This window comes from Dendrobates tinctorius, unplaced genomic scaffold (assembly GCF_039654945.1).
Source record: "Dendrobates tinctorius isolate UK_male_01 unplaced genomic scaffold, ASM3965494v1 ptg000003l, whole genome shotgun sequence".
Lineage (NCBI taxonomy): Eukaryota > Metazoa > Chordata > Amphibia > Anura > Dendrobatidae > Dendrobates > Dendrobates tinctorius.
In genome coordinates this window covers 47,814,607-47,958,785 of record NW_027361671.1, presented here as the reverse complement: position 1 = coordinate 47,958,785, position 144,179 = coordinate 47,814,607, and the positions used below count along the sequence as shown (strand labels likewise).

At 44.5% G+C, this 144,179-nt stretch overlaps 2 protein-coding genes across 3 annotated transcripts in view; both read right to left on the bottom strand.

The window, feature by feature from the left end:
• CAMK4 (calcium/calmodulin dependent protein kinase IV) overlaps positions 1-6,784 on the bottom strand; it is a 367,942-nt gene extending 361,158 nt beyond the window's left edge. For both annotated transcript variants that reach the window (XM_073549968.1, XM_073550046.1), the window contains exon 1: positions 6,268-6,784. In XM_073549968.1, coding sequence (XP_073406069.1) covers positions 6,268-6,434 — 167 coding nt within the window. In that variant the 5' untranslated portion in view covers positions 6,435-6,784. The remainder of the gene's footprint in view (positions 1-6,267) is intronic.
• Positions 6,785-56,471: 49,687 nt separating this feature from the next.
• Positions 56,472-114,649, bottom strand: WDR36 (WD repeat domain 36). The gene is made up of 23 exons (XM_073549853.1): positions 114,330-114,649; positions 111,331-111,358; positions 110,864-110,964; positions 109,231-109,348; positions 96,567-96,699; positions 94,488-94,542; positions 90,360-90,492; positions 89,358-89,533; positions 83,205-83,325; positions 83,057-83,122; positions 82,610-82,693; positions 81,450-81,604; positions 72,205-72,319; positions 69,863-70,028; positions 69,296-69,404; positions 69,114-69,193; positions 60,738-60,845; positions 60,021-60,121; positions 59,766-59,902; positions 59,434-59,550; positions 58,227-58,308; positions 57,941-58,128; positions 56,472-57,215 (listed from the first exon to the last, which is right to left on the bottom strand). Exons 1-23 carry the CDS (start codon positions 114,486-114,488, stop codon positions 57,066-57,068), a joined length of 2,682 nt encoding a protein of 893 aa, XP_073405954.1. The 5' UTR covers positions 114,489-114,649; the 3' UTR covers positions 56,472-57,065.
• Positions 114,650-144,179: the final 29,530 nt, after the last annotated feature.

The following is a 144,179-nucleotide window of genomic DNA, read 5'->3' as shown; positions in this document are numbered from 1 at the left end:
ACCATGCATAAAACACAGACATGAAACATAAATGTCTGAATGAGGACTTGTATATAATCTATCATACTGCATGCTACATACTCATAATAACATGTGGGTTCAGTGGTTATAACATGTTCTGATAATAGCCAGCTCATTTACAGACAAGACTTTACACTTGCTCAAAATTTTTTATTTAAATACCTTGTAAAAATACCACAGCTCGCCTGATTCTGCCACTTTTCTTTGACAATTTGTGTTGCGTCACATTTATTGCTTTTAGAGATCAAGATGTGAAATCACTGCTTGTACTGCAACTGGGCTTTTCTTCAGGGTCTTCTCTGTGGGTGTTGTGTGTTATAGAGGCACAGCATTCACACATTCCACATGATTAAGATATAGTAGGTATAGAAAACCAGCGTAATAAATATAGCGAATATTGAGATGGTGTCAAACAGTTTATAATTAAAGTTATACAAGATTTATTGCAACAATTATTTTTGTTTCAATAAGAATTTTTTTCTAACAACTGAAGGATCCCTGAAAAGATCAAAGTTTATGTTGCATGGTGGGAGGAGAACTTCATCTACGCTGGTATAACCCATATAAGCCCTCTATTACATGGTATGATCGTTTTATAGACACCATGTTGATAGTTTGGGGAGATAACAAAACAATTTTTCCAGCCTTGTTAGAATATCTCAGTAGCAACAAGATGAATCTGAAATTTACTGGAGCAGTCCATGAAGATACAGCCAAATTTTTGACATATAGTTAAAGGGGTTTTCCCATCTCCAAGATCCTTTCCCAATATGTAGTAGGTGTAATAATAATATTAGCAAATACCTACAATTAGAAATGTAGTATAGTTTTTCTAATTTGCTATGTCTCTTTCCTCATGTGCAGGCATTGCAGGACCTTAGGTATCCATGGTTACGACCACTGAGATAATGATAGTTAGCTAGTTGCTAGTAGTCATAACCATGGAGACCTAAGGTCCTGCAATGCCTGCACATGAGGAAAGAGACAGCGAATCAGAAGAACTAGACTACATTTCAAATTGGAGGCATTTACTCAAATTACTATTATTACACCTACTACATAGTGGGATAGGATTTTGGCGATAGGAATAACTCTTTAAATAGATATACAATAGAGATACAAGCAGGTGTGGTTAAACAGCCATTTATCGCAAGCCCTAGGCAGGAAGCAGTATCTTGAGAGTGAATATTTCACAACCAAAACATATTATAATATGATCAATACCAATAGATGAATATACTCGCATCAGAAGAGCTTGTTCAGACTCTGTGCCAGGAAAATGACAACAGACTGTGGAAATTAGGTTATAAGGATGAGTACAACTTCATATGAAGGATAAAACACTTGAATCCCTTCTTTTCAATTATTAACACCAAAATATAAGTTAGTGAAATATTAACCTGAATGCTATAACATTTACTACAGCGCTCAGCATTAGTTACATACAAATCCCTAGCGCAGTAAACAGATATTGACCAATTTTAAATCCGAATACACTACTGGAAGAGAACTTAAAAAATGGCATGCGCTCTGCCAAAAGGGGCAAAACAATTGGCAGTATTCTATTGCCCAATGTACAAAAAGAAAATAACATCCAAAAATATGTGACGGGAACCAGTGTAATGAGTGTACATATACTCAAAAATGAAAAAATGTTGCATTACAGATCTTAGGGAAAACAAATATGAGATCATTTCCTTTACGAATTGAAAAATCCCATAAATGTTGTATGTTATAGAGTGATCTCTTTGTAATCTAAATATGTCAGATGCATGAAGAGAAAAATAATCTACCGTAATAGCATTGCAGAAGACTTATATGATGTCTTAAACTAGCACACCCATGATTTCTTTTTCAAATGGGTAAATGTGCATTTAATGTACTGTGGCTGGATTAATTTACTCATCTATCGCCGTCTCCTCCAGGATCCAGGGCCATTCTGCTCCTCATCTGAGTGACGTCACCGCTCTTCAGACTCAGAGTCATGATGCGCTCTGTAGCTTTCACAATATAAGCCTATGAAGTGTCAGAATGAGGCTGCATCGGCTTTTGATTGTAAAAGAAACTTCTGGTTCATTCACAGAGCGTAGAGTGGATAGTCTGAAGAATGGGGATGTCACTGAGAAGAGGAGCAGAAAGGCACTGGAGACCCGAGAAGGCGAGAATATTGACACATACCGTATGCTGCACTATGTACATATCTACACAAAAAAAAAATAAAGAAAAGAATATTTGTGGGAGAGATTCTTTAAATAAATAAATAATTAAATATATATATATATATTTCTAGATATTCATATGCCTCTGTTTTTTACAGTATTGAACATATAGATAAACTTTATAGAGGTAGCAATAGGCATAAAAAATTACAACTTAGAGAAAGAATATGTTTGCTGGACCTACTACAGTAGAATGTTACAATTGTGCATTTATAGAGTTAATGGCACAGGTGATATGCAATGTGTGAGACCGCAGGTGCCTGTAACCTGGCTTCTACTCTTCCACACATGGGGTGGATCTATTATTTTTGTTTCTGGCTCAAAATAGAGTACTGGGTCAGCGAAGTGTTATCATTCGGAATTCGGATAATGAGGACCAATGTACCATGTTTTTAAAATTACACTAAGAAAGGAAGAATGTATTTTAACTGATGGGCTGAAAGGGCTTTACATTTAAAGTGGCATATATTTTTGCTGCAAAACCCACCACATAGAAATTGTGTTTGGCCATAACAATGTAAACGATGATGTCTGCCCTGATGTGCCATAGTGGAAGAGGTCTGCCCTGAGGTGTGAAGATAACCTGGGAAGCCTGATGTCACGACTCTGTTGACGGATGTCCCAAGACCAGGGCCTTCTTCTCTGTCCCTAACGCTAGGGGTGCCCTAGCTCTCCTGTTCCCCGGATTACTTCTGATGGTGAAGATGCCGGGGCCGCATACCTTGCCTTAGCGCTTGAATCTGCCCTCAGTCTGTACCCTTCCCCCACCCAGGGAAGAGGGGAGTAGTAGTGTACTGTAGTACACCAACCAGACTAGCAAGGTAATACGAACAGGAGCAATGAAAAATACCAAACATACAAATATACTCACACATATAACTGAGGAATACATCGGGGAATGGAGGATGGGGTTAAACCAAAGAAGGAGAAGAAAGGGAATTATCACACACTCAAACCTAGTAACAGTCACAGATAAACCCACCAAACGCCATGCAGCATAAGCTTGTTCTGACAATGAGTGCTAGCCAGGACCCAGATTATATAGGAGGTGGGAGTGGCTAACAGTGCACGGCTGAGCCTTAACACAGGAAAGCTTCAAGGCACTCTCAACTGAGCAGACTAAGCCTGCACTGCTAAAATAAATGTAATAAACAGGTGAAGTGCTTCTAATCAGACGCTGCAGTCTTCTGGCTCCTCTCCTTTGTGGTAAACTTGTGACACCTGACTTGTAGCCATAAAATTATGACGCATACCTTCAAGTAACTACATAACCCAAGCAACTTCAGGAGAAAGGCAGCATGTAATGGAGAACAATCATCAGAAGGTTATAATTTGGTTGTAATTTGGCGGCATGGACAGAGTGGCTTATAATCAGATTTCCATACCCCTGAGGTGTTTCTTGGAAGTCAGTGTCCCCCTGAGAAATTTTCCTACAAAGCCTAGACTCGGGAAGTCATATTTTTCAGTTTTAATTTATGCTTGAATTAAAAACTCAAAGAGTAGAAGTCTAACCTTGAATAAATTTTGCCAAGGCCACCATAGTGGGATTTTTATGTTAAACTGTGTTTTTTTTTGCATGAAAGTAAATAATTGTACCCACAAGGTTCACAGTGTTCCTAATAGCAGCTGGTAAAATTGGAAAAAGCTTATAGGGCCAATAATTTATGTAACCCCGCAGTCCCACTAGCACCCTATAGAAATAACAATGGCCGCTCACCTAAAGCTACTAGCAGGCGAGTAATACATTTTGTGCTAAATGGTTGAGCGTCTCACATTGACTAATGTCAGCCCAGAGGCAGCCTCAAGCCACCCTGATTGAAGGTTGTAGATTGTTCCGGTAATTGGCATGATGTTTTTTTACATTTGCTTACATGATTTTCTATCACTGTTTGTTGTCAAACTATTACACAAAGCATCTGCAGCGTCTCAGAAGACAAAGAGTAGAGTTGGGAGAAAGTGCCTGCTTTCTTTCAACTACTCTCATAGTCTTCTCCTGTTCCTTCTGACAAACTACCTTAATTCTGAAGTCTTTTTCTTGCTTTGAATCAATAAACAATTTTTAATGTGTCATATTATAGATTTAGTAATGTTTTCATATATTGTAGCTGAACATTTCATCAATACATGTAATTACCCCCATGATTTTCTTTTATATACGGTTACTACAAACATAATTGTACTATTACTTAATCAGAGAAGAGAGAATAGCATAGCGCAAGGGTCTAACGTCTCGGTCACTGCACATCAGAAAATAAGGGACGTATGCCATAACATAGCTTAGTAAACTATTTTAAAAAGAGTGTGTAGCTAGGAATTCATTGCAATTTTGCACCCCTAAGCACCCATTAAATATAGGGGTACATATTGCACAGACTAGCCCTCCAGTTTAAGTCTAAGACTAGGATCACACCGGCATATATTCGCTCATTCGAGATAATTGGACCGATTATTCTAATCACATACTCTGATCACAGTTTGATCAGAGTGTGATCTGATTTTCTTGGATGAGGAGAAGATGGAGGAATTTCTCCGTCTTCTCCATTGTGGAAATTGGACTGCACTCAGCTGTCATCCATGTGCACTCAGGTGTTTTCCATGGACTCAATGACTTGCATGGCCGAGTGTGATCCAATAATCGGATCCAACCTGGGCATGCAGCGATTTTTTCCGTGGACTGTATCGGTCCAAGGAAACGATTGGACACTTGCATGGCCCCATAGGATAACATTGATCAAAGTGGCATCCGATGGATCACACTCAGACAGAAAATACGGCCATGAGCATGAGTCCTTAGGCTAGCTTCACACTAGCGTTACCGGGCGCAGCGCAGGGCTGCCGCTAAGCTCCGCCCCCGGGCCACGCCTCTTCCAGTCAGCCCCTCCTCTGATCGCATGACACTGCATGCAATCAGCATACCCTATATCTAGCGCTGGGTACATTGGTCGTGCGCTGGCATGATTTTGCTGGCGCTTGCGCCGAGCGCACAAAAATGCAACAAAAGGGCGCAAGTGCCGGCAAAATCGTACCAGCGCATGACCAATGCTAAATATAGGGTACGCTGATCACATGCAGCGTCATGCGATCAGAGGAGGAGCTGACTGGAGGAGGCGCGGCCCTGCGCTGCGCCTCCAAACGCTAGTCTGAAAGTAGCCTTAGTGTGACTGTTTAAACATTTGTTGCGGTTACCGTCATTATCGGTGGCAGGCAATGTGACTGGCATCAAATCCCATTGAATTACTGACAGGATCAAAAACCATTTTCTAATTTAGCATTCGCTATAGTAATTATAAAAAGATATTTGCTTACAAAGACCAATTTCCCTACAGATGACAAGTTTGTTTATTGTGTTATTACATACTGATTCTATGTAGCTGTCAATAACCTATATCTAAAAAGACGTAAAATGATCCTTAGGAAAGAAGCTAATTTCCCATTAACATTTGCTATTTACATCCAAGCCAAAGCGCGACACAATCTCTCTAGTGTAATATTCCTCCCTAGTACCAGTATGACAATATTATTATTGATAATTTTTATTATTACAACCTATTGACAAGTCAATGCACAGACCATAGGTACAGATTTCCCTGTGTAGATAGTGACCTCAAGAAGGTGGAGACAACATCTGATCTCCAACAGGGGCAACAAGATTAATCCTATGCATCCACCTGCATCCCAGCATAATGGCTTATATGTGTGATCTGATGGAGGCGGCACAGCTCCATGTCTGCTCAGGCAGGGTAATATCACACATGTGGAATAACAGGTAGACTGCAGATCCTGGGCTGCTGTCCTGAGATGTGGTGTGAATAAGAATGGATGGTGTCTCCAAAGACTTCTGCAAGGATGGGGTGGCATTATGACCTTCCATGCTGGCGATGATCAGCACTGTAGCAGCCCCACATCCCCCTGATCCATCATGCCAGTAAGTGACTGTGGGCTGAGACCCCCAGCTGCTGTGTGCAGGGGGAGATGCCAGGGCAGAGGACCACTCCTGCCTGCACTACACACGATCTGCTCCACTTACCGTCCCAGTTCGGACTCCAGCTCATAGTAATGGGCCAAGGTGTCCTTGTTGGAGCCATCGATCCAGTAATCCGGTGCGGTGCTGCCAGACCTGGAGGAAGAGGAGGAGGTAGAGGAGGATGCTGAGGAAGACGACGAGGACGAGGAGGGGAGAGTGACTTTCAGCATCTCGGGGAGGTAGAGGAGGACAGGGCTGCCAGGAGGGGGAATGAGACACAGGCACTCCGCTCTGCTCCTCAATCAATAGAGCACAGATCCCAGCCAATGGGGCAGCAGCAGGAGGAGGAGGCAGGCTCTGTGTGTGCCTGCTGCCCAGGGATGGCACTCAGTGCCCTCAGGATGGCTGGAGAGGGCAGCAGCCTTGGCCAGTGTTCACATGGATGTCACTTGCTGCCCTGGCTCCTTTCAGCACCCAGTGACTGCCAGCCCTGCAGATAACACACAGGGGAGGTATTTATAGGCACACTTGCAGTTTGTTTAGTGGGTTTGCTGTCATCACTACCATTGTGTAAATCTATGGAAATGTCCTTCTCTTTAATTATGAAAGAAATCTGAAAAAAATATATATGTAACTGCTCATTCATTCATTCATTAAAATGTATGATGAGATGGATGTAACCATTCAGCAGGGAGATGGCTAAGAGCCAGGAAAGCAGAGCATTGTCCTCCCATCAAACTTCCCTACAAGGAGTTAACATGAATAATTGAGCAGCCAGGGAGAGAAGGAAGGAAATCTCTGCTCCCAGGACTGTGCTCCCTATCATTACTGAGCTGTTCCTATGGATGAATGGAAAGCACAGATACAGCCGCCTTGTCCCTGGTTTTGGCTCTCCCATTGAGGGTTCTTTGTTTAATCTAGGAGCTATCTGTACTCTACAAAATCATAAATTATTATTTTTTTGAGAAGGTGACCAATCGGTGTGATGTACAGGCCAAGATGACAGCTATATACTCCGCACAGCAGCATATGGACGTGATGTCTAGCCAAATGCACCTGCAGAGATGCTGAGTATTGATGAGCAGGGCACCTCCTACATCACCAGCTCCAATATTCTTCCTCCACGTCAGCACCCTACATTATGCTAACTAGAGGGATCCTCAGCCAATTGGGGGGAGACGCCTTGCCCCCGTTTCCAAGGGGATCCTCTATGTGCAAAAAGACGCTGATGTCCTATAGACCAGACGTCGGCTTCATGATGCGGAGGGAGGGTCACACATGAAACGCAGTTAGGCTATGTGCACACGCTGCGGTTTTTGCTGAGGTTTTGGCCGCTGCGGATCTGCAGCAGTTCTGCAGACAGTGTACAGTAGCACGTAAGTCTATGTGATTTACAATCTGCTGTGCACATGCTGCGGATTTTGAACTGCAGAAAAGCTACGGTTTTGAATCCGCAGAAAGAAATTACATGTCACTTCTTTTCTGCAGATTCTGCAGCGGGTTTACCATCTCCTCCATTGTAGAGGTGCTAAACCGCAGGGGAAAACCGCAGGCCAATCCGCAGGTCATTTTACCTGCGGTTCCGCAGATACAAATCCGCAGACCAATCCGCAGCTTGTGCACATAGCCTTACTGTTAGGGAAAAATCTGTTGTAGAAATTTCTGTGACTGAAAATTAGCTTCCACACATCTGAATTGGGTCGGTTCAGCTAATTCGGGTCACACAGCACTGAGGTCCACCTAGTAAATAAACTAAGGTGTAAGGATGGCCTGGATACCTTTTTTGAAATATACATTACAGGTTATGACTTATTCCATTTTGGAGGGGGGGCGCTGATTCAGGTCAAAAGTCTGATAGCCATATGTGGAGTTTGGAAGGATTTTTTCCCCTGATATGGGACAATTAAAAGCTGCTTCATGGGGTTTTAGCTTTCCTCTGAATCAACCTGTTAGGTTTTAAGGTACCATCACATTTAGCGATGCACCAGCGATCCGGACCACGATACGACCCAGTCAGGATCGCTGGTGCATCGCTAAATGGTCGCTAGTGAGCTGCCAAACAAGCAGATCTCACAGCGATGCAGCAGCGGTCGGCGGTCGTTACTTACCTGTCACACGCGGCGATGAAGACGTCCTCCCGCCCGTGTCAACGCGTCGCTCGTTGTTGCCAGCAGGAAGCCCAGCAGGAAGTGGCCAACGAGAAACGGCCCTGGATGATATCGCGCGATCAGCGTTAGACAGGGGGGAGCCGGTCGGAGGTAAGTATCACACATAGCGATATCGCTAGCAATATCGCTGCTGCGTCACAAAATCGGTGACGCTTAAGCGACATCGCTAGCGATCTCGCTTAGTGTGACGGGGCCTTTAGGCTGATCTCGATGGACTTACGAGTATATTTTCTTTCAACCATAAAACTAGGAAGCTAAATTAACAAGGATCTTCTAGAAAAATTAAATAATTGTGTAGGTACAGGTCATTGTGACTGGATTACTATCTATTTATATAATTGCCTTGTAATGTTTTCATTTTCTGTTCTGTCCAGATATGCACAAATGGTCCATCACTGCCAGTGCCGTGTCTCGTAATCGCGCCACGTAGCTGCACACGGGGTTTTCTTTTGGGCCCCACCTGTTCCAAGGTGGGGTCGCTTCCGGCCGCTCCACCCATTTCTCTGCAAACTTTGGCAAGGGGCAAGGTCTTCTTCTTTTCAAACGCGCCCACCATGGGTGGGCACCATTTACCAGTTTAGGCCGCCGGCTCTGCTAGTCAGATTTTTGCGCCATCTCTAAGTCAGGACACCCACAAGGGGTGGGATCAAAGATGTCATCCTCCATCTGCGCGCCATTTTCTGCCATGGCTGAGCACTAAAAACCAGACACTGAAGTCCGTGGCTGTGCAGGTACAGAAGTGTCAGCAGCTAAATCCGGAGGGCAGGGGACTGCAGGTCTCCTGGGCCCATCAAACACCCATCAGCATAGCAGTACCCCAGAGCCCGGAGCCGCCACGAAGATGCGACACCTGTAGTAGGCTCAAGCTGCCTGCCACACGGGCAAGGACTTAAGGACAGGAAGGAACAGAGGCCCGAGCATAGCTTTAGGCAGCAAGGACCTCAGAGAATAGCGCAATAGGAAGGCCTCCAAACCCATCTGGCTTAGTGGACTCTAAATTGCTTCCAGGCTGTCCGGATCTCCATTACCATCTGTTATCACTTATCAGTGCTCCGGTCTGTACCTCGAACCATCAAGTAAAGGTAAAGGAAACCACAACCCCTGAGTCTTGAGTCATTCCTCACTCCCTCAGTCCTGCACCCCAATGTCCACAATCCCTTAGAAGAACAGTACCAGTAGCCCTGGGACCCCGCTCCACCTGTGGGGAGCAGAACCATCCCAGCTGCATCACCATCGGCCCCAGTGGACTCCTTAAGCAATGTCGGCTATCCATTGCCGAACACCACAGGTGGCATCACATTAAATTCCCTATAAACTTTCCCCCTCAGCATTTTCTTGCACGCCCAGGGCCACGGACCGGGTCCCTGCTGCTGTGACAACCCCCGGGAGAAATATCCGACCCGGACCGAGTATCCCACGGCATCCCTGCGTATAAGCACATACGGCTCATCTTTCTAGACCACAGCACGTCAATTTATCCTGAGGAGATGCTCCATCTCCGCAAGATAAAGTCACCCATACAATGTATAGGGACGCGGTGATTACGCACGGTTCAACACATGTGGAATCACCGCGCATACAAAAGCCGGCAGCGCTTTGGATGGAGTGGACATATGCTGCGTCCAAAGCGCTGCCAATACTGACCGTGGAAACATACCCTTAGGCTAAGTTCACACGTAGCAGAACTCCCGCGGAAGTTACCGCGAGAATTCCGGAATTCCATTCTGCGATAAAATTGCATTTTAAATTCCCGCGATTTTCCCGCGGAAAAACTAGCGATTTGCAAGCGTAATTAGCGTTCTGTAGCATCGCTTGGAGAGCTGATTGACAGGTTGGTCACACTCGTCAAACATAGTGTTTGACTAGTGTGACCAACTTTTTACTATTGAGGCTGCCTATGCATCATCAGTAGTAAAAAGATCTAAGGTTAAAAATAATAAAATAAATTAAAAAATCGGGTTATATTCACCTTCCGACGTCCCGCACAGCGTTCCCAGGCCTCCGCGATGCTCCGGCAGGTCCCGTTTCCAGTGATGCATTGCGGCAATGGCCTTTGATGACGTCGCGGCGAGACCGCTACAGTATCGCGAGAGAGCGACGTCAGCAATGGTCATTATCGCAATGCATCACTGGGAACGGGACCTGCCGCGTGTATCGCTGAAGCCTGGGGACGCTGCGCGGGACGCCGGAAGGTGAATATAACCTGATTTTTTTATTTCAATTCTATTTTTTACAGGGATATGGTACCCACAGCCCAGAGGACAGTCTCGTCTCCTCCAGAGCGTGGATACCATCTGCAAATGTTCTGCTTACTTTTCGCATGGTGGGCACAGCCACATGCGGAAAGTAAGCAGAACAATGCATTCCTATGTGGGCGGAATTGCCGCGATTCCACAAAATAATGATCATGCTGCGTATTTTTCCGCGATGCGATTTCGCCGCGGGAAAATCCACAGCATTAGCACAACATTGCGGAATACCATAGGATTGCATGGGATGCTGTTTTTTTGCGTTTTCGCAGCAAAATTGTGCGTTAAAAACCGCCGCGAAAAAAACGCGACGTGTGAACGCAACCTTACTGTAAATCAACTCCTCAGCTAATTTGTAACAGGTCGAGGCAGATCAAAAATCAGTTCTCCCTTATGCCTTTTCTAATACAAGGGCCTGAGTATATGACTGCTAATATACCTCTGCACCCCCTTATATCTATATCCCAGACTAGTTCTCAGAGGATAGAGAAGACTATTGGGAATATATCTATTAAAATTCTGCTAAAAATATATCGTAATAAGGTCACTTATGATATGTACGATAGAAAAAAATGGTATATACAATGTACTACTTGTCATTTGACCCCAGATATATTGAAAATGGAAATTCTATTCCAATATTTTCATCATTGAATAGCTAGAGGACAGGCCAAGGACTATCTGATGTTACTATGTAGCTTTAGGACTTAACCGTCTACACATGGATGTTAATGCATGTTTGATTAGATTAAATGATATTATATTGTCTTCATTACATAGCAACATCAGATCATTTATTAATAGGTAAATAGAGCAGATGCAAACAAGTAAAAAGAGATTATATTCTTTTCCAGACTTGAAGTAATCACAGGAGTTTTTTTTTTATAAAATTTATTTCACATTTGTGCATTAATCAATTTTCAAAGAAAAGTTCCCGGCCCCATGGAACAAATAATGATAGGGATTTATACATAACATGCAGCTATATTAAGAGATCACAACGCAAGTGTGAAATAGCACAAATTATTTATCAAAGCAAAAGCACTGAATCTATTTAATTTTGAAAATCTGTTTAATATTAAATATATTCTCTTATGTCATCAACTTGTATAGTCTTATGCAAACGTTTAGATACCCCATGTCAGGAAGCAAATTCCACATCACTCAACAGACATCATCGTCACTGTTTCCAGTGGGGCTCACAATCTAAATTCGCTATCACTGTCTTTGAAGTACCAGGTAACCTATGCAAAGGGTATATGCCCAATCAGGAACATGCTTGCTGCGTCCAAAGCGCTGCCATCTATGGAACGCAGATGAATCCGCATGTGTTCACTGATCCGTGTGGATTCACCATGTCCAAAACATTGTATGGGTGAAATTTCTCTTGCAGAGACTCGCATCTCCGCAACAGAAATTGACAGGCTGCAGTCTGGAGAGACGCGCTCCATGTTCTTCGACACAGGTGAGTAGCGGACATCTCTGGATGCATAGTGGACATGGAATTTCTTGAAAACCCATCCACTATGCTGTAACATCTGGACGCTGCGGGTTGGATGCTGCCGATGTATATGGCGTCCAACTTGCAGCGTTTACTAATCCTGGGCACATACCCTTAAGCATGTTGAAAATGAAATCTCTAAAAAGGCTAAAGTTAATGATGACACATTTCCTTTGCATTTTAGACGATATATATATATTTTCATCTTTTACATTTTAAAAATTACAAAAGGGAGAATGGGCCAATGCAAAAGTTTGGGCACCCTGCATGCGTAGTATCTAGCAGTCAGACAAGAGTCTTTCAATTCTTGTTTGAGGGATTTTCATTCATTCTTCCTTGGAAAATTCTTCCAGTTCTCTGAGATTCCTTGGTCGTCTTGTATGCACTACTATTTTGAGGTCTAGCCATAGATTTTCAATGATGTTCAGATCAGGGGACTGTGAAGGCCATTATAAAACCTTCAGGTTGTGCATTTTGAGGTAGTCTATCGTGGATTTTGACATGTGGATAGGATAATTATCCATTTGTAGAAGCTATTCTCTTTTTAACTTCTTTTTTACAGATGGTGTTGTATTTGCATCAAGAATTTGTTGAAATGTCATTGAATACATTCTTTCCTCTACCCATGAAATGTTCCCCATGCCTTTGGCTGCAATACAACCCCAAATCATGGTTGAACCACCCCCATATTTAATGATTGGTAAGATGTTCTTTTCCTGAAATTATGTGCCCTTTTTTCTCCACTCATACCTTTAATCATTGTGGCTAAAGAGATCCATTTTAACATCATCGGTTCACAGAACTTGTTTTTAAAAATGCATCATGCTTGTTTAATGTTATTTTGCACACTTCTGAAGCTGAATTTTATGGTGATTATGCAGGAGAGGTTTTCTTCTGATGACTCTTCCATGAAGCCCATATTTGTGCAGGTGTCTCTGAACAGTAGAACAATAAACCACAACTCCAGTGTCTGCAAAATCTTTCTTAAGATTGTAGGGGTTGTACTCACTTGAGTGCGACGGGAGGAAAACAGGAGGCACGTTCTTTTAAAAGTTCATGTGGGTTTATTGCTTCATAAAACCCAGAAGCACAAACAAAAAGTAAAAAGCCTTTAGATCAGGAAAAACAAAGTCACAATGTCCTTAGCAGGGTTCTGCTCCACCAGGCCTGAGGGCACACAGGCTGGGTTAGTGTACAGTATTCAGGCTCGGTCTGGAGCCAAACACACAGGAGGCCTTCTCCCTCCCAATACACAGACTATGTGCCAAACAACAGCGTCCATTATATAGGCTGTAACCACACACAGAGGTGAGGTATGTGGGTAGCCAGACCGCCCATCTCTCATAGATACCCGCAACCCTGTCACAGGTGCAAAAAACAAACCTTTTAGTGCTTTCATGCAGTAAAGAAAATACTCCGGGTTACATCACAGAGACAAGCCATCCCTGTGTTGCATGCCTACCATTGACTATGCGACCATTAGCCACACTACAAGGTTTTTTGCAGTGAAGCGGGGGTTCTGAATTTCCTCTTTAGCAATTCTACAAGCAGCTCTCACTGAAATTTTGCTTGGTCTTCCAGGCCTTATCTTGATCTCCATTTTTCCTTTTAACTGTCATTTCTTAATTACATTTCAAACTGAGAAAAGAGCAAATTGAAATCATTTTGCTTTCTTCTTATAGCCATACATTCATCCACTCAATGCCGACTTTTATTCCCCATTGACTTGCATTGGGGTCGGGTTTCGGACGAAACTCCAACTGTTATGATTGAGTCACCGTAGGAGGCAAAAACAGAAATGCTAGCTAAGTCCAGAAAATCAGAGAAGTTGGCAGCTATCGGATTGCAGACCACTGAACCTATCAACACAACTAGCAGTAGCCGTGGGGGGTTCCTACAATGCCCTAGACCCCTCGATCACAGCCGGAGAATTAAATAGGCCTAAAGAAAGGGGAAATCTAAACTGCCCCAGAGCAGACCCCAAAGCAATAGGCAGCCCCCAACATATAATGACGGTGAAGCAAGATGAAAACACTAACACAGACAGAAAGATAGACTGAGCAAAGAGGGGCCCAAGCTAACTAGATAGAAAAGGACAGGAAGGCTGCTGTCTGCAATCCGTGAAAAACCCTATGAAAATAAAAGCCAACAGACTGACAGTGAAAAAGGCCCTGAAGACGCTAGGCTTCAAAAAAGCTATGTCAGTACTCAGGAATATACTGAAGACAGAGCTACAGGCAAAAGGAGATTCAGCTCACCCCAGCAGGGAATGGCAGAATACTGAAAAGCAAGGAAAACAAAAAACAAAACAAAAAAGCTAACAGGCAAAACAGAAAACTTAGCTTTAGAGGAGCAGGAATCAGACTGGTGTCCTAGAAGTCCACAGAGTAATCACCCGCACGGCAGAAGGGCGTCGTCAGCCTTATATCCAGTCCATGACTCCACTCAGCCAGTCATCCTCATTAGACTCAGGTGCCTGATAATCAGGCTCATTACCTTCCTTTACCAGAATAGGGAGTTCACCAGACCCCAGTGACGAAGGGGAAAATGAACTCACAACAGTACCTCCCCCTTGAGGAGGGGTCACCGAACCCTCAACCACGCCACCAGGGTGATCAGGGTGAGCCCGATGAAATGCACGCACCAATCTTTTGGCATGAATATCAGAGGCAGAGACCCAGGAATTATCCTCCTGACCATAACCCTTCCACTTAACCAAATACTGGAGTCTCCGTCTAGCCAGACGGGAATCCAGTATTTTCTCTACCTCATATTCCATGTTACCTTCAACCAATACAGGGTCTGGAGGTGCCACCCCAGGAACAACTGGTTCAACAAACCTCTTCAACAAGGACTTATGGAACACATTATGGATTTTAAATGTGACAGGAAGAGCCAAACGAAAAGAGACCGGATTAATAATCTCCAAAATCTTGTAAGGTCCAATAAATCTAGGCATAAACTTAGGAGAAGCCACCTTCATAGCAATATTTTTTGATGATAACCACACCATATCACCAATCTTAAACTGGGGACCAATGGTCCTATGTCGATTGGAAAACCGCTGGGCCTTTTCCTGGGAGAGAGATAACTTATCCACCACTTGGTCCCAGATCTGGTGCATTCTCTCCACCACAGTGTCAACACCTGGGCAGGCAGAAGGCTCCACCTGCCCTGAAGAAAATCGAGGATGAAACCCAAAGTTACAAAAAAAAGGTGACATCAAAGTGGCAGAACTAGCTCTATTATTTAAAGCAAATTCGGCCAAGGGCAAAAATGAAACCCAATCATCCTGATCAGCGGAAATAAAACATCTCAAATACGACTCCAAGGTCTGGTTTGTTCTCTCTGTCTGCCCATTGGTCTGAGGGTGAAAAGCAGAGGAGAAGGACAACTGAATTCCCAGCTTGGAACAGAAAGTCCTCCAAAATCTAGACACAAACTGAACTCCTCTGTCAGATACAATGTTCTCAGGAATCCCGTGTAAGCGAACCACCTGTTGCAAAAACAGGGGCACCAACTCAGAGGAAGATGGCAACTTAGGGAGTGGTACAAGATGAACCATCTTAGAGAACCTATCACAAATCACCCAAATAACAGTCATTCTTTGAGAGACCGGCATATTAGAGATGAAATCCATTGAAATATGGGACCATGGCCTCCTGGGGACCGGCAAAGGCATCAACAACCCACTAGAGCGAGAACAAGATTTAGACCGGGAGCAAGTCCCACAGGACTGCACAAAATTCCTGACATCATGAGACAAGGTGGGCCACCAAAAAGAGCGACTCACCAGATCTCTAGTACCAAAAATACCTGGATGACCAGCCAATGCAGAGCAATGAACTTCAGACATCACTCTCTTCTTCCACTGGTCAGGAACATACAACTTTCCACTGGGACAACGCTCAGGTTTGTCCTCCTGGAACTCTTGCAGAGCAAGTCTCAAATCGGGCGAGATGACAGAAAGACCTACCCCTTCGCCTAAGATGGTAGCAGGCTTGGTCACCACAGGAGAATCAGCAAAGAAACTCCTAGAGAGGGCGTCTGCCTTGACATTCTTAGTTCCAGGAAGAAAAGAGACCACAAAATCAAAACGTGTAAAAAACAAGGCCCACATAGCCTGTCTAGGGTTCAAGCGTTTAGCCGACTCTAGGTAAATCAAATTCTTGTGGTCAGTGAGGACCACAACTTGATGTTTAGCTCCCTTCAACCAATGTCTCCACTCCTCAAATGCCCATTTCATGGCCAACAGTTCCCGATTCCCCACATCATAGTTACGTTCAGATGGAGAGAACTTTCGGGAAAAGAAAGCACAGGGATTCATTTTAGATGTTACAGGATCCTTTTGGGACAAAACAGCTCCTGCACCAATCTCAGAAGCATCCACCTCTACCTGGAACGGGAGTGAGACATCAGGTTGCCGCAAAACCGGGGCGGAGGTAAATCTTCGCTTCAGCTACTGAAAGGAAGCAACAGCCTCAGGAGACCAATTCAACACATCAGCACCCTTCTTAGTCAGATCAGTCAATGGCTTGGCAATACTAGAAAATTTTGCTATAAATTTCCGATAAAAATTAGCAAAACCCAAAAACTTCTGGAGGGCCTTCAAAGAAGTGGGCTGAACCCAATCATAAATGGCCTGTACCTTGGCCGGGTCCATTTCAATAGTTGACGGAGACAAAATAAATCCGAAAAATGAAATCCTCTGTACTCCAAAAAGGCATTTCGATCCTTTGACATACAGGGAATTCTCCCTCAAGATCCGGAACACAGTCCGAATATGTTCCACATGAGAATCCCAATCCTTGGAGAAGATCAAAATATCATCCAGATAGATAATCAAAAATTTATCGACAAAGTCTCCGAAAATATCGTTCATGAAGCACTGGAAGACAGAAGGGGCATTAGTGAGCCCAAAAGGCATCACCAGGTACTCAAAATGTCCCTCTGGAGTATTAAACGCCGTCTTCCATTCATCCCCCTGCTTAATGCGGATAAGATTATACGCCCCCCTGAGGTCAAGCTTGGTAAACCAGCAAGCACCTCTAACTCTAGAGAATAGATCCGAAATCAGGGTTAACGGATACTGATATTTAATAGTAATTTTATTGAGGGCACGATAATCAATACAAGGCCTTAAAGAACCATCCTTTTTGGCCACAAAAAAAAACCCGGCACCTAAGGGTGAAGAGGATGGTCTAATATGACCCTTCTCCAACGCCTCCGTAATATAGGACCGCATAGCCTCGTGCTCGGGTACAGATAAATTGAAGAGCCGACCCTTGGGAAATTTACACCCCAGGCTTAGTTCAATTGCACAGTCATAACTCCTATGAGGAGGCAAGGACGCAGACTCATTCTCACTAAATACATCAAAAAAGTCCGCCAAATAGTCAGGAACATCATGCGACTGAGGAGAGGTGGAAAAAAACGGAGCCTCACTAAAGGCACACCAACAACCCCAACTCACCACAGATTTCCAATCCAAAACTGGATTATGAATTTGCAACCAGGGAAACCCCAGAACAACGGCATCATGCAGACCATGCAATACCAAAAATCTTCAATTTTCTTGATGGTCTGGGGCAACCCGCATGACCACCTGGGTCCAAAACTGAGGTTTATTTTTAGCCAAAGGAGTAGCATCAATCCCCCTCAAAGGGATAGGCGTCTGCAGAGGTGTCATCAGAAATCCACAATGTTTAGCAAAATCCAAGTCCATTAGGTTTAGCGCTGCTCCCGAATCCACAAAAGCCTTGGCGGAAAATGTGGACAGGGAGCAGATCAGAGTAATTGCCAGAAGAAACTTAGGTTGAACACCACCAACAGAAAACGTGTTTGCAAAGCGTTTCTCTCGTTTAGGACAAACAGAAATAATATGCGAGGCATCTCCACAGAAAAAACACAGCTTATTACGCCTTCTGAACTCCTGACGTTGCGCCTTAGACAAAACTCTATCACATTGCATAGGTTCAGACGTCTGTTCAACCAGTGGCAACACCTCTCGTGCAATCCCGCGTTCACGTAAACGCCGATCAACCTGAATGGCTAATGACATAGAATCGTCCAGACCAGAGGGAACAGGAAATCCCACCATAGTATCTTTTACGGCTTCTGACAAACCCTTCCGAAAGAGAGCAGCCAAGGCATTATCATTCCAGGTAGTAAGGACCGCCCACTTTCGGAACTTTTGACAGTACAACTCTGCAGAATCTCGACCCTGGTTCAATGCCAACAGGGTCTTTTCAGCCTGATCAATAGCATTAGGGTCGTCATACAACAACCCCAAAGCTTGAAAGAATCATAGAATCATAGAATCATAGAATCGTAGAGTTGGAAGGGACCTCCTGGGCCATCTGGTCCAACCCCCTGCTCAAAGCAGGATTCGCTAAATCATCCCAGTCAGATGTCTGTCCAGCCTCTGTTTGAAGACTTCCATTGAAGGAGAACTCACCACTTCTCGTGGCAGCCTGTTCCACTCATTGATCACTCTAACTGTCAAAAAGTTTTTTCTAATATCTAATCTGTGTCTCCTCCCAATGCGTTCACAGAAACCAGAATAGGATCATCTGGTTTCAAAGAAAATGCCCAATCCTGGGGATCGCCACGCAGCAAAGAGATGACAATTTTAACCTGCTGCGCAGAGCTCCCTGACGAGGCAATTATGTTTGAAACTCAAAAATTTAGATCGATCCCCAAAAAATACATCAGGTGTAGGGATCTTTGGTTCAACAGCATGCGAACGAGCAAGGTAGGCGGAAATTCCCCGCACTTCCGCAGCGAGCTGCTTCACACGATCAGACAATTGCTTTATCTCCATTGAGAGAGAAAAAAAAAATTCCGCCTACGGCCTCAGAGATATAGAGGAAAGAATATACACACACCTTTTTTTTTTTTTTAAAACACAATTCTTTCCTGCTATTGAGTACCCTAGGATCTGCGGTATGGCGGGTGATTCTGTTATGATTGAGTCACCGTAGGAGGCAAAAACAGAAATGCTAGCTAAGTTCAGAAAATCAGAGAAGTTGGCAGCTATCGGATTGCAGACCACTGAACCTATCAACACAACTAGCAGTAGCCGTGGGGGGTTCCTACGATGCCCTAGACCCCTCGATCACAGCTGGAGAATTAAATAGGCCTAAAGAAAGAAAGGGGAAATCTAAACTGCCCCAGAGCAGACCCCAAAGCAATAGGCAGCCCCCAACATATAATGACGGTGAAGCAAGATGAAAATACTAACACAGACAGAAAGATAGACTGAGCAAAGAGGGGCCCAAGCTAACTAGATAGAAAAGGACAGGAAGGCTGCTGTCTGCAATCCGTGAAAAACCCTATGAAAATAAGAGCCAACAGACTGACAGTGAAAAAGGCCCTGAAGACGCTAGGCTTCAAAAAAGCTATGTCAGTACTCAGGAATATACTGAAGACAGAGCTACAGGCAAAAGGAGATTCAGCTCACCCCAGCAGGGAATGGCAGAATACTGAAAAGCAAGGAAAACAAAAAACAAAACAAAAAAGCTAACAGGCAAAACAGAAAACTTAGCTTTAGAGGAGCAGGAATCAGACTGGTGTCCTAGAAGTCCACAGAGAAATCACCCGCAGGGCAGAAGGGCGTCGGCAGCCTTATATCCAGTCCGTGACTCCACTCAGCCAGTCATCCTCTTTAGACTCAGGTGCCTGATAATCAGGCTCATTACCTTCCTTTACCAGAATAGGGAGTTCACCAGACCCCAGTGACGAAGGGGAAAATGAACTCACAACATCCGACTTTTTTTGCCCTAGTCGGACCAGTTTCATCTGAAATGAACTTTGTTTCATGAACCCCGATCTGACTAAAGTCGCTCAACTCTACTGCTTTGTGGACCTCCCCCATTTTCATTTTTAGAATGCCAGGCAGCTGCTTAGAAGAACCCATAGCTGCTGTTTTTTAGCACAAGGTTAGAGGAGGTTGAGTTTTTATAAAGCATTTGTATCACCTGGCTTTTCCTAATGATGACAGTGAACAAGCCATAATCCTAACATGGTGTGAAACCTTGGTCCAAGTTATCTGAGCACACAAATCTCCAAGAGTACCCAAAACTTTTGCATCAGTCCTTTTCCTTTTTTGTAATTTTTTAAATGAAAAAAAGACAATATTTTTGTTTTCCTAAAATGCAAAGGAAAGGTGTCATCTTTAACTTTAAAAATAAATATAGGAAGGGGGAAAAAAGGGAAAAAAGCCATCTCACTGGTCTCAATAGTAATCCACAATTCTGTAAAGGACTGAGCCACCTGATTCAAGGCATTGACTGAAGCAATATATGAAGGAAGAATCTTCAGCGTAATGACAGTATTTTTTTAAAAAAACAAAATTTTATTATGCATACTCTACCGTTCAAAAGTTTAGGGTCACCCAGACAATTTTGTGTTTTCCATGAAAACTCATGAGTTGCCAAATGAATTTAAAATCTAGTCCAGACATTGACAAGGTTAAAAAAAAAAAGATGTTTATTTGAAATATTAATTTTCTCCTTTAAACTTTGCTTTCATCAAAGAATGGTCCCTTTGCAGCAATTACAGCATTGCAGACCTTTGGCATTCTAGCAGTTAATTTGCTGATGTAATCTGGAGAAATTTCACCCCATGCTTCCAGAAGACCCTCCCACAAGTTGGTTTGGCTTGATGGGCACTTTTTGCATACCATACGGTCAAGCTGCTCCCACAACAGCCCAATGGGGTTGAGATCTGGTGACTGCGCTGGCCACTCCATTACAGATAGAATACCAGCTGCCTGCTTCTTCCCTAAATAGTTCTTCCATAATTTGGAGGTGTGCTTTGGGTCATTGTCATGTTGTAGGATGAAATTGGCTCCAATCAAGCGCTGTCCACAGGGTATGGCATGGCATTGCAAAATGGAGTGATAGCCTTCCTTATTCAAAATCCCTTTTACCTTGTACAAATCTCCCACTTTACCAGCACCAAAGCAACCCCAGACATCACATTACCTCCACGATGCTTGACAGATGCAGTCAGGCACTCTTCCAGCATCTTTTCAGTTGTTCTGTGTCTCACAAATATTCTTCTGTGTGATCCAAACACCTCAAACTTGGATTCGTCTGTCCATAACACCTTTTTCCCAATCTTCCTCTGTCCAATGTCTGTGTTCTTTTGTCCATATTAATCTTTTCCTTTTATTAGCCAGTCTCAAATATGTCTTTGTCTTTGCCACTTTGCCCTGAAGGCCAGCATCCCGGAGTCGCCTCTTTACTGTAGATATTGACACTGGCGTTTAACGTGTACTATTTAATGAAGCTGCCAGTTGAGGACCTGTGAGGCGTCGATTTCTCAAACTAGAGACTCTAATGTACTTGTCTTGTTGCTCAGTTGTGCAGCAGGGCCTCCCACTTCTCTTTCTACTCTGGTTAGAGCCTGTTTGTGCTCTCCTCTGAAGGGAGTAGTACACACCGTTGTAGGAAATCTTCAGTTTCTTGGCAATTTCTCGCATGGAATAGCCTTCATTTCTAACAACAAGAATAGACTGTCGAGTTTCACATGAAAGTTCTTTTTTCTGGCCAGTTTGAGAGTTTAATGGAAGCAACAAATGTAATGCTCCAGATTCTCAACTAGCTCAAAGGAAGGACAGGTTTATAGCTTCTCTAATCAGCCAAACTGTTTTCAGCTGTGCTAACATACTTGCACAAGGGTTTTCAAGGGTATTCTAACCATCCATTAGCAAACACAAAATACCATAAGAACACTGGAGTGATGGTTGTTTGAAATGGGCCTCTATACACCTATGAAGACATTGCATTCCAAACCAGACATTTGCAGCTAAAAAAGTCATTTACCTAATTAACAATGTATAGAGTGTATTTCTGAATCATTTAATGTTAACTTCATTGGAAAAAACTGTGCTTTTCTTTCAAAAATAAGGAAATTTCTAAGTGACCCTAAACTTTTGAATGGTAGTGTAGTTAAAAATACAATGCAAAAATGGACATAATGAAAAAAGAGAAGGCAGATGGGGTCTCTAGTGGTCAGAAACCAACACGTTTCAACCTAGGTGGTCTTACTCATGGTCTTATTATGTGACCCTTGTTGACTGTATTATATGTATTTTTACTGTGTATGACAAAGTCTTTAATATATGTTACCCATTCCTGTTATTAATGTGTATTTAATGCCATGTTCCTATATGGTGTATATTGTATGCTTGAGTCAGGGATAGCGGGAGTTAATTTGGGGGGTGGGATTAACAGCAACAAGACAAGAAGGAGCAGGAAGTTCCTGCTCCTCAGTCAGTACCCCGGGCACGTTTGCCCTGGGCAGATGTGCAGCAACAGCCGGGGCACGAGACCCCACGAGACGACAGAATCGATTGCCCTGGACTAAAGGATCGCAAAACGGGCAGTGCCAAAACCCAGGAGAGGATAGAATCTGTTACCCAGTACTTATGGACAGCAACACAGGCCCCAGGACCTTGTGGGGGCCCCACCAAAGGGATTGCAAGCGTCCAGATTCCGGCGTGGGGACATCCGCCTCTTTTGGCCATCGTGGCTGATGTTGGTACAGCCATGATCAAAGCTAGGGAGAGTAGGAAACCAGTGTTTGTACTACATTCATCTCTTGTTATTAAAGTCGTTCTCTCAGTTGGATTGCAAGTCATGTCTGGGAGCTGAGTCAGTCTGCTCCTTTTTTCTGTGCAGGGTGTCCAGGGTGTCTACTGACTGTGGCTTAGTTGACTCAGCTGTGAATATCACCACGGGCTACCCAGTAACACACTCACCATGGTCCTTGATAGAGTATAATGCAGCCCCCCTTAGAGTGTACAGCAGCCCCCTCAGAGTATACTGCAGCACCCCTCAGAGTGTAATACAGATCCCTCAGAGTATAATGCAGCCCCTTCAGAGTGTAGTGCAGTCACACACACACACAGTATAATGTAGCCCCCCATAGAGAATAATGAAGCTCCGCACACACAGCATAATGTAGTCCCCTTAGAGTATAATGCAAACCCCTCAGATTATAATGCAGACCCCTCAGAGTATAATGCAGCCCCCTCATAGAGTATAATGCAGCCACACACACAGTATAATGCAGCTCCCTTATGGAGTATAATGCAGTTGTAAGGAGGAAGACCGGGCTGCGGGTACCTGTACAATGCCGAATCCAGAACTGTCGAGGCTGCATCCAGTGTTGCCGGTGGGAAAAGAATGGGGAACCGGACATGACCCATCACCTGGTGAGAGAGGACATGGCGAGGCCGGGGAGAGAACAGGAAGCGCGGGAAAAGACAAGAGATTCCCGCCGGCAGAGAGAAGAAGCAGGGGTGTACCGCACTCTGCAGCAAAAAAGAAAGTGCGGAGCCTTGCCCCGGCAGAGGTTATGTGAGGGCCCCTGTGAGTCAGTGAGCGTGCAGAGCGTCGGGTGATCAGCCAAACACTGTGCGGTGCTCGCATTGAGAAGCGAGTGCCAGGTGCAGGATCGTGAAGTGTGTTCACCCTCCTTACTACATATGCTAGTGTGGTAGGGGTTGAAATCACTCCCTGTCACACTAAAACAATCCTTTTCTTTTTCTTAGTATCTTAAGGCAATGACCATCTACAAAAATAGCATATAGCATATGTAGTGATGCCCAGACTTTGTGCAAATATTGGATATTTTTTACCTTCCATATAAACAGCTATGAAATTTGGATATTTGTGCACTATTTGAATGCCGAATACGGTTAATTGCTAATATCCTACTGCTGCAGTCATTCTCCTGGTTCATGTGTTTATTGGTTTTGAGACCATCAACAGAGGCAGGGAAGCGTCATCCACTTGAAGCAAGCAGGTGGACGGGATCGCAAAAAGATGGGAGGCGCCGAACCATGACCTGCAACGCCCTTCGGACCGGACCGCCCCGCAGGTGAGTATAATAAAAGTTATTTTTCTTCTCTTCCAGGTTGCGTGGTGGGGGCAGATATAAAACATTTTAGAATGCTATATATAAGCCCGAAAGGCGGTGGCCGTAACTTGTATTGGCCAAAACTGGTGACAGGTTCACTTTAATGAATCTAAATTAAACCATACTCACGTCATCACCCAGTCCACAAAAGTCAGTATCCCCTGTAACAGAATTAAAATAATAAACAACAATATTCCTCACCTGTCCACAGAGAAAATAATAATCTATTTGTCTGGCAACGGGTCTAGCTCTGCTACATCTAGATGGCAGGCTGCACTGTTGCTTGATGCGGCTATACAGTCTACCATCCAGCAAAGACACTGAGCTATACATGCTTGCTCAGCGTCTCGCTGTGAACTTCTATGACCTGACGGACATCACTATGCGCATGAGAAAGTTCTCACTTTTGCAGTGCTATCAGAAAGGTTCAGGGAGTTCACAGCCAATGAACTCAGTTCAACTAACTGACGTAAATAAATAAATAATTTAAAAAATGACATGGCGTTCCCCTGTATTTTTGATAACTAGCCAGGCAAAACTGACACCTGCAGGCTGCATCCCCCAGCTGTCAGTGTCAGTTCAACTCACTAACGTCATCGCGAGCGCAGTGGGAAAAGTTGTAGCGGTCCTCGCGATGACGTCAGTGAGTTGACAGCTGAGGGTTGCAGTACGCAGGTGACAGTTTTGCATGGCTAGTTATCAAAAATACAGGGAAACCCACATCATTTTTGCATTATTATTTATTTATTTAAGTCAGTGAGTTGAACTGAGTTAATTAGCTGTGAACTTCCCGGGCCTTTTGAAGGCACCATGAAAGTGAGAAATTTCTCATAGTCTCCTGGTATCTGACCTCAGACCTCCTGACTACCTTGTCTCACGGCTTACCCGTGAGTAGTGACTCAGTATCACAAATAAGTTCCACAATTGGATGTGTTTAAAAATAATGTTCCTGTGTTAAGATAATCTTGAAAATATGCCCCTGCTATGTACTGTGTAATGGTTATGTCTCACCATGCAGGAACATGGTCTGAACAATCCACAGCTCATGGTCAGGGAAAAAGAAAAGAGCATCCAGACATTACAGCATGGGATCACAGTAGATTCTTTCCGTAAAGCCGGAGTCACACTAAACATATGAAAAATCGGTCCGAGTCTCCCTGCCGAGAGTCGCACGAGTGTAATGCGAGTGTCAATCGAGTACAATCTGATTTTTCACACCTAGCATCCAATATACATCCGGCTGCAATGCGATTGCTATCCAATTGCGATGCGATTTTAACATGAGCTTTTACATAGAGCAATTCTCTTTGTCATTTTCAAATAGTGTTCAAAGGAAATATTCGTCAAAACACATACACACATATATATATACTGTATGTATATACAGTATATGATAGATAGCTAGAGAGGTAGAATAAAAGGCGGCAATTCATGTGCCGTGTACAGTAAAATCACAATGACAGGTTAGAATAGAATAGATAGAATAGATATATACACATAGAATACATAGATACAGAGCCTTGCGAAAGTATTCGGCCCCCTGGAACTTTTCAGCCTTTTCCCACATATCATGCTTCAAACATAAAGATACCAAGTGTAAATTTTTGGTGAAGAATCAACAACAAGTGGGACACAATTGTGAAGTTGAACAAAATTTATTGGTTGTTTTAAATTTTTGTGGAAATTCAAAAACTGAAACGTGGGGCGTGCAATATTATTCGGCCCCTTTAATTTGAGTGCAGCAAACTCACTCCAGAATTTCATTGTGGATCTCTGAATGATCCAGTGTTGTCCTAAATGACTAATGATGATAAATATAATCCACCTGTGTGTAATCAAGTCTCCGTATAAATGCACCTGCTCTGTGATAGTCTCAGGGTTCTGTTTGATGCACAGAGAGCATCATGAAGACCAAGGAATACAACAGGCAGGTCCGTGATACTGTTGTGGAGAAGTTTAAAGCCAGATTTGGATACAAAATGATTTCCAAAACTTTAAACATCCCAAGGAGCACTGTGCAAGCGAACATATTCAAATGGAAGGAGTATCATACCACTGCAAATCTACCAAGACCTGGCCTTCTCTCTAAACTTTCATCTCAAACAAGGAGAAGACTGATCAGAGATGCAACCAAGAAGCCCATCATCACTCATGATGAACTGCAGAGATCTACAGCTGAGGTGGGACAGTCTGTCCATAGGACAACAATCAGTCGTACTCTGCACAAATCTTTATGGAAGAGTGGCAAGAAGAAAGCCATTTCTCAAAGATATCCAGAAAAAGTGTTGTTTAAAGTTTGCAACAATCCACCTGGGAGTCACAACAAACGTGGAAGAAGGTACTCTGGTCAGATGAAACCAAAATCGAACTTTTTGGCAACAATGGCAAACGATATGTTTGGTGTAAAAGCAACACAGCTCATCATCCTGAACACACCATCCTCACTGTCAAACATGGTGGCAACATCATGGTCTGGGCCTGCTTTTATTCAGCAGGGACAGGGAAGATGGTTAAAATTGATGGGAAGTGGGGACGGGGCCTAGCTCTTGATGTGAGAAGTCGGGTGGCTGTGCTTCTCTGCCGCCATTAGCCTCAATTATCCTGCACAGAGCCCGAACCAGCTAATTCCTTTACCAGGATCAGATGTCTGAAGGTCCCAGGAGTCAGGGGCGAGCTTCTGCCAGACTCAGAGAGACAGACATGGGCCGCAAAAGGCAGAAAGATGCCGGAGCCTGCAGCAGTGCCCCAGTCCAAGATGGTGCTGAGAGAGAGGAGGAGGCGGGAAGAAGAAACACAGCCTATGCACAGAAGCTGGAAGTCTCAGCCCAGCTGAACAGGTATGTGAGGGGCATGGAGACAGATGAAGAAGGAAATGGAGGGAGTGAGAAGCACAGAGATGAGGAAGACGATGAGGAGATGCCTGTGCTGAATGCAGAGCTAGAGCAGCAGGAAGAGGGGGATGGTGACACTGTGCAGGCAGCTGAAAGTGCAGATGTAGCAGAGCCCACCCTGCGGGATGTATTCCAAGCTGTCTTATACTGCAAGACTACCTTAACTGCTCTGACAAAGCAGGTGAATTGCCTGAAAGAGGAAATGGGAGGCATAAAAACATCTATGCAGAAAGTTACAGCCAGATTAACTGAGGTGGAGGACAGAGTTGGTGTAACAGAAGATCACTTAATCTCAGTGCAAAAGACACAACAACAGCACACTCAGAGGATCACGGTAGTAGCCAATAAAATTGATGACCTGGAAAACCGGTCACGTAGGAACAATTTGCGCATTGTGGGCATCCCAGAGAGAGCTGAGGGTGCTGACCCCACAGCCTTTATTGAAACCTGGCTGCTGGACAAGTTTGGTGCTGATAACTTGTCGAGAGTGTTTGCGGTGGAGCGTGCCCATCGCGTACCCATGAGACCCCCAGTGCCAGGAGATGGACCTCGCACGATGCTAGCCAGAATCCTGAATTGCAGAGACAGGGACACTATCTTACGAAAGGCTGGAAAGTTGACAGATCTTAACCTGGAGGGCAAACGAATCGAAATATACCCGGATTACTCTGCCGAGGTGCAAAAGTTACGACTGCGGTATGGCGAAGTGAAGAAACAGCTCCGCTCTTTGCATTTGAAATACTCTACAATTTATCCTGCTAAATTAAGAGTGGAAGCTTTTGGAAAGGTCATTTTTTTCCCCGTCACCGGTTGAGGCTGCTTCGTGGTTGGAGCACAACTGGAGCAAATTGAGAGAAGATAATGGCAATATGACCACATGACCCTGCTAGACTGATCACTGGACAGGGTCGTGGCGCTGCTTTACTCTGCGAAATAGGAGCGCAGACGAGGGGGAGAACTCCCCACTGGGATCTATGTATTATGGTTAATTGTTTGACTAATGGTTCGGGTCTATGCATACTGTTGACAATATGGCGGAGAGGCTGCCAATGATGGAGGAGGACACGACACATGTTGAAGTGCGGAATACTGAGACATAGCTCAGGTTCTGTGAGTTCCCACTCTTACATTGGGGAGAGAGTGACAACTGCAAAAGGGGAAGGGTGGGGGGAGGGGAAGCGGAGAGGGATGGGGGGAGGTGGGTGTTGCGGATTTGTAGGGAGATGGGGGTTTTCATGCTGTTTGACCGGGTATGATTGGGACCACAATGTAATGATGTTACTTGATGATGATGGATTGGTCTTTCTAATGCACAATGAGTAACCGTACTGTTCGGATGGTAAGTTGGAATGTACGTGGTATATCTGATAAGGTTAAGAGGGCGGCTGTTCTGAATCATATCAAATCCTGTGAACCTATGATCGCGTGCTTGCAGGAGACACATCTCACTAGAGACACTATGCACTGGTTGTCAAGAGCCTGGATGCTAAAGACATATCATTCTAGTTATTCCTCGTACTCCATGGGGGTGTCAGTCCTAATACACAAAAACACACATTATGAAGAGCTGGAAGTGCATGTAGACAGTAAAGGGCAGTATGTATGGATTGCTTGCAGATTGTTAGGACACAAAATGATTTTAGTGGCTTTATATATCCCTCCTCCTTACTCTAAAAAGAAACTACAAGCAGTACTGGAACTGACGGGCAGATGGGGGGGAGACTCCATTGTTGATTATGGGAGATGTTAACAACACTATGAATGATTATCGGGATAAAGTACGACCGGCAGGTACGGAAGCTGGACAGGACAGGATGACTGCCTTTGGCACGTATGTAGGCGAACTTGGGCTGGTAGATCTGTGGAGAGTACGAAATGAGGGTAAGAGGACTTTTTCATGTCATTCGGCAACACATGGAACACTGTCGAGGATAGACCTGGCTTTGGGGGATACCAATATGGACGGGATGGTGGGGGAGGTGAAATACCTACAGAGGACTCTGTCGGATCATGGTCCTGTGGTGGTCACGCTTCTGGTGAGATCTGCTCAGGGTCAGAGGGGAGGTTGGCGTCTTCACCCGACGTGGCTTAAAGTGGTGGATATGGGTGGCATAACCAAAGAGCTAGAGCACTTCTTCCAAATGAACGAAGGGAGTACTGAGGCCACAACGGTATGGGATGCCATGAAGGCGTTTACGAGGGGGGACTTTTTATAAGTGAGATTGCAAGGTGTAAGACCAAAACTAAATTGGCAGATCAACAAATAAAGGATGACCTGACAAGAGCGGAGGCAGACATGATTTTGGTGCCAACGAACGAGTGAAGCTCACAATAGACTAAAATTGGCTCAGGAGGCAGTTGATAAACTACACTGAGAGATCAAACAGGGGCGACTCTGACAGACACAAAGGACATACTGGAGGTCTTCAAGGCAAATTACATGGCACTGTACACTTCGAGAGCACGGGACACAGAGGGGGATGGAGAGAATTTTTTGGAAGGCATTTCACTACCTAAATTGTCTGAGGAAGATAGGTTGAGGTTGGAAGAACCTGTGAGTGTGAGGGAGGTGGAATGTGCAATACTGTCTATGCCCAATAACAAATCACCGGGAGCTGATGGTCTACCTGGGGAGGTGTACAGGGAGTTAGTGGAACTGCTGGCTCCGAAATTGAAATCTGTGTTTGATGAGGCTTTAGTGACGGGGCACTGCCGAGATCAATGGAGGAAGCGGTGATAGTAGTTCTGCCGAAGGAGGGAAAAGATCCCATGGATGCAGAGTCATACAGGCCCATTTCGTTGTTGACAACGGATGTCAAAATACTCGCTAAGATCCTGGCCACCCGGCTCACCGGGGTTGCGCATACCATTATACACGAGGACCAGTCGGGCTTTATGCCTAACCGCTCCAAGGCTGTTAACTTAAGATTATTTCTTAATATGCAACTGCCTGCTGATAATGGTGGCAGGAGAATAGTGATGTCATTGGATGCTAGAAAAGCATTTGATAGCGTGGAATGGCAATACTTATGGAAAATCATGGAACTGATGGGATTCGGCCCTGCGTTCATGGCCTGGGTGAAGTTATTGTACTCATCCCCAAAGGCGGTAGTTAAGGTGAATGGAGAACAGTCCGGGATGTTTGACTTGCATAGAGGCACAAGGCAGAGGTGTCCGCTGTCCCCGCTATTGTTCGCGGTGGCAGTGAAGCCACTGGCGGCCAAGATCAGAGCTGAGAGGGGAGTGGTCGGATTTAAATTTGGGAAGCTGGAAGAAAAAATATCATTGTATGCCGACGACATCCTGTTGTTTTTGGAAAGTGCAGGAGAGACACTGGGGTGCACGATGGATGTAATTAAACAATTTGGAAGCATTTCGGGACTGGAGATAAATTGGCACAAGTCTTACGTCATGGCTGTGGATAGAGCAATAGAAGCGGAGGAGATAGATGAGAGGGGGAACAACTCCAGCTAGTTTCACAGTTTAGATACCTAGGGATATGGGTAGCTCTTCCACTGTCCCGATTCACGGATCTGAATTTGGTTCCTCTGCTAGAGAAATTTAAAGGGAAAATAGGTGCATGGTGTAAATTGGCTTTAACGGTAACGGGTAGAACTAACCTGATTAAGATGGTCCTTATGCCACAACTAATGTACGTTTTGCACAATTCGCCGATATGGCTACCAAAAAAACGGTTTCGGGGCATTGATTCTATCTTCAGATCCTTGACATGGGGCAAGAGGCATGCACGGATTAAATTTGGAACTCTGCAAAAAGGGAAGGAAGAGGGAGGATTGGCCGCACCAAGTCCATGGGTCTATTTCTTGGCAGTACAGGGCCAGCATGTCAGGGGGTGGAGAGAGCTCGATTGTGGAGGAGCAGCTCACCGGGTGCTGGTACATGTGACGGGGAGATGCCCACTTATCCAGGGTGTAGAGGATGGTACCTTTAAGAAACTGGGAGCACCATATCCTACCATAGGCATGATTCAGAAGGTATGGGACACCATTAAAAGGATCAGAGGGGTGGATGAGCTGACTAGGTACTCACCGGTGTGGGACAATGAGCATCTGCCGGAACTTAATAAGCTGCGTCAAATGGGCAATTGGAAGGCGAAAGGAGATATGTGTGCCAGCTGCAGAGTGTAACGGACCTGAAGACCTTTGAGACATTGAGAGAGGAATTTGATATGCCTTCGGTATGGGGGTTTCAATACTATATGCTTTGACATGCTTGGAGGGCACAGTGTAGATTGGGAGCCATGACGGTTCAGGGCGACATTGTATTAGACTTTGTGTGTATGAAGGGAGGGACGAGGGGAGTTATATCGAGCATATATCATGATCTACTACACTCTTATCTGGGGGACAATCACCTCACTGCAAAGAGTAAATGGGAAAGGGAGGTGGGTACCCTCACAACAGAACAATGGGAGGCTATTCTTGAATATGTCCCGAAGATCTCTCTAAGCGAGCAGGCACGGCTCTCCCAATTATATGTAATACATAGAACATACAAAACACCGCTGGTCCTATTCAAGGCGGGCTTGAGGGGAGACTCTAGCTGCCCTAGATGTGGCACAGACCAGGCCGGACTGTTACATATGTTATGGTCGTGTCCGCGGCTGGTGGCATACTGGCTGGTCGTTATCAACAAAATTGAGAGAGCTTATGCATGTACGCTCGACAGGAATCCAGTGCTGTGTGTTTTGGGGGAGGTGGATGGGATACATGTCTCAGAACATTACAAGGTGGCAATAGTGAGGTTGCTGTATGTGGCACGCAAACTAATAGCACGAAAATGGAAGGATTCGGATCCCCCCACTAGGAGGGAATTTATTGCTCAGACACGTACGGTAAAGCATTTAGAGGAAAGCATTTACAGGCGAAGGCATGGTGAAAGAACTTTTGAAAAAATATGGTCCGCCTGGATGGCGGTGATATGATTACTAAGACTCTCAAATATACCCGGCATAAGGAGTATTGGGGGAGGGGGGGTGGCTTTGATTGTATTATTACAAGATATGTGAATTGTTACATGTATATCGATATCCACTGTTTATTGTTTAAAATCTTTTGAAACCTAAATAAAAATAACTGGTTTAAAAAAAAAAAAATTGATGGGAAGATGGATGGAGCCAAATACAGGACCATTCTTGAAGAAAACCTGTTGGAGTCTGCAAAAGACCTGAGACTGGGACGGAGATTTGTCTTCCAACAAGACAATAATCCCAAACATAAAGCAAAATCTGCAATGGAATGGTTCACAAATAAACGTATCCAGGTGTTAGAATGGCCAAGTCAAAGTCCAGACCTGAATTCAATCGAGAATCTGTGGAAAGAGCTGAAAACTGCTGTTCACAAACGATCTCCATCAAACCTCACTGAGCTCGAGCTGTTTGCCAAGGAAGAATGGGCAAGAATTTCAGTCTCTCGATGTACAAAACTGATAGCGACATACCACAAGCGACTTGCAGCTGTAATCGCCACAAAAGGTGACGCAACAAAGTATTAAGTTAAAGGGGCCAAATAATATTGCACGCCCCACTTTTCAGTTTTTGAATTTCCACAAAAATTTAAAATAGCCAATAAATTTTGTTCAGCTTCACAATTGTGTCCCACTTGTTGTTGATTCTTCACCAAAAATTTACATTTGTTATCTTTATGTTTGAAGCATGATATGTGGGAAAAGGTTGAAAAGTTCCAGGGGCCGAAAACTTTCGCAAATTACTGTATATAGATGTCAGGGACACACACATACAGTGTGTACTTAATGTATTCAGACCCCTTTACATTTTTCACTCTTTGTTTCATTGCAGCCATTTGGTAAATTCAAAAAAGTTCATTTTTTTTCTCATTAATGTACACTCTGCACCCCATCGTGACTGACCATGTGATATTTCAGTTTTTCTTTTTTAATAAATTTGCAAAAATTTCAACATTTCTGTTTTTTTCAGTCAAGATGGGGTGCAGAGTGTACATTAATGAGAAACAAATGAACTTTTTTGAATTTACCAAATGGCTGCAATGAAACAAAGAGCGAAAAATTTAAAGGGGTCTGAATACATTCCGTACCCACTGTATAATATATATATTACATAGATAGATGAAAAGCCAGCAATTCAGCAGTCACATACAGTAATATCACAGCAAGAGAAGACAGGATAGAAGAGATGGATTACATACAGTAAATACAAATAGAATAGGTAGATATACAGATGTCAGTGACAAATACAATTAGTATAGTGTGTGCAGCTTACTGTACATCTATAATAATAAATGCCCTAAGCAGCTTCCGGTTGTAACAACTTCCGTCCAGTTGTAACCGGTGACGTCACCGCACACCTCTTTCCATGTTAACCCTCAACACACACACTCCTCTCACCTTTCACCATCTCCACTCACTCTTTCACTCCACATACAACCCTTTCTCTCACTCCGTCATCGCCGCTGATCCACGATCCCCGACATCATCTTCTGCCGGCGCCATCCTGGATCCTGATGTCCTCAGCGCCGGCGACATGTTCCTGCGGCGACGCTATTTTGGATCGGCGAAATCCCGCGATAGTCAAGATGGCGTCGCCGCAAGAACATGTCACCGGTGAGGACGACGTCGGGATCCAAAATGGCGTCGGCGAAAACTCGCGAGATTTCGCCGACGCCATTTTGGATCCCGACGTCGTCCACTCCGGTGACATGTTCTTCCGGCGACGCCATCTTGAGTATCGCGGGATTTCACGATACTCAAGATAGCGTCGCCGCAAGAACATGTTGCCGGCGTGGACAACGTCTGGATCCAGGATGGCGCCGGCGGAAGATGTCATGGATCGTGGAGCAGCGGCGATGACGGCGTGAGTATGAGAGACGGAGTGAGAGAAGGGGTCGTATGTGGAGTGAAAGAGTGAGTGAAGATGGTGAAAGGTGAGGAGTGTGTGTGTTGAGGGTTAACATGGAAAGAGGTGTGATGCTATCGCATCCTCCCGATGCGATAGCATCGGGCCATAATCTAGTGTATTTAATAAAAGATAATTTTTCAGACAAAAATGGCATGGGCTCCCGCGTAATTTTCGTATCCAGCAGAGGAAAAGCCAATGTCTGGAGGCCGATGTTTATAGCCTGGGAAGGGGTAATACCCATGGAGCTTCCCAGGCTATTAATATCAGCTCCAACTGTATACTTAGCCTTTACTGGCTATTAAAATGGAGGACCCTAAAAAAATGATGTAGGGTCCCCCTTTAATTAATAACCAGCAAAGGTTATGCAGACAGCTGTGGACATCAGCTGTCAGTCGCCCCAGAAAAGGCACATCCAGACCCAATTCTGGCACCGCGCTCTTCCCACTTGCTCTGTAGTGGTAGCAATTGGGATGATAGATAGGGGTTGATGTCACCTCTTTGTATTATCAGGAGACATGAAGCCCCAAGGCTAGTAATGGAGAGTCGTCAATAAGATACCCCAATTACTAACCCCTTAGTCACATTGTATGAAAACACAGACACCCAGAATAAAGTCTCTTAATTGAAAGAATGACACAGACTCCTTTAATAAATCTAAATTAAACCATGCTTATGACCTCGCCCATTTCTGTAAGATCCAATACTGCTCAGTAGAAACTGCAGCTTTCAGTCAGGCAGGGTGGTGGGGTTGAATACGTTGGGACTCAAATTTTATTCTATAACGCCAGCAGGTGCCAGGGCTAAAGAGAATTCAGCTATGGGATTAGTTCAACACCAGTCCAGAGCTTGCTCATGTATGGCAGCCGGCAGGTGTTGGTTAGCATCAAAAATTTGGGCCATGACTGTACTTACAGGAAATGTACTAAAATAATAAAATAACCAATACCCACATATGCCATACATCCACTGTATCTAAAGGCAGTAGGATTCACTAGATGAGTACCGATTATTATTATTTTAAGTTAATACATGACCTACTATTAGGCCAGTTTTAAAATTATGGACATCCCCTTTAATTTACCCCCATTTTATTTTTTGCTTACTTGGACCTATAATATGTCTAAATGGATTTCTTAGAAAACAAAATTCATGAAGCTCCAAATCTACATCTACTACTATTATATAGTTAAAATTTGTTTTCACCAAACATCTAAAGTAATTGTACATTGCATGCTCACCACTGATTGCAGCACTGGAAAGCATTCCCACACCTCTGATTACATTGTGACTGCTCATAACCATGGTCATAACCATGGTCACCATAACTGTGTTGATCATCTTTGAAATGGGCGTTAGGAGAGATTGACTCACCCCTTCCTCAAATAATGAGGGAAAGCAACACAAAGTAAATTAAAAAGTAACAAACCTTTAAATTATACCATAATTGAGCTCTATTTACATACCATTGAGAGACACACCTTCAGTTATTGTCTGAGTGTTCCAAGAACCTCTACCAATTCCTAGTCTTGTGCTCACACTAGCTTGTAGCTACAGTAATTAGAGACTTGGTGCATGTAGCACTAACCTCAGTCAAGCCAGTGGGTGGGCAGCAAAAAAAAGTCCTTTATTAGTCACTACTGCAACTTAAATGTATTCTGTCTCATTTTTTTACTTTTCTTTTCCAAAGATTTTATTCTTTTAAACAATGGGGAGAGGGCAAGACAGGGGGGGGGGGTGGGAATGGGAAGAGAAGGAAAGATAAGGGGAAGTAGGGAAATTACAAGTTGACATCATGTACAGAAAATGCAAAACATGCATTAATGATGTCATTTTACAAACGTATCTTGCCAACGCCTAAATATGTAGAATACAAGATTGTACAATAGAATAATAGCAATAAAGAACATAAAAACACACAAATGAGTATAATGAGTGTCATTACAGATCTAACCCTATGTCAAATAGTAGATACAAGATCAGTTATGTCAGAGGCAAAACTAAAACAGCTTTTCTTATATCGAGATTACTAAGTGATAAAGGATTCATTCGAGTAATAGGAGTAGGGAAAGTTTGGTCCCATTTAGACCATTTCCTGTAGAAGTTACTGAATTGGTCATTAGCCAATGCGAAATGCAACTCATGGGATCCATGTTGTGTGATCAACTGTAAGATATCATCAACTTTGGGAAGGAAACGGTTCTTCCAATGGAATGCAATGGAATTTTTTACCACAAGACAAACATGGATGACTATATCTTTTAAGGCAGGGTCCAATTCCTCTAGATTAAGGGAAAGTAGGGCCGAGTGAGGTGTGAGGGTTGTGGTTTTGCCTGTAAGTTTGCTAATGATGCGGGAGGAGATCTGCGACCACAAGATACTAACCGTTGGGCAACTCCAGAAAACATGTAGGATGTCTCCCTTCTGACCGCAGTCCCTCCAGCATAGAGGCGAGTTCGTAGTCCCAATATGGGCAGGTCTATTGGGGGTATAGTACCAACGTGATACAACCTTAAAATGGGTCTCCTGCAATGACATGGAGAGTGCAGAGTGATATGATAAAGAGAGAGAGTCCTCCCAGTCTTCTACAGTGAAGGAAGAGTTTAAGTCTTTCTCCCAACTCAGCATTGAAGGGCTTTTTGTCAAGGCCGTATCTTGGTTGTAGTTATCATAAACAAAGCCATGACTCCAGAAAATATGATGACCACAATTATTTAGTATTTTTATGGATGACTCAGTGAAGTTTAGTTTCTTGTCGAGAAATATTTTTATATTATCCCTAAGAGTAAGGTATTCGAGAAACAGGGACGAGGAGATATTATATGTAGTTTTTAGTGTTTAAAGGATAAAAATTCCGTCCCGTTAAAAATGTCTTCTAAGTTTGATATTTTTAAATCTGCCCAGATGGGGGATAATGAATGGTTAGTCATAGAGTAAATGAGTGTTAGGGGGAGTTTCTTAAGGATGGTCGTTTTATGGGATCCTCTCTTTGGTTTAGAGATCTTAAACCAGGCGAGTGCAACAGCTTGAAAGATTGGATGAGCAACAGAGTTTGGAAGGTTGTTAGCTATGGCATTATAGATTATGGATCTAGGGTGCTTATTGTTATTAAGCATTTTTTTACTTTTAAAAAGTTTTATTGATTTAGTTTTTCTTTAATTTAAGAACAATTATGTTTTATTTTCTTTTTATTATTTTTTATCCTATCATTTATGTTTGACTCTCCCTAGGTGTCAATGCATGACACAGACAGCAAATATGGCATACAATGGAGATAAGGGACTAGTATTGGTCTTTGACATCAACTTCTATGCTGTAGCCATATATGACATGCATAATACACAGTTGGGGAAAGAAATGGGTCCATGTTTCGGAAGCCTAGTGCTATGCATTTTTTTTTTCTTGGCAACAGATTCCTTTTTTATTCAGTCGCCACGACAGCACCACGAGAGAGGGGATCCGCCCTTCGGGGACAGGAAACCTACAGACACAAAAAGGGCGGCCCTCTCCCTCGCCTCAGTTTGGTTTCCTGTTTCCTGCGAACCTCTTCAGACGTACCTGTGACAGAAGATGGAAGAGATTCCCAGGGTCGGCTGGTCGATTCAGGCAGCGGGAGGGACCCTGCCTTGGCCTGCCCGATGTCCTGGAAGCGCTCACGGCATCGGAACTGTTGGTGAGGCGGCGTCCGGGGCAGGTACTCCTTCTTGCAGGACCGTGCAGGGCTCTAGCGGTGCGGTGGGGCCGGCGGTGCGGTCTCGGCGTGTGCCTGCCGCCGTCGGGGCGTGGCCGCAGTGACGCATCAGAAGGGGGCGGTCCGATGATGCAGCCGGGCATGCGCTGTGGGGCCAACGGCATGGGCCTCTTCCGGGACACTGCGCTGTGCCGGGTAGATGCCAGCGGACAGGAGGGAGGGTGCGAGATGTGGCCCATGGAACGGACGTCGCCTAGCAGGGGCACAGTCCGGGGGGGTATGGGCGCCCCCAGCGCTCATTACAGTACCGGGCAGGCCACCCGGATTCACCTGCTGGCCCCATCCAGGGTGGGTACCGTCAGGGGAGGCCAGCTATTTAAAGGTGCTGCATTGGCGTCCAGGTGCTTCAAGGCCCATTTTGCATAATGGATTCACCAGAGCAGGCAGCAGCAGCATCGCCAGAGCACCCGCAACAGCTTCTCTCAGAAAAGTCCTGCGTTCAGCTTCCCAACAGCGGTCTAGTGGCAGTAGCCGCCTTACAGAAGCTAAGGCCAATCAGAAAGAGAAGGCCAAGTCCAGCAGGTCCTCGAGCTGCAGAGACACATCATCGGCGAAGAAGGACCCCCCACAGATTACGGTACCACTTACTACAAGCAGGGGGTAAGTGATCTTCGAGAAAGTTCACTTGATGATGTATTGTCTCCCCTTATGTTCCCGCTCTCCTAATCTAGCAAGGGAAAAAGAGCTCCAATAAGACCAAACGTAGGGAGTGTGCTGAATGTGGGGTTCCTCTCCCTGATGGCCACGGGAAAAAGCTATGCAGACCCTGCATCCAGAACCTAATAACGGAAGAGACCCCAGACCTGACCACCACTCTGAGGGAGTTAGTTAGACAGAAGGTTAAGGGTTCCGTTAAAGTCCTATCACAGGAAAGACGGGTTAGAGAGGCAGAACCCGGGCTCCCGATTTCAGATTCAGGGAGCGACTCAGGGGAACTAAGATCAGATTCATCCACTTCATCCTCGTCGTCCTCAGAGGCAAGAGCAGGTCGCTCACGTTTCCCGCTTGACCAGTTAAAGCGGCTCGTGAAAGCGGTGAACACCACTGTGGGATTGAGGAACCCCAGTCAGAAAGTTCCATACAGGATCTTATGTTTAAAGGACATATCCTTCCCAGTCATTGACAAGATAAATTCCCTGATTATGCGGGAGTGGAAAAAACCCGAAAGAAAGGGTTCCTTACTGCCAGCATTTAAAAGAAGGTACCCGTTCGAGGAAACAGCATCAACCGCATGGGATAAACTCCCAAAACTTGATGCGGCAGTGGCCAAGGCCTGTAAGAGGACCTCTCTACCATTTGAGGATTTAGGTCGTTTAAAAGATACGCTAGACAGAAGGGCTGATGTGTTCCTTAATGTGAAAATAAAAAATCTTTTTTTTTCCACAAAAGTGATTTTTTAGCCCCCAATCTTTTATTTTCCCAAGGGTAACAGGAAAAATTAGACCCCCAAATTTGGTAAATAGTGGAAATCCCTCAATTCTTGCTCCAACCCTAACCCCAATACACCCCTAACCCTAATTCTAACCCTAATGGAAAAATGAAAAAAAAATATTTTCTTTATTTCATTATGTTTGCTTAACTAAGGGGGTGATAAACAGGGGGGTTATTTACTATTTTCTTATTTTGATCACTATGATAGTTTATCACAGTGATCAAAATGAAGGAATGGAATCTGCCAGCCGGAGCCTGCAGATTCGCGGTGGGCGCACTGCGCATGCGCCCGCCATTTTCTTCCGGATCCAAGATGGCGGCACCCACCGGAGGAGGCAGGAGTGACCCAGGATTACCGAGAGGGGATCCAGGACCACCGGGGGGATCGGGGACCCTATTTCTCTCTGCTCTGATGCGCGATCACATCAGAGGAGAGAGAAATTAAATGCAAAATCGTGACTTTTCTTGTGGGCGCCGTTATACGGTTAATAACGGCGATCGCAAAAGCGGGGTCGGTAAAAACCGACCCGATTCATGTTCTCTGAGGTCTCGGCTACCCCCGGCAGCCGAGACCCCGGAGAAAATATGACGCTGGGGGGGCTCTATTTACTTACTCCACAGCGCCATGGTTTAAGTACCCTTAAATACCGCCGTTAAAAGGCATATCGGCGGTCGTTAAGGGGTTAACAAGATTTTGATTCTACGAGTACAGTATGAATTTGACCTCATCATGTCTAAAATTAGTCAGTTTTTGTCTGGTGATCTCACAATCCAGTGACTTCAGGGTTTATATGATGAACATCTTTGATGTCAATTTTAGCTGTCCATGGGATTTGAAAAAAATGTTCTCCAGCACCAGAGCTCAAAGATATCAATTTTTCTTCTGGCTTCTTTCGTGTGTATCCATGTCTTACATCCACATGTCTTAATTTGAAACAGAATTGTATTGATCAGTCTTTAGTGATGATTGAGACGTCCATGCACTTTCACATTTGATCCATGCTCACCCTGGCTGTACGCCTCAGTGCTGCTTGACAGTTGATCTCTGTTGACATACCATAACTGTAATTAGCGAGCAACCCAAGAAAATCGAAGCTGTTAACATCTTCTATTTCTTCATTGTTGATCTTTATATGTGGACTTGCTGGTAGTCATAATTTTGGTCTTCTTGAAGTTCAAGTAAAGTCCCATCTTCTCGCTATCTTTTTAGAACTTCAAGATCATCTTTCTTCATGTCCTTCTTACTCTTGCCAGCATGTTTATATCATCGGTATATCTATAGTTAGTTCTTCAAGGTGTTTTGGGCAACCTACCTGCCAAATTTCTTCAAAAACGGTGTGCCTAGGAAAATTGATGCTTTAATGCTGTTTTGAAAGCAAAGTGTGGTCACACCAAATGTCGATTTTACTTAACCCCTTTACCCCCGAGGGTGGTTTGCACATTAATGACAGAGCCAATTTTTACAATTCTGACCACTGTCAATTTAGTGGTAAAATTTCTTTGGTATGACTTGCAATTATTTGAGAAAAAAACGAAAATTTGGCAATTTTCCAAATTTGAATTTTCATGCCCTTAAATCACAGAGATATGTCACACAAAATAGTTAATAAATAACATTTCTCACATGTCTACATCAGCACGATTTTGGAACAAACTTTTTTTGTTAGGAAGTTATAAGGGTTAAAATTTGACCAGCAATTTTTCATTTTTCCAGCAAAATTTACAAAACCATTTTTTTAGGGACCACATCACATTTGAAGACACTTTGAGGGGGTCTATATGCCAGAAGATACCCAAAAGTGACACCATTCTAAAAACTGCACCCCTGAATGTGCTCAAAACCACGTTCAAGAAGTTTATTAACCCATCAGATGCGTTACAGAAATTTTTTGAGAAAAAAAATTAACATTTACCGCAACTTTTTTTCACAAAAAAATTACTTCAGATCCAAATTTTTTCATTTTGACAAGTGTAACAGGAAAAAATGGACCCCAAAATTTGTTGTGCAATTTCTCCTGAGCATGCCAATACCCCATATGAGAGAGAAAACCACTGTTTGGGTGCATGGTAGAGCTTGGAAGGAAAGGAGCACTTTTTGACTTTTTGAATGCAAAATTTGCTGGAACAATTGGCGGATTCCATGTCGCGTTGAGAACCCCTGATGAGCCTAAACAGTGAAAATCCCCCACAAGTGACACTAGACCCCACAGGGAACTGATCTAGATGTGTGGTGAACACAATCAACCCTCAAATATGTTTTTATCACAACAGGAGAAATTGCACCATACAAATTGTAGTGCAATTTCTCCTGAGTACGCCGATACCCCATATGAGGGAGAAAACTACTATTTGGGTGCACGGCAGGGCTTAGAAGGAAGGGAGCGTTATTTGACTTTTTGAATGTAAAATTTCCTGGAATTATTAGCTGACTGTCATGATCTCAGTGCGGGTTTGACTCGCACACGTGGGGTTAATGTCTGGAACCAGTGCTGATGACTGGCATTTCTAGGGTTAAAGGTTGTGATCCCGGTGCAAGCTTACCTGCACACCTGGGGCTATGATTGTGGCCTCTCCCTGGTTCTGGGAGAGGCTTCTTATAGCCTCAGGATGCTCCCATCCCTGTCAGTTATACTCTTGCCCTTGGCATAGTGTGGTGACTCCTGAGTGTGTTTTTGCTGTGTTCTGGTTGCTTGATAATCTGTGTATGACTCGGTCTGTTCTCTGAATATTGCTTTGGATTCTGCTTGGTACCTTCTATGTCTGTTTGGTTTTGACTGCTGCTTGGCCCTATCCGCTGTCTCATCCTTGGTACGTTACGGCTATCTCTGTGTATGAACCCCGTTTTGCCTGACTCCGAGTAATTCTGTATAGTGTCTTTCCATCTCACTAAGCAGGACACTAAGCCCCGCCCCCTTGCAGTCACATGACCGTAGGTCCCGTGTCTGCTTGCTAAACTTCAGCATCCACAGGTCCTGTGAATCGGTACTTTCTGGCTGTACCTGACCCCGGTACCCCTACAGTGCGGGTGAATCCCTGTTCAGAGGAGGCTGCACGCTGGCGCTGACAGGATCCTGACACTCAGGACACGCGCACTGGCTCAGTGAGCAAGTACAGTGCGGTGTTCCTGACACTGATGTCACGTTCCATTTAGAGAGCCCCAGATGTGCCTAAACAGTGAAAACCCCCACAAATGACCCCATTTTGGAAACTATACCCCTCAAGGAATGTACTTAGATGTGTGGTGAGCACCATGAACCCCCAGGTGCTTCACAGAAGTTTATAACATTGAGCTGTGAAAATAAAAAATCACATTTTCCCCACAAAAATGTTATTTTGGCCCCAAATTTTGCACTTTCATAAGGGTAACAGGAGAAATTGCACAATAGTTTGTTGTGCAATTTTTTCTGAGTACGCTGATACTCCATATGTGGGGGAATACTACTTTTGAGGCACAGTGCAAAGCTCAGAAGGGAAAAGGCGCCATGTTGGAGTTCAGATTTGCTGGAATGATTTCAATGTGCCATGTCACATTGGCAGAGCCCCTCAGGTGCCAGAACACCAGAAATCCCCTATATGTGAACTCATTTTACAAACTACACTCCCCAATGAATTCATCAAGTGGTGCAGTGATCGTATTGACCCCACGTGCCTCACAGAATTTTATATCACTGAGCGGTGAAGAAGGAATAAATTACATTTTTACCACTAAAATGTTGTTTTAGCTCCAAGTTTTTAATTTTACTAAGGGCTAATAGGAATTTTTTTTTTTACAACAAACTGAGGTCCATATTTTCCTGAGTGTGCCAATACCCTGCATGTAATTGGGAAATATTTTTCAGGCACAGTGGAAAGCTCAGAAAGCAAGGAGCGCCAGATTTTACTGCTATGGTTTGCAGGTGCCATGACTCACTGGGAGAGCCCACCCATGAGGTGCCAGAACAGAAGAGCTCCCTATAAGTGACCCCATTTCACAAACTACACCCCTCAATGAATTTAGGGGTGCAGCGATTATATTGATACCACAGGTGTGTCACAGAAGTTTATACCACTCCCATGTAGAAAATAAACATCTTTTATTGTTACTGACACTATGCCCAAACAGATTAAAAACAATTAAGAGTAACAACAACAATTGAGTCCCAGACCGGATGACCAACAGACAAAAATATAGTCCAATTTTTACTGGTGGACAGTACCAAACATTAAATACAATAATATTATTATAATAAGGTCACACAATAACTATCAGGTCACTTATCAAAAGGTACCAAAACTAGATTGGATGTCAAAAAGGTCAGGGCTGTATATGGTTACGCATGCAAATGCCAGCATAATGACGTAATTAGTGCTCCAATGATGAACATATGATTAGTGCAATCATCACTTGAGAGAGCAAGGCATTTAGTGAGAAACAGGAGCAGGATGTCTTTCCCTGATAGGGGAGCCGTAATAAAAATGCATGCCAATGCATAAAAGAAAAGTGGCTGACAGGATCAGAAAATGAAATATACCTGTCCAAAGGGACATCCGACTCCCCAAATGAGTATGCCTAGAATGTCAGGGTGTAAACATGAAGCAAAGGGAAGCAATAGAGCCGGTACAGGGACCCACCCCATGCGTATCGTCATGTAACTTGCGGCTTCGTCAGTAAAAGTGGAGCCCCAAATGCTCACATATTGCACCACCACACAGACATTTCTGTTGTATTTACAAGCACTAAGTTCAGGCCGGTAAACAAGTGTGATGCACAATATTAGGGAAGGTGCACACGCTCAGTAATTGGCAGTGCTTTAGACGCAGCACATAGAATCATAGAATCATAGAGTTGGAAGGGACCTCCTGGGCCATCTGGTCCAACCCCCTGCTCAAAGCAGGATTCGCTAAATCATCCCAGTCAGATGTCTGTCCAGCCTCTGTTTGAAGACTTCCATTGAAGGAGAACTCACCACTTCTCGTGGCAGCCTGTTCCACTCATTGATCACTCTAACTGTCAAAAAGTTTTTTCTAATATCTAATCTGTGTCTCTTCCCATTCAGTTTCATCCCATTGCTTCTAGTCTTTCCTTGTGCAAATGAGAATAAAGTTGATCCTTCTACAATGTGACAGCCCTTTAGATATTTGTAGACAGCTATTAAGTCTCCTCTCAGTCTTCTCTTTTGCAAACTAAACATTCCCAAATCCTGCAACCTTTCCTCATAAGACAGGGTTTGCAGACCGGTCACCATTCTGGTCGCTCTTTTCTGAACTTGCTCCAGTTTGTTGATGTCTTTTTTAAAATGTGGTGCCCAAAACTGGACACAATATTCCAGATGAGGTCTGACCAAAGAGGAGTAGAGGGAAATAATGACTTCACGTGATCTAGACTGTATGCTTCTGTTAATACATCCTAGAATTGCATTTGCCTTTTTTGCTGTTGCATCACATTGTTGACTCATATTCAGTCTGTGATCTATTAGTATACCCAAGTCTTTTTCACATGTGCTGTCACTTAGCCCTATTCCTCCCATTCTATATATGCTTTTTTCATTTTTATTGCCCAGATGTAGTACTTTGCATTTCTCCCTGTTAAAAACCATTCTGTTAGTTGCTGCCCACTTCTCCAGTTTATTTAAATCTTTTTGAATCCTCTCTCTCTCTTCTCTAGTATTAGCTATCCCTCCTAGCTTTGTGTCATCAGCAAATTTAATCAGTTTACACTCAATTCCTTCATCTAAATCGTTGATAAAGATGTTGAACAATACAGGGCCCAGGACAGAGCCCTGTGGTACCCCACTTGAGACATTCTTCCAACTGGATGTGCAGCCATTTACGACCACTCTTTGGGTCCGATCACTAAGCCAGTTATGAATCCACCTAACAGTTGCCTTGTCCATTCCATACTTAGTCATTTTTTCAATAAGGATTGTATGAGAGACTTTGTCAAATGCTTTGCTGAAGTCAAGATATACTATATCTACAGCATTTCCTTGATCCACCCAATCAGTGATACCGTCATAGAAGGAAATTAAGTTAGTCTGACATGACTTATTAGTTAGAAACCCATGCTGACTCTGTTTAATCACTTCATTCTTATCCAGGTATTGACATACATGTTGTTTAATAATTTGTTCAAAGATCTTTCCTGGTATAGAAGTCAGACTCACCGGCCTATAGTTGCCTGGGTCCACCTTCTTCCCCTTTTTGAAGATAGGAACAACATTTGCTCTTCTCCAGTCTTCTGGCACTGCTGGCTATTGAACGCAGGTGAATCCGCATGTGTTCATTGAACCGTGCGGAATCACCGCGTCTAATACATTGTCCGCGAGTCCGTGCAAGATAAATTGACATGCTGTGGTCTGGAAAGACGCATCACAAGTCCATCTCTGTGGGTGAGCATCGGGCGTCAGTGCACACAGTGGGCATTGGATTTCTTGAAATCCCATCCACTATGCTGTAACATCTGGACGCTACATAAGTACGCAGTGTCCACCCTGCATTGTTTACTGACCGTGTGCACCTACCCTTACTCTGGCTGAGGAAGAATTATTGGTACAAATAGTCCTCAATACAGTATAATGCAGGTCCCATATAGTAAAAAGCACTCCCGATGGTCCTTGATACATACAATTGTTTAATGTCTGTGCATTTATGTGGATAGTGTGAGACATGTCCACTTTAGATTCAAGTCATTGAAACATCCATCAGCTTTTTTTTAAATTTTTTTCTGCATCCTTGGAATACCAATTAAACAGTGATTGTAAAAATTGAGTCAAAATACTGATGGAAATATATTTTTTTTTTTCAAAAGTAAAAAAAACTATTCTAAGTGTCAGATTCTCAATTGTTCTTTTTGTTAACATTTTCTTTTTGATTAAAGTACATTAGTATGAGCTGCACCAGTGTATGTATAGGAAACAAGGGGTGTATGGTTTACATGAGCTTTGTAGAGGATAAGAACATTAATAAATATGCTTTATGGAAGATCCTGTAATGTTAGGACACTGGAGACACTATTTCATTGAACAAAGCGACATTGCTGGCTGGTCTGTAGGGACATTGCAACTCAAACCAATGTACGACCTTGTTCTGAGAAGACGTGTAGCTGCCAACCCTGGGAATAGTCACAGCTTGAAAATGATAGGATGTGTCAGTATTAGTCTTCTGAGAATTACTGACAAGGCATTTTTACCTCAAAATTAACCCAAAAGAGTCCTCCCACACACCAGATGTGACTCTTGTTTTTTTAGAGTAAATAGGTTAGAAATAAATATATTCTGTTAAATTTATAGTAAAAGTTTCATTTTGAGCTTTATCATCAATTGAGGATGTCATAATAATCGTTACCGTACGTGTATTAAAGAAATGACAGCACTTGTTGTAGCATATGTATAGCAGGAATTTATTTATATGTATGTATAATATATTTGTGCTGTACTTTTCCAGATAAAGATCTTTCCATAGAGGGTTAATCTAATTGTATTAGGTCTTTCACATGGTATGACCAAAGTAATGTTAGTTTTATCTCATCTAGCAATGAACTTTTTGCCCGCCGGCAGATGATCAGTTGAAAATGTATGGTGTGTATGTGTCATGCGTTTCACATGGTTTTAATTCACTTGTCACTTTAGACAACAGCTGAGGTAGGAGGAGAGATGGAGATGCGAGGTGCATATGAATCCGTCACTTCCCCCTACACTCTGACCCGTAGAAGCGCTTCAATAGCGCGAAACGGCCGTTGTCAGCCGCTCTGCACTTTTGTCACCACAACCCCCTGACTTGACATGTAATTTGATGTGTCAATAAAACGAACATAATTTATCCCGTGGAGTGCGACCATTTTCTTCTGTTTGGAGCTTAAGGTTGATTGCTACGAGGTCAAGCACCCAGGAAAAGCCCTGTATAGATCTACTGCCGGCTGAACACCTGTGCATGTAAGGTAAAAGCGGTGCCGTCCGCTCTGTATCTTAGTGGTTATATTCAAAAACAAAAGGTTGTAAAGAGTTGCAAGTCTTCCTTGGTTTACTGGATCAAATCAGAAAAGTCTTAGTTACTCACCGGTTAACGGTATTTTTCGGAGTCCATGACAGCACCACCTGAGAGAGGGGATCCGCCCTTCAGGAACAGGAAACCTACAGATACAAAAGGGCGGCACCTCTCCCACGCATCAGTTGGATTACAGAGCACAAGAGGACCACAATGGTTAATAGCAAAATTTATACACAGTGTTTTTTATACAACTATTCCTTACTAGTGTACATATAAGAGAAAGAAGTGCATATCCAAATTTAAACTAAAAAAGGAGGGGAATATACGGGTGCTGTCATGGACTCCGAAAAATACCGTTAACCGGTGAGTAACTAAGACTTTATTCGGTCGTCCATGACAGCACCACCTGAGAGATTTACAGAGAGTAATAACTATTTAGGGAGGGACTACAGCCTGCAGTACCCTTATACCAAAAGAAGGTCTGTGGAAGCACCCAAGTCTAGCCTATAATGACTATAAAAGGTGCTCGGAGAGGACCAAGTAGCCGCCTTACATATCTGGTCAATGGAGACTTCTGATCTCTCGGCCCACGAGGACGCCATGGCTCTGGTGGAATGCGCCCTCAGTTTTGCAGATGCCGGTCTGCCCTTTGAGGTGTATGCAATTGAAATAGCCTCTCTAATCCACCTAGCTAGTGTATTTTTTGACACTCTACAGCCTTTCCTGGGACCTTGATGGGAGATAAATAGGGCATTCTCCTTCTTCCAGGGATCAGTAACCGCCAGATATTCTCTAAGGCATTCTCTAACATCTAAGGTGTGTAATTTCTCTTCCTTCTCTTTAGCTGGATTAGGGAGGAATGATGGAAGGACTATTTCCTGTGTTCTATGAACACTAGAAACTACCTTCGGTAAGTACGCCGGGTCAGGTCTAAGTATTACCCTATCGTCTTTAAACTGTATATAAGGAGGACGCCTAGATAATGCCTGGATGTCGCTTACTCTACGAGCTGAGGTTAGAGCTACCAGGAAGGCTACCTTGAGGGACAGGTTTTTTATAGAGGCTGATGAGATGGGTTCGAATGGAGCTTCTGTCATAGCTGTGAGGACTAGGTTCAAGTCCCATGGCATGAATCTTTCCTTCACTACTGGCCTGGATCTACCTGCTGCCTTGATGAATCTACTGACCCAGTAATTACCCGCGATGTTGCAGCTAAAGAGGGCCCCCAAGGCTGAAACTTGTACTTTGAGGGTACTAGTGGAGAGCCCCATTTCTAGACCTTTCTGAAGAAATTCTAGGATTTGATTTATAGGAGCCGAACCCCCAGCGACTATTCTAGAGTTCTGAAGGAATCTCTTCCAAATTCTGACATAGATCTTGGTAGTAGTGATCTTTCTACTTTTAAGTAGAGTGTCAATCAGATCTGGGGAGAAGCCTTTATCTTTCAGCAGTGTCCGTTCAAACTCCACGCCGTCAGATGTAGGCCAGCCACCTGAGGATGAAAGACTGGGCCCTGGGATAGGAGATCCGGGATCTCCGGCAGGACCCAAGGATCGGACACTGACATGGTCCTGAGGCACGAGAACCATGCCCTCCTGGGCCAAAACGGAGCGATCACTATAACTTTTGCTCTGTCTCTCCTGATTTTCCTCACCACCAGAGGTAATAGCGATAGGGGAGGGAAGGCGTAGGCTAGCCCGAAATCCCACTTTATCAGCAAGGAGTCTACCGCCAGGGGGTCTTCTCTGGGATTTAGTGAGCAAAATTGCCTTACTTTCCTGTTTTCCTTGGTGGCGAAGAGATCTATCTCTGGCTGCCCCCACTTTTGTACAATCAGGTCGAAGATAGAGTTTTTTAGGGACCATTCTCCTTGCCTTAAGAGATTGCGGCTCAGGAAATCTGCCGTGGTGTTTTCTTTCCCCTTTATATGTAGAGCTGTTAATGATAGAAAATGCTGCTCTGCTAGCTGGAACAGCCGTTCTACTACATTCATCAGGGATTTGGAATGGGTCCCGCCTTGGTGGTTGATATACGCCACGGTGACCAGATTTTTTGGGAGAACACTCGCACATGATGGCCCTGTAGGTACACAAGCAGTTCCTTAGCTGCCAGCTCTACTGCTGTCAATTCTTTCAAGTTAGATGACATCTCTATCTGATGATGCTCCCATAGGCCCTGGACCAGAATCTCCCCCATGTGAGCCCCCCAACCGGAAGGGCTAGCATCCATGGTGATTATGCGGGATATGTCATACTCCCAGGGAACCCCTCTGGATAAATTATTCTCGTCTAGCCACCATTCTAGGGGCTCCCTTGTGTTTCGGGACAAGGTTAGCTGGCCCTCTAAGTAACCCCCAAGCATTTTTTGATGCCTTAAGACCTCGCCCTGTAGAGTTCTTGAATGAAACTGGGCCCACTGGACCGCCGGGATACAGGAGGAAAGTGAACCTAGAAGGGACATAGCTTTCCTGAGGGACATGGTCGGGTTATTGGAAGCGTTCAGGACCTGATAGTGTAGGCGAACCAGCTTCTCCGGGGGCAGACGGCATTCCTGTTTCTCAGAATCCAGGATCAGGCCCAAGAATTGTTGGATTCTCATCGGCTGTACCCGAGATTTTTTAATGTTAAGCAGCCATCCTAACCGTTCTAGGGCAGACATTGCCCTTTGTAGCTGTTCCAAACAATGCTTAGCCGTTTTCCCAACAATCAAGAAGTCATCTAAGTAGGGGACTACTAAAATGTCTGATTCACGTAGATGGGCCATAACTTCCGCTACTACTTTAATAAACACATGGGGAGCGATTGCCACCCCAAAGGGGAGGGCCGCATACTGGAAATGTTGAACTGACCCATCTAACTGAACCGCTACTCTGAGAAAACTCTGATGATCTGCATGAATGGGTATATGGTAGTAGGCATCTTTCAAATCTAACACCACCATAAAGCAGTTTTGAAACAGTAATTTTATTGTTGAATTGTTTCCATCTTAAATGGGCGTATGACCAGGAATTCATTGAGGGATTTAAGATTTATTATGGTCCTAAAGGAGCTGTCTGGCTTGCGGACCAGGAACAAAGGGGAGTAGAAACCTTTCCCCCTTTCTCCCTCTGGAACTTTAGTTAGGACCTTCTTATGGCAAAGATCCCGAACTTCAGCTTCCAGGGCAGACTGTTCTGATGTGGATGACCTAAGAGGGGTGACCTTAAATCGATCTTGGGGAACCCGGGAGAATTCTAGTCGTAGACCGGCAGCTACCACCCCCAGTATCCAGTTGCTATTAAAGATTAATGCCCAGGCCGGGTAGAAGGCAGCTAGTCTCCCCCCAACCGGAGCAACTAGTCATTGGGGTGGCTTTTTGGTGTCCCGTGCTGGACCTTCCTGGCGCCCCCCTCCTCCGAACATGAATCCTGTACCTCTCCTTCTTTTGTCGTCCCATCTGCCCTGATCCCTGGACGGCCTCCTACGGAAATATCCTTTCCTGGTAAAGGGGCGTCTATAAGAGGGGTTCGGCAGACTGGGGAACTTCTTTTTATCGTCCCCGGCCTTCTCTAAAAGTTCATCCAGGACGGGGCCAAACAGGTATTCGCCCTCACAAGGAATGGAACAGAGTCGAGATCTGGCCTGGATGTCTCCTGGCCAGCATTTTAACCAGAGAGCCCTTCGAGCTGCGTTGGATAAACCTGCGGTCCTAGCCGCCATCCTCGCAGAGTCTGCTGACGCATCAGCCAGAAAAGCAGCAGCACTTTGGATAACTGGTAAAGTTTTTCGAATGGATGCTCTTGAGGTTCCATCCTTCAATTGGGAATCCAGCTGATCTAGCCAGACCATCATGGATCTGGCTGTACATGTGGCCGCTACCGCTGGTCTCAAGGCACCCGCTGACATCTCCCATGTTCCTTTCAGAAAAGAATCCGCTTTTTTATCCAGCGGGTCTTTTAAGGAGGCCATGTCATCGAAAGGTATGGAGGACTTTTTGGAGGCTTTGGCCACTGCCGCGTCCAGCTTAGGGGCCTTGTCCCATTTGTTTACCACTGGGTCATCAAACGGGTACCTTCGTTTGAAGGCAGGTGGCAAAGAACCTCTTTTTTCTGGCCTTTTCCATTCCCTATCTATTAGGTTCTGGACTTTATCATTCAACGGGAAGGATCTGCGCTTTCTGGGATCTAGACCTCCGAACATCATGTCCTGTGCCGAAAGTTCCGGCTTTGTGTCTACTACCCCCATGGTGGACCTTACTGCTTTAACTAACTTATCCATTTGGTCTAAGGGAAAGCAGAAACGGCTCGAGTCTTCCTCTGAAGAAGATGAAGTGGAGGCCGGGGAATCTGAGGAGTCATCGTTTCCAGGTGCGGCCGAGGACTCTGAACCAGAGAGACTAACTTCTCTTCCCCTAGAGGAGTCTTTTTTAGATAGGGCCTTCATTTCTGTCCTGATTATCTCCCTCAAGCTTGTGGTGAAGTCCGGTGTTTCTTCCGCTACCTGTATGGATGGGGGAGAGTGTAAGGGCCTGTCAATCTACCCCTAGATCACCGTCCCCATCCAACCCCTACCGTTTGTCGCACACATGGCTGACAACTTTTTAGGGTGGCCGTCTGGCAAAGGGCAATTACAGAGGGCACATTCCCTGTGCTTCTGCTTCCCCGTAGCTTTCCTTCCCTGCGAAAGAACAAAATGAAACACTGCATCAGGGTACATTCACGGAGATCTCTTACCCATGCAGATGAGGCAGGTACCGGCTCACGAAGGGAGGCAGGAGGGTCTTTTATTCTGGAGGAACTCCTGTGGCTTTGTTCGCTCGTTTGTTTCTGTTTCTTCTGCTGGCCACTCGCATGAGGTTTTATCGTGGCCTGTTTCTCTGGGCGCTCCTGCACCTCGTCCTGCTGCTCTGTGGGGGCTCCTGTCGTATCCATTGCTGGGCCTTCAGAAGCACCCCAGCAGCGCCACCTCCTGTGCTTTTAATGCCTCCCACAGCGTCCGGGTCAGCAGGGCTCTGGCGCGGCACCTCCCACCCGGGTCCCCCCCCCCCCCCGGGTACCGCGTGCCGCCCCAGACCGCCGTGCACCGGCGGCGCATCCTGGAAAGCCGGCCGGCATCCGACTTCCGGTTTCGGCGTTCCCGGCCCCGCCCCTTCCGCTGCGTCACTTCCGCCGCGCGACCGAGACCGCGCGGGAAGGAGCCGGCACGGCGCCCCCGGCTCCGGAATGCCTGCCGCTCCCACATGCGCCGACCTGTGCCCGCCGAACAGGCGCGACCGCCAGCCCCCGGCGAGAGAGAAGAGCAAGCGGAGACCGGGTGAATGCAACAGGAGGGGTCCCGGGGGTCATACATACCTCCTTGTGCCGGCCCTATGGAGACGGCTGTCCACCGGACCCTCTGCTCCGCCTGCTCCAACCACTGCCGTGGTGACCTACCCGGCCCCACCGTGGCGCTTCCAGGGACCCGAGCTTGACCGAGGTAGGAGACCCCCCCCCGCTACCTGGGTCGGTCAGCCGGCCTGGGAATCCCTCGACGACTCCATGATGGACCATCTGTAGGAAGTCCCGTCCTATAGGAACAATATAATAAAACTAGGAAACAGAAAAGCGCAATAGGGTCTTATCTGGTGGACAATTGAATAGATATAGTAAAGGTCTACTCACCCTTTCCAGGAAAGGTATAAGCATATAAACCCGCTGTCAGCCTGCTGCACGCCCGAAGGTCCACTGCGTGACCTCCAATACGAATCCTTAAGGATAAAATGTTATTCTCGGGCTTACTGTGCGCTGCTTGACCAGGATAAAATCACAATGTGAGAAATTTAACCATTTAATTCCCAACGCGTTTCAAAGTGTGAACCACTTCTTCCTCAGGAAACCAACTGATGCGTGGGAGAGGTGCCACCCTTTTGTATCTGTAGGTTTCCTGTTCCTGAAGGGCGGATCCCCTCTCTCAGGTGGTGCTGTCATGGACGACCGAATAAATTTGTCTTTTCTATGACATTCAGGGCTTAGATCCTCCCCTCATTCTGCCAGGTCCGCAACAGCATCTTGGGCAGAGTGAGCATCAATTCGTCTTGAACAAATTTGTAAAGCCGCAACATGGTTCATCATCCATTTGATCAGTCATTACAGGCTGGATGTGGCTGCCATAGATAGTGGCCTTTGGCAAAATGTTGCTGAAATTAGATGCTTCATAAATAGTTGTCCTTTTCATTGCCTATTATTTCCCACTGCTGTGTTACCATATGATGACCAGGAACATGAAAATGTACTGATCTGAAATGTTTTTTTTCTGGCGTCCATGGCAGCACAATATGGCTTCCTAATTAAATTGTTTGCTGCATTATATACAATTGGCTTTCTGTAGGATTAGGCTATATAAGGAGCATGATAAAAAGATTAAAAAAAATGACCATATACTGGGTAGTAAGTAAATAGTAATAGTCCATGAATAACATAGGGTACTCAGTTAACTGAAATATCACAGTCATAAGCATTCAGACCCTTTGCTCAGACACTCATACTTAAGTCACATGCTGTCCATTTCCTTGTGATCCTTCTTGAGATGGTTCTACTCCTTCATTTGAGTCCAGCTGTGTTTAATTGAACTGATAGGACTTGATTTGTAAAGACACACACCTGTCTATATAAGACCTCACAGCTCACAGTGCATGCCACACCAATTGAGAATCATGAGGTCAAAGGAACTGCCCAAGGAGCCCAGAGACAGAACTGTGATAAGGCACAAAGCTGGCCAAGGTTACAAAAGAATTTCTGCAGTACTCAACAGAAAAAAAATGAACTTTTTTGAATTTACCAAATGGATGCAATGAAACAGAGTGAAAAATTTTAAGGGGTCTGAATACTTTCCGTACCCACTGTACATACATGCCATTTAATAATTTATTCAAAGATCTTTTCTAGTAAAGAAGTAAGGTTCACTGGCCTGTAATGTCCTGGCTCCATCTTATTTCCTTTTTGAAGATAGGGACAACATTTGAAAATTCCTGGAGAACAGGAGAAGTCCCAGAAGATTGGAGAAGGGCAAAAATTCTGAAATTTCCTCTGCCAACTCTTTCAGTACCCTAGGATGTAATTAATCTGAACCAGGAGATTTAAATTCATGTAAATTAGCTAAGTGTTCCCTCACCATCTCTGTTTATAGATAGTGTGGATTCTTTTGATTGCAGTGAGAAGATTAGTTGAAGTTACAATTGCTTTCAAGAACACATTCAAAACAGGAATTTAACAGTTTGGCCTTCTCAACATCATTTTTGACCACTTCACCTTTTTCATCATGCAAAAATCCTATAGCATCTTTGACCTTTCTTTTGACATACTCCACCATCCTTTTTTTTTACTGCTTTTGGGTTCCCTTGCAAACCTCACTTCATTACTGGCTTTAGCTCTTCTAACGCTTGCCCTGCAAACAGCATTGCATTCTTCTTTAGATATGCCCCCATTTTCCACTGAACCCCTTAAAGACCAGGGGTATATCCATTCTTGAATTAGTTTTTTTGCTCCCCTTCCTCCCAGAGCCAAAACTTTTCTAATTTTTTGTGCATATGGCCATGTGAGTGCTTGTTTTTGGCGAGACGAGTGTTACTTTTGACCGACTCCATTGATTTTACCATGTTCAGCAAATGCTAAAACTGACCTGTCATTAGGATTCCCCAGATAATTATGAGTTTGTAGATACCAAACATGTATAGGCTCTTTTTTATTTAAGTAGTGAAAAATAAAATCCAAAGTTTGTAAACAAAAAAAAAAAGTTGCCATTTTCCGAGACCCATAGCATCTCCATTTTTCGGGATCTGGGTCTGGGTGATATTTTTTGATTGCCGAACTGTTGTTTTTATTGATACAATTTTGGGATAGAAGCAATGCGTTGATCGCCCGTTATTGAATTTTATTGCAGTATTGCAGCGACCAATATGGAATTTTGATTTTTTTCTCGTTATGCCGTTTACCGATCAGATGATTTCTTTTTATATAGTGATAGATCAGACGTCTCTGAATGCAGCGATACCAAGTATATGTGTAGTTGAACTTTTACAATGAATTGTAATATTTATTTTTTTTTACTTGCTTCAATAGTCTCCATGGGAGACTAGAAGTTGCGATCTTCTGATGCAGCCCTGCTGTGTATAACAGAAAAGCTCATAGCAGTTTGGCAATGACAACCACAGGGGTCTCCTGCAGACCCCGGGTTGTCATGCCAACCCATCTGCGCCCCGCGATCATGTGACAGGGGTGCCGATGCAAGGAGCCAAGACGCATCCGATTTGAATGAGTTAAATGTCGCTGTCAGATTAATGACGGCATTTAACTAGGTAACAGCCGTGGGTGTATCACGATTCCACCTGTGGCTGTTAGGGGCACATGTCAGCTGATCAGATCAGCTGTCATGTGACGGAAAAGCTGTGGGCTCAGCGCCCAAGTCGGCACCATAGAGGGGGAGGCGACATATGATGGATATACACGTCATAGGTCATTAAGTAGTTAATATATTTATTTTTTCCTTTATTGCTTCCTTGAATTGTTTTTTAAATCTGTTGTGGGTGGATACTCATGTGATGGTTCAGCATACCCTCTTGTATTTAAACTTTTTCATTGTCATATAATAGTGCTATGATTAAGAGCATGGTAGCGCTCAAACATGTGGGCCTAATGCTATCTATTTTTCTTGTTTTTAGAACATTCAAATAAATGTTTTAACATTTTTCTGAAAAAAATATTTTTGCGGTAGTTGGACTTTTTTTTTCTTTCCTTTTTCTCCTCATAACGAAAGACCGTACCTGGTAGACCCAGTAGATCGTTTGACCTTCGGATGACAGGATAGGATGAGAGATGAATCCACCATCTCTGTCATGACCATCTAAATGCCGCTATTGCTATTGATCTTGCATTTAGAGGTTAAGTCAGCCAAGGACGGTGCTTGCACCTGTCCTGGTTATGACTGCAGAAATTCTGCTATCAGTTAAGCCACATTACTGCAGAGACTGTACTGAGAAACAGCTCCTGTGCCTGTACGATAACCTGGATGCCCATTTATCGAAATTCCCTACAACATAGGACATATTAGTACATCCAATGCTGGAAAGGGGTTAAATGATGCCATTAGTGATTGACAGATGCATCCAAATGCTTAAACAGCAGCAAATCGGTGCTCACTTCAGACATTGCTGCAACATTCAGATGCCGGCTACATCAGTTCTTGAGCCCACTTCATACACCTCCTGCGACCATATTAAGTATATATACATTATATAATCACTAAGGGGTTACAAGAAGAAATTGTGGGATTACTTTGTGTATGTCCAACATTTAGCGCTCCTCAAAGTGAAGTAACCTGAGTGATTTGTTACTGCAGACGATGAGCCTTTATGGTCTAGTAGATATGTGAGCATTGTAGTCTTAATCACTTACAACATATTTTGATTTGTGTATTACACAGGCAAAGTGCTATAAAAAACCTTGCCATTTCTGTGTGGTGACCACAAAAAGCAGATTTCAACCAAAAAACAGGCTTTTTTTATTAAATATATATATATTTTCTTTGCTTTCCCAGCAACAAATATACTGTAAAAGTTTGGTGAATCTGCAACGTGACTTAAATATAGTAAAATATGGCAAACAACAAACATATAAATGTAATTATATTTACACATGATTGTGTGTAGTCGTCTTACAATATTGTTCCAGATGAAGTCGCGGCATTTCAGGAGCAGTAATTGTATCTAAAAACTTTTGAAAAGGCCATTCTTACTTTTGCTAGTTGACAATTATTCTTATAACATTCTAAAAGAGCAATAAATTCAGATTATATTACATTCATAGAAAAAAAAAAGTACCCCAAGTCACAATCACTAGATTTCCAAAATGCTGAATATTCCGTAAGTGGCAAGTAGGTACTATCCCCCTTTCTTTCGCAAAGAAAATGGCAGTTCAAGGACAGATTCAGCAATCCTTACCAGCCGCAGTCATGTTATAAAACAACTGCTCATCCTGCCATAGTACATGCACATGGCGAGCACCACTGCACAAATCTCCGCATTGACTATAAAAAAGGGTTTCATTTTCTGAACAGTGAAATTTCAAGGATTTACAATAAAGCACTTTTCATGTAGTTTAGCACACACAAGCTCTGGTTAAACAAGGTCTGCATGTGAAGCCAGGTCTCTTCCAGATTTGCTGATAATACGGAAATCTCTTCTAATAATGTTGATTGTGAGGAGATAAACCTGAGGTGGATCTGTAAAACATTCAGATGAGGAAATGAACAGGAAAGTGAAACACAAATGAGAGTTACAAGAAATGAATGATCAAGGCCAGCATTGTGCCTCTGTTCCTAAACCTTGCCAAGACAACTCCGTCCCTGTTAATCAATAAGCTTTCACAAATGTGAATTTTATTCTGATGATTTTATTGGGCTGTTGTATAATGAATTCCTTCTGAACATCCACCGTACAGGTACGGCGCAAATCTGGAGCAGGGGTATGGAGCGGTCTCACTGGCTGAGCCCACCCCATACCAGACAAGATCATGGCTGTGTATCACAGGATCTGCTTATAACAGCTGCGCAGCATGTGGAGCAGAGCTCAGACTGTCACTTAACCAGTTAAATGTCGCTGTCAATCTCAGTCAGTCACATTAACAGAATGCCAGCACGGGGGGACACGTCATTCCATGCGGCCGATGGTTTCCTATGGCAGCTGAGGGTCTGCTTAAGACCCCCACTGTACCTGCCATCAAGGAGCTCCATTGAATCTCAGTATAGGGCTGACCTTCAAAGGAGACCGTTATTTTTCTATACATAGCGATACTGTGGTACTGTTGTACAGAGTAGGTGATAAGACGATCGTAGGTTCAAGTCCCGTAAGGGGACTTTCATTTCAATGCTAGTATGTTTCATTTTTTCAGTTATTAGCTACATAGACAGATCTAAATATCTGGAATTATGAAGATTAAAACACTCACCTTTAAAAACAAGGCAAGGTATGCCTGGGCTAGCTCAAAATCACGTTTTGTTTCCAGCATGCTCCCAATCATCTTTAAGAAACTCTGCATCACCTCTACAGAACCACCTCCTTCTGGAGCCAGGTTTCGTATCTCTGTATCAATGTTAGAAGGTCCTAACTCCTTTATAGTTTTGAGAGGAATTTCATCTGCAACGATCAGCACATACAGAGGCTTTTAGTTCTTCTATTGTATACCCTTCTTTCCCACAAAAATGGACTCAATCGCAAAATCTATTTGAACTTACAGTTGTTATGGACAAGGGATTCTTCAAGCTTGACACAAAAAGCAGATTTCCGTTCAAGAACTCCAAGATTTACAATCTTAGACTAGAAGCATGCAAAAAGTAAAATAAAAACAAGTTAATATATGTCACATGCAAAAACTGGTAGTAAAAGTTGTTTTTTAACTGGAGATTGCTTCCAAAAACAATGGAGCTGAGCTACAATGACAGGAATGGTGTGCTATCTGAAAAAAAAGAAGCAAGGCTTTTCATGTGGGCCTGAAGAAACGACATAAACGAGAAACGGGTGTCGGGGAAAGTGGCCGCAGTCTTGGCAGGAATCACTACAAAAAGGGTAATTAATCCTTTGACTTCTCTACTATATTTCTACTGTATAACGGATACCAGAATGACGCTATGACCGGACCTTATGGGTTTCATAGCAGCATGATCGGTTTAGATAAACTCATTGAGTCTTTTCTGTAATCAGGATCAAAAGACTGTTTAATTTGAATTACCATCCTATCATATGGCTATCTTTGTAAATTATGCTGATACTATTATATACCGGTATTTTGTTCCATTACTATATGATCCTTGCCATAACCTCCGGCCACTGCTTTCTTGTCACCTTTGTGGATCAGAAACCTTGTGTACCCATATATATTGAAAAAAAAAACATTTTAATCTTTTTGTGTGTATTATACTCATAAAACATCTTTTTTTCACAAATAAAGTTATAATATATGATTCAGATCTTCCTTATATAGAAAATTTAGCATGAGTCAACATTCTTATGGGTACTGTGATTATTTGAGACTGGTACTGTATATTTCTTTCTTTATTCATGGTGTACTTGCATGAGTTCAGTATCCATCTCAATTTCAGAATTTCATCCTGCATTTTAATCCTCTATGCTCGGCTACCTATCCCATTATCCCTCTTGCCTGCTGTAACACGGACTATTGTCCCTTAGTCACAAACAGCGACTTTGATTGGAGTTTGTGTCATTTCCTGTGGAGAACTTCGGTTGTACACTCCATGCAATTTCATCATAAGGGAAGCTCTGCTGTCTGAGATGTGACCCTCTGACATCAAGTCATTCCCAGGAGGGATCATGATATAACTCATAACCCTCAATTGTATATTGTAATATGTATATAAATACACACACACATATGCATACATATACTCCACTACTGTAATAACAGAGCAGGAAACAACAATTCACCCGAGAGGATTCATCCTGCGCTTCAGAAGCAAAACGTGGCACAAGTCCAGGCAAGGTTGGAATGAAAAAAGGTGCAGACTTTGGGAGTTTTGGAGGCTCTTTAGGCTTGTTCCTTCTCTGAAAGAAAAATGACATACATGCTAAATGTTTAAAATATTTTAGCTTTTAAGAATGTAAAAACTCCCATACCATGTGAAAACAAAAACCTGCTTTTCAACTCTATTCCCTCTTATCTCAATATACATGATACAATAATGTATTTTATGATCCTTTATCTTGAGATTCAAATTCACTTATGGAAACTTTACATTCAGCTTGCAGAGGATAAGTACCTTGATGACATCAAGGTTTAAGAGGTTTTTCCACCTTGACTCAGGCAAGAGTGATAAGGTCACCAACTTTTCTCCCAGTTGTTCCGGTGATTCATATTCCATCGCATCATCGGTGGCATCTTCTATTTCAACGATGTCTTCAAAATCCAAGAAAAAGTAAATGGTCACAAAAACAAGAAAACTACCATTGATCAAATTAAAGTAAAATAAGAGTACGACAAAATGACATCATGAATATGTATAATGACTACTTACCCTCAGTGTCGTCGGCTGCACCAGGAAGCATCACCACCATTGGCTCATAGTTTGACGGAAGAGGTCGTAAGGAAACCAAGGAGAACAAGGTTTTGTTTGCCCTGTTGAAATACACCCAAAACACACATTTTATATATACACATACATAAATAAAAAACTAATGCTGAAACTATCTGAACATATTGTTAGCTGACAAAGTGGTAGACTTAAATATAGTGCTGGACACGATCAGCAGGAGGAAGGCTTAGATATGCCAACAGAAGGCATCATGGACATTCACATGGGTTAATATCTGGTCACTCAGATCCCAACACATGAAAACCTTCAGGTTACTGCCCTTATGAGGGCTGTGTTCTGTATATTCTGTTTCTGTTACATATCTTTGGGGTTCAAGTTTCCCTCCCCATAACCAAATGGAAAATTATGAAAGATCATGTTTTTCAGAAGATTTGCAAATCAAATCATTGGGGAATTATGGAAATCTATTGGTGTCATTGTATAATTTCTATACATTTTGGTCTCTCCTCTTGCAGTCAGTAGAGGAAATTTGGTATTAATTTTTGATAGTAAACTGTAGATGTATGTCACACCTTATGTGGATAGATATATAATGAATAATTAGAGCTGTGTGCTGTAGAACCACGAGATATCTGGGTCTCAAGGCCTTTTGACAGAAAGACTACTTTAATTTCAAGTGTATTCTGAAAGACAACATACCATAAGTAAATGGCGAGGTCATCCACATGGGCAGTTGCTAGATAATCTCCAGTGGGAGACATTGTGAGACTCACAACGGGTGAATCCAACAGAAAACAGTCGATGAGGCTGCGGGGAAAAGAAAAGTAAGAAAAAGACACACAAAAAAACAAAACAACCTAGACATTTTCCTTTCCACATGCACAGCTCTATTCTTTAACATGCTAATAATACGGTGTCCGTCCACGGCTGATAAAATATTAGTTGCTGATATTAGTAACCTCATATATTAGAATAAGAAAGGTCAGCACACTCTCAAAACAGGATATACCTATACCCATTGATCATGCTAAGAAAATAAACAGCTATTTTTATCATATGACATGGTGAACGCCAAATCTACTTTTTGATATATTACATATAGAGCTGGGCGGACACCTGGATGTTCGGGTTTGGCTGAACAGTTACAAAAAGTTTGGGTTCGGGTACCAGAACAGTACCCGGACCTAAACCCGAACCCCATTCACTAGAATGGGGGGCCCGAACACCCAGTGTTTGCCACGCTGTCATGTGCATGACAGCGTGGCAAACACCACTTCTGATCGGTGGTGAAATCATCCCCGCCGGTCAGAGAGCCGCGGTTCCCACTCTGTCAAAAGACAGCGAGCGCGCTCAGCTGTGATGAAGGTATAAAGCTTACCTCCGGTTACTGGTGTCAGCTGATGGGACTACTGATCCCATCATCTGACACCTACTACCACTAATTAGTGAGAGCAGGAGTGGAGGATGGGAGTATTCATCAGCTGCTGCTGCGCTGTAAATAAATAAACAAAAAAATGCTGTGGGTTTCCCTGTATTTTTGCTAACCAGCCACGTAAAACTCACAGCTGGGGACGGCAACCCTCAGCTGTCAGCAAGGCTAGTTGTCAAGAATACAGGGGTCCCCACGCTGTTTTTTTTTAAATTATTAAATAATTTAAAAAAAACGGCGTGGGGTCCCACCATTTTTGACAACCAACCTTGCTAAAGCAGATAGCTAGGGGCTGGTATTCTCAGGCTGGTAAGTGGCCATGGATAATGGCCCCAGCCTAAAAATAGCAGCCCGCAGCTGCCCAGAAAAGGCATATCTATTAGATGCCCAATTCTGACGCTTTGCCCAACTCTTCCCACTTGCCCTGTAGCGTGGCAAGTGGGGGTTCATATTTGTGGGGTTGATGTCACCTTTGTATTGTCAGGTGACACCAAGCCCACGGATTAGTAATGGAGAGGCGTCTATAAAAGACACTTATCCATTACTAATCCTATAGTTGTATGGTAAATAAAGAGAGCCAGAATAATGTCCTTTATTTGAAATAAGACTAAACACAGTTTTACATTTTTATTTAAACGCCTAATTCCAGCGAAGCCCTCGTTCTCCTGCAATAAAAGTAAAATGCTTAGCTACTTACCGGTAGCAGTGTTTTTCAGGAGCACACGACAGCACCACGAGAGAGGGAATCCGCCCTTCAGGGACAGGAAACCTACAGACACAAAAAGGCCAGCCCTCTTCCTCGCTTCAGTTGGATTACAGAGCATGAGAGGACCTCCCTGGTTAGTAGCAACTTATATATACATATATATACACAAATGATTTAATACTGTTTACACCCGTCACTAAGGTCTAACTTCCGAGGAAAAAAGGTGCTGATCCATACTTGACAAAATAGAGAAAGGGAGGGAATGGAAAGGTGCTGTCATGTGCTCCTGAAAACACCGCTACCGGTAAGTAGCTAAGCATTTATTCAATCGCCACGACAGCACCACGAGAGAATTACAGAGATGTAAAGAGCCTAGGGAGGGATAGCTGCGTCAAGCACCTTTCTCCCAAAAGTGAGATCAGAGGAGTCGCCTAAATCCAATCTATAGTGTTTAAAGAATGTAGACAGAGAGGACCACGTAGCTGCCTTACAAATGTCCTCAATGGATACTTCCGAGCACTCTGCCCATGATGTCGCCACAGCCCAAGTGGAGTGTGCTCTTACACCTTCCGGAGCTTCTGCGCCACCTGCCGTATAAGCCAGAGAAATTGCCTCCCTAATCCAACTGGCTAAAGTGTTCTTGGACACCCTAAGCCCTTTCCTAACACCCTGAAAGGAAACGAATAGGGATTTGTCCTTCTTCCAAGAGTCTGTGGCCCTAATATAAGCAAGGAGACATCTCCTTACATCTAGCGAGTGAAGTTTTCTCTCTGACTGGCCAACAGGATTTGGGCAGAAGGAGGGAAGGCCTATCTCCTGCAGTCTGTGGAACTTTGAAGCAACCTTGGGAAGATACAAGGGGTCTGGTCTTATTATGACTCTATCTTCCCTAAACTGGGTATACGGGGAGAGTCTAGAGACAGCCTGCAAATCTCTAACTCTCCTGGCTGATGGCAGTGCGACCAGTAGGGCAGTTTTGAAGGATAGGACCTTAATAAGAGCAGAATCAATAGGTTCAAACGGGGCTTCTGTTAGAGCTGATAACACTATGTTCAGATCCCATGGAACTAGCTTCTTTTTAAGGATGGGCCTACATCTAGACGCTGCCTTTATGAACCTGGATACCCAGTAGTTGCTCGCTAGGTTACAGTTGTATAATGTCCCTAGGGCCGAGACCTGGACTCTGAGCGTGTTTGTGGCCAGACCCATCTCTAACCCCTTCTGCAGGAACTCCAAAACCTGACCAATACGGATTCTCTGACCAATCTCCGGCCCAGAGGCTGACAAGAATCTTTTCCAAATTTTGACGTAGATGTTTGTCGTGGAAGGTTTCCTACTTTTTAATAGGGTGTTGACTAACCCCCGAGAGAAGCCTTTCCCACTCAGTAGCGCCCCCTCAAATTTCACGCCGCTAAATGTAGATTGGATACATGCGGGTGGAATACTGGACCCTGGGAGTGGAGATCTGGGAGCTCCGGGAGAATCCATGGCTAGGTCACTGACATCTTCCTCAGGCAGGGAAACAATGGCCTCCTGGGCCAGAATGGGGCTATCAGGATTGTGTGGGCCTTGTCTTCCCGGGACTTCCTCAGCAATATTGGAATTAAATTCAGTGGGGGGGAGGCGTAAGCCAGGCCGAAGTTCCACGGAATTAGGAGAGCGTCCACTGAGAGCGGGTCTTCTCTGGGGTCCAGAGAACAAAACTGATGTAACTGCCTGTTTTTCCTGTTGGCGAACAGGTCTATTTCTGGAGACCCCCACACGCGCACAATCTGTTCGACGACGGCCATGTTTAGAACCCACTCTCCTTGACTGAGTCTGTTGCGGCTTAAGAAGTCAGCTGTAATATTGTTTTTTACTTTTTTATGGAGGGCTGTAAGGGATAGAAGATGAACTTCGGCTATCTGAAAGATATGATTTGCCACCTCCATTAAAGCCCTGGAGCGCGTTCCCCCTTGATGATTAACGTAAGCTACGGTTACCTGATTGAGAGAACCCTGACGTGTCGGCCATGTAGGGACATAAGGAAACCACTTAAGGCCCGTTCCACTGCTAGTAATTCCTTTATAGAGTAGTCCTGCTCCCATGGTGACCATACCCCCTGGATCCACATCTCCCCCATATGCGCACCCCAAATCCTTGGGGCTAGCAACTGTGGTTATGATTCGGGAGACCTAATTTATCCAAGGACCCCCTCTATGCAGGTTTGGTCTGCGAGTCCACCATCTTAGGGAATGTATCGCCTCTTGGGACAGTGTAAATTTCCTCTCTAGCTGGCAAGTATTGTGTAATACATCCCACTGCAGGGACCTGGTGTGGTATTGGGCCCAGAGAACCACTGGTATACATGAAGTGAGCGACCCTAATAGTGACATTGCCCCCCTTAAAGTGACCGAAGGGTTCTGTATTGCGCTGTTTACCGCTGAATATTGTCCACCTTTGTTTACAGTAAGTGACACTCCTGCAACCTGGAATCTATTAGCAGACCGAGGAACTGCTGCGTCTCCATGGGTTGCAACCGCGATTTTTTGAAATTAATAATACATCCCAAATGTTGGAGGCTGGCTACTGCTTTCTGTAATTGTGTGGTGCAATGCGACTTAGTGTCCCACAATCAAGAGGTCATCTAAATAAGCGATCATGAGAATATCCTGTTCGTTTAAATGGCCCATAACCTCCGCCATTATCTTAGTGAAAACTCGTGGTGCGACTGCTACCCCGAAGGGAAGTGCTCTGAATTGGAAGTGGCATACTGTTCCCCCCAATGAAACTGCTACTCTTAGGAACCGCTGGTGATCTATGTGTATCGGGACATGATAGGCGTCTTTAAGGTCTAACACCACCATTAAACATCCATTAAACAGTAACTTTATGGCAGATTTAACTGATTCCATTTTGAAGGTGCGTATGACAATAAATTTATTGAGGCCAGTACCGCCACCTAAGACACTCATACAATCTAAGATAATGTTTCTTTTCCGCATGGCTTGGCTGGATGCCTTAACATGTAAAGAGAGATTAGTAGGTAGTTTACTAACCACATGGTCCATATATATCCCGACTCTACCACAGGTCACCAGAGACCAACTTAGATCCCAATTCGAGAACACTCAATGGTACCTTCTTAAAAGAATTGGTGGCCACACTCCTATACCATAAACATATTCTGGTTAAATAGAATGCAGAAGATAGTGGGGGGGGGGGGGGGGGTTAGGTGGGGTATCCGGGGAATTTATAGTTTAAAAAAAAAAATGTTTTGTATGCTCAGGAGAACTGTATTTTTCTGATTTTGTCTGGAAATGTCTTTTCTCTAATTGCTGTACGCTACTGTAATTAATAGAATATATTAAAGAAAAAAAAAAAAAAAAAATTATTGAGGCCTTTAAGGTTAATGATGGTACGGAAGTTATCATCAGGCTTTTTGAACAAGAAGAAGGGGGGGGGGGGGGTTGGGAGTGAAATCCCTTACGTCTCTGTACCTCTGGAACTTTCACCAGGACACCCTTCTGCTGAAGTTCCCGGACCTCAGACTCTAATGCCCGTTGTTCTGCAGGGGAAGAACGAATGGGAGTCAAAACATATCGATCAATAGGTGTTTCTCGGAACTCAAATTTTAGCCCCGTTTTAATGACGCTATGGATTCAGTGGCTATTTGAAATGTCATTCCAGGCCGGATAGAAGAATTGTAACAGCCTGCCTCTGACCTGGTCCGTCAGTCAATGCGGCTTTCTGCGGTCACGAGAGGAAAACATATATCCTCTACCTTTCCTCCTGCCGGTGTCGTCCCTCATTCTCTCTCTGTTTGATCTTCTTTGGTCAAACCACCTTCTGTTATTGTCCTGCCTGTAAAAGGGTCTTCCTAAGTAGGGGAACCGTTTTTTTTTACTGTCGCCCTCCCTCTCCAAGAGCTCGTCTAGTATCGAGCCAAACAGGTGTCCCCCTTCGCAAGGGATGTTGTACAGTTTCGACCTGGCCTGCATTTTCCCTGGCCAACACTTCAGCCATATGGCCCTGCGGGCGGCTAGCCTTACAGAGTCTGCTAATGCGTCTGAAAGGAACGCTGCCGCCCCCTGAATCATAGGGAGAGAGGATAGGATTTCTTCCCTAGGGGCCTTGTCCCTGAGCTGTTCCTCTAGGCGGTCTGGCCACACCATCATAGACCGGGCTGTACACGTGGCTGCAATAGCTGGCCTAAGAGATCCCGCTGAAGTTTCCCAAGACCCTTTCAGGAACATGTCAGCCCTTCTGTCTAGTGGATCTTTCAGACTACCCAAATCCTCAAAAGGCAGAGAAGTTCTTTTGCAGGCCTTGGCCACCGCTGCATAAAGCTTTGGGGCTTTATCCCATGCAGCTGATGCTGACTCGTCAAAAGGATACTTCCTCTTAAATGCTGGCGGCAAGGAACCCTTTCTTTCGGGTTTCTTCCACTCCCGCGAAATCAGGGAATTTATTTTGCCGATAACTGGAAAGGATCTACGAGATTTCCTAACCAGTCCTTTAAACATAACATCCTGTATGGAACTTTCTGACTGGGGCTCCTCGATCCCCATAGTAGTGTTCACTGCTTTTACTAGCCGGTTAATCTGGTCCGGCGGAAAACAAGGATGACCTGCTCTTGCTTCTGAGGATGATGAGAATGAAGGGGATGAATCTGATATCAGCTCTCATGAGTCACTCCCTGAGTCTGGACACTGGAGCCCGGGTCCCACTTCTCTAACCCGTCCTTCCTGTGAGCGGGCTTTAACAGAACCCTTAATCTCCTGTCTAACCAACTCCCTCAGGGTGGTGGACAGGTCTGGGGTCTCTTCCGCTATTAGGTTCTGGATGCAGGGTCTGCAAAGTTTCTTCCCATGGCCATCAGGGAGAGGAATGCCACATTCAGCACACTCCCTGTGTTTGGTCTTAGCGGAACTCTTTTGTCCCTGCTAAATTTGGAGAGAGAGAACATAAGGGGAGACAATACATCACTAAGTGAACTTTCACGCAGATCACTTACCCGTCTGTAGTAAGAGGTACCGTAGTCTGTGGGGGGTCCTTCTTAGCCGATGATATGTCTCTGCGGCTTGAGGACCTGCCGGACTTATCCTTCTCCTTTTGGGTGGCTTTCGCTTCTGTAGCGCGGCTAATGCCACTAGACCGCCGCTGTGAAGCTGAAGCGCGGTGCCCTTCCTGCTGCGGACGATCTGACGATGCCACTGATGCTGCTGCATGCTCCGATGAATCCTGGCCTAGAGGCCTCTAGGTGCCTATGCAGCCTCCTTATATAGGCCGGCCTCTCCCAATGGTACCTGCCCCCGGTGGGGCCAGCAGGCAGATCCCGGCGGCCTGCCCGGTACTACTGAGCGTAGGGAACGCCCCCCCTCCTCCAGAGCGCGCCCCCCACGCGACGCCCATCCGTGGACTCCGGTGCCCCCCCCCCCCCCGCCTGCCGACGCTTACCCAGCGCAGCGTCCGGCGAGGCCTACGTTGCCGGTCCCACCGCGCATGCCTGGCCACGTCATCAGGGACCGCCACTTCAGACGCGTCACAGCCGCCGCGCCCCGACGGCGATGGGCACCCGACGATACCGCGCCGCCGGCCCCCCGATGGAGGAGCACCGCTCCGGACGCCGCCAGCAGGCCCGACCCGGAGAAGGGAGGCCCCCGCGCGTGTACTTACTCGTACACGTGGCGATGGGCCCCCTAAAGACAACCCTCCCCCTGGAAGGTGCTTTGCGCTGCTGCTGCCTCACGCACAGTCCCCCTGCCGTGGGCACCTCCAGGACACCGGGAAGCCGCAGCAGGAGCCCTCCCGCTGCCTGACCCGACCCCGCCAGCCCTGGGAATCTTCTGCCACGAGGTATGTCTGCAGAGGTTCACCTGTCAGGGACAGGAAACCAAACTGAAGCGAGGGAGAGGGCCGCCCTTTTTGTGTCTGTAGGTTTCCTGTCCCCGAAGGGCGTATCCCCTCTCTCGCGGTGCTGTCGTGGCTTCTGAATAAAGAAGAACAATATACCATACCTGTCCGTCGTTCTGTCCCACACCGTAATCCATGTCTGGGTGATTAATAGTTTCAACCTGGACGGTGACAAGATGCGACCGTCCATGCGGAGAACCACTGGTGACTAAGCGGCTGCGAGTGCAGCGTCCGTGACCAGTGGTGACGTCAACGAGGTTACGTCTGGTCAATGAGGCTGTGTTCCCCTAAAACTTCTTAGAGACATATAGACGGTTGGTTAAGAAATTACAATTTTCAGATCAGATCTTTTCATATAAAAAAAAAATACCAAAACGAATGATACTATTTAGTCATTGGCCTATTTACATCTATCCAATATCTAATACTTTTATGTTGGCGGGATGCCCTTGTATTGATTTACACTACTTCCTTTTACAGTAGAAGAAAATTTACATGTGCAGAAGTAATTTTAACAATTGTGCTGTCTCAGGAGTTTTTTTCTTAAACCACCAAGTCAATACTACTGGTTGTATAAATCTAAACACAATTACAAGGAGAAGGGAAAAGAGGAATGAAAGAGGCTCAGATTAAAAATAAAACTTGTATTCATGTGTAATAATATATCCCAGTGCTTTGATAGTTGGCTCTAACCCCACACATTTACACCGAGTTTTCAGTCTTCCCTAATGTTTATGCTTTTGTTTCAATATACTGAAGCCTACCAACAAAATATGCCAGAAGCTGTTTTTGGCATAAAACTGGTACTTTTATAGCATACACACTGTTGTGCACCTTCTGCTAAGTGAGCTGAACGATCACAGTGAACAAAAACTTTACTTGCTTTACAAGTTCACACAGCTTCAAAAGTAAGAGCTGCAGGTTAAACTTTCTATGATTAAAAAGAAAAAAAAAGCAAGGCGCTGATAATAAATGGCACTGATAAAATAGGGAGCAGGGATTACTAACTAAGCCCAGGCAAGGCTCTGTTGTGTGTCAGTCTTACCATCCAGAAGGGAAGTCCCACACTTTCACAGTACAGTCCATCGATGCAGTCATCAGCCATCGTCCATCAGGGCTGAAAGTCTTTGAAGAAAAAAAAAAATTATAAATAATATATAGATAAATACATTTCAACAAAGATAATTTTTTGTCCATGGTAAATGAAAGTGATGCGACTGTCCTCACCATATCATTTATCTTTCCGTTGTGTCCAGGGAACCTTCGCACCAGTTTACAAGTTTCAATATCAAAAGCATTAATGCTGAAGTCATCGAGGGTGACCGCCAACATACCGCTGTAGTGATAAGCATTTATTCATCATTAGTCCATTAGAAACATTAAGGATATGTGCACACGGTGCGGATTCTGCTGTGGAATTTTCCGCGCAGATTTTGCTTCTGCAGGTAAAATGACCTGCGTTTTACGTGCAGATTTAGTTCAGTTTTTGTGCGGATTTCCCCTGCAGATTTCTATAATGGAGCAGGTGGAAAACTGCAGCAAAACCGCACAAAAGAAGTGACATGCTGCTTCTTTTAATTCCGCACCAAATCTGCGCAGAAAAATCTGCAGCATGTGCACAGCGTTTTTTGTTTTACATAGCCTTAAATGGTACTGTACATCACGTGCAGTTCTGCAGGGCCAAATCTGAGGTTGTAGAGGAGGTAAATCACATACAATCCAATATGCTACTCTTACAAAATGTAAAAATAAATGATACAATCCAGAAGGAGGAACATCTGATATCCAACTTACCTCTCCCTGTGGAGTAAGGTGGATGTAGGGGAGACTGGAAGATCTATTGTGTGCATTAACTGTTTAGACTTGAACTTCCAAAATTTCATGAGTTTGTCACTGCCCACGGTGATAGTCATCTGGTTTAAACCATCAACTACAACCCCTCTGACAGCGCCATCATGAGCTGAAAAACATATGAAGTACATTCCTTACAACTTGGGATATGGATGCAGGCGTGCCAATTGGTTACAGTTACAAAAAAAAAAAATAAATAATCAAGGCCATTACATCAATTACAGAAGATAAATGGTATAATACAACAAATTTAACAATCACTTTCCCAATCCCCCGCCACTTGGTGCTTCCTTGTCCCTGCTGGCCTCAGTTGGTGTGTCTCCAGTAATGCCGTCGCCAAGTCATGTGACCCTGCAGCGGTGAAGCCGCAGTGTTGACAAGTCGCATTATGAATTAACACCAGTAAACAGAGACGGGCAAGGAGACCAGGATAGCATCAGCAGGGGAAGCAGTATGGGATTGATAAAGTAACTTTTACTCTTTTTTTTGGCAAGATTATCAGCTGTTAGTAAAAAGATTTTACTGGGTCAAATAACTAGTGATGAGTGAGTATACTTGTTACTCGGGTGTCCTCCGGGTATTTTAGTGTGCTCGTAGATTTCGCTTTCGTCGCCTCATCTGCATGATTTATGACTGCTAGACAGCTTGAATATTTATGTGGAATGCCTGTTTGTTAGGGAATTCCCACATGTATTCAGCCTGACTACAAGTCACAAATCATGCAGCGGAGACGAGGAAATCTAAATCACCGAGCATGCCAAAATACTCTGGAGATCACCCGAGCAACGAGTATACTCGCTCATCACTACAAATAACCCATTTCAAAACCCAATATTGGCAGCATCTGTGACTTCCTGCTTCGATCAGGTAAGTGTGTCACCACCTTGAAGCTGTTAAGATATCGTCACACATAGTGACTCACCAGCGATCCCGACAACGATATCAACGTGTCAGGGTCGCTGGCGAGCCGCTACATGATCGCTGGTGAGCTGCCAAACAGACAGCTTCACCAGCGATCAGGACCAGCGACGCCGAGCGCGCGGTGTCGCTGTATTCGTTAGATTAGTTACCAGCGCGCTGATGCAGGGAGCTGGTAACTAAGGTACACATCGGGTTTCTAAGGGGCGTGCGTCTCTTAGAAACCCGATGTGTACCTTAGTTACCAGCTCCCTGCATCAGCGCGCTGGTAACTAATGTAGAGCAGTGCTTAGAAACCCTGCATTTACCTTAGTTACCAGCTGATTGCTGGTCTCCCGCAGCGATGCGTGCTGGCCAGCAGGAGACCAGCGACCAAAAAAAAATGTCCAGGGCTTTCCTACAGTGATACCCGGCAGGGGGGCCGGTCACTGATCGCTGACACACACAGCGATCTCGCTGGTGAGATCGCTGTTACGTCACAAAACTTGTGACTCAGCAGCGATCTCACTAGCGAGATCGTTGTGTGTGACAGGTCTTTAGAAGACTCCAACTAGTTTCATTTATCCATGCCATATCTGCAGCATTTAACACAAACAAACAAGATTAAAGCTGCGCTTACAATCAAGCAGCGGCACTAAATGACAGCTGATCAGCAATTTATTGGCTAATTAGGGTGTGTGTATTTTTTTTTTTTTTTTTTTTTAACAAACTGTTTACACATACAGGGAACAGTCCTGATACGCACAGAATGGTATATAATAGATGCTTCTGTGCTTGCAGGCTGCCATTGTTCTCGGCAACGCAAGATGTTTTAAACAAGTCGATACTCTGCCGAGAACGATTATCTGTTGTGCAGCGCAAAAGTTTCACTGGATGTACAGCAGCCTGTATGTGCTGCAACATTAATCATGAAGCGAACATTCCTAGGCGCACTCGTGCACGTTAACTTCAGTGTGAATGCACATCATGTTCACATCTCATTATTATAATGACCGCAGACACAAATGCAATATGCTTCGCATCACCAAGACATGCAAAACAGAGAGAGCTAGCCTGGGCAGCTACGGCAGCAGACTGACATAACTCCTCATGGTGACACCAATAGTCCAAAATCCAAGTACAAAACACTGGCACAGTCTTTTAGTAGTTAAAAATAAAAATCAGAATATACTAAAATAAGTTAGCGGTGTGAATGTGGGATAGGATCACAGATGTGATTAGAATTTATTTTTTTGGGGCCGACATCATACTCCCGAGCAACACAATGAAACATTGCACCTATCTCCTCACACTTTTCAAGCATTTTGTAAACAAAAGGTATATAAGGTACTGAGAGAACACAAAAGCATGCACAAAGGAGAACTTGCCTTTTTCCTTCCCATAACAGCCTCTGTGAATTGCAGACTGGATGTTATATACATCCACGTTACCCGCGGACAATCCAATCACTACAAAATTCCCACAGCTTGTGATTTCTACAGCCTGCAAAGTAACAAGAAATGTAAGCTGCAAGCAACACACAATCCATGACTGCCCAATTCTTCAATCAAGGGTGACAAAAACCAACTGGAGGTGGAGGGCAGCAACTGCGGACAACCAAGGACTCGGTGACGCAAATGGAGAGGCATTAGACAGTTTCCTAACTCACCGATATGGAGTCCTTAGAGGCGTCACACACACAGTTGTATGTACAGTCTGGGTAAAGGCTTGCTTTTCTTAATTCATTTCATTATTTCAGAAACAATTACTTTATTTTTCTATATAAGCAGCTAGATTACTTGTTTTTGCAAGACAAGTTTTCTTTTACATTTTCTTCATGTTTAACATTTTTTAAATTCACAATTTTATCATTTTGGTGACCGAGTTGTTTGAGTTGCTTTTTTATGTAATCCGTACTGGCATTATTTATGTTCCCTGAGCAGGATAATGTGATTATCTTATTAAACCCACCTTGCTTAATGCAGAAAAACAATTTTTAACTGCTTATAATTTAGTTTGACTTTTTTTTCTTGCGTCACCTAGGAGGTCTTGACCATTAAAATGACCAATACCTGCATAATCCACTGCAAAATATGAGTCTCACAGAGAATCCTTGTCTATCAAGCATTGACAAGCAGTCTAACTGGCTCTGCGACTGGCAGAATCTAATAGGTTTCCATACATGGCAGCCTGGGGGGGGGGTCACTGTTCGGCTACATTTGTAATAAGCAGCCCATCGGCACCCTACCATCACACAGCTAACGCTCTTGTGATGACAGGGAACATTTTATGGCAGTCACGCAAGAATCTTCTCCGTGAAGTCATCCAAGATGGCTGTCACCACATATTTAAGGCTGCACTCCGTCCGTCTGAGGCACGCATGAGCGTGAGAATAAGAGACTCCGCTCATGACAAATGTCTCAGAGTTCTTATATAATTCCTGGAGCAGCATCAGGGACTAGCATAACATAACTGCTCACTCAACCTGACAGGTGTAGAACGGGACAAAGAGCAAGATGGTGAAAAAAAGCCACTTTGCTGAGTGAGTCTTTGTGCTCTGCTGTAGAACAGTTTTCAATCAAAACTGCTGCAACCAATAAAGTGACATAGCTGGAATCAAGGTCTCTGTCCCCAGATCATGCTGATCTCAGATGGGGCAGCAAAAACCTGCTGACAGATTCCCTTTAACATTGACAATCTGGTTTAAGGGTATAAAATTTTAAAAATTGTTAATTAGTCATCAAATTCCTAATATTTTCAGAAATAAATGTAAAACAAACAGAAATTTATTATTAAGGCACAATGTGCAGTGGAAAAAAACAACTTTCAGAATCCTTGATATGTTGATGGAAGGATTGCAAAGTTATTACAACTGTCAAATTTGAAAAATAGAGCTTGGTCATGAAAGCCCTGACTGGCTGTGTCACTAAGGGGTTAACTCCAATGACTGAAGCACCTAAAAGCTATGTTCACATGTCCAGTAATGAGCGGGTATAACAGATAAAGCATCAGTCCGTTGACAAAAAATTATGCGGACAACTATTTTGTCCACCAAGAAAAAAGAAAAAAAAAAAAAAAGATTTCAACTGAATCTGTGTTTTTTTTTTTTTTTAACATTAAAGTCTATGGAAAATTGATCTGCTAACCCCTAGTGACCAGGTCAAAATTTGAAGTGTCATTTTATATGGCAATAACTTTTAATCTTAAAACTATCCCAGTGATTTTGAGATTGTTTTTTTAGTGACACATTAGATTTTATAGTAATGGTAAACATAGGTAAATATTTTAATAAATAAATGTAAAAACATCAGAAAATTGACAAAAAACAGGATTTTTGGGTTGCTTACCGTAAAATCTGTTTCTCGGAGCCTTCATTGGGGGACACAGAGACCATGGGTGTATGCTGCTGCCACTAGGAGGCTGACACTATGCACAAAAAAAGGTTAGCTCCTCCTCCGCAGTGTACACCCCACCGACCGGCAGGGAATTCCTCAGTTAGTGAGAAAGCAGTAGAAGTAACAGAATAGATTGAAAACAGAACAAACAACTCAACTGTAACCAATCAACCAAAGTAAGAACAGGAGTTGTAGAACATGGAGGGTGCTGTGTCCCCCAATGAAGGCTCAGAGAAACAGATTTTACGGTAAGCAACCCAAAAATCCTGTTTTCTCGTTTGCCTTATTGGGGGACACAGAGACCATGGGACGTCCCAAAGCAGTCCCTGGGGTGGGAAACAAACTTCCATCAGGCCAGTGGACTCACCACCGCTGCCTGCAGGATCCTTCTACCTAGGCTGGCGTCCACCGAAGCGTAGGTGTGGACCTTGTAGAATTTCACAAACGTGTGAACCGAAGACCAGGTTGCAGCTTTGCAAAGGTGCAGCGCGGAGGCTCTGTGGCGTACCGCCCAGGAAGCACCCACTGCCCGGGTAGAGTGCGCTCTGATCCCCGGAGGGGCCACTCGATGCTTAACCCGGTAGGCCTCCAAAATTGCCGATCTGATCCAGCGAGCAATAGTAGCTTTGGTAGCCGGGTGACCTTTCCGCACCCCATCTGGAATGACGAAAAGAGAGTGTCTTTCGCAAGGAAGTCGTCCTAGACAGATAGACTCTCATTGCCCTGACCAGATCCAGCTTGTTCAGGGACCGCTCCCGAGGGCGAGTTGGACTCGGACAGAAGGACGGCAGAACAATATCCTCATAGAGGTGAAAGGAGGACACCACCTTTGGAAGAAAAGAGGGCGGAGGCCGCAGAACTACCTTGTCCTGGTGAAGTACCAAGAAAGGAGAGCGGCAAGAAAGAGCCGCCAATTCTGACATGCGCCGGATGGTAGTGATGGCCACCAGAAAAGCTACCTTCCAAGAGAGGAGAGAAAGGGAAACATCCTTGAGAGGTTCAAAAGGAGAACCTTGCAGAACCTCAAGAACCAGATTAAGATCCCATGGATCCACGGGGCGCTCGATACGGAGGAGCCGTGTGAGCCACGCCCTGAAGAAAGGTTTTGACCTGAGGGTGGGAGGCCACCGTCTTCTGAAACAAAATGGACAGCGCCGAAACTTGATCCTTCAAGGAACTGAGAGCAAGCCCCGCATCCAGCCCTGCCTGAAGAAACGCCAGAACGGAAGGGAGCGAAAAGCACATGGGCGCGATGTTATTGGCCTCACACCAAATGAAATAGGCCTTCCAAGTACGGTAGTAAATTTTGGAAGATGATGGCTTCCTGGCTCGGATCATGGTATGAATTACTCGACCGGAGAATCCTGCTCGTTTGAAAACCTCGGTCTCAACAGCCACGCCGTTAAATTGAGCGGCCGAGAATTGGGGTGGCAAATCGGGCCTTGAGACAGCAGATCTGCCCTGTCTGGAAGCTTCCAGGGGGCGTCCGCAAGAAGGTTGACAATGTCCGCGAACCAAGACCTTCTGGGCCAATTCGGGGCGATGAGAATGACTGGTATTCCTTCTGCTTTGATCTTCAACAGCTTGGGAAGAAGAGGCAGGGGAGGAAACAGGTAGGGGAGCTCAAACTGCGACCAAGGAATGGCCAGGGCGTCGGCGCCCACTGCGAGAGGATTTCGAGCCCTGGATACAAACTGTGGGACTTTCCTGTTGAGGCGAGAAGCTAGCAGATCTACGTCCGGGGTTCCCCAACGACGGCAGAGCTGAAGAAATACCTCCGGATGTAGGGACCACTCTCCTGCCGCGAGACCCTCGCGGCTGAGAAAATCGGCGGCCCAGTTGTCTACGCCGGGAATGTGTACCGCGGAGATTGTCGGTACCGAAATCTCTGCCCACTGAAGGATCTTGGACACTTTTGCCAGGGCTGAGACACTCCGTGTCCCTCCTTGACGGTTGACATATGCCACCGCTGTGGCATTGTCTGTCTGAATCCGGACAGGCAGGCCCCTGAGGAGCTTCTCCCAGTGGACGAGAGCCAGATGGATCGCTCGTATCTCTAGGATGTTGATCGGCAGAGCAGATTCTTGAGTCGACCAACGACCCTGAACAGTGTGATTGCGGAACACTGCACCTCAGCCGAGGAGGCTGGCATCCGTTGTTACAATCTGCCAGTGAACAGGAAGAAAAGACCGCCCCAAGAGGATGAGAGGTGACGTCAACCACCAGTTGAGTGACCGCTTGATCCGGCATGAAAGGCGAACAGGGCGATCCAGGGACAGAGCCGACCTGTTCCACCTCGACAGAATGGCCTGTTGGAGAGGCCTGGCGTGAAATTGGGCAAAGGGAACTGCCTCTATCGCCGCCACCATCTTTCCCAGGACCCTCATAGCTGCACGGAGGGATGGAAATCGTGTGGTCTGTAGCGATCGTACATCCTGCTGCAGGGAGAGAATCTTCTCTTGTGGGAGAAAGACCCTTGACCGACGAGTGTCGAACAGTAGGCCCAGAAACACAAGACGTTGAGTAGGGACCAGACAGGACCTTTTCTTGTTGACGATCCACCCGTAATTGGAAAGAGTGTCTAGGACGATCGCCAAACTGAGGCGTGCCTGTTGGAAAGCGGGAGCTTTGATCAGAATATCGTCGAGGTACGGAAAAAGAACGAGGCCTCTGATCCTCAACAAGGCCATCAACGCAGCCATGATCTTCGTGAAGACTCTGGGAGCGGTGGCGAGACCGAAGGGCAGCGAGACGAACTGGTGATGTTCCTGGCGAACCGCAAAACGCAGGAAGTTCTGATGTCCGGAGAATATGGGAACATGTAGATAGGCATCTTGGATGTCTATCGAACACATGAATTCCTGCTCCTCCATGGAAGCGATTACCGAACGAACCGACTCCATCCGGAAGTGGCGAAGGCGAACTCTCTTGTTGAGCAGCTTGAGATCCAAGATGGGTCGGACCGCCCCGTCTTTTTTCGGCACGACAAACAGGTTTGAATAAAACCCTGTAAACCGCTCTGATTCGGGAACGGGCACAATCACCCCGGAACTGAGGAGAGAGTCGACGGCCGAAAAGAACCCCGGGATCAAAGCTGGATCTTTTGGAGGACGGGATTCGAAGAAACGATCCCGTGGAAGAGAGACGAACTCTATCTTGCATCCTGACGATACAACTTCACTGACCCAAGCGTCCTCTACTGAGGCCAGCCAGACGTCCTTGAAGAACAGGAGTCGACCTCCCAACTGGAAGGGACCCTCGGGAGTCCGAGGATAGTCATGCTGATGTGGACCGTCCAGATCCGGATGGTCTGCCCTGCGAAGAGTGGGAGCGCCAGGAGGGAGTGGGTCTGAAGGAAACTTTCTTCCTATCTTGGCGTGCCTGCGGTCTTTGTGGGTTGGAGGAGGTCTCCGCCGTATTGAAACGGCGGTAAGCCCGAAAGGGTCGAAACTGACGCCTTATTGGGGGTCTGCGAGGCTTGGACTGAGGCAGGAGAGAACTCGTGCCTCCGGTGGCGTCCTTAATAATCTGGTCCAATTGGGATCCAAAGAGGCGCCCTCCCTGAAAAGGGAGATTAGTAAGAGACTTTTTAGAAGACAGGTCCGCCTGCCAGGCCTTGAGCCAAATTGTACGTCGGATTGCCACAACGTTACTTGACGCCTGAACTGCGCAGGATGCGGCATCCAAAGAAGCAGAAAGCAGATAATCCCCCGCATGGGAAATCTGATTGGCGAGATCGGCCAATCGATCTGGTTGTGCTTTCTCTAGGATGCCCTGACGAAGATCCTCTGCCCAAGTAGCTATGGCCTTCGCTGCCCAAGATGAGGCAAAAATTGGGCATACCGCCGTCGAAGCCGCTTCGAAGGCAGACTTCGCTAGGGATTCTATAATCCTATCATTAGAATCCTTCAGAGACGCCACGCCTGACAGCGGGAGAACCGTATTATTAGAAAGCTTGGACACGGGTGAATCGACCGAGGGGGAAGCAGACCAGTTGTCCGTGAGCTCTTTAGCAAACGGGTACAGAACGCCGAGACGCTTTCCTCGTTGAAAGCGTCTGGTCGGATCTCCTCTTTCCCTGGTAAAAATCTTTCCAAACTCGGAATGTAAAGGGAATACCCTGGAGGGTGTTTCCTCCCGTCTGAACGAAACCTCCTGATCTGAGGATTTCACAGGGGGGTCAGCAATGTCGAAGGTCTGATGGATCGCTGCAATGAGGTTCTGCACAGTAATCCTCATGTTCGCATCCTGGTCCGAATCCAGCTCTAAGATCCCCTCAGATGACCTGTCCGAGAGCGCTTCACCTGACTCGGGTGAGGAGGCCCGGGAGGGAGGCTGCCGAGGACTATGTGGAGACATGGGGCGAGGAGAGGATTCCGGCTGGAGATCCTGCCTGGGTCTTTTGCGACTAACACTGGCCGACTCAGATGGAACCTCTTGAGGCCTGCTGGACCCTGTAGAGGTGTCCAGGGGCAACTTATCCAGAACGGCTACCAGGGACTGAGACACCCTGGTGAGGTCTGCCACTGACTGTGATAGAGACGAGGCCCAGCCGGGCATGGGGGGGTTCACTCTCGCCTGGGGCCCTAGATGGCTCCTGGGCGGCGTCAGGTTGAATAGGATTGCTACAATCCAGGCAGAGGGAAGTGGACTGACCTGAGGGAAGTTTGCGATTGAAGGAAGAGCATGCAAAGAACTTGACTAGAGTGCAGGGGGGAGCCGCAGGGCGGTTACGGTCAGATTTGGAGTTAGACATAGTGAAAATCTGAGGGAGAGCCGGAAGGTTGGGGGACAGGGTGCAGAGAAGGGTGTCAGCCTGCAGATGCAGAGCTACTCACGGTCCGGTGACCCCAGAGACGAAGGTATCCACCACTCTGCAGATGCAGGTCAGAGGAATATCCGGCGGACAGGCCCAGGGAGCGATATCTGGCTGACAGGGGCATCCGGCTGTGCGGCTGCAAAGATGGCGACCGCCTGAAGGAATCAGAGAAAACGCGCTCCCAGGGGAAGGAGGGCGGAGCTAACCGCCTGCTGAATCCGGCACCGCCCATGGCCAGGAACAGGCTAAGAAGGGCGGTGGGAGGGCCTGGAACGGGCGGGAGAAGCCCGCTTAGTAGAAAGGGGCGGGGGGCGTGGCCGCGATACCGAAGTAGGCCCGAACTGAAGCCGGGGCCTAAATTACTAGCGGCGGCCGCCTGTCAGCACGGGGTCGGCGCGGAGGTGCCACAATGCGAGCGCCGCCACGAGAGGACCCTAGGATACCCGATCGGAGTGTCGGGGGAGAAGAGGACAGTGAAGGGGCTGGCTGTAGGAGCAGGATGGGCGAAGGAGATCGCAGCGCCACCGCATCCCTGCTCCAGGGAAGACGCCGCAAACGCACCCTCGGGGAGGAATGCTGCTGGCCAAAGGGTCCCAATACTTACCCGTCCCGGACCCGCTTCTTGAAGAAAGTACCTGTACATGAAGAGCCTGCGTCTCATCCAACCGACAGGCTCTGGTAGGCGAGTGGGTGGGAGACTGGCGACGAGGACCCTCTGGATCGCTGACAAATCTTCGTGTTGGCGTCCGCCTGGAACTGTGAGGATACGGGTGGCAGTACACGCCGTACTCACAGACTCCTTGTGGGAGTACAGTTGTGACCATTCACACTGTATCCCTCTGGGAAAATCTGAAAAGGAACGACGCACGTCGAGGTAGATATGGGTCTAATTAAAGACCCGTGTCCACCTCCTACTGACACTAAGCTAAACTGAGGAATTCCCTGCCGGTCGGTGGGGTGTACACTGCGGAGGAGGAGCTAACCTTTTTTTGTGCATAGTGTCAGCCTACTAGTGGCAGCAGCATAACACCCATGGTCTCTGTGTCCCCCAATAAGGCGAACGAGAAATTAAATTTTTTTTGCCATTTTCAAATATTAATTATCCCTTTAATCCAGATAGTCACAGCACACAAAATAGTTAACTAATACACATAATTTCCCTTATGTCTGCTTTACATCAGCACCATTTGTAAAATGTTCATTTATTCTGTTAGAGAGTTAGAACGTTTAAAAATGTAGCAGTAATCTCTCAAGGAGATTTACAAAGCTTATTTTTTGAGGACAGATTCAGTTTTGAAGTGACTTTGGGAGACCTATATATTGGGATATATATCTATAGAATGCATTTGCTTTTATTATCATTATGTCCTCTTGTTGAAGAATTTCTAACTTGTCTAGCAGTTCTATAGTGGATGTGTTAGGAACTCAGTGGTCCACACCCTATTTAGCATAATACTACTTCTTATAAAGCTAGCCACAATTTTGGAACACTTATCACAATATACCTGAGGAAGCCATTTTATACTGTCGAAACGAGTTGTATGTGCTTTTTCTTGAGAAATATTAAAAACCTTTTCTGGATAAGTCGTCTTGGAGCCTACACCTACGGGAGCGCAAATAGCCAGGTATAAAATTTATTGAAATGGAGGGAAATAGATGGCTATCTAGCAGTTCTGTTTTCCATAGACTTCAATGTTTTAAGAAAAAAAAAACTGGTCAAGTTGAAATCAGTTTACAAAAACAGCTGTGTCTGCAAAACTCTTGTCAACGGATACTGCAGGATCGGTTCTAACGAATGATTGCTAGATGTGAGAACATAGCCCAACAAGGTAAATGACAGATTAGTCTCGCCTCCTGTCGCTGATGTTGGATGTATGATAAAGCCGGCAGAACTCCTGTGTTGCACAATTACTGACTGCTCCCTAACTGTATGAAGTGTTGTGCCATTATGGCTCAAGGTGTTAGGGTACCGTTACACATAGCGATGTACCAGCGATCCCGACAACGATATGGATCGCTGGTGCATCGCTAGTGAGCTGCCACACAGGCAGATCTCACCAGCGACATCGCTGGGGTCAGGGGTCGCTACTTACCTGTCAGACGTGGCGATCCTAACGCCCTCCCGCCCGCGTCCACGCATCGCCGCCACAGGAAGCCCAGCAGGAAGCGCCCGACGAGAAATGGTCCAGGAGCTTCTCGCGCGACCAACGATGAGCAGCGGGGGAGCCGGTCGGAGGTAAGTATCACATGCAGCGATATCGCTAGCAATATCGCTGCAACGTCACAAAATCGGTGACTTTACAGCGATATTGCTAGCGATATCGCAGTGTGTAACGGGGGCTATAAGGGATGACGTTTTTACTGATTCTTAAATCCTGTTACATCAATCTACGTACCACTAAAAATGAACCATACTTACAGTGGCATGTATGTCTTTCGTTTCAACATTTATGCGATTTGGGGGCTCCAGCTTGTGAGCCCCCATTGTAGATCGAACAAAATTCCAGGTAGTACAGGTTAATTTGCGTTGGTGACATGCAATAATCCCATCCCAGTCATTCTGTCGTGCAGTCTCTGCCAAATCATATGAAAATATCAGCAAATCTATAGAAAGCCATGTACACACAGACACTATTTCTGTACACAAATGACGTATAAAGTACAATAACCTAACCCTCTTAGATTCTCAACATTATCACAATGTGATAAAAAGGTGGAGCATTATTGGGAAGAGCTATCACTTCTAGGACCACTAATTCAGGCAGCACAGTGCTAGCTTAGTGAACTGGGCCATGATGTAGCCTTCAGCACAGCTAGTGGCCGGGAGTGTGACTATGCAGGAAAAAAAACTAATCCAAGTAAGGGCTGTTGGCCCCTTCATCCTCAGGATTGGTGGTGGGCCTAAATATCCGATACAATAAACAATTAGCAAGTTAATCTTTACTATAAACAATCCACATGAAAGTTTAGGCTATTCTCCATACAGTATCTCTGCATTTTTTAGTTACTTCAATTCCACTTTCTGTTGTACTGAACCATTTCACTTGTATAAAACCAATTTCTGTATTTTCTATTGACTTAGTTACCGTATTTTTCAGTCTATAAGATGCACTTTTCCCCCCCCAAAATTAGGGTGTGCCTTATACTCCGAATATAGCTTACCGGGGCAGAGCGGGGTCACAGGAGGCAGAGTCGTTGCTGCAGGAAGCTGGTGGCGGCAGGAGTGGGGCGATGCTGCGGGCCCTGGGCTGTGAGGAGGGGGTGTCCTGGCGGTGCGAAGCAGGAACGGATTCCCCACTCCGCACATTGATCTCCTGGGGGCCTTCCCTTACCCTTGGGTAAGCTACATTCGGACTATAAGACGGACCCCCATTTTCACATTACAAAAAATGTTTTCCCTGCTCTCCTCTAAATTTCGGTTGCCTTTTACAGTCCTGAAAATATGGCAAGTATTTTGGGTACCCTCTCCCATTAAAATATTTTTTTACAGGTACAACATGCCGTTAATCATAAGGACAAAAATCCTTTATATGTAAGAGAAAAAAAGTGCACTAAAAACATGTTTATAAGGATACACACCAGATGCAAATGATACAACAGGAGGCAGTCTTAGGGATTTGCAGCGAAGTCCAACTTTTTTAGCTTTGGCTTTATTTACTGACCCTATTAAAATAAGACCATGTATTCCATTATTAGCAGTGAGACGTAAAATAAGATGTGAGTTAGTTTACAGACAGTGGTGCATCAGCACGATATGCTACCGATACAGTCGCAGGGGCAAGAAGAGGATTTTTTGGCTCTTACGGTAAAAATGTTTCTCACACATGTGATTGGGGGATACAGTTAAACAGAGGTTCCTGTGTCGCCCAGAGAAATGCCCGAAAAAAAAGAGGACTTTTGGCTTTTACAGGAAAATTGCTCTTGTCACCTTCACTGGGGGACACAGGAACCATTGTTTAGCAGTGTCCCCAGTGAAGCACCCGAGAAATTATATTTTATTGTCCCCCTCCTTCCCCATTAACTTACCATGACCAAGGCTTTTACTGAACCGATCATGAACTGTGGAAAACGACTGAATAGTTCCATCTTGTCCTGCAGAAAAGTAATACAGGGAATATAATGTATCCCTAAGATTAAAACGTAAAATATAAACTACCAAGTAACCATGGCTTACCTGCACTCAAGACTTGTTTTCCATCCTGCCCATGGTGCCGAATAAAAGTAGGAGGAGCACTATGACCAACACGGAACCTAAGCAAACGACCTTGGCCCCCAGGGCCATCAAAGATCCATACCTATTAAATTAGAAAGTTGTGCAAGATTTATTAAATTAAGCAACTCTATAAAAGTTCAGAATTACAAACTCTTAAAAAAAAAAAAAAAAAAAAATAATATCACCCAAACACTTCAATGACATAATTGTTCAGAATATGTGCAAGATGTCTGATAGCTGCCTGGGATCACAAAAAGACCAATGATTGAATTTACAGTGAAGACAGCACTGCAAATATGAAGACTGGTCAAACAGTTAAGACGACTGGTTTCTTCTAGGACCTCAAAAGGGATGTGAGCCAGGAGAAGCTTCACCTTGTTTGCAACAGTTCCTGGCAACCTTATATTATAAATGAAGGTTATGATAGGAGACTTCATCCTATCTAAAGCAACTCTGGGTTGTCAGTTAATACTCAATGCAAGAGGAGGATTTTTGGTACTCTCCATAAAACCTTTTGGTTGTAGCCAACATTAGGGGACACAGAAACTATGGTAATATGCTGATAGTAAAATCACATCTTAGGAAAAGAGTCCACTCCTCCCCAACACCTGGCCTATTCCAGCATATAGCACCCAGCTATTCAGTTAGTACAAAAGCAGCAGGAGGAGCAATGATTGCTCAAACAAGGGAGAGTGCAGTGTGTCTCAAATGAAGGCGCTCAGAAAGATTTTACAGTACAAAAAAGAAAAATCTATTTTGAGTGCTTCACTGGGGACACAAACTATGGGACATTTTAAAACAGTCCCTGGGGTTGAAAAACTGATAAAAGTATTTGCAGAAGAACAGCAATCCGTCAGGTTACCATCCAAGTAATTGCCAATTGCAGTATCCTCCTGCTAAGACTTGCATTCATCGACCCAAGGTAAGAGCTCCGCAAAGATGTACATTAAAGACTAGCGGACCTATGGAACAGAGAAAGACGCCAGGCGGCATATAACCCAGGAGGCTTCTAGCACACAGGAGGAGTGAGCAATGCCTAAAGGTACTGTCACACTTAGCGATGCACCAGCGATCCCGACCAGCGATATGACGCGGTCAGGATCGCTGGTACATCGCTAAGTGGTCGCTAGTGAGCTGCCACACAGGCAGATCTCACCAGCGACATAGCAGCGGTCGGGGGTCGCTACTTACCTGTCAGACGAGGCGATGAAGACGTCCTCCCGCTCGCGTCGCTCGTCGGCGCCACAGGAAGCTGACGACGGGAAACGGCCCAGGACGTTCTCGCGCGATCAGCGGGGGAGCCGGTCGGAGGCAAGTATCAGACATAGCGATGTCACTAGCAATATCGCTGCTATGTCACAAAAACCAGTGACGTTATAGCGATATTGCTAGCGATATCGCAAAGTGTGACAGGCCCTTTAAGCAGGGGTGTTGGAGCTTAGCCCAATCTTCTACAATGGCAGATCAATACCAATGAACAATGGTAATCCCAGAGGTGGTCAGCCTCTGTAAAGACATACTGGGATGACCATCAAGGCTTCTGAATGTAGCTGTGAGAGACAAGTACAGCTGCACAGCTCTTACTACTTTAGATTGTGTAAGAACCTCTCAGGGAAATGCCTGAAGGAAGGCAATCTCATTAAGGTGAAAAATGGAGGACACGCTAGGGAGAAAAGGAGGGTTCCAGATTAAACACTCTGTGGCGGTCAAGGAGAGACAGGTGGAGCCATCAAGGGCTGTAGAGTTGGTATAAAATGCACCGACTCAGACTCCTAAAATATATAATACATTGGGTACAGTAGTACAATGCAGGATGTGCTGTAATTTTTTTAGAAGAATTTGGAAAAGTTATGAAATGTCCTATAAATGACTGCACTGTTCCTGATCGAAGGAGATTGGCTTTTAGTGGAGATGAATCAGTGCTGCACTTTATGTACATGCTCAGTAGTGAGCAGTGCTGTGGAGTAGTAGATGTGATGAATCTGTGCTGCACTTTATGTACATGCTCAGTAGTGAGCAGTGCTGTGGAGTAGTAGATGAGATGAATCTGTGCTGCACTTCATGTACATGCTCAGTAGTGAGCAGTGCTGTGGAGTAGTAGGTGAGATGAATCTGTGCTGCCCTTTATGTACATGCTCAGTAGTGATCAGTGCTGTGGAGTAGTAGATGAAATGAATTTGTGCTGCACTGTATGTACATGCTCAGTAGTGACCAGTGCTGTGGAGTAGTAGATGAGATGAATCTGTGCTGCACTTTATGTACATGCTCAGTAGTGAGCAGTGCTGTGGAGTAGTAGGTGAGATGAATCTGTGCTGCACTTCATGTACATGCTCAGTAGTGAGCAGTGCTGTGGAGTAATAGATGAGATGAATCTGTGCTGCCCTTTATGTACATGCTCAGTAGTGAGCAGTGCTGTGGAGTAGTAGATGAAATGAATTTGTGCTGCACTGTATGTACATGCTCAGTAGTGATGCAGTGCTGTGGAGTAGATGAGATGAATCTGTGCTGCACTTTATGTACATGCTCAGTAGTGAGCAGTGCTGAGGAGTAGATGAGATGAATCTGTGCTGCACTTTATGTACAGGCTCAGTAGTGACCAGTGCTATGGAGTCATAGATGAGATGAATCTGTGCTGCACTTTATGTACATGCTCAGTAGTGAACAGTGCTGTGGAGTAGTAGATGAGATGAATCTGTGCTGCACTTTATGTACATGCTCAGTAGTGACCAGTGCTATGGAGTCATAGATGAGATGAATCTGTGCTGCACTTTATGTACATGCTCAGTAGTGAGCAGTGCTGTGGAGTAGTAGATGAGATGAATCTGTGCTGCACTTTATGTACATGCTCAGTAGTGAACAGTGCTGTGGAGTAGTAGATGAGATGAATCTGTGCTGCCCTTTATGTACATGCTCAGTAGTGAGCAGTGCTGTGGAGTAGTAGATGAGATGAATCTGTGCTGCCCTTTATGTACATGCTCAGCAGTGAGGCAGTGCTGTGGAGTAGTAGATGAGATGAATCTGTGCTGCCCTTTATGTACATGCTCAGTAGTGAGCAGTGCTGTGGAGTAGTAGATGAGATGAATCTGTGCTGCACTTTATGTACATGCTCAGTAGTGAGCAGTGCTGAGGAGTAGATGAGATGAATCTGTGCTGCACTTTATGTACAGGCTCAGTAGTGAGCAGTGCTGTGGAGTAGTAGATGAGATGAATCTGTGCTGCACTTTATGTACATGCTCAGCAGTGATCAGTGCTGTGGAGTAGTAGATGAGATGAATCTGTGCTGCACTTTATGTACATGCTCAGTAGTGAGCAGTGCTGTGGAGTAGTAGATGAGATGAATCTGTGCTGCACTTTATGTACATGCTCAGTAGTGACCAGTGCTATGGAGTCATAGGTGAGATGAATCTGTGCTGCACTTTATGTACATGCTCAGTAGTGAGCAGTGCTGAGGAGTAGATGAGATGAATCTGTGCTGCACTTTATGTACAGGCTCAGTAGTGAGCAGTGCTGTGGAGTAGTAGATGAGATGAATCTGTGCTGCACTTTATGTACATGCTCAGCAGTGATCAGTGCTGTGGAGTAGTAGATGAGATGAATCTGTGCTGCACTTTATGTACATGCTCAGTAGTGAGCAGTGCTGTGGAGTAGTAGATGAGATGAATCTGTGCTGCACTTTATGTACATGCTCAGTAGTGACCAGTGCTATGGAGTCATAGGTGAGATGAATCTGTGCTGCACTTTATGTACATGCTCAGTAGTTAGCAGTGCTGAGGAGTAGTAGAGGAGATGAATCTGTGCTGCACTTTATGTACATGCTCAGTATTGAGCAGTGCTGTGGAGTAGTAGATGAGATGAATCTGTGCTGCACTTTATGTACATGCTCAGTAGTGAGCAGTGCTGAGGAGTAGTAGATGAGATGAATCTGTGCTGCACTTTATGTACATGCTCAGTAGTGAGCAGTGCTGTGGAGTAGTAGATGAGATGAATCTGTGCTGCACTCTATGTACATGCTCAGTAGTGAGGAGTGCTGTGGAGTCAGTGTTGTGGAGTAAGAGAAATTGAGCAGTCGGAGGTTTGGCTTACCGACTCCACAGCCCTGGAGTCACAATTTGGTGCCTCGCCTGGTGGAAGAGATTGCTAAGAGGAAAAGCTAAACAAAGCTGGGTGACTGCAAACCAGGTGTAGGCTGTTGCAGATCAACAAACTAGTAAGATATATTCTTAGTGTCAGCCACTAGGTGGCAGCATGTTACAACAGTTTGTGTATCTATGAAGCACATGAGAAATAGGGATTGTGCATAGACATAAAACCATTCCCGAGGTGATGAATGAAGTAATGGTAATTATAGTTACAGATACTAAACATGATATTCAAAAATTCCAAAAGCAACATGTGCCGTACTAGTACGGCACATGTCGTGTCTCCCCCTTTGATGAGGGCTCCGGCAGTGAGCATACATCTTTCCCGGGACGTCAGCTGTTTTGAACAGCTGACGTGCCCGGAATCGCGATCCACCAGCAGCTATTAACCCGTTTAATGCCGCTATCAAACTGACAGCGGCATTTAACTAGAGCTTCCGGCAATCGCGCCAGACTCCATCGGTGACCCCCAGCAAAAAGCAGTCGACAGCACAGCAGGGACTAAAAGGATGCAAGTTCAAAAGTTCATGAACCCAGATGAACAAAAATATCCATATAAGAAAAGGAACAGCATCCAATCCAGGTGAAAGACGTATCAAAGATTTATTCTGTCAATATTCTGACAGAATAAATCTTTGATACGTCTTTCACCTGGATTGGATGCGGTTCCTTTTCTTATATGCCCATCGGCGACCCCTGTCACGTGATTGCGGGTCACCGATGGGTTGGTATGACAACCAGAGGCCTTCTGCATACCTCTATGGTTGTCAATGCCGGATTGCTAAGAGCGCTGCCCGTTGGTCAGCGCTCATAGCAAGTGAGTAATTCTGTTACATGCAGGCAATCTGATCATCGCCTGTATGTAGCAGAGCTGATCGGGTTATGGCAGCTTCTAGTCTCCCATGAAGACAATTGAAGCATGCCAAAAGTATGAAAAAAAAAAAGAAGCTTTTAAAAATATTAAAAAAATTAAAATAAATAAAAGTTCAAATCACCCCACTTTCACCCACTTTTTCCACATTCAAAATAAAACAATAAAAAACACAAAACAAAACAAAGCATACACATATTTGGTATTGCGTTCAGAATCGCCCGATCTATTGATATAAAAAAGAATTAACCAAGCATAACGAGAAAAAAATTCAAAACGCCAGAATTCATTTTTTTTTTGTCGCCGCAACATTGCATTAAAATGCAATAACGGGTGATCAAAAGATCGCATCTGCACCAAAATGGTATCAATAAAAATGTCAGCTCGGCACACAAAAAACCAACCCCAGATCACTAAAAATGGAGATGCTACGGGTATCTGAAAATGGCGCTATTTTTTATTTTTTAACAAACTTTGAATTTTTTTTTTTCACCACTTAAATAAAGAGCCTAGACACGTTTGGTTTCTATGAACTTGTAATGACCTGGAGAATCATAATGGCAGGTCAGTTTTAGCATTTGGTGAGCATGGTGAAAAAAAATCCAAAAAACAAGTGTGGAATTGCGCTTTTTTTTTGCAGTTTCACTGCACTTTGAATTTTTTTCCCATATTCTAGTACACAATATGGTAAAACCAATGTTGTCATTCAAAAGTACAACTCGACCCGCAAAAAACAAGGTCTCAGGCTACTTTCACACTTGCATTTTTTTGCGCTGCGCACCGTGCGCAGTGCAAACGCACATAAAAAACGCATCATGCGTTTTTGTGCGCTGGCGTGTGCATTACCCTGCGCACGTCAGCGCATCCATAGACTTTAATGGGTGGTTAGGGGAAAAAAACCGCATTGCATGCGTTTTTTGGGGGCAAGTCGGACGCTGTGTGAAAAAAAAGTGTGAAACCAGCCTCACATGGCCATATTGATAGAAAAATAAAAATTTATGGCTCTGGGAAGAAGGGGAGCGGAAAACAAACGCAAAAAAAGAAAAAGGGCTCCGTCATGAAGGGGTTAAAGGGAACACTATTCAAACATCCATAAGTTATTACCCGTATGGCGTTATCAGCACCATTGCTGATGAGAAGAGGTTCTCCATGAACATATGTGAGACCAGCAATAGCAGTTGAATGAGCCTCTCTCATTTGGCTCATCAGCTTCTTTTCTTCTAGATCCCATAGTCCGATGTGGCCAATGGGACTTCCAGCTGCCAATATCGGATGTCCATCTAAAAACCAGAAGCAAATCAACATTCAGATCAAACACAAGACGTACGGGGTTGATTTCATTGTGTGCATATTACAGATAAAGAGGTAGCTTTAGGCCGGGGTCACACTAACCGACGCAAAATACGGTCCGTAGTTTACAGGCGTAATACGGATGAATGACCCCTAAATAGTGCTCTGTATGTCATCCGTAAGCAAGGTGTGGTCGCGTATTTTGCGCATGTCAGCATCCGTATGGCGAGACTTTCTCGCAGGCTTGCAAAATGGACATATAATGGAGCCCTATGACAGGGTTTCTAACAGAAACCAAAGAATAGATATAGACACACACATACATATATATATATATGCATTCTATGTGTGTATTCTATGTGTATATATCTATTCTTTCATTTCTTTATTAAAACTGTCAGTGTGAGTTTACTGTATCGCGCACTGAATTGCCGGCTTTGCTAAAAGACACCTGGTGCGTATTTCTCGCAAGTCACATGTGTGGTCCGTGTGTAATCTGTATTTTTTGCGCACCCATAGACTTGCATTGGCGTATTACGGGCGTAGTACGCTGACAATCGCAGCATGCTGCGATTGGCACGGACCGTAGAACACGGACGAGAAATACACGGCTGTTGGGAGCAAACCCATAGAGAATCATTTGTCCGTGTGTAATGCATGCTTTTAACGCCTCACACTCATCCGTACTCCTCTCTAGTGTGACCCCGGCCTAGCTTCTATAACCTGTTGAGTATTGTTTACACTGATCTGTAAGAAAGGCGTTAAATAAATACTTTTTTACAACTAATAAACAATAAGGCCGAGACGTGAACTCACCGGTACGAAAAGATATTGAAGTAATAGGACCCCAGTCTTGCTGAAAAGTCATTAATGTTTCATCAAATTTGATGTTGTGCAATACAATTTTACCACTTGTCAAACCAATAGCCACAATATCCACTGCAGGAGCCTGTATATGGATGAGAGAACAAAAACTGTTAGCACAATACTACGGGATATTGAACGCTTATAAGGAAACCTTTCTACAAAATGCTGCAGCATCACAGAGAAAAAAAAAGTCAGAAAAAGAGCAGTGTCCACTGAAGGATCCGTTAGGGCTTCTCTCCAAATGGTTGTGTGCTTTGGAAGAAACCTGTCATCCAAGTCAAGTTGGGAAGAAGCCAAAGAGCAGCTCCAAGAAGACTCTTCTCAATAGGGCTGGGCAATTATTACAGTTCTTTCTGCTGGTTTGCTGTTTCTCTTCCGCACTCGTCTATTTTTGCTCAGAATTTTTAATTAAATGTTGCTCCACTATGTAGGTAAGGCTAATATTGGGGACTGAAGTGACTGGCTACGTGTGCTCGACTACATAGCGGATGGGTGCAGGAGCTGCCTGCTATTGTCATGCACTACTTTGGGACATGATAGGACCAGTCTAGGGCATCATCCAATTTTTTCCACATGGACCATCAGACCGGATGACAAATCGCTGGTGTGAACAGGCACACCAATTATTACTGGATCAATATGCTGTCCTTTAAGTACACAGACAGAAAATACATCACCCAATCTGCAGGAATGTTAACGCTGTACCTGTAACTCACAGCAGAGGAAGCACAAACACGACAATACAAAATTCTGCCTGATCCTCACACTTATTATATACAGTGGGGCAAAAAAGTATTTAGTCAGTCAGCAATAGTGCAAGTTCCACCACTTAAAAAGATGAGAGGCGTCTGTAATTTACATCATAGGTAGACCTCAACTATGGGAGACAAACTGAGAAAAAAAAATCCAGAAAATCACATTGTCTGTTTTTTTTTCATTTTATTTGCATATTATGGTGGAAAATAAGTATTTGGTCAGAAACAAAATTTCATCTCAATACTTTGTGATATATCCTTTGCTGGCAATGACAGAGGTCAAACGTTTTCTGTAAGTCTTCACAAGGTTGCCACACACTGTTGTTGGTATGTTGGCCCATTCCTCCATGCAGATCTCCTCTAGAGCAGTGATGTTTTTGGCTTTTCGCTTGGCAACACGGACTTTCAACTCCCTCCAAAGGTTTTCTATAGGGTTGAGATCTGGAGACTGGCTAGGCCACTCCAGGACCTTGAAATGCTTCTTACGAAGCCACTCCTTCGTTGCCCTGGCGGTGTGCTTTGGATCATTGTCATGTTGAAAGACCCAGCCACGTTTCATATTCAATGCCCTTGCTGATGGAAGGAGGTTTGCACTCAAAATCTCACGATACATGGCCCCATTCATTCTTTCATGTACCCGGATCAGTCGTCCTGGCCCCTTTGCAGAGAAACAGCCCCAAAGCATGATGTTTCCACCACCATGCTTTACAGTAGGTATGGTGTTTGATGGATGCAACTCAGTATTCTTTTTCCTCCAAACACGACAAGTTGTGTTTCTACCAAACAGTTCCAGTTTGGTTTCATCAGACCATAGGACATTCTCCCAAAACTCCTTTGGATCATCCAAATGCTCTCTAGCAAACTTCAGACAGGCCCGGACATGTACAGGCTTAAGCAGTGGGACACGTCTGGCACTGCAGGATCTGAGTCCATGGTGGCGTAGTGTGTTACTTATGGTAGGCCTTGTTACATTGGTCCCAGCTCTCTGCAGTTCATTCACTAGGTCCCCCCGCGTGGTTCTGGGATTTTTGCTCACCGTTCTTGTGATCATTCTGACCCCACGGGGTGGGATTTTGCGTGGAGCACCAGATCGAGGGAGATTATCAGTGGTCTTGTATGTCTTCCATTTTCTAATTATTGCTCCCACAGTTGATTTCTTCACTCCAAGCTGGTTGGCAATTGCAGATTCAGTCTTCCCAGCCTGGTGCAGGGCTACAATTTTGTTTCTGGTGTCCTTTGACAGCTCTTTGGTCTTCACCATAGTGGAGTTTGGAGTCAGACTGTTTGAGGGTGTGCACAGGTGTCTTTTTATACTGATAACAAGTTTAAACAGGTGCCATTACTACAGGTAATGAGTGGAGGAAAGAGGAGACTCTTAAAGAAGAAGTTACAGGTCTGTGAGAGCCAGAAATCTTGATTGCTTATTTCTGACCAAATACTTATTTTCCACCATAATATGCAAATAAAATGAAAAAAAAACAGACAATGTGATTTTCTGGATTTTTTTTTCTCAGTTTGTCTCCCATAGTTGAGGTCTACCTATGATGTAAATTACAGACGCCTCTCATCTTTTTAAGTGGTGGAACTTGCACTATTGCTGACTGACTAAATACTTTTTTGCCCCACTGTATATTATTATAATACTTTGCTGATGTGTATACTATAAGTGTCAGATATTGTACCAGTCACATATTATCCTGTATATAAAATCTGATATTTTAGGGTTCTTTTACATTCACTGTGTTTTTGCGGCCCCAACAAATTGCTATGGGGCCGCAAAAAATCCACGGTGCGCCGTGTGCTGTGCGGCCGTATTTGCGGCCATGAAAAAAAGATCGAGCCTGTGCGATCTTTTTCACGGCTTACAGACACGACCCCCATTGAAAATCAATGGGGTCGCAAAAACAAACGGAAGTTTGTTTTTGCGGTGCAACATGACTTCCGGTTTTGCAGAACGCCATTTGTTAGTTTCCAATACTTCTTCAGTATTATTGCAAACCTAAAAAACGGCAATCCGCAAGTTTTTTGGGGTCCGTTATTGTGGCAGACCGTGAAAATTGCGGCGACACAGCCCACAAAAAACACGGTAAATGTAAAAGTAGCCTTATTATGTGCATACTATAGGTACAGATATTAAATGTGATGGGAGATTATACTATACTGCAAGAAATCAGATATACCATTCACATACTATTTGTATTACACATTGTTGTATAGTTAAAATGGTTGAAAAAAAAAATGTTGATCAAATTCAACTGAGTGATGGGAGAAGACAAAGGGAAGGATACATACACAACCACACTGCATCATCAAGTCAACTACAAAACAGCCAATTGTTCCCTTCTGATCCCAATCATCATTCATTCAACCAGGTTTTGTAATCATCATATACCAATTGTGTATGATACTGTACATTGTATGCAATATACTGTGCACATTGACAGATGTTACATAAAGCATAATATGCAACTGGTATATCTGATGTCCTGTAATCATAGTATGATACATACCAAAATATCTTCTATAGAGGCATCTTGCATCTGATGTCTGTAGTCCTAGTATACCATATTCCATACATTCTATATTGCATATTTTATGCTATATTGAGCATACAGACAATAGATGTTATATGAAAGGTAGTATGTGACATAGTATCTCATACAGCATCAGTCAAATATTTGGACGCTCCTGCTCATGCAATGGTTTTCATTATACTTATAGGAATATGCACATTGTAGATTCAGACTGAAGGCAACAAAACCATGAGCTAACACACTGAAACAAACCAGAATGTGTGTTACACCTTAAAATTCCTCAAAGTACCCTCATACTCTGATGACAGCTTTAAACCCCCTTATCATTCTCTCAAGCAGCTTTATCAGGTCTTCCCCTGGAATGACTTCCAATGAACAGGTCAAAAGTACATTTATGGAATCATCTTATAGTCTGTCATTACGTTAAAGGGAATCTGTTACCCCCTTGAACGTATATAACTTATTACTATGGGCATACAGGTGACAAATGTTATAATAGTCCTACCTGTATGCCTCATGTCTGTGGTCTTGTGGAAAAATCATCTTATTTCTTTATGCTAATGATTTCTTCCAGGCTACGGTGCATGCGCTGCCTGGAAGAAAACTCTGCCTCCTGTCTTCATTTGCGTACCATCCCCCTCCCATCAGCGTACAGTGCCCTGTGACGTGTAATGGTGGCACCAGAATGCCGCACCTGCTCCCTACAATAGCACAATTATACAGTCCCTATTCTGCCCTGTTATGGGCATTGGATTAACAGCAGCTACAAAATCTGGAAATATATTTACCTGTTGAAGAACAGTCACGCCTGTTTGCCAACCAGGAAAGGTGAATAAAAGTTTGCTGAGAAAGAAAATGTATATAGTTCAATATCTTAACAGTAGAATCACAGATGATCACAGTTTATTACGTACTGAAAAGCCAAATGGATAATATTTAGAAAAAAACCTCTGTGAGATAGCTGGTCAGGCCTATCAGCTGCGGCCACAGCCATCAGAGGCTTATCTACAGCATTCTGTAATGCTGTAGATAAGCCCCCATGAAACCTGAAAGATAAGAAAAACATGTTAGATCATACTCACCGGGGGGGCGGAGTCGAATGCGGTGGGTGTCACGGTCCGGCACCTCCCATCTTTATACGATGATGTCCTCCTCCTTGAATCTCCCTCGGCTCCTGGGCAGGCGTGCTTTATCTGCCCTGTTGAGGGCAGAGTAAATTACTACAGTGCGCGGGAAAGGTCAGAGAGGTCCGGCGCCTGCACACTGCAGTACTCTGCTCTGCCCTCAATAGGGCAGAGAAAGTACGCCTGCGCAGGAGCCGAGGGAGAAGCAAAGAGGAGGACATCATCGTATGAAGATGGGAGGCGCCGGACCGGACCCACTTTTTTTTTTTTCTTATCAGGTTACATCGGGGGTTTATCTACAGCGTTACAGAATGCTGTAGATAAGCCCCTGATGGCGGTGGCCGCAGCTGATAGTCCAAAAATGGGGTGACAGATTCCCTTTAAAAGAGGTTGTCTCTTCTAAAATGGTACATTGCCCAAGATTTAAAAAAAAAAAACTCAAACCAAACACCACATTCTTGCCTCCCGGACAGGCAACGTTTCAGCAATATCGGCATTGTGTCCACAGGCTGTCATGTGAGTGCTGCAGCCTTCACAGCCTTCCGATATGTTGTCACGTGGTGACTAAAGAGACACCGATCTTAGAGGGGAGTATGTGGTTTACTTAATTTGAGGCATGTTAGAATGGATTTGTCATTATAATGGTAAACATGTCACGCACACTGCAGATTTAGACAGGAAAAAAATGTAAGTTTTTACAGCGTCTGTTACTAACATACAAATACTAGTCGATTATTGCGACACTGCACTAAGCCATAGAATAACATCCTCTGTAGTTGTGACATACAGCCTATCGTTAAGATTCTTTAACCTTCTGGATAAGGCATAAACTTTCCAAACAATGATGAACTGTGCTCAGATTTTGTTTGTTGTTTAATATACAAACATGCTTAGAGCTAATATTTTCAGAAATATATGTGATAATGTCTTGGTGAACCAACCTTTACATTTGTAAAACACTTTGCTTCTAATGCATGACTAAGGTAAAACATCGAGTGCTGATTTAAAATGGGTTTCTGGGACTATACTATTTTTTATTTTTTTTTTTTATTATGGGCCTAAGAATCAACAGGCCTTTAGTTGCTAACTACCCAGCACCGGCTCAGTGAGGCCACTGACTGCTTTGGTTGATGATTCTACTGCGTCACGTCAACAGAGCAGCATTTCTTGCAGGCGGTGGATGCCGCGTCAGTACCGCCGGGTCCAAGGCTGTAACCCTTTAAGCCTTCCTTATCTTCCCAGAGTGAATGAGCTTCAGTCTATTCCTATAAGGGTATTAACCCTATGATACCAGGTACCGGTCTTGATTTCTTATTATTCTTCATCCTGCTTTCTGGAGTACGGAACTGACAAAGGTCTGTGTTTGAGACCGAAACGTTTTTTGACGTATTACTGTCTGGGATGAAATAAAAAATCTTTGTTCATTTGATTATAAAGTTGAGTGCTAGGTTCTTCTTTATATACTGTTGACAGGGCGTGACTGCCAGCGTCATATAGTTTTGCAGCAGGGAGCTGGCTGTTATCGGCAGCTACGGCCCATCAACAGAGCAGAGCAGAAGAGAAATAGCTGCTTTGTCGATGTGTAAGCCGCAGAATCGTTGGCAGAGTCTGTCACAGCTCTGAACTGGAAAAGATCGGTGGTGTGCAGAACAAGCACGTAATTAGCAACTACCTGCCTGTTAGTTTTTAGTCCCAGAGTAAAAATACCCTGGGGATTACCCTTTAATTACAGAAATTTCTTACTTGGATTTCACGTTCCACAACTGAAGAGAGCCTTGCTGACTTCCTAGGAGGATTTTATTCAAGTATGTGCTTGGATGCATTATTGCAGAAATAGCAAAACTGCTTTTGTCAAAATTCAGCTGTAAATATTCCTCTGTGGGGAAAAAAACATTTAAAGATCACAGTTTAAAACTATATAGTTTGCACTTTAGTTGGGGAACATTACAATCTGGAAGTAGAACAAAGTTTGGATAATGATACAGAACAAGTCCTCTGGCTAAAGAATGAAAATCCATTTTGTGAAATTATGGTAGAGAAGGATTGCGATTTGAGCCAGTCACTTCTGTGGCATTAAATAAACATTATACTTTTACAATATATGAGTTTTCCAGTCCGTCATCATAGGTTATCCACAGAAACGCGAGGCCACCAAGGGTTTGACGGCTTTACTATCACTAAATACAGACACTGCTACACCTGCTCATAGAAAACAATATACAATCGTGGCAAACATTTTTAGACTGATAAATTTTGGTTTTCACATGGTTCACGTCAATTTTCTAGTGGTAAGTTACATTAACTCTATAGTATTCTGAAGAGTCATCAGTTGAATTGCAAAATCATTCCTTGTCATCAAAAGTTATAGGGAATCTGTCAGCAATGAAAAAGGTTTCTCAGCAAATGAAAAAATGCAACGTATTAACGAAGTAAGAAAATTAATTTGAAAAAAAATAAGTTTATATTTTCAACTTTTAACCCCTTCACGCCGTGGCAATTTTCTATTTTCATTTTTTACTCCCCTTCTTTCAAGAGCCAGAATTTTTTTATTTTTTAATCATCATGCCGTATATACTCGCGCATAAGCCGAGATTTTCAGCCCATTTTTTGGGGCTGAAAGTCTCTTCTCTCCCCCCCCCCGGTTATACGCGGGTCATACACCAGGGGGTCAGTGGGGGAAGGGGAGCGGCGGTGTCAGGTCATACTCACCCCCACCAGGTGCGGTCTCTGCAGCCCCCCCCCTGCTTCTCCCACGGTCTCCATTCCTTCCTTCAGCGGTCACGTGTTACCGCTCATTAAAGTCATGAATATGCGCATATTTATTACTTTAATGAGCGGTAACACGTGACCGCTGAAGGGAGACCATGGGAGAACGGGGTTGCAGAGACCGTGACAGGAGGAGGCAAGTCCTGCGATATTTACCTGTCCCCGGTCCATCGCTGCTCGCCGCTGTCTGCCGCGTCCTCTGTCAGTGATGTTCAGGCAGCAGATGGCGCGCGATGACGTGGTTAGTGCGCGCCTTGCCCTCTGCTGCCTGAACGTCACTGATAGAGGACGCAGCAGACAGCGGCAAACAGCGATGGATCGGGGACAGGTGAATATCTCAGGTGCCGGGTCCTGAGCCAGTGGGGACGGCGACACCGGCACCTGGCCCCCAGCGACGGAGATTATGTTTTTTTTTTTTAATTTGCAGCAGCATATGGGGGCATATTCTATGGAGCATCTCATGGGGGCATATTCTATGGAACATCTTATGGGGCAGCATATGGGGGCATAATCTATGGAGCATCTTATGGGACAGCATATGGGGCATAATCTATGGAGCATTTTATGGAGCCATAACCTTTATGGGGCATCATATGGGGCATATTATTTCTATGGAGCATCTTATGGGGCCATTAACCGTTGTGCAGCATTATATGGGGTGTATATTATATGGAGCATCTTATGGGGCCATCATGAACTGTAAGGAGCATTATATGGATATTCAAAAACATTTAACCTACTGATGTCTCAATTAATTTTACTTTTATTGGTATCTATTTTTACTTTTGAAATTTACCAGTAGCTGCTGTATTTTACACTCTAGGCTTTTATACGCACATCAATAAGTTTTCCCAGTTTTTTGTGGTAAAATTAGGGGGGGGGGGGGGGGGTCGGCTTATACTATACTACATTCTATCACACAGTGAACTGGAAAACAGGAAAAATATTTCCAAGTGCGTTGAAATTGCATAAAAATTACAATTTCACATTTTTTTTCTTTATTTACCAAGCTCTCTAAATAGTAAAACTGACCTGTCATTATGATTCTCCAGGTCAGTACGAGTACACAGACTCAAAACATGTATAGTTTTTTTTTTTTTTAAGTGGTGAAAAAAAAATTCGAAACTTGTAAAAGTTTGCACAGCGCAGCAATTACTGTGATATAAGCTGCGGCACTCAGATCACAGTAACGAGAAGTGAGCATTCACCAGGACTGTGCAGTGGCACTATACCAGGGCTGTGGAGTCGGTAAGCCAAACCTGCGACTCCAACTCCTCAATTTCCCTTACACCGACTCCAACTCCACGACTCCAATATATATTGCTTAAATTTAAGTGAAAAATTTATTGTAGTACAATGTGAACATCAGACATTTAATCATTTCTATGATACAATAATCAAGATATTTAGATAGAACATAATATATATATATTTATTGGAATACAACTTTAAAACACAAAACTGTAATAAATTGTAACTATGTAATACACTATGTAATATCGATTACATATATATTGTATATATACATATAACACTATGTAATAATCTATGTAAGTGGCAAAAAAACAGTTTTCAACAAAAACATACTAAATAACATTTGTGCAGTCTATGAATTTGTTCTAAGAAATAGAATTGCCTCCATCAGATCCTCCTTCATAGATTACCTCAAATCTGACCTAATAATTTTAAGGCTAGAGAACAACCTCTCTACAGTAACTTGGGTTGGAGGCAAAGCCGTAACCACATGGGCAACATCTCTAACAATTTCTGGGTATAAAGGAATTGCCTCATGCACAGTCAATTTTGATGAACGGTTGAATTTTTCTATTTCTTTGAGAGCAAGTGAAATATGGCCAATCTGCTTGCTATAGGAGATGGAGTGAAATCTTTTTCCTTGCGGCAACGCTTTGCTTGCTCCATGTCATCCAAATACTTGTCTAAGGCTACTTTCACACCTGCATCGGTACGAGCCCGTCGCAATGCGTCGGGCCGACGTACGTTGTGAAAGATTTGCACAAAGGGGGCAGCGGATGCAGTTTTTCAACGCATCCACTGCCCCATTGTAATGTCCGGGGAGGAGGGGGCTGAGTTTCGGCCGCGCATACGCGGTCGAAAATGGCAGACACAACGCACAAAAAAAGTTACATGTAACGTTTTTGTGTGCGTCGCGGCCGCCAAAACACGACGCATCCGTCGCACGATGGATGCGACGTGTGGCCATACGTCGCAATGCATCGCTAACGCAAGTCTATGGAGAAAAAACGCATCCTGCGGGCAACTTTGCAGGATGCGTTTTTTTCTCCAAAACGGTGCATTGCGACGTACGTCAAAACGCCTCATCTGATGAGGATGAAGATATGGCAGCAGTAGCACTGTCAGGACCCAAGTCATCTTGCGCCTGGTAGTCCTGTAGGCCACTCATCCCAACTGCTACCTCAGTCAGAGCTTCTTTTCCTTTAGTAAGCTGTTGATCATCAAGCAATATACGATGACTTGGGTCCACATAAACAGCTGCCAGAAAAATTTTATTTTTCAATAGCTGTGTCTCTCTCCGTTTCATTGAAGCAGAAATGCCATCTGCGATTAAACCTCTTCTTTGGGACAGGCAAAATAGCAAGTTCTTCCACTCCTTTATGAAAATGCCAGGAGTTAAATCCTCAGCTTGTAATTTTTTAGTCACGGTAAATGGGTGATTCAGCAATTCGTTCAATTCAGCCACCTGTGTCCATTGACCTTCATTTAGGGTTACCTGAGGGTTCGCCATATCTATGAGAAACTGTTTTAGTTCAAGCAATCGCTCAATCATTAAATAAGTGCTGCCCCACCGAGTGGCTTGATCGACAATTGCCCCTTTCCCAGCACGTCTCATCAAGATGGAATCAGTTTTAGGGGTTCTGGCGGCAATAACCAATTTCCTCACTTTTCCAATCAGATTTCCAGCATGTAACTCTTGCAGACTCTCTCTTATTGCCAGCTGCAGCGTGCACAACTTTCTCACTTTCTCCAGCTCGGGGCCCAGGAATCGGATCCTGTGCAAGGCAGGCACCCCTCCCCCTCCTCTCTCTGGTGAAGATGGCAGAAGACAGGACAGAGGAGGGGAGATTGCCCCCTGCAGTCTGGAGCCGGTATAGGACGGGAGCACTGCAGCATACGAGTTTTGATAGGTGCGTGCCCCTGCTTCTAGGGGGGGCAGCTGCCCCCCCGCCCCTCGCTTGCTACGACCATGCTTCACACACAGCGTTTTTGCGGATCTGTTTTTTTGCAGTAAAATGCAGTGACTCTGGGCATCCCAGCAAAGTCAATGGGTTTCAAGATATGACATTCAGACACATTGTTTTGTGAGGATCCGTTTTTGGGCTGAATGAGCATGTCAGTTTATGTGGCGTTTTTCTAATCTGCTTTTGCTATTGAAAACATTATGAGCTCGAAAACATTATGAGCTCAAAAACATTTCAGGTGATGCGGTTTTTTAAAAAGCTGATCTGCTTTTGCAGCTGAAAAACGTATCCTCAAAAATCGCAGCAAAAACGCTGTGTGTGAATGTAGCCTTAGATCAGGAATAGAACAGTCATTTATAGGACATTTCATAACTTTCCCAAATTCCTATGAAAAAATATTCAGCACATTCTGCATTGAACTACTTTACCCAATTTATTGTATATTTTAAGAGTCGGTCCATTTTATACCGTGTCAAGTATAGCGTGGCACTACCACAGGGTGTACAAGTAGGTTACCCAGACCATATCTGCTCTGTACCCCTGCTATACAGATATGGCACCAACAGGTCGTAAGATTTTAATAATACACAGTGTGCATTCTCTCCACAACTATGACTGATTCTTACACACACATTGTTTACAGGCAAACAGCCTCTGTACTCCAAGGAGTTGAATTCTATATACAGCGCTTCAATACACTTTAGTGTTAATTTACCAGGTATATATTCATGTTCTGTCACATTTTTACAAATTATTACCACACACCATATTCACCTGCTTTCATGTTTTATCATTTTTTAACTATTTGAGTACAGCACAGCATGCTCTAGTGACAGCTGGAAATATAACTCAAATCTGCATTATACCCCAAAGCAGGTATAATTATAATACCACTGTTTTCTTTATGATTATCACCATTATACGTCTCGATATTCTTGAACCACCTCACTTAATTTATTATAGAAGCCCACATAATTCTTGGGTATATATCTGGTTATCATATCGTGATAGCAGTCGGGTAGGTTATTTCTCTATTTACTCAATTCATTTTTTCTTTCCACCTGGTTCTCCTGACACATTGTCATTGTATAATCTGAGATTTTTCTATGAGATTTTTCCATGTATTACTCTGTGGTGTTGGATTACATATCTGAACAAATATTGGAAAATGTATATTTGACATCACTGTATCAATTATGAGGACTTATTATGATTTTTTGCATTTATTATAGCAGACTGACGAAGGCAGATTGTAGGCCGAAACGTCTCTTCTAGGACTGCATAAAAAATAAAACTTCATTTATAAAGGAACATTCAGTTGGTCCATTTTATACTGACTCCACCAAAATGAGCACCGACTCCACAGCCCTGGGCACTACTACAGCGATTTCATCCACTGACACGTACTCAACGCTGGATGAAGTCCCTGCAGAAGCCTTGGTTGCTTGGGTCTGATGAGCATTCACTGGTAATTACTGTGAAATAAGTATCACAGTGACATGACTTCTCTGCTCAGATCACAATAATTAACGGTGTGTGGTCGTCACATCAAAGCACCAGGACTGTGGCAGTGACTTCACTCAGCAGTACACATCTCTAGATGAAATCAACGTCGCATCGCTGGAGCTTATATTTAGGGAGTACTCACCGGTAACTACAGTGATCTCAACGTCACAATGACATGACAGCTCTGCTCAGATCACAATTACAGGTGACAAGAGAAAAGTTGTAATCCAGTGCACAGCTCTGGGCTATGTTACTATGGCGCTGAGATAGGACACCGACCACAATCTCCTATGCCCTGTGGCTGCCGTGTTTGTGGTGAGCGTCAGGTCGCGTCCCGAACCTTAAGGTATGTGCACACGCTGCGGATTCACCTGCGGGTTTTTTCCCGTGGAAACGCAGGTAAAGTGACCTGCGGTTTTGCTGCGGTTTGGCCTGCGGTTTCACACCTCTACTATGTTCAAGGTGTGAAACCGCAGCAGAATCCGCAGAAATAATTGACATGCTGCGGAAAAAAAAACGCAGCTTTTCCGCAGGTAAAAAACCGCAGCGTGAGCACTGCGGTTTTGAAAACCCATAGGCTAACATGGTGAAGTACCATGTCTGCGGAACTGCTGCAGTTCTGCAGGGCCAAAACCGCAGCGTGTGCACATGGCCTAATACACTAGCAAATAAAAACTGCAGCAGACAGCAATACATTTAAAAAAGAAAAACTCATTACATTTAAATGTATATATTTATAAATAAACTTTTACATATAAAATCAAACATTTAAAGGGAATCTGTCACCATATTTGAGCAAGCTATCCTATTAAGATGGGCATACGAGTTATAGACTGCTGAAAAGTGTCATACCTGTATGTCTTATGAATGATGATTTGTGGAAAAAGCATCTTTTGACAAGACATTCTTACTATGTGGGGTAGGAGGAAGGAAATTGGAGAATTCATCTTTTCGTGCACTGGAGAACTGTAGTTAAAGTAACGCTCCGGAGGTTGTGCAGAACAAAAGTTGTGCAGAACAGTGAAAAGGACCGACTGCAGTTGGAATGCGCAAACACTTCAAATAGAGAGGTTCAGTTGCTGTGAAGACTTCAGAGCAATCCAGAAAGTCCAGCAAGTGCCAAGACCATTTCCTAAAATGGATGCAGCCATGGGATTGGTCCAACATCAGTGCAGAGCTTGCTCAGGCATGGCAGCAGGCAGGTGTCAATGCATATGCTCCCTCAGTAAGGCAAAGGCTTTTGAAAGCTGGCCGGGTGTCAAGAAGGGCAGCAAAACAGCAAGTTCACTCAAAGAAAAACCATCAAGGACAGACAACCATTATGTAAGATGTACAGGGATTGGACTGGCGAAGACTAAGGGAATTAGACCTACTGGTAATTCTATTTCCAGGTAGTCCATCAGGACAGCACCATGGAGGTACTCCTTCCTTGACCTATAGTGGGACAGGTTCACAGTGAGGTTAAAAGGCCCTTCCCACCTCCACCCTCCAGTGTTTTTTCAAAGTACCACAGAAGGATGGATGGAAATTGTCTAAACGCGCCCTTGGAAACGCATATGCAAGACCCCTTAATGGCTCCATCTCAATCTCGAGCCATGTCGACTTGATGGATGAACAATCTGCCAGAAGATCGATCCTGTGCAAGCCTAAAGACAAACATAAGGGAGGGAATTAGGGGTGCTGTACTGAGGGACTACCTGGAAACAGAATTACCGGTAGGTCTAATTCCCCTTTTTCCATTACATCCCTCCAGACAGCACCATGGAGAATACCAAAATAAAGGTCCCAGGGTGGGTAGAGAAGCCCAAGGACCAAAGTCCCAGGCAAGAACCAGGTTAGAAATAGAAATAATCTGAACCATCAAAAGAAATATAGATATCTAAAGAGATCCACAAAAGATAATCACCGGAGTGAGTGTCTAATACAGGTCTATAATGGCCAATTCCAGTACGAATGTGGTAAACAATATATGCCGCTAAACCGAGAGTGAAACAAACCCGTTGTATACCAATATGTATACCAATAACTGCAGTGAATTACAGATATTGTGATAGATACTTATAAACACTGCAGTCACAGAATAGGTTTAAAAAAACCTTATTGCCCAGCAAAAGTATGGTGATAGCCACAGCCAAAATACATTGAGGACTGTACAAACCAGTAATCGCCTGCATGTGCTTAACAATGCAGGACTGTTCCTTCATCAGTCCTCCTGGGTTCAAATTAAACCTTGGATAGAGACCTGCTTACCATACAAGGAGACCTGCAGAACAAAGACCCTGGACTGCTGGAAGATCAAAGCAATAGCAGTTAGTACATGGAAAATGGCAGAGCATTGGGACGTAGGTACCCTACTCATCCAGGAGATCATGTCTACTCCGAAACTTTAGATGTATAAACCCCAAGTAAGGGTTGGATATTATTGAAACTAAGGAAATACTCAGTCTGGCAGGTAATATCTCCTGCCACTACCAACATCGGGCTTCTCATTAGAAGCGTTGAAAGGGAAATGAGGATCTTCCCTCCTGTTTTACTGATGTTAGAGACAGGGAGTCTGGACTCTGGAATTGATGAGAGTAAGTGGTGGTGGTGGGGGGTTGTTGGTAAAAATCCTTTGACACAAGATATTAATTGAAACTGCCTCTATACAAGTCAATAACCCAGACATTGTAAATGTGTCAGCTTATTTATATATTATATCCTAAAAGGCAATCTTCTTAAAGATATTTATACACCCTGACTGCCATGGTGGGAGGAACCAAGTTACTACATTGTGTTGTAACGTAAGTTACCAAGCAACAACACTGTATTTTGTATTTAATTTGTATTCTTGAAAAATCAAACTGTGTTGAAATCTATTGAGAATAGTTTAATGTACAATATACATTCACTCATTTTTGTGCCTGCCTTCAAAGAACAGTCTGTAGCCATTATTAACTCAGTTTTTGGCTTGTGATTGTAACGTAAGTTACCATGGAATGACCGTTGAGATCTCTGTTCCAAACAGAAGAAATGCTAAGTTACTAGGCCAATTCGAGTATACCTGTTCATCTGGCTAAGCCTAGTTGCAAAGAATGAAGCAAAAGAAGCTGGATCTGGGTCCCGAAACACAAGGACTCTATAGCCAAGTTGGGGACCGAGACAAAATGTGAAGCGGTAGGCCGACGATACAAGGCGCGGCCACACAACAAGGCACAAGTCAGAAGGTCTAAGCCAGAGGCACAAAACCACAACTCTCGAGGTACTATGACACACCTTGAGGCCCAGAGGCACCGAAGTATTATGACGCAATATGATGCACAGAAACACTACGCTGCACAGAAGCACTATGATGCAATATGATGCACAAAGACACTATGGCGCACCATGATGCACTATGAAGCAATATGATGCACAGAGGTACTATGAAGCGCTATGATGCACTATGATGTACAGAGGCACTATGAAGCCATATGATGCACTATGATGTACAGAGGCACTATGAAGCCATATGATGCACTATGATGTACAGAGGCACTATGAAGCCATATGATGCACTATGATGTACAGAGGCACTATGATGTACAGAGGCACTATGATGTACAGAGGCACTATGATGTACAGAGGCACTATGATGTACAGAGGCACTATGATGTACAGAGGCACTATGATGTACAGAGGCACTATGATGTACAGAGGCACTATGATTTACAGAGGCACTATGATTTACAGAGGCACTATGATGTACAGAGGCACTATGATGTACAGAGGCACTATGATGTACAGAGGCACTATGAAGCCATATGATGCAGTATGATGTACAGAGGTACTATGATGTACAGAGGCACTATGAAGCCATATGATGAAATATGATGTACAGAGGCACTATGAAGCCATATGATGCACAGAGGCAATATGATGCACGGAGGAACTATGATTCAATATGATGCATAGAGGCACTAAGATGCACTATGATGCACGGAGGCACTAAGATTCATAGAGGCACTAAGATGCAATATGATGCATAGAGGCAATTAGATGCAATATGATGCAATAAGCTGCCCAGAGGCACTATGATGCCATATGATGCACAGACTACAGCCATGCTTGAAGGTGCCAAACAAGAGACCAGGTCCAAGAAAGCAATCAGAGATCCGGATAAACCTCCACTCTGAATACTACACATCTCAATTGTCAGACCAGCGCCACCAGAAGGAGCTAATTAATGAGCCGCAGCTGGAGGGCAGTCTTCATGGAGACCATGTGCTGCATTACCACCGTGTGTCCAGCCATAAGGCTCTGTGCAGACATGGCCTGCAACTGAGGTCACATCATGAGATGTAGCCTGGACATATGGCCTTACTATAGCCTAGAGGTCCAAGGCCTAGCGTCTTATATGTGAAAACACATCTCAGCACATGAGACTCTAGGCCCGGCTTTGGCACGAAGTCACGAGACTAGCATCAGCACAGAGGCCTAGGCCATCAACACAACATTCCAAAATGCGCTCACCTGTGCTGGCTCCATACCTGCTAGAAAAACAGGGGGAGCTGGTAACGCCGAAAGCCTAGCATGGAGGGAAGCGCCGTCCAGTCAGAAATGTTGCATTACTGCCAGACATTTCCTCTCATGTGCCCCACGAGATCTAGGAAACTAGCCTGTTGCCTGTCCCATTCTGCACTTTTGCGTTCCGCCATGGAACGTACGCCGACCTTATATCCTGGGGCCCCGCTCTGACGTTACCGGAGGCGCGACGGCCTTCTCCACCACGTGATTTCCGGAAGTAGCGGTGTTTTGCCGGCCAGCATCCGAGCTGAGAGCCCCCCATCGGGAGGAAGCGGCTCTACCCAGGAGCCTGTCCGCTTTACTGGTCTCTGTAGCTGAGGGACTCCCCACCGGGAAGTTTCAGCCCTGGGCTGCTTGACAGGGGGAAAGATTGGACGCGCCGCACGATCCCCCTGAGCCCATTGTGCAGGCTGGCTGTTGGCTGAGGAACCTCTCTGAGAGAAGTGGCCACAGTCCGCTTGACAGAGGGGAAGGGAAGGCTGAAACCACTGATCCCTGAGACCACCTGGTACAGCTATTGATGGCTGAGGGACCTCTACCCAGAGAAGAACCAGCCAAGGACTGCCTGCCAGGGGGAAGGGAAAGCCGTAAAACGTCCACAGGCTATCTTCACTCTAGGAGCAACCTCTCATACAATTGTCCCCTGTTGGGACAGGAAAAACACTGGAGGGTGGATGTGGGAGGGGCCATTTAACATCTCTGTGATCCTGTCCCGCTATAGGTCAAGGAAGGACTAGCTCCATGGTGCTGTCCGGAGTGACGTAATGGAAAAAAAAGTTCATTTCTCTGATGAAACCGCATTGTTGGACTCTCCATGTATGTGTTGTGACTGTCACACAACCGCGACACATGCAGCTGAGGAGCTGAACAGCTGATTATCAGGAGCGTTCCAGGTAAGACTAGGTTCACATTGTGTTAGGGCATTCCATTTAACGGATCCGTTTGTAAGCAGCACTAACGCAATGTAATGGACATGTTAACGCACCCATAAACTTCCATTAGTGTGACAACGAATGTCAAAATCGGCATGCGTTTGCAGTGGTCCATTAGTTTGTGACGCACCTTCCAACGCAAACTACCACGTTTTCGGGTCCGGTACGGCGAACGCACAGTGAACAGAAGCGTTCGTTCTGCCATAGAACTATTGCAAACGCAGGCAGATGCATAATGACCTAACGCAGCCAACATGCTTTAACGCATGCCTTAACGCGAAGGCAAAAATACACCAGAAAAAGACCATTTTGGGCTCATTTTTAGTGCATCCGTTTAACGGATCCGTTAAACGGATTGCCCTAACGCAATGTGAACCTAGCCTTACCGAGGCAGCTATTCGGTAAGCGCTATAACTATTCGGATAAGTGCATATCCGAAGCTATTTCATCAAAAATAGTGATGAACAATGTTTTTTCCAGCATAATGGAGACTATGTCACAACGCAAAATTGACAATTAAGGGGCTCGGTGAATAAAACATTGAAATTCTAGGTCCATGGTCAGGAATCTCCACAGATCTCAATCCCGTGGTCAATCCTTAAAAAGTGGGTTGCAAACAAAATACAAAAATTGTGACAAACTCAAAGCACTGATTAGACAAGAATGGGTTGCCATCATTCAGGATTTGGCCCAGAAGCTGATATACAGCTGCCAAGGCGAACTGCAGAAGTCTTGAAAAATACGGGTCAACACTGTAAACATTAAAGGGGTTGTCCACTACTAGGACAACCCCTTCTTACACTAAATGTTCGGCCCCAATAATAAACCTATATTCACCTCCAGTGCCGATGCCATTCCAGCTGTGTAGGCACTCGCGGTCCAGGGGGTGTGATGCAGTTGAATGAAACGTGATGCCTGGAGCCCAATCAGCGCTGGCGTCACTGTCTCCACCTTCGCACAAATTGAACATGGAGAGGAAGTTTGGGATCAGCTGCAGCCCCGGCTTCCTTGTCACATTTTTTTTTTTCCAAAGGCGGAGATAATGACGCCAATGCTGATTGGGCGCCGGACTCACATGTTACAACAACTCCTCACAGCCCAGGGGAGAGCAAGTGCTGACACCGTGGGAACGGTGCCAGCACGGGAGGCGAGTATAGGCTTTATTATTTTATTGGGGCCAAACATTTAGTTTAAGAAGGATTTGTCCTAGTAGTGGACAACACTTTTAAGACTTAAGAAATGCTGATAATTGTATGGCAGTAACCATAGAAATATCTGACTAAAAGATCTAAAAACAATGAAACAACAAACTGTGAAAACTAAACTTTTTGTCTTTCTGAAAACTTTTGGTCACAACTTTATGCGATTGCTGTCTTTAAGACAACCCATGGTGTGACACTTAATGAATTTACTCAAACACTCTAAATGTCCTTTGTTTACCTTGTGATTGGACATCCCAAATAATGACAGTATTGTTGATATCCACAGATATTACATGATCACCAAAAGGCAGCACCAGATGAATTTCTGCATCATGACCTTTATATGTGTGGACAACCTGAAAAAAACAAAAACAAAAAAAAGCCAAATAAGTAGAAGGAAAAGCACTGTGCCACATATTATAATACATGGTGACCAGAAAAATGTTTTATTTTGTTAAAATTAAAAACAAAACAAACTGTTCCACATGGGTTTCTGGAGCATAAATTACCAAATATTACAAATACTGTATATCTGGCTGACATTTATAGTGATTTTTGTAGAATATCTCAAGTACATAGCTCTCTGAAATAATTCCATATGGTATTTATCAATATAGCTTTTGACCTGCAAACAAATGCACAGTGTACAGTAGTGGATTCTGTAAAGTGATCAGAGGCTGTTGAATATTACATAAATATTCTCCTTTACAAGCAATGTATTTAGAGGACAGGACTGACGCTGCATCAGAGGCACTATTTTTTCAGCTGGATTCTGAATACTATGGCTTCAAAGGGTATGTGCACACACTGCGGAATGCTCTGCGGATTTGGCAGCGCAGATTTTGTAAAATCCGCAGGTAAATCTGCAGGTCAAAAGACCTACAGTTTTACCTGCGGATTAGCCTGCGGTTTTGCCCTGCGGTTTATCATCTCTACAATGGAGGAGATGGCAAACCGCAGCGGAATCCGCAGAAAGAATTGACATGTCAATTCTTTCTGCGGTTTAGAAACCACAGCAACCGTCTGCACTGCAGTTTTTGATATCCATAGGATATTATGGTACTGTACACCGCAGCAGAATCCGCAGCGTGCACACACACACCCATAGTCTTCTATAGATGCTTTGTTACAGCTCCATGCCAACAGTATACTCTACAGTATAATATGGCCATAGACACGAGGCTTAAAAAAAAGAACAAAAAACTACAGATATGGCAATATAAACAGCCTCCCCTGTCTGGATTCATATGTGTCTTGTGGTCCAAGAAATGACTGGCTTTGGAGGTCCTAACCTAAACTCAACAGCCTCATATATGCCTATGATGCTGCTTGAGTCAGGAGACCCACGGGCAGGTTGTACATTGCTGCCTACACTCAGACTGTGAAACATGGATACAATAAGTTGTGGAGCACACATAGTAGTATTCAGCTCACCCTTGTAGGATTCCCAGCGAGTTACATGTAATGGAGCACGAGATCTCGTCTCTCCCAGACGTGAAAGCAAGGTGCATGAATGAAGGTGGAGCTACAGCTCCGGTAAAAATTGTAGGCTTTTATTAGAACATTTAAGACAATTATCATGACATGCCAAATAGGTATAGCTGGAGGTTTGGAAGGTGCAAGGAGATGAAACACTGGACACGTTTCGAACACTAATATCGAGTTAAGAACACAGTGTTCGAAACGCGTCCGGTGTTTCATCTCCTTGCACCTTTCAAACCTCCAGCGACGCCTATTTGGCATGTCACGACAATGCCATTGTTTTAAATGTTCTGGATCTTCACCTTCATTCGTGCGCAAAAATGAAGTTGGCCTAAATGGGAAGAATTCTGTCAAGAGGCAACTCAAATAATGAAACAGATTTTACAAACCTCTTTGTTTCTAGCAAATGCTTTAAGGAGATTTCCATGAGATGTAAACACCAGCATGCGGTCTGCAGCAAGACAGCTAACATTTTCTGGAAGCGCGTTGCCTGAAAGTGGATATATTACAGTAAAGTTATACTGACAAGGTGGATAAATGTCTGCAGTGATAAATGATCCGAAGCTGAGCAACTCCTTACAGTACACAGAAATAACTTCAATAAAAAGACTAATGACTAGTTTAGGGTCTTCAAATTTGAAAATGTCCATTTGATCTCCATTTATAGAGAAGCTTCTGTCCACATATGGTAATACAGCAGAGAAAATAAACAAATGTACACATCATACAAGTGAAAGCATGGAGATGTGCACAATGGAAATAACTGATCTCATAGAGGAAAAAACACTTCCACACAAGAATATCATCAGGTTGAGCAATTATTTTTTATAAACCGAGCAGTAAATTCAACACTTACTCGCAGCAACTTGACCAAGCTTGTTCACCTAAAAAAATAAAATAAATAGGGTTAGCACATAGAAAAAACCTGGAAGTTGAGAACTGGGAAGGGGAGAACACGCAAGGGATCCGGTCACTGTGACCTGTCCACTTAGTCAATTGATTCCCAAGCTTCCAGTTTAAAGTATGTTTGTTTTCTCTGAAACATTGTTGCATTTCAAAGGAGCTTGAAATCACCTAACAGATCTCTTTGAAAACCTTTAAATTCACATACTGTATATCCTGTACACACCTACATAAGGAATATGGACTTCAGACACAGGATTTAATTTCTATGCATTTCTATGAAAATTAATGTGGGGAGACTACAATGTTTCCTCCAGCAAGGTCACATTTCCACAATCATACATTCCTTAGGGTTACAAGGCAGACAATTATCCAAATTGTTTGAATTTGAAGAGGTGTTTTACCTATAGATATACTGTACATTGTATATGCATAGAATAGCAAGAAAGCAGAGACCCTCAAATGATTGGGAAAAAAAACAGGGATCCTGCGCTTCCTATAGGTCCTTGACTAAACCTAGAAGTGGTGATAGCTAGTGTCTCTGACATGCTCATAGGAAACCTGCTATGAAGACCTGACTTTGGTGGCGTTTTCCATTTTGTACATAATACACTGCTCAAAAAAATAAAGGGAATACTTAAACAACATAATAATGTAACTCCAAGTCAATCACACCATTTCTTTGTTCTCATCCTTTTTGGCTGTTTTGGTCACTTTTACATTTTGTTATTGCTCTCACCTCTAGAGGTACAGTAGCAAAAGTCGGTGTCTACAACCCACAGAAGTTGCTCTGGAAGTGCAGCTCATCGAGCATGGCACATCAATGCAAGCTGTGGCAAGAAAGGTAGCTGTGTCTGTCAGCAGAGTCCAGAGCATGGAACAGATACCAGGAGACAGGACTGAACACCAGGAGACGTGGAGGGGGCCATAGGAGCGCAACAACATGACAGCTATCTCCTCCTCTGTGTATGGATGAACAGTAGTGCCAGAACCCTGCAAAATGACCTCCAGTAGGCCAATAACATCCATGTGTCTGCTCAAACTCTCAGAAACAGACTCCATGAGAGTGGTACAAGGGTCCGATGTCCACAAGTGGGTGTTGTGCTTACAGCCCAAAACCGTGCAGGGCAATTGCCATTTGCCAGTGAACACCAAACTCGGCAGATTTGACATTGGTGCTCTGTGCTCTTCACGGATGATTTGTTCACACTGAGCACATGTAACAGACGTGACAGTCTGGAAACACTGTGGGAGAATGTTCTGCTGCCTGCAACATCCTCCAGCATGACTGGTTTGGAAGTGGGTGCGTAATGGTGTGGAGAGGACCCATTCTGAGACCATATATAGGTGCAGTGGGCCCCGAGTTCCTTCTGATGCATGGCAATGCTAGGTCTCATGTGGCTAAAGTGTCAGCAGTTCTTTAATGATGAAGGCATTGATGCTATGGACTGGCCTACCCATGCCCCAGACCTGAATCCAATCGATGACATCATGTCTTGTTTCATCCACCAACGTCACATTGCACCACAGACTGTCCAGGAGTTGACTGATGCGCTTTAGTCCAGGTCTGGGAGGAGATCCCTCAGGAGAACATCCGCAACCTCATCAGGACCATGCCCAGGCGTTGTAGGGAGGTCATAAAGGCATGTGGATTCCACACACATTACTGAGCATCATTTCCTTGTCTGGATCAGGCTGAATTTTGATTTTCCACTTTGATTTTGAATATCATTCTAAATCCAGACCTCCATGGGATATTAGTTTTGATTTACATTGATCATTTTTATGTTTTATTGTTTTCAACACATTCCACTATATAAAAAATAAAGATTTGAACTGGAATATTTCAGTGACATCTAGGATGTAGTATTGTAGTGTTCCCTTCAGTTTTTGAGCAGTGTATATTTGTTAAAGGGGTCTGTTCAAAATAACCAGTTTACAACGCGTACCCTGGGACCTCTGGCAGTGCTGTGCGGACAGACTAGGGTGTCCCCACCACCCACTAGTTTAGGAAAGGCAGTGGCTTTAGGATAATAGAAAGTTACCACTAAATTTAAACAGCTTCATATTTTACATGGTGAATGGTGGTGCCCTCATCTAGGGATATTGTATAAAAGGTAGAGCGGATGTTACAAAGCCTTAGTAAATTAATTCATACGTCACGTCTCTCCCCAGATTTCTTTTAGAACTTATAAAAAACTAAAGCAGTGAGACAAAAATAACAGGATCTGTGGCCATATCTGATCAAGTGAAAACTATTTCTGTGCGCAACTTGTCAGGTCACTAGGTATGTGATGCTCATCAGCATCGTCTAAAAGTATAGTAGCGATGGGCAGTCTGGATCTTTTGGATCCCAATTAAATGTATTCACAAGCAGGAGAACATATACTGTAAAATCACTGCAGTTTCAGTCGGATCAGGAGCCGGGCACCATCATCCAAACCCAGTAAGGCTATGTGCACACGCAGCGGATTGGCCTGCGGTTTATCACCTCTACAATGGAGGAGATGGTAAACCGCAGCAGAATCCGCAGAAAAGAAGTGACATGTCATTTCTTACTGTGGATTCAAAACCACAGCTTTTCCGCAGTTAAAAATCCACAGCATGTGCACAGCAGATTGTAAATCCCATAGACTTACATGCTACTGTACACTGTCTGCAGAACTGCTGTGGATCCGCAGCGGCCGAAACCGCAGCAAAAACCGCAGTGTGTGCACATAGCTCAAGAGCTACTTGAACACTGCAGGTGGCTCTCACAGGGGGCTGGCTCCCACCGGTCACATTAGGGAGCCGCTGATAATGACCCTTCAGTAAAGTTTGAGGCTGCAGTGATCACTGCTGACCACAATCGGTCAGCTCCTTGTAGTGCATCTCGCCTTATAGACAAGCTGCCACAAGCTGCACATTACCTGGGTGCGCACTGTAAACCATGGGCGCTGCCATCATACTCACATTGTACGTGTGGAAAGTCTTCCCCACTGCAGTGACCAGGTAGAACTCCTTGTGCTTCTTGTGGTAGCGCACTACATGCGGTAAGTGATTACTGTACATGCCCATGGCCCGGTACCCGGTGAATAACACGCTTCCCCGGCCTCCTTTTTCCGCCGCCATGTTTCAGCAGAGCAGCAAGCCGGCTGCCCGTACCAACCACGTGTGGGTGCACAAGCTGCAGGCTCCACAACACAGCGAGCGCTCCAACTTCCGGCTGTGAGGTGCCGCACTCTCACCCTTCCGCCGCACAGAATAGATCCCTGAACATGTTTCCACGACATCCTGGTTCCTAGTAGAGTAGGACGACGTTTCTGCGGCACAGTAGCTGCAGGAGCGGAGATATTTAGAAGTGGCTCTAGTTATTTCTCCGTGTTTTACTCCTGTTCCTCATATGTATAGAAGATACATTACACACTGACATTGGAGCTCCTAATGTGTCTCTGGAAGCAGCTTATGCCCCCATCCTATGCTGGTATAGATATAATGTCCGCATAGGCTGCTTCCACAGTCACATTTTAAGCTCCATGGTGTTTTATAATGGCGTCCTGCTGCCTCATTTCTTCTAAAAACAGATTACAACACTATAATGTAACAGTGTTAGTGTGAATTCACACTGTGCAGATTTTGTTGCAGAAATTTCTGTGACTAAAATCGGCTCCATTCCTGCACGGAGCGGGTCTGGGGCTTTCTACATCTAAGGCCGGGGTCACACCAACCGACGCAAAATACGGTCCGTAGTTTACATGCGTAATACGGATGAATGGCCCCTAAACAGTGCTCCGTATGTCATCCGTAATCAAGGTGCAGTCGCGTATTTTGCGCATGTCAGCATCCGTATGTAATCCGTATGGCGAGATTTTCTCGCAGGCTTGCAAAATGGACATATAATGGAGCCCTATGACAGGGTTTCTAACACAAACCAAAGAATAGATATAGACACACAGAATGCATATATATATACACACAAATCATTGAGACACATATATATATTTATATTTCACAGAGTTCTTCATAGCAGAATAGCCGCTAATTCAATTGCCGGCTTTTGTCAAATCATTCCCCAACCCGACATGAAATGACACATGGTTACATACAGTAAACCATTTCATTTCATGTTTTTTTTTGTATGTCTTTCATTAGTAATTAGATGCGGGTTGATGTGTAAAATTTGGGAGGTGTAGGTGTTAATTTAAGGGGTTAATTTGTTGTAAAAAAATGTGTGGGCTCCCGCGGTAATTTGTCAATGCAGGAGCCCACATATTTTTTAACAAAAAATTAACCCCTTAAATTAACACCTACACCTCTCAAATTTTACACATCAACCCGCATCTAATTACTAATGAAAGACATACAAAAAAAAACATGAAATGAAATGGTTTACTGTATGTAAACCATGTGTCATTTCATGTCCGGTTGGGGAATGATTTGACAAAAGCCGGCAATTGAATTGGCGGCTATTCTGCTATGAAGAACTCTGTGATATATATATATATATGTGTCTCAATGACATGTGTATATATATATATGTATTCTTTGTGTATATATCTATTCTTTCGTTTCTTTACTAAACCTGTCAGTGTGATTTTACTGTATAGCGCACTGAATTGCCGGCTTTTCTAAAGGACACCGGGTGCGTAATTCTTGCAAGTCACATGTGTGGTCCGTGTGTAATCCGTATTTTTAGCGCACCCATAGACTTGCATTGGCGTACTACGGGCGTAGTACACTGACAATCGCAGCATGCTGCGATTGGCACGGACCATAGAATACAGATGAGAAATATACGGCTGTTGGGAGCTGCCCCATAGAGAATCATTGGTCCGTGTGTAATGTGTGCTTTTAACGCCTCTCACTCGTCCGTATTCCTCTCTAGTGTGACCCTGGCCTAAGGGCTCATACTCGCATGCGAGAAACTCAGACGAGTCTCGTACGTTGATACCCAACACTCGGGTGCGGAGCCTGTGGCTGCATAGAAATACAAGCAGCTGAACGCTTTGATCTGAGTGCCGGCGGCAGTGCCGGGTATTGACGTACGAGACTCGTCTGAGTTTCTCGCATGTGAGTATGAGCCCTAAATCTGTAACACAGACCTATTAACTTTTGAAGAACAAAAAGAGGAACGAATCATTTGGCTCACATAGCGCACCACAGCAAATTTTGACTAGACGCCTGTCCACACCCCAATCTATGCCCATTTACCATTTCTTTCTCCAGAAGGAGATGTTAGCGGGGCGGTAGTGGCAGTGAGGGACATTCAGAAGACGCTGAAGGATGCAGGGCGTAGGACCAAATCTGGAACTGTCTGCTGTATCTGGGACAGTTGGGACTAGAGATGAATGGATGGAATCACGGGACTCCAGCGTGCAGGTCAGTGTTTCCTGGCGGCTGTCCGGTAACAGTGGTTCTTTTACCCTCTGGCACGGCTTTTGGTTAGCCAGTGCTGGAGTGACGTCATCTGTGCCTCATGCTCATATCTAGTTGGGAACTGTGGATTTCTTTTTTGTTCACTCATTCCCAGTTGGAAAAGCCAGAATGTTATAATTTTTAGTAATGCTTCACGATACGATATCTGGCTTTTTTGCGTCTGTAAGGCCATGTTCACATGTGGCGTTTTCTGCACGTGTCCGCAACAAACTACTCAATAACAATCTTCTTCATTGCATTTATGCAGCAATTTTTGTATGCCTTTTCCTCCTTATTTGATGCATTTTTCATCCAGATGTGAAACCGCGTTTTTAAATGTTTTTTATAGTGCAGAAAAGCTTTTATTTTGCATTTAAAAAAGTATCTGCAATTTTTTACATGCATTTTTTTTATAATTTTAAGTTCCACATAGAAGCCTTAGGCTACGTGCACATGCTACGGATTGGTCTGCGGATTTTTTTTCTGCGGAACCGCAGGTAAAATGACCTGTGGTTTTACCTGTGGATTGGCCTGCGGTTTTTCCCTGCAGTTTATCACCTCTACAATGGAGGAGATGGTAAACCGCAGCAGAATCTGCAGAAAAGAATTGACATGTCATTTCTTTCTGCGGATTCAAAACCGCAGCTTTACCGCAGTTAAAAATGCGCAGCATGTGCACAGCAAATTGTAAATCACATAGAATAACATGCTACTGTACACTGTCTGCAGAACTGCTGAAGTTCTGCTGCGGCCAAAACCGCAGCAGAACCGCAGCAAAAACCGCAGTGTGTGCACATAGCCTTAAGGCTGGGTGCCAGTTCCAGCAGCGCTTTGGATGCAGCACATGTTCGATGCGTCCAAAGCGCTGATGGCTTTTGAACACAGGTGATTCTACATGTGTTCATTGAACTGTGCGGAATCACCGCATCCCAATACATTGTACAGGTGACATTTATTTTGCGGAAACTCGCGTCTCCACAAGAGAAATTGACATGCTGCGGTCTGGAAAGACGCACCGCTTGTCTGCCTCCGCGGGTGATTTATGCTACATGTGAACACGGGATCAGTGTTTCAGTGTTACATTTTTATTATATTATGGTTTTCCTGGAGAAAAAGACATCAAACATACCATTTAGAGGTAACCATAAATAATCTGATCTCTGTGTTGTGCAGGTCTTTATGATAACTCAAGGACATCAAATATGGCCATGTTATTTGCTGATTTCTGATGTTTATTATTATTTATTTATTTTTTTAAAATAGTGCAGTGAAATCTACATTATTGTAATTGGTTTTCAATATTTTTAGTAATCTTATAGGAAGAAAAAAAATATTTTCCAGCTAGAATACAGGGACATACAGTAGATATACAGTGCTAAGTACAAATGTATCTATATGTATCATTATAATGTGCTTGTGGAGTCAGAGCCTACAATGCAGCTTCAGGTATGCAATAAGAAATCCCCCCCCACTTGCCAGTGCAAGTTATTGCTCATAATATTAGCTACTGCCTGCAATGATGTAGGTTGTGGGTACAATTGCAAGGGCAACCAGATCATACAAAAAAGAGAAAATGACATTTTTGCTTTATTTTTTGGGTAGTTTTATAGGAACAAAACAAATCTGACTTTTTCCCTACTTCCTATCTTCTCTCGCTGACAACTTTATCTTTCACAAGGTAGAAGAGAGAACAAGGGATCTGCCATCTTGTACCTAATTCTTACCAAAAGGGAGGAAGTGGTTGAGGAAGTAAAGGCCGCTGTGAATTTAGGAGTAAAACAATCTAATTCGCTATATCCCTCCTTCTGAGGAGAAAAAAATTGATCAGAAATAATCACAATGCCCAAAAATTTAGAAAAATGTCTATTACAATACAATCTTTATTAGTACACAAATACACAAAAAAAAATTATAGAGTAAAACAAATGCCTCTAATGCGAGGGACGCATCAGGCTAGGGACCCCGTTACACATTTATAAAAGTTTATTGCGAAGCACGGGCTGTAAGAGAATGAATAAAATGTATTCTGGATATGAGTCCACTTCCGGTGAGGGCAGTCCGATGGCATAGCACGCCTCATCTTACTTCCAGCAGCTCCGACCGCCCATGTGAGACGAAGACACATGGCTCATTGGCACAGCTAACATTTAAAAGGCCCGGTGTCCCTCTTTCCGGACACGCCCCCTGAAGAAGTGTGGACGAAATGCGCGTTGGGGTTGAGGGACACAGCACGGACCCTGTATTTATTTGAGTGAGTCACACAGTTTGGGCATTTGGCCAATTGCATTAGACTATAGAGGCATTTATAGGTATATCTAATTGTAGATACCAGCTATAATGGTGTCACAAGCTGGTGTATATTTGGTACCCAAGTTTTCCAAGGAAGTGCCAATAAAAGATGACGTAATAATCTGCAGTATCCATCCTTTCCTTTTTACTGAGCCTTTTAACTTAGTGAATTAATGTTATTCAAAACAAGGCAATCCTCCCATCCCAACAATGAAAAGATGAAAAAATATTTTTTTTGCTTTGCTGTTTTTAAAGTTAGCAAAAAAACTACAGTCTTATCTGGGACCAGCCTCATCATTTGTACAACAACATACAGGTACTTTCAAAGAAATCAGACTTCACAAAACCTTCTTTGGATTTTAGGACTGCAGTTATGATTCTGCAACACATAAAATATGCATGTCGATGAATAATGTCTGTTTTTAAGGGGGACCTGTCACTAGATTCATGCTGCCCAAACCGCATGAATCTTCCTTACTCTGACATGTAGAAAGCATAGCTTGAGAAGCTTTTACCCACTCTGTTCCAGTTGATTGACAGGTCTCTCCCATGTTTGTACAGGAGGAGGAAGGACAAGAAGGAGGACTTTTCAGTCATGGAGAACAGAAATAGTCAGTCCTCTCCCTATAGTCTCCAACTGACTTTTCAAACTATGGAACTGATTCATCAACGCTTTTATGCCACAGAAGTGTCTTAAATGGTTTGAGAACCTGCACTTTTTGTGCAATGCAAAGTTGTGCAAAAACTTTTCAACTTTTGGTGTTTTTACTGCAATTTGAATCAGTTTCTGAAATGAGCAGGGCTGGGGAGGATCCGAGGCCGGATGGGATATGGCGATGACGACACACCTAATTAATTAAAACTGCCGACATTTTGAATAGCAGAAGTGCTACTGTAGTCTCTGACTGAAGTAGCATTTCTGGTGCTGCCCACAGAAGTGGACACCACTTAGAAGTGCTAAATTCATTAAGTGCAGTGTGCCGCTCAGCAAATTCATTGTCTCTTGTACTCCATCTAAACACCGTGGTGCTTCAGAGTAAAACATATCTGTCTGCAGTTGTGCAGCCAGGCTTTGTTGAAGGTTAGTTCAGGTAGCATGGATGAAGAGTATAACCATTCTAGCTCAGAAATTGGTGATTTTGCTGTGATGAGCGTTCTGCTGCTGATTTGAGTATAATATCATTTATATTTTATATTATATTTATTGATATTCCAAGACTTTTGTTCAGGACGGCTATTAGTGCTTCCCTCTTCCAGTAATTTTTCTCTAACAACAGAAGTAATAATCAGTACTCGCTCTTCACATCACCTGCTGCTCCAATACCATCACTTAAGGCCCCGTCACACATAGCAATCTCGCTAGCGAAATCGCTGCTGAGTCACAACTTTTGTGACGTAACAGCGATCTCACCAGCGAGATCGCAGTGTGTGACAGCGATCAGCGACCGCCCCCCCCCCCCGCCGGGTATTGCTGATCGCTGCAAGAAACCTCTGGACATCTTTTTCGTCGCTGATCTCCCGCTGGCCAGCACGCATCGCTGCGTGTGACAGGCGGGAGACCAGCGATCAGCTGTAAAATAATAAAAAAAAAAAAAAAATTGTTATTCTCACCTTCCGGCGTCCCGCGCAGTCTTCCCGCCTCTCTCCTCGCTCCCGGTCCCAGTAATCCTTTGCAAGAATGACCGTGAGACTTCGCGATCCCGCGAGAACGGACGTCATCGCGGTCATTCTCGCAAAGGATTACTGGGACTGGAGCGTGGAGAGAGGCGGGAAGACTGCGCGGGACGTCGGAAGGTGAGAATAACAATGTTTTTTATTTTAATTCTATTTTTGACATGAATATGGCATCAGCGCGCTGGTAACTAACAGAACACAGCAATGCCGCGCGTGTGGCGTCGCTGTGCTAATCGCTGGTGAAGCTGTCTGTTTGACAGGTCACCAGCGATCACATAGCGACTTACCAGCGATCCTGACACATTGATATCGTTGTCGGGATAGCTGGTAAGTTGCTATGTGTGACTCCAGCATTAGTTCATCTCTACTGGCTTTTTTTTTTTACCTGTCTTGCAGTGATGACATCATGTCCATTCACGTAACCACTGCAGGAAATCAATAGCCCGTTTGGTCTAATCCAGTATGTAGGTACCACCGGTAAGGCCAGTGATTGGCTGCAGCGTTCAAGTGCTGTATGGCATATGGTCGCTGCAATAAAATAAGCAAAGAACGCCAGGGTATTTATGTGGTTAGTTTTTTATGATATTGTATCTAACACTTTCATTGTATCCTATGATTTACTAAGCACGTTTTTACATAGGGTTCCTAACAGAAAAATGTGTTGAGTAATACTCATCACTATTTCATACAAGTATTTAGCTGGCAAAGCAGGGGAATCTCCCAATTAGGGTCATAAGATAAGCTAAATGAGCAGTCTTTAGTGTGTTTATTTACTCTCCATGGCATTTGTACAAGTCATATCCTATTAACACTGACACAGGCCACAATACTACTATTGTTCTGGGTCTGCAATTTGCCTGCCATGTAATGGTAAGTTTTACATTCCTGCAGCTCAAAAGTTCAAATGCAAATCGGCATTCAAGGCTCTCCCCTAAAATGATGGCACATACCCATAATGATTAAGAAACGACAAGTTACTGCACATTGTAATGAACACCTTCACCACTGAGCAATATCTCCCTTTTATTTTTATTTTTTTGCTTTCCTCCTTTCATCTTTTTACAAGAACCATGAAGTTTTTGTTATATTTCCATAGACACAGCCATATAAGTGCTTGTTTTGTTTTGTTTTTTTGCCTTTTTTTTTGTGGGATGAGTTGTAATTTGGAATGATATTCACTTTACTGTAAAATATAGTGAAAAAAAACACAATTGGGATGAAATTGTGAAAAAATGCAATTATGCCATTGTTTGTTTATTTGTGTTCTCCTTATCATTGTAACAGTTGTGCTGTAAAAAATGACCATGCATCACGATTGATTAGTTCAGTATGGTTACATTGATAACCAAAACTAAGTTGGGTATTATTTTATTGGTTGAAAAAAAAATTCACAACTTTCTAAAAATGTGGATCTTGTTGCCATGTTTTTTTTTTTTTTAATGAGCTGTAGATTTTATTGATAACACGTTAGGGTACATATTGCTGAAAAATGGCAATTTTGGTGTTTTGATTTACGGTATGTCCTTATGCAAATTACCAATTGGGTTAATTAACTTTATATTTTCAAAGTTCTGACAAGTATGGAAATGGCAATGCAAATAAAGCTCTGGCAAAAAATAAGAGACCACCACATCAAAACCCTGTCATGGGCAGCCCATTCTCCAAATCTGAACCCCATTGAAAACCTCTGGAATGTAATCAATAGGATGATGGATAGTCACAAGCTATCAAACAAGGAAGAACTGCTTACATTTTTCAGCCAGAAGCAGCGTGAAAGACTGGTGGCAAGCATGCCAAGACACGTTTTAAAAAATCATGGTTACTCCACAAAATATTGATTTCTGAGCTCTTCCTGAGTTAAAATATTAGTATTGTTGTTTCTAAATTATAATGAACTTGTTTTATTTGCATTATTTGAGGTCTGAAAGCACTGGGTTATTTTTTAATTTTAACCATTTTTCTTTGTCAGAAAAAAAATACAAAATATATTGCTTGGAAATTCGGAGACATGTTGTCAGAAGTTTATACACTAAAAGAAGAATTTACATTTTACTCAAAAATATACCTATAAAGAGAAAAATCAGACAAACTGAACATTTGAAAATCGTCTTTTAATTTTTGCCAGAGGTGTATGTTTGTTTTTTACTTTTTATTTTTTCACTTTTGAATTAGGAAACTGGGTGGGGAGGGGTGATCTTATTTTTTTTATATATACAGTGGGTACTTAAAGTATTCAGACCCCTTTAAATTTTTCACTCTTTGTTTCATTGCAGCCATTTGGTAAATTCAAAAAAGTTCATTTTTTTTCTTATTATTGTACACTCTGTACTCCATCTTGACTGAAAAAAAGAATAAATGTAGAAATTTTTGCAAATTTATTAAAAAAGAAAAAATGAAATATTACATGGTCATAGGTATTCATACCCTTTGCTCAGACACTCATATTTAAGTCACATGCTGTCCATTTCCTTGTGATCCTCCGTGAGATGGTTCTACTCCTTCACTGGAGTCCAGCTGTGTTTAATTAAACTGATAGGACTTGATTTGTAAAGACACACACCTGTCTATATAATACTTCACAGCTCACAGTGCATGTCAGACCAAATAAGAATCACGAGGTCAAAGGAACTGGCCAAGGAGCTCAGAGACAGAATTGTGGCAAGGCACAGATCTGGCCAAGGTTTCAAAACAATTTCTGCAGTACTCAAAGTTCCTAAGAGCACAGTGGCCTCCATAATCCTTAAATGAAAGACGTTTGAGACCATCAGAAATCTTCCTAGACCTGGTCGTCCAGCCAAACTGAGCAATCATGCAAGAAGAGCCTTGGTGAGAGAGTTAAAGAAGAACCCAAAGATCATTGTAGCTGAGCTCCACACATGCAGTAGGGAGATGGGAGAAAGTTCTATAAAGTCAACTATGACTGCAACCCTCCACCAGTCAGGCCTTTAGGGCAGAGTGGCCCGACGGAAGCCTCTCTTCAGTGCCAGACATATGAAAGCCCACATAGAGTTTGCTAAAAAACACATAAAGAACTTCCAGACTATGAGAAATAAGATTCTCTGGTCTGATGAGACGAAGACAGAACTTTTTATTGATAATTCTAAGCGAAAGGTGTGGAGAAAAACAGGCACTGCTCATCACCTGCCCAATACAATCCCAACAGTGAACCATGGTGGTGGCAGCATTATGCTATGGGGGGTATTTTTCAGCTGCAGAGACAGAATGACTGGTTGCAATTGAAGGAAACATGAATGTGGCCAAATACAGCGATATCCTGGATGAAAACCTCTTCCAGAGTGCTCTGGACCTCAGACTTGGCTGAAGGTTCACCTTCCAACAAGACAATGACCCTAAGCCCACAGCTAAAATAACAAAGGCGTGACTTCAGAACAACTCTGTGACCATTCTTGACTGGTCCAGCCAGAGCCCTGACCTAAACCCAATTGAGCATCTCTGGATAGACCTGAAAATGGCTGTCCACCAACGTTCACCATCTAACCTGATGGAACTGGAGAGAATCTGCAAGGAAGAATGGCAGAGGATCCCCAAATCCAGGTGTGAAAAACTTCTCAAGAAGACTCATGGCTGTACTAACTCAAAAAGGTGCTTTTACTCAATACTGAGCAAGGGGTCTAAATACTTATGACCATGTGATAATTCAGTTTCTATTTTTTAATAAATTTGCAAAAATGTCTACATTTCTGTGTTTTTCAGCCAAGATGGGGTGCAGAGTGTACATTAATGAGAAAAAAATGAACTTTTTTTAATTTACCAAATGACTGCAATGAAACAAAAAGTGAAAAATTTTAAGGGGTCTGAATACTTTCCGTAACCACTGTATATTTCAAAAATTAACTAATACATTTTCACTTTATTTTTTAGTCACTATAGGGTGCTCAAACCAGTGATCATTGATCGCTTGTTCTATCAACTGCAATGTTATACTGTTACAGTATATAGTATAATTGACAACCTTCTATGAATCCTAGTCAGCACTACATAGGAGGACCAAGATGGCAGCTGTGAAGAGCCTTTATTAGGGAACGAGGATGGTGTGATGGCACAACAGCAACCCAACGATTTAAATACCACTGCCCATGATTGATTGCAACATCTAAATGGCTTAAAGTGTTGGTCCAAAACTTAATCCTAAACCTCTATTTAATGTAATCCTCTTATTGCTTTTTTAATATACTGTAATTAAAAATTCTCCATGGTTCCTTGTCTACTCTAACTGCCCTTTTTATTTCCAACATCCTGTTTGTTGTTATTTATTTTGAGAATTCCCAGATCATGCTCGGATACTCAATCGGGAAGTCCAACAGGGGGTGGAGACCTCGGTCACTGCCATAACCTCTATCTACACCCTGACATGAAGAGTCTTCAGTGATGTATGTTTCGGGGGCTGGGCTAAACCCTGCTCTACTGATCATGCGTTGGTTGTCGTTTCTGACATATGCTCAGTAGGATCTTGTAACTGTGCAATATTCTAGAAGCTACTAGAATTACTGCAGCCTCTGCCTCCTGATGACGTCTTGTGATGCCAACATATTCCGCAGCGCTTTACAGTTTAACAGTTTCAAAACACAAGTCATAAGTAACAATGTTACCAATACAATAATTAAAGCAAAATTCGACAACCCTGCTCGTGAGAGCTTACAATCTACAATGATAACACCAACATCTCAGCACGCCCCTGCACCAGACTGGATGACTGAGCTGTCAGTAACTGCATAACCAGGGGAAGAGTCTTGAGGAGATCATTTGCATATTCCCAGTGCCTTCTGGGATAAGTGAAGAGTCTCCGCGAGCTCAACGATCACTGGGTTTTGGCCGTTGCAGCTGAAAAGAGGAAATCGGAAAACCAGGGGAAGAGTCTTGAGGAGATCATTTGCATATTCCCAGTGCCTTCTGGGATAAGTGAAGAGTCTCCGCGAGCTCAACGATCACTGGGTTTTGGCCGTTGCAGCTGAAAAGAGGAAATTGGAAAACCAGGGGAAGAGTCTTGAGATCATTTGCATATTCCCAGTGCCTTCTGGGATAAGTGAAGAGTCTCTGCGAGCTCAACGATCACTGGGTTTTGGCCGTTGCAGCTGAAAAGAGGAAATCGGAAAACCAGGGGAAGAGTCTTGAGGAGATCATTTGCATATTGCATATGGCTCATCTTTCATCGTTTTTAAGAAATCTCAAGATGGAAGAGGCCAGGAGCCATTTGGTGAGCTGCATTTCTTGCTACATGTTCACAGATTTACCAGTGGAAAAGCCAAACTTCACATGCCACAAATGCAAGCTTGTGTCCCTGTTGGAGGAAAAGTTGCAAAATCTCGAAGAGAGGTTAGCTACGTTGAAGATCATTAAGGAAGGTGAAGAGTTCTTGGACAGAGCACAATTATCTCTTCATGTTACAGAAAGAGAAGAAATTCGAAGTGCACCTGAAGAAACAGAGGAATGGAGACATGTGACCCAGAGAAGCAGGAGGATCAGGAGGCAGTCAGCACCCATACTGCTCAGGAACCAGTACCAGGCTCTCACGCAGGAAAACGATGAAGAAATACATCAGGATAAGACTTTGCCAACAAACAGCAACCTTGTACGCCCTCAGAGTCCTCCTGGATGGAGAAAGAAAAATGTTGTGAAGAAGAAATGGAGAGTGGTGGTCATGGAGGATTCCCTGCTGAGAGGAACAGAGGCCGCTATCTGCAGACCGGATATAACTACAAGAGAAATGTGCTGTCTTCCAGGTGCAAAAATTAAAGATGTGTCTGACAGGATATCAGGACTCTTCAGACCTACAGATGACTACCCATTCCTGCTACTACATGTGGGGACAAATGACACCGCAAGAAACGACCTGGAAACCATCTGCAGAGACTTTGAAGACTTAGGCAAGAAAGTGAAAGAACTGGGAGCGCAGGTGGTCTTCTCTTCCATCCTCCCAGTGGATGGCCATGGAACAAGGAGGTGGAATAAGATTCTGCAGGTGAACAACTGGCTACGTCGATGGTGCCGTCAGCAACGATTTGGATTTCTGGATCACGGAGTGAACTACTTATACGATGGACTACTTGCTAGAGATGGGGTGCACCTTACGAAGACTGGAAAGCATGTATTTGGAAGTCGCCTTGCTACACTTGTAAGGAGAGCTTTAAACTAGAACAACATGGGAAGGGAAGCAAAAGACCAGAAAAAGCCATACACCTGACAAATGCTATTGAGAACTCTGCTATTAGAAGTGGAAAGGAAGAACAAAGACGAAAGAATCTAATTAATAAAAATATTGGAGAAAGAGAAACCAATCACAAACTAAAATGTTTCTATACTAATGCACAAAGCATGGGCAACAAACAAGGAGAATTGGAACTACTAACACAGGAACAGAAATATGATGTAATTGGAATCACTGAAACTTGGTGGGACAATACACATGATTGGAATACAAGACTAGAAGGATACAACTTATTTGCAAGAAACAGACTTGATAAACGAGGAGGGGGTGTCGCATTGTATGTTCGAAACGCGTATATCTGCACAGAGATTGAAGCTTTAGAGACTGGGAGTTCTGTGGAAACTGTTTGGGTAAGAATACAAGGACAGAACAATGGAAAGGACACCATTGTAGGCATTTACTACAGGCCGCCTGTGCAAGCCGAAGATATAGATGAACTCTTTATGCATCAGATGGCCAAGTTCTCCAAAAAATATGACGTAGTTGTCATGGGAGATTTCAACTATCCAGACATTTGTTGGGAAGCTCTCTCAGGCAAAACTAACAGGTCAAGGAAATTCTTATCCTCTCTTGCTGACAACTTTATCTTCCAAAAGGTAAGGGAGAAAACAAGGGGAACTGCTACCTTGGATCTAATCCTTATAAACAGGGAGGAAATGGTTGAGGAGGTAAAAGTGGCTGGGACCCTAGGAGGTAGCGACCATGCTATTTTAGAATTTTGGATTACTAGAGGTGGAAGACCTGTGAAGACTCAGACGTCAAGGTTAGATTTCAGAAAGGCAGATTTTAAGGGATTCAGAAAGAGAATTGGAGGGATCCAATGGCTGGATATCCTTAAAGACAAAAATGTCCAGGAAGGATGGGAAATCTTGAAAAATGAAATTCTCAAAGCACAGTTGTTAACAATTCCGAAAAGAGGGAAGAATAGGAAGCATTTAAGGAAACCAGGATGGATGAACACAGAACTTAAGCACATGCTAAAAAGGAAGAAAAAAATGTTTATAAAATGGAAAGAGGGAGGCATATCTAAAGAAGAATATAATGCTGTCTGCAGTACCTGCAGGGCACAAATCAGATTAGCTAAAGCTGAAAATGAACTGAGGCTTGCAAGAGATGTCAAAAGCAATAATAAAGGATTTTGGGGATATGTCAAAAGTAAAAGAAAAGTCAAAGATGCTATAGGATTTTTACAGGATGAAAATGATGAAATGGTAAGACAGGATGTTGAGAAGGCTGAACTTTTAAATTCCTATTTTGCATCTGTTTTCTCTCAGAAAGGAAATGCAACATCAACTGTTATTCACTGTCCTATTAAGGGAATAGAAGAATCCAGGATATCTATAAACAGAAAGATAGTGAGGAAACACTTAGCTAACCTAAATGAATTCAAGTCTCCAGGTCCAGATGAATTACACCCCAGAGTACTGAAGGAGATAGCAGAAGAAATTTTTGAACCCCTCTCCATAATCTTTGAAAATTCTTGGAGAACAGGAGAAGTGCCAGAAGACTGGAGAAGAGCAAATGTTGTTCCTATCTTCAAAAAGGGGAAGAAGGTGGACCCAGGCAACTATAGGCCGGTGAGTCTGACTTCTATACCAGGAAAGATCTTTGAACAAATTATTAAACAACATGTATGTCAATACCTGGATAAGAATGAAGTGATTAAACAGAGTCAGCATGGGTATCTAACTAATAAGTCATGTCAGACTAACTTAATTTCCTTCTATGACGGTATCACTGATTGGGTGGATCAAGGAAATGCTGTAGATATGGTATATCTTGACTTCAGCAAAGCATTTGACAAAGTCTCTCATACAATCCTTATTGAAAAAATGACTGAATGGACAAGGCAACTGTTAGGTGGATTCATAACTGGCTTAGTGATCGGACCCAAAGAGTGGTCGTAAATGGCTGCACATCCAGTTGGAAGAATGTCTCAAGTGGGGTACCACAGGGCTCTGTCCTGGGCCCTGTATTGTTCAACATCTTTATCAACGATTTAGATGAAGGAATTGAGGGTAAACTGATTAAATTTGCTGATGACACAAAGCTAGGAGGGATAGCTAATACTAGAGAAGAGAGAGAGAGGATTCAAAAAGATTTAAATAAACTGGAGAAGTGGGCAGCAACTAACAGAATGGTTTTTAACAGGGAGAAATGCAAAGTACTACATCTGGGCAATAAAAATGAAAAAAGCATATATAGAATGGGAGGAATAGGGCTAAGTGACAGCACATGTGAAAAAGACTTGGGTATACTAATAGATCACAGACTGAATATGAGTCAACAGTGTGATGCAGCAGCAAAAAAGGCAAATGCAATTCTAGGATGTATTAACAGAAGCATACAGTCTAGATCACGTGAAGTCATTATTTCCCTCTACTCCTCTTTGGTCAGACCTCATCTGGAATATTGTGTCCAGTTTTGGGCACCACATTTTAAAAAAGACATCAACAAACTGGAGCAAGTTCAGAAAAGAGCGACCAGAATGGTGACCGGTCTGCAAACCCTGTCTTATGAGGAAAGGTTGCAGGATTTGGGAATGTTTAGTTTGCAAAAGAGAAGACTGAGAGGAGACTTAATAGCTGTCTACAAATATCTAAAGGGCTGTCACATTGTAGAAGGATCAACTTTATTCTCATTTGCACAAGGAAAGACTAGAAGCAATGGGATGAAACTGAATGGGAAGAGACACAGATTAGATATTAGAAAAAACTTTTTGACAGTTAGAGTGATCAATGAGTGGAACAGGCTGCCACGAGAAGTGGTGAGTTCTCCTTCAATGGAAGTCTTCAAACAGAGGCTGGACAGACATCTGACTGGGATGATTTAGCGAATCCTGCTTTGAGCAGGGGGTTGGACCAGATGGCCCAGGAGGTCCCTTCCAACTCTACGATTCTATGATTCTATGATCCCAGACACACTGAGGGGTGGAATCGTGACAGGGGCCTACTTACTTTAATTCTGTATCATCACCATCCCTAGTGGTATCGCATCTACAATACTGATCAACGACAAAGTATATAGAAAAGCCAGGAATCACCAAACTATATAACAAATTTTATTAGAAAACAGCAAACAATTAAAAACACTTAAAATGTCCTTACTAATGGACTATAACAATTGATTCATAATAGAAAGTGCAATACTCACAATCCTAGTAACCATAAAGGAAAGTTCATGATAAGCACTAGAACAATAATGCAATAAACATACTCAACTTGCTTGTAACCCTGCTGTATACTGTGCCAATAATGTATCAATATTATAAGCCTAAGTCAACAATATACAAGATCCCTATGGACACTGTAGATCAATCAAAGATTTATATGCTATCAGCACAGCACAAATAAAGAACTTGTGCAAAAAGGATTTAACCATCAAGTTTAAGGTAACAAGAAGGCAGCAGAGGAGGGGGAAGGAAGAAATTTGAATACTTAGCAAATGCCAGGAAGTAAAGCCAATGCCACGTGCAAGAAGACCAGTTAGTTTAGGAACATGGACCATGTCCATTATTTGTGCTGTGCTGACAGTATACATATATCTTTAATTGATCCACAGTGTCCATAGGGCTCTTTTATGTTGTTGACTAAAGGCTTATAATATTGATACATTATTGGCACAGTATTACAGCAGGATTAGAGCACGTTGAATATGTTTATTTTACTATTGCTCTAGTGATTATCATGAACATTCCTTTACAGTTATGAGGAATGTGAGTATTGCACTTTCTATTATGGTTCAATTGTTATAGGATGTTAGTATGGACTTTTATTAGTGTTCTTAATTGTTTGCTGTTTTCTAATAAAATTTGTTATATTGTTTGGTGATTCCTGGCTTTTACATATACTTCCTGTTATTGATCATGTTCAAATTGGTATGCATTAGGTGATCCCAGTTATATTGTGTGGTGCCCGCTAACATGCATGTTGGCAATTTCTTTACAGCAGCACCTATGCTTTGCACTTTAGGTCATAGGGTATGATATCTATTAGGGCATGCAAACAAGTTCTGCTGGTGATATCCATGTGTGATGGACCCACACCTCGCCACCTCATTTGACGTCACTGTTATGTCAGAAAGATCACGTAGTGCGGTCTCCCCACTTGCACCAATGTGACGTTTCGCACCCCCTCGGGACACATAAAGTCAGCTTGGTACAATTTTACACAGATACCCCCTGTCCACATGGGAAAAAGGAGACATGAGGAGAGAGAGGATGTGGCTCACAATGTTACTGATGTAGCACCACACTCACCCACAATCCTGAGAGGCCACTTTCACTAGCACCAGTAAAACAGAGCGCTGTCAATCCAGTAGTAGTGCCATCAGTTCCTCGTTAGATATACAGTAAGCCTGGTCCATTAAGGGAATTTTATCAGGCCAGGAACCAGCCCGGTAGCATGGAAAGTTCAGCCGAGAATATGGACATATGAATTCGTGGATCAAGATAAAGGAGCAGCCCAAGGTTAAATTATATATTTCCAATAGTAACAAAAAAGCAGCACTCACTCTTGCTATTGGACATTCTTGTTGCGCTTTATATCCGGCAAACACCCAGGTTACCATAGTTGTACCGGACTCCTGTGGAGCTGTCAAGCAAGGTGCATTGTGACTAGTGTCTCGGTCCTAGTTCCTGGTCTCTCTGTTTTCTTATCTACTGATGAGTCAGTGATAAGTTATATATTTAATCACCTTAAGGGCAGGCATACTAGATAATACACTATAAACACAATGGTTTTACAAGTACAATGAATGGTCAGGTACAGGGCCGTATTTATGGTTTGTGCTGCCCTATGCACTTTTCGTGCTGCCTCCCCCATTGGTGAGTATGACTAATGCAGACACTGTCGGCAGTGATTTAGGCTACTTTCACATCAGCGATTTTTGCCATTCGCGGCTGATCCGGCACGTAACGGATCACTTATAGAAACACTGCATTCGGCCTCATTCATTCCCTATGCGACTTGTGGACACGTGCGACACTAGCGGTTTTGCCGCGATCCGCAAATTCCCCGTACTTGCAGCAACGGAAAAAAAACGCTGTTAGCAGTGGGGTTTTTTTGTCTCACCGCAAGTGTCGCACACGTTCACAAGTCCCATAGGGAATGAATGAGGCCGAATCTATGTGTATGCCCATGTAGCTCTTTCAAAGACAATTCCAGTAATATTTTTACATGTTCAGTCCATTCATCTGAAATCGGTTTGCATACATATGCAAATGAGGGAGTAGATCTGTTACTCCAGCTCTATACCCACTCGGTGCCACCTCTTACTGATCGACTTACAGCCCTTTTTTCCAGAAGGAAACACATAGAGGCTGTCAGTGAAGGAGGTGGCACTCTGCGGGAAATAGAACTGCAGTGATAGAGGGATAAGATCCACCATAGTCGTTAGGCATTATTTATATATCAGTTGAAATGCTGATTTCTGAATAAGGGAGAAAGGGACTGACCATATAAAAGGTATTTATGGAGTTTGTCTTTGAAAGTGTCCCCAAGTGCAGTGGCAAAATCCATCAAGCGCTACAAAGAAACTGGCTCACATGAGGACTGCCCCAGGAAAGGAAGACCAAGAGTCACCTCTGCTGCGGAGGATAAGTTCATCCAAGTCACCAGCCTCAGAAATCGCAGGTTAACAGCAGCTCAGATTAGAGGCCAGGTTAAAGCCACACACAGTGCTAGCAGCAACAACTGTTAAGAGGAGACTTTGTGCAGCAGGCCTTCATGGTAAAATAGCTGTTAGGCTGTGTAAGGGCTATTTGACCAAGAAGGAGAGTGATGGGGTGCTACGCCAGATGACCTGGCCTTCACAGTCACCAGACCTGAACTCAATCGAGATGATTTGGCGTGAGCTGGACCGCAGAGTGAAGGCAAAAGGGCCAACAAGTGCTAAACATCTCTGGGAACTCCTTCAAGACTGTTGGAAGACCATTTCCTGTGACTACCCCTTGAAGCTCATCAAGAGAATGCCAAAAGTTTGCAAATCAGTAATCAAAGCAAAAGGTGGCTACTTTGAAGAACCTAGAATATGACATATTTTCAGTTGTTTCACACTTTTTTGTTAATTATATAATTCCACGTGTGTTAATTCATAGTTTTGATGCCTTCAGAGTGAAGCTACAATTTTCATAGTCATGAAAATAAAGAAAACTCTTTGAATGAGAAGGTGTGTCCAAACTTTTGGTCTGTACTGTATAACAATAATATCATTGTTGGTGCTATTATAATGTAGCATTGTTATTTATTATCACCTCATTGTTGCCATCTGCTTCACAGAATGCAAAGATGTGTGCAAAATGCACAGTTACTTTCCTTATTACCAATTGCACTGGTTCTTGCTCTATATTATTGTTAATTCTGATTATTTATTTTCATGCTTTTGAAGATAAGCAAAGTTAAAAAGAGCGCTTAGAATTGCACTAGTTCTTGCTGTATATTAACATTATTGTTATTTATTGTTAATTGCTATTATATATATAACTATAATATAATGGTGCAATTATAATGTAGCATTATTATTTATTATCACCTTATTGTTGCCTTTTTCACATAAACCAATAAAATCATTAAAAGATTATTTTTTGTATTTATTTAAAGGCAAGCTCAATTAGGGGGAAAGGAGTAAGGGGTTAAAGTAAAAAACATGCATTGTCACGCCGACAATCAAATACAAACAGAATGGCGTGACAAGATTATGCCCCCATATGCTGCTCCATAGTTTATGCCCCCATATGCTGCTCCATAGTTTATGCCCCCATATGCTGCCCCATAGAATATGCCCCCATATGTTGCTCCAAAGATTATGGCCCCATATGCTGCTGTGGCGCCCCTGAGGCTCAGCCGCCACAGAGGTACTGCACCCCCTCCTGAGGTGTGGTGCCCCACCATCCAGGTAAGTTGGAGGCTCCTGACCACGCTCCAACACCTGCATCCCACACAACACGATAGTTCAGCAAAGCCACATTGCGGCTCCCTGCTTGGAGTGTAGCAGAGCACCTTTGGTGCTTGGAGCACGAAACATGCTGGGAGGCGGGTGGAGTTGTGAATAGATAAAAGAGAGAAAGATTAGATCGGAACAAAGTAGTAAAAGGGAACAGAGAGAACGTGGGTTGGGAGAGAACCCTGCCTAGAAGTTCTAAGTGCAAGGCCAGGGCCCAGTCCCCGAGGTTGTATGGACGCTAATGGTCCTGCAGCAGACACCGGTGGAGTAGAGGGCTGTAAATGCACTACTCCTATCTAAGACTTGGGGGCACAACAGCAACTTGGATAGTGAGCCGGGACTCAGGAGCAGAGAGTCCCCGAAGCAGGCTACAGCTGTCTACCGTACAAGTGGAGATCTTGGGAACATCTGTCAGGAGGCACTCCAGTGTAACTCAGTACTGGGAGTACTTCACACTTAAAGGCGCTATAAGAGGAGACGTTCAGTAAGGTACATGTTGGCGGAGCGTTGGAAGGGAGCACTCCAGCGGACTGTGAGGTTGGTTGAGCCTCTGCCCCGGAGGACACAGTAGGGAGGCAGGCACCTGTGTGTACTACAGACTGTGAGTAAAGCTTTGGAACTACAAGCCTGGTGTCCTCCATTCATTCCTGCGCCAACATACCGGGTACCGCTACATCTGGGTACCAGCATCTACACTGCCCTGGGACTACAGCTCCACCTGTGGGGAGCTTCACCATCTTGGCTGCAATACACCATCAGACAAGAGGATCTGCATGCAGCGTCGGCCTAACACCTCACTTGCCGAACACCACAGGTGGCGTCACGAACTATTCCATTAACTACATTCCACCATTCGACTTCCCCTGTTAATTGGGCACCCAGGGCCACGGACCGGGTCACCGCTGCTGTGACACATCCCGCTGACACCGGCCCGATACCGAGTACCCCACAGCCCCGGAAGAGCGACCCAACTTAGCGTCATGAACAGGATGACGAGACCCGATGCCATCGGGTTCTGTGTGCCTAAGATTTGTTGGACTTAGAACTTTTGAGAGTGTGTGGAAGACCCAGTTTGATAGACTGTAAAATGAACATTAAAAATGGCCGCTGGCGCGGTGAAGAAGGGCGTGACGATATGGGAGGTCCTAGGAAAAGACCGCAACCGTCTTGGGCCTCCCCTGCCTGAATTACTATGTGACAACAGCATGGTCCACCCCTCGAGGAGTTCGTATACTGGCTTGGAATGGAGGCGCTGGAAGAAGAAGCCGCCCCAAGAAGGAGGGGCAGAAGCCAGTGGCGGGAAAGGGGCCAAGACAGGAAGGAGAACGCCAGAATGCCATGATGGAAGAAGAGGGAAGGAGGCCTGCAGAGTGCGGGGAGATGGATCTCCCCGGCGCCATGGCTGAAGGCTCGGACCCTGCTTCTAAGATGAACCGACGGCAGCTGGAGGAGTAGATTGCCCGGCTGACCCAATGTTTACGGCTGAGGCAGGAGGCTTTGTGGAGGCTGGACTGGCAGCACGCCCAGGAGGGGCCTACACTTGCGGTAACCGCTGCTGCATCGGAGCTTCCCCAGGCAGATTCCATGGAGCCTGATGCCGCAATCACACCACCGACAGCATCCGGAGCCCCCTCGCTGCCGCCACAGGAGGAATTGTATGAAGCCCCGGGAGCCGGAGCGGAGGAAGAGGAGCTCCCGTCTGGAACTGACGCGGCTGTGCAGGTCCCGCCAGAGACCCCTGCGGACCCGGAGCCGCCATTAGCTCCACCGCCGTCCCCGGTATCGCACCAAACGGCATCCATTGCCACTACGACTGCACCGCCAGGAGGCTCCAGGTACGTCTGATGCCCCTACTCCTGGGAAGGCCCTGGGGTGTACCGCGGTCGCAGCGGCTGACCAGGTCGTGCTAGATCTGGTCTGGGACCGGGATACCTGTCCCCGGGGGGAAACACCGGAACCCCTGGCGGTGGCGGCGCGATACAAAACCAGCCTGGATCGGTCCCGGGAGGATCGGGAGGATGAAGAGAACTGGGCTAGTTGTCAAGCTACCATCCGGCAACTGGCAGCTGAACACCAGGAGAGGGAGCAGCGCCGGCTAGTGGTACTAGGTCCAGATTTGGACCGGAAGGAACAGGTCAGAGCCGGTCACTACGGTCCCAGAGATGCGGCAGGTTGGGGCCACGTCCTGAATGTGAATCAGGAGAGGGGGTTCGGCTTTATCCATGACCCTAGCCGAATCTCCGATCTGTTTTTCAACCGGAGAGACGTGGAACCTCATTTGAGAAAAGGGCATCCTGCCAGGAACCTAAGCCCGGGAGATCATGTGACCTTCACCAGACATGAAGGATTGAGAGGCTGGTACACGATGAATATCAGGCGGGTCCCGGATGATCTCATCAAGACCTGCAGGCAGAAACCTCCTACTGCCCCCATGTGCCAAGGTGTGTCAACACAAGTCCCACAGCCAAAAGTACAGACAACCACAAGTTTGACCCCACTGGAGGAAGAATACCTGAGGACTGCCAATGCATTTCTCTCATCTGGTAGCGGTTCCAGTCCAGAAACCCCAGGAGGGAGCAATAACCACTGGGATATAGAATAACTCTCGTTACCCAGGAGGGTTTATTTGCACAGTTGCGCTTTGTTTTTCTATTATGTTTTAGTTTTGTTTTTTCCAGTGTTGCCCTGTTTTGTTGGCAGCCTTTCCACTTGAACTGCGGAGATCATGAACGCTGAAGGTCCAGAACTGTAATTTGTAAATAGTTGCACCTCTTTAGGTGCCCTCTCTTGGTTTTACATAGACACTTTGTGAAGATAAGGTCTACCTCATCTGGAGTATGACTCCAATCAAAGGACACTGCAAGAGATCGCAGCTGGGAGCGGTGTCCAGCATTTACAAGAATTGTTGAAAGTTGTAATGTGAAGTATTTTATAATGATGTGTCTTATAAGAGTATTGGTAACTAGGAAATGGCTTTTTATATAGAATTAGGAATGTTTTGATAGAGAGATGAGAGATTTGAATAAAGAATAAAGAATTGAAAATGTAGGTGATTAACCAGGCACCACGGTTGTCACTCAGAGTTAAAAGAAAGTAGAAAATGTGCACTAAAGATGGAAAGAAATGTGTTGATGAAGAGTACTGAAGTGATAGTGAGTAACAGACAATAGCACTTTGAATTACATATTGTATTGAAAATTGCACTTTGGACCTAAAATTTTAGATAGTTAATTAAGAATTGATTGCAATGTTCACGAATGAGTGCCTCCCACATTGGGAAGTTTAGTATAAAAAATGTTTGTTTAGCATTACAAAATTTTGTATGTTCCTGTGCTGTCAACTTTGTTTGCTTTGCAGCCCGCGGACGTGCTGTGTTTAACGGGGGGTATGTGGCGCCCCTAAGGCTCAGCCGCCACAGTGGTACTGCACCTCCTCCTGAGGTGTGGTGCCCCACCATCCAGGTAAGTTGGAGGCTCCTGACCACACTCCAACACCTGCATCCCACACAACACGGTAGTTCAGTAAAGCCACATTGCGGCTCCCTACTTGGAGTGTAGCAGAGCACCTTTGGTGGCTCCCTGCTTGGAGCATGAAACATGCTGGGAGGCGGGTGGAGATGAGAATAGATAAAAGAGCGGGGAGGTTTAGAATGACAGGTCAGTCTGGAGAGGAAGCCACTCAGAGGAGTGAAGAAAGAAGATCCCTGAGAGAGAGGGATGGAGGAAGGAGGTGCTGCAGCAGACCTCAGTGACCTGGGTCTGCTGGCACGGGAAAGGAAAGAAGGAGAAAGACATTGAACTGAAACCTGATCTTCCATGAGAGAGAGAGATTAGATCAGAACAAAGGAGTAAAAAGGAAGAGAGGACGTGGGTTAGGAGAGAACCCTGCCTAGAAGTTCTAAGCGCAAGGCCGGGGCCCGGTCCCCGAGGTTGTATGGACGCTAATGGTCCTGCAGCAGACACAGGTGGAGTAGAAGGCTGTAAATGCACTTCTCCCATCTAAGACTTGGGGGCACAACAGCAACTTGGATAGTGAGCCGGGACTCAGGAGTATAGAATCCCTGAAGCAGGCTACAGCTGTCTGCCGTACAAGTGGAGTTCTTGGGAACTAAGAGGAGACGTTCAGAAAGGTACATGTTAGAGGAGCGTTGGAAGGGAGCACTCCAGCGGACCGGGAGGTTGGTTGAACCTCTGCCCCGGAGGACACAGTACGGAGGCAGGCACCTGTGTGTACTACAGACTGTGAGTAAAGCTTTGGAACTACAAGCTTTATTCCAGCGCCAACATACCGGGTACCGCTACATCTGGGTACCAGCATCTACACTTCCCTGGGACTACAGCTCCACCTGTGGGGAGCTTCACCATCTTGGCTGCAATACACCATCAGTCCCAGAGGATCTGCATGCAGCGTCGGCCTAACACCTCACTTGCTGAACACCACAGGTGGCGTCACGAACTATCCCTTTAACTACATTCCACCATTCGACTTCCCCTGTTAATTGGGTGCCCAGTGCCACGGACCGGGTCAGCGCTGCTGTGACACATCCCACTGAAACCGGCCGGGTACCGAGTACCCCACAGCCCTGGGAGAGCGACCCACTGCCCCATAGACTATGCCCCCATATGCTGCCCCATAGACTATGCCCCCATATGCTGCTCCATAGAATATGCCCCCATATGCTGATCCATAGAAAATGCCCCCATATGCTGCTCCATAGATTATGCCCCCATACGCTGCTCCATAGATTATGCCCTCATACGCTGCTCCATAGATTATGCCCCCATATGCTGCCCCATAGACTATGCCCCCATATGCTGCCCCATAAACTATGCCCCCATATGCTGCTCCATAGACTATGCCCCCATATGCTGCAAAAAAAATGCCATACTCACCTTTCCTGGGTCTATCGCTGCTGTCTGCCGCTTCTTGTGTCAGTGACTGTTCAGCCAGCAGAGGGGCGGTGCGCACTAACCACGTCACTGCACCCCCTGCTGCCTAAACGTCACTGACACAGGATGCAGCAGAGACAGCGGTGAGCAGCGATGGACCGGGGGACAGGTGAATATCGCTATACTCACCCATCCTGCCGCAGTCTCTGCAGCCTCGCTTCTCTGTCTCCCTGTCTTCAGCGGTCACATGGTACAGCTCATTACACTCATGAATATGCGCATATGCATGAGTGTAATGAGCGGTACCACGTGACCGTTGAAGACAGGAAGGGAGACAGTGGAGAAGCGATGCTGCCGCTGCAGAGATGGACAGTGGAGAAGCGATGCTGCCGCGCCAGGACTGGTAAGTATGATCTCTGACACCCCCGCTCCCCCTCCCCCGCCGACCCCCAGGTATATGACCCGTGTATAAGCCAAGAGGGGGATTTTCAGCCCAAAAAATGGGCTGAAAATCTCGACTTATACACGAGTATATACAGTATACTTGAAACATCTTCTGCAGGAGGATCAGTCTCCTCATAAGCACTGGTACTCCCATGCTCCTCTCTGGTATCTTCACTGACATCAATAATTTCTTCTGTTATTTCTGGCACAGTGCCACTTGTGCTAGGTGTTCCAGGCTTCGAAAAAAAGCATCAATTTTCACTGCCTTTTCTATCTCTTTTGCAGTTCTCAAAGTCTTTTCCTTAGCACGTTTACGATACTCGGCCCCGCTCAGCTTTTTCCTGCTATCGCTCATTTTTAAATCATAAAATTTCACTAAAAAAAATAAAACAAAGAAGTATTTGTTGGATGCTATGATACTGAGATTTACAGCACTACAGTAAAGAGTAGCACACTGATAGGAAACCACTGAGTCATAAAAAAAACATGCAAGATAATTAGTTTTCCACGTGAGCCCAATTGAATAAAAAAAAAAACTTAAGGATGTTCCCCATTATTAAGTAGCCATGGGTTTCAAGCAATATGGGAAAGAAAAGGGATCGCTCTGCTGCCCAAAATTGTTAAATAGTGCAATGCCTTGGACAAGGTATGAAAATATCAGATATTTCACAAAAAATTAAGCATGATCATTGTACGGGATCATTGTTCCCCGGCAGCCATCCGTGTGGTCCTGATGCAGCACACGGGCGGCTCACTGATGCCACACGTGTGCCACACATAGACACATGGACACTGATATCTCCGGTATTGTTTTTTCCGGTACCAGAAATATCAGGCCGTGTGTAACTGGCCTAACACAAAAAACTAAGATAGTGGGAGGCAGTAACCATCAAAACAGCAGCTCTGGGAGTCAGTTCTGACATCCTGCAAAGAAATGCAAGCAGAAACTATCCAAAAACGCACAAGTTTAATAAATGCAAGAAATGAGATATGAAGAAAGGTGATATGCTAACTTGTAACTTGGCCTGCTAAGGCTGCTTTCACACTATCATATTTTCCAATCCGTTTGAATCCTTGAATTTCCAGGACTCCCTGAACAGGCATTGATTTGTGCCAATGTCTGTTCATGGACCATTTAACGGATCCGTCATCAGTGACCAGAGATAGGGCTGGGAGGAGCTGTACCTTGCTTCTGAGCATGCTCAATATAGCAAAATGGATCTATTTCACACTTTTTTTTTTCACGGATCTATACAGATCCGTATCCAAAGACATCCATGTTATTTGACTCTGAAAGCTACGGATCCACGTCTGTCCGTTTGTGCCAGAGTTTTTCAAGGCAGCCCAAAACCAGAGCAGTCTCTGATTCTGGGTGCATGAACAAAAATGACACAAATGGATCAGTGACAAAACGAATAGAAGAAAACAAATAAAAAAAGAATAGACAGGGATCAGAAATGTAACAGTGTGAAATCACCTAAGATGTTTTTGATTGAAAAAGCATTTTAATTCAGTAAATGTGGCCTCTTAGACTGGAAACACAAGGTGTGAGATGCATGCGAGATCCTTGTACGAGTCTTACATGACTCACCTGGGACGGTCGCAGGAGGGAGCATGTCAGCTGTGTGTGTTTCTATGCAGCTAACGCACTCACATCTAGAGAGCCTGCCGCTGCCCTGGGTGAGTCATGCGAGACTCATGCGAGTATCTCGCATGCCTCTCGGTCCGTGTTTCCAGCCTTAATGCTGCAAAATCAACAAATGACCATTGGAACATAGTGTATAAGTATGGTAAAATAGCAGTCATTATTCCATGAAGCGCTACAACTCCTTCAATCAACTGATCAGTGCTGGTGTCAATATTGATGGCCTATTATAAAGATAGGATATCAATATTAAATCTTCAAATAAATCAATAAAAACATGTTTAATGCATATGATGTGCATAGAAAGAGCTAATACACAATGCTGCTAGCAAAAAATATTCTTGCATAGCTATTATGGCATCACGGTGGCTCTGTGGTTAGCACTGTATATGTTGGCTTAGTGGTTAGCACTGTATATAGTGGCTCAGTAGTCAGCGCAACAGCTTTGTAGCACTGTTGTCTGGGGTTCAAATCCCAACAAGGATGACATCTGCATATAGTTTATATGTTCTCCCCGTGTTTGTGTGGGTTTCCTATCACACTCCAAAGACCTACTAATAGGATGTTTAGATTGTGTGACTATGTCATCGCGCCCTCTGCTGCGTGAGCATCACTGACAGAGGGACCTGGCGGGCAGACAGCGGCGAGCAGCGTTGGAACCGGGACAGGTGAATATAGCATATACTTACCTCCCCCTGGCGTGTCTCTGCAGCCCCGTTCTCCCACGGTCTCCTTTCCTTCCTTCAGTAGTCAGGTGGTACCGCTCAATAAAGTCATAAATATATGCATATTCATGACTTTAATGAGCGGTACCATGTGACCGCTGTTGGAAGGAAAGGAGACCGTGGGACAAGCAGGGGGCTGCAGAGATGCCTCGGGGGGGTTCAGTATGATCTGACACCCCTACTCCCCCTCCCCCACCTACCCCCTGGCTATATGACTCGCATATAAGCCGAGAGGGGGACTTTCAGCCCAAAAAAATGGGCTGAAAATCTCAGCTTATACGCACGTATATACGGTATTTACCAAAAAAAAAAAAGAATTGTGATGTCATTCCCCCCTCCCCCCGCCGCCCATGCCCCCCCCAGGTGTAACAGACCAGATTAACCCCCTGCCCAGAATATACCCAGGGTTATAGTGGCCTAGGTCAGATTATACCCCTCCGGGTCAGAATATACCCCAGCTGCTGTACATCAGATTTTGCACACTTTTGAGAACCATCAAAGACGGAGCCCCATGCAGCACATGGAGGCCCCAGACAGCGCACGGAGGCCCCAGGCAGCGCACGGGGGCACAGGCAGCGCATGGGGGGCACAGGCAGCACCTGGGGGGCAGAGGCAGCGCACCAAGGGCTGAGGCAATGCACAGGGGGCAGAGGCAACACACAGTGGGCCCCAGGCAGCGCATAGGGGCCCCAGGTGCACGGGGGCAGAGACAGCGCACAGGGCCCCAGACAGCACACAGGGGGCAGAGACAGCAGACAAAAGGGGTAAGAGACAGCGCTGTCTCTGCCCCTTGTGCGCTGTCTCAACCCCCCTGTACGCTACCTGGGCCTTGTGCTCTGCGTGGGCCCCCGTGTGCTGCCTGGGGACCCCGTGCGCTGCCTGGGGACCCTGTGCGCTGCCAGGGGCCCCGTGTGCTGCCAGGGGCCCGGTTTTTTGATGATTCTCAAAAACTGGAAATATCCGATCTACAGCATCTGGAGTATATTCTTGCCCAGAGGGGTATAAACTGGCCTAGGCCACTTTCACCCTGGCCTGTTCCACCGGTGCTCATTCTCCACCTGGCTCTTTCCCCCTTCCCCCCACCGCTCATTTCCCCCGGCCCCTATTCTCCACCCGGCTCATTCCCCCCGGCCCCCATTCTCCACCCGGCTCATTCCCCCCGCGCTCATTCTCCACCCCGCTGCTCAGTCTCCCCCCGGCCCCCATTCTCCCCCTGGCTCATTCCCTTCCTGGCACTCATTCCCCCGTGCTCATTCTCCACCACGCTGCTTAGTCTTCCCCTGGCTAATTGTCCCCCTGGCGCTCATTCCCCCCCCGCACTCATTCTCCACCCCGGTGCTTAGTCTCCCCCTGGCTCATTACCCCCCAGCGATTAGTCTCCTCCTGGCCCCCATTCTCCCCTGGCTCATTCCCCCCCTCTGCTCAGTCTCCCCCTGGCTCATTGCCCCCCCGGCACTCATTCCCTCTGTGGCTCATCCTCCCCTGCCCATTGCCCCCCAGCGCTCATTCTCCACCCCGCTGCTTAGTATCTCCCGGCCCCCATTCTCCCCCTGGCTCATTGCCCCCCCTGCGCTCTTTCTCCACCACGCTGCTCAGTCTCCCCCTGGCTCATTGTCCCCCCGGCGCTGATTCCCCCCTGGTGCTCGTTCTCCACCCCGCTGCTCAGTCTCCCCCTGGCTCATTCCCCCCTGGTGTTCATTCCCCCTCTGGATCATCCTCCCCGGCCCATTGCCCCCCGGTGCTCATTCTCCACCCCACTGCTTAGTCTCCCCCCGGCCCCCATTCTATCCCTGGCTCATTGCCTCTCCCTGCGCTCATTCTACACCATGTTGCTCAGTATCCCCCTGCCTCATTGACCCCCCCACGCTCATTCTCCACCACGCTGCTCCGTCTCCCTCCGGCCCCCATTCTCCCCCTGGCTCATTGCCTCCCCCTGCGCTCATTCTCCACCACGCTGCTCAGTCTCCCCCTGGCTCATTGACCCCCCACGTGCTCATTCTCCACCACGCTGCTCAATCTCCCCCTGGCTCATTCCCCCCAGCGCTCAGTCTCCCCCTGGCGCCCATTCTCACCCTGGCTCATTCTCCACCCTGCTGCTCAGTCTCCCCTGGATCATTGTCCCCCCATGCTCATTCTCCACCACGCTGCTCAGTCTCCCCCTTGCTCATTCCCCCGGCGCTCAGTCTCCCCCTAGCCCCCATTCTCACCCTGGCTCATTCTCCACCCTGCTGCTCAGTCTCCCCCAGGCCCCCATTCTCCCCCTGGCTCATTGCCCCCCTGTGCTCATTCTCTACCCCGCTGCTCAGTCTCCCCCCCGGCCCCCATTCTTCCCCTGGCTCATTGCCTCTCCCCGCGTTTTTGATGGTTCCCCGCGCTCATTCTCCACCACGCTGCTCAGTCTCCCCCTGGCTCATTCCCCCCTGCGCTCATTCACCACCACGCTGCTCAGTCTCCCCCTGGCTCATTGCCCCCCTGCTCTCAATCTCCACCACGCTGCTCAGTCTCCCCCTGGCTCATTCCCCCTGGCACTCAGTCTCCCTCTGGCCCCCTTTCTCACCCTGGTTCATTCTCCAC

Coding starts and splice junctions, on each gene's coding strand:
- WDR36 (XM_073549853.1), bottom strand. CDS start 114,488: ATGGCGGCGGAAAAAGGAGGCCGGGGAAGCGTGTTATTCACCGGGTAC. Junction 83,326..89,357: donor GTGCTGATAACGCCATACGG/GTAATAACTTAT, acceptor CTAATTTAATAG/GTATGGATCTTTGATGGCCC. Junction 81,605..82,609: donor TGTTGTATCATTTGCATCTG/GTGTGTATCCTT, acceptor ATGATTTGGCAG/AGACTGCACGACAGAATGAC.